A 109,822-nucleotide genomic window follows, 5' to 3' on the forward strand; every position below is an offset into this window, starting at 1 on the left:
AAGTTGTGGCAAAATGGCTGAAGGACAACAATGTATTGGAATGGCCATCACAAAGCCCTGACCTCAATCCTATAGAACATTTGTGGGCAGATCTGAAAAAGCGTGTACGAGCAAGGAGACCTACAAACCTGACTCAGTTACACCAACTCTGTCAGGAGGAATGGGCCAAAATTCACCCAACTTATTGTGGGATGCTTGTGGGAGGCTACCCAAAACGTTTGACCCAAGTTAAACAATTTAAAGGCAATACTACCAAATGCTAATTGAGTGTATGTAAACTTCTGACCCACTGGGAATGTGATGATCGAAATAAAAGCTAAAATAAATCATTCTCTACTATTATTCTGACATTTCACATTCTTAAAATAAAGTGGTGATCCTACTTGACCTAAGACAGGGAAGAATTTCCACTCGGATTAAATGTTAGGAATTGTGAGAAACTGAGTTTAAATGTATTTGGCTAATGTGTATGTAAACTTCCGACTTCAACTGTATACCTAGATTCAATTACATTAAGGGTGAAACATACCTAGATTCAATAACATTTATATGATTCAATAACATTAATGAATTGGTTTGAAACCTTTGTTTTAGAACCTTCTCAAAGTTGGTGCCTTGACGGTTTCTCACTCGTACCCTGACTTTATAAAAGGGATTTTGGGACAATTAGCTTAGTTTATAACGTGTATTTTAGGAACTGCGTGTCACAGCATGACAATGTGAACATGATTGGTCGACAGTCTCTTGGATGGGCATTAAACATTTGAATAAAGCTGTAATTTAACAAAATGTGGAAAAGGGGAAGGGGTCTGAACTTTCTGAATGCTCTATGTTTTATTACATTTTTCAAATGTAACCTTTATTTAACTAGACAAGTCAGTTAATTAAGAACAAATTATTTTTTACAATGACGGACGACGCTTGGCCAATTGTGCGTCTCCCTATGGGACTCCCAATCACGGCCGGTTGGGATACAGTCAGGATTCGAACCTTGGGTCTGTAGTGACGCCTCAAGCACTGAAATGCAGTGCCTTAGACCGCTGCACCATACGGGAGCCCCAAAATCATCTTCTAGTGCTGTCCCCAACTAAAATAAATCTTGGCCAACCAAGAGTCTAATTTTGTTTCTACCAATCGATTGGTTGAACATTTCTAATGTGTATTTTTCCATATATAAACACCACCCACGTGTATTAATAAAATAAAAATTATTCTCGACCAGGTTGAAATACTATCAGACATCCCCAAATGGGCACATTTATAGGCCTACATTTGTGTACAGGCCAGGTAGATTAATCCTACTTCTATATGTGTAATCAGGTGCCCGTCCTTACTAAACATTGACAGGAGTTTCAAACAAAAGACAATGAATAAATTGACAAAACTGCGGGGTAAAGTCTGGGTGGTCTGCCAGGGGTCGTTTCATTTAGTATCTGTTTGGGTTGGCATGGGGAATGATTGTATTTTCCCATAGTATGTTGTACCGAAGTTGACCGACTAAAAGGGAGTGTAACTTTGATTATAATTACACTTCCATGAAGGAGGGAAACGAGGTACAACACCTGTTTGGTCCCGCCCCTTCCTGGGTCGGTGAAGAGAGGTATTAAATTTAAGGAATAAATCCGAGCCTCACGGTCATCACCTGTGGAAGGCGGGGCTTCCAGAGAGGCACGGATTTAATAGTATGTTGTACCTAGTTTCCCTCCTTCAGGGAACAGTAGTTGTAGTCATAACATGAGGATTTAATAGTATGTTGTACCTAGTTTCCCTCCTTCAGGGAACAGTAGTTATAGTCATAACGTTAAGCTTGTCATATGATGAACTTTAACTTAAATACTGGATCTTGCTGTCGGACAGTTTTTTTGTATTCAGATCTCTGAAATGCTCTCTAACTACGTAACATTTAGTGTCTCCTTATGTTACGCTGGGAAAACAGTTTTCATGGGCACAGAAATCCTAAATCATTTCAGAGTTTGCTAAATCCAGTGGTTCTATCCGAGAGTCACCTTAACTTTATTGACGACACCCAAATGGATACTGTCATTAACGTGGTTGTTCAATAATTACACATAATTCTTAATACTGTAGCTGTTTAGTTACAGTCACATGTTCAACTATCATCAGCTGATCCAGGAAATCATTTTCTGAATGACAGTCACATGACAAACATCACGACATGCAACAATAACAAAAGTGCTTCTTCATTCATTACTCTGGTAAAGAAAGTTATGCCGTGCTCCACTTTGAATCCAACATCCCTAACAAATTGATGTTTATAAAGTGTTATTGTCTGCTTGATTTACTGTAGGGTCTCGTTAGTCTGTTTGGACACAGAGATACTTTGCTCATAATGTGTAGAGAACTGTTCCTTGATGGATAGGCTATTGTACAACACACAGAGATATTTTCCTATATTTGTTGTTAGGTGAAGTTATGGGTCCGACAGTAGGTCTATGTTATTGTTAGGTGAAGTTATGGGTCCTACAGTAGGTCTATGTTATTGTTAGGTGAAGTTATGGGCCCTACAGTAGGTCTATGTTATTGTTTGGTGAAGTTATGGGTCCTAAAGTAGGTCTATGTTATTGTTAGGTGAAGTTATGGGCCAATTTGGCAAACTGTACAAACCCTCATTGTCAAGCTGATGGAAAAGCCAAAGAGCATTTTAATGGTTGAAGTGTTTTTAAGTACAAAGTAGTTTATTTGCGATGATGACACAAACATTATATTAAGCAGGACATTCAAACGAGCCTTACAATTATAATCCAAAGTAGTGTGAAATGCACTCATAAGCAACCTGGAAATGGAGGTTTCTCCCCTGAGTTTTCCCCGTTCACATTCAGAATACATTGTTCAAAAACTAAAATCTTTGCTCACCATTTTTGCTCCAGGCAGATATACTACATCCATAACTAGCGGTTTCCTCATTAGCAGGGAGGAGTTTCTGCAATCAAATTGCATGTGCATCGCCCTCGTGCCGCAATTTTAGCAAACACAAAAAGGGGCCTACATTGGATACAAAGAGTTGTCTGGCACACTGCTTCGAGTTTCAATAACTTTAACTTATTTCTAGCCTACCATCATCGATTTTACTACTAATGTGAAAACAAGACAAAATATGACTATTCTAGCTCATTTTAAGACAATTGTCAAATAATTTTAACATTCATTACAGACGTCAATTGTTGTACAACATCGTGGCTGCGCAGTTGGCAACACTTTTACAGTGGATTACTGCTGTTGTGGGCCTTTAACCATCTTTCTGTCTTTGTTGTTCACACAGGAGAGAGGCGGGACAGTTGTGGATCCTCTGGGGAGTCTCAACAACCTCTTGATGCTGAAGAGGCAGAGAAGAGTCTCTCCAGATCAGAACACCTCAATAAACACCTGCAGAGATCCACAGGGAAGAAATCTCACTGCTGCTCTGACTGTGGGAAGAGATTCACCTCCTCAGGCATTAAAATTCATCAGAGAATCCACACAGGGGAGAGACCTTATAGCTGTACTCAATGTGGGAAGAGTTTTGTTCAATCTACATCTCTGACAGTGCACCAGAGAATACACACAGGAGAGAAATCTTATAGCTGTGGTCAATGTGGGAAAAGTTTTCATAAATCTGGCAATCTGACAGTGCACCAGAGAATACACACAGGAGAGAAACCTTATAGCTGTGGTCAATGTGGGAAGAGTTTTAGTCAATCTGGCCATCTGACAGTGCACCAGAGAATACACACAGGAGAGAAATCTTATAGCTGTGGTCAGTGTGGGAAAAGTTTTCATAAATCTGGCAATCTGACAGTGCACCAGAGAATACACACAGGAGAGAAATCTTATAGCTGTGATCAATGTGGGAAGAGTTTCACTAGATCTGACCATCTGACTTTACACCAGAGAATGCACACAGGAGAGAAATCTTATAGCTGTGGTCAATGTGGGAAGAGTTTTGTTCAATCTAGCCAGCTGACAGTACACCAGAGAACACACACAGGAGAGAAACCGTATTGCTGTGATCAGTGTGGGAAGAGTTTTACTGAGTCTGGTGGTCTGACTAAACACCAGAGAACACACACAGGAGAGAAACCTCATACCTGTGACAAGAGATAATCTGATAAAAAATCTCTGATCAAATATCAGAAAATACATACATGAAGGAGTTGTTTCATGATATCAATGAATTAATGTCACAATGTAGAATGTTTTTAACATTGTAGGAGTATTTTAATGATGTCACAATGTAGAACCTAAATGTTTGTCCCCTGTTCTATTGATTTCAACATGATATGGATTTTAGCCTCAGTGGGGAAATCCAGGCTCTGAAATGAAAGAGTTACTATTTATGTGATTTAACAAAAAGTGACTTACAAAAAAAGAGTTGTGTTACACTTACCACGTTGGTGACCCACTTGAATCAAAATGCAACACTTCAAAATGTAGCGATCTGTTTTCTACAAATTGTCTTCTAACCAGGGATGTACACATTATTCCCAGATTCCGTGTGGTTTTTGAGCTGTTAGTTTTAACAGGGCGTGCAACCTCATCTCCCTCCTCTCGCACAAATGATTTTAGCGATGAGTTATGACAAATAAGTGTTGTGTTCCTTTGTTTAGCGACCCCTAAATTTAAATGCATCACTCCAAAATGTAGCTGACTGTCTTCGGCAGGTTGTCCTCTAACCAGTGAGGTAAAAGATATCTCCCATTTCCATGTGTTTTTTTAGTTGTGTTAGTTTCAACATCACGTACAACCTGATTTCACCCCTAATCGATATCAGTGATTTATTGCTACTTGTCAAAACAACAGCGTTTTTGGTGCTTGTGCTTAAAAAGTAATATGATTAATGTGGCAGATGTTTGTGTATATAGCACATGTTATGTTTAGGTTTTCAATTTATCACAAACTGTTTCTGCATATTGGTTATTGATTTGTACATGTTAAAACTGTGTTTTGACATTGGGGCTATCCCACCTAGAAAAATGTAATTGAAAATACTTTGAAAAAAGGACTATGCAACCAACTATTTATTTATGCAACCAACTGACAATTTTTGGTACAATTATATTGACATTGTTGCCCTGCTATTAGAATATCAGGGTTCATTCTCAGATGTGCCAACCCAAATGTACTAGAGCATGACATTGGGGACTGGGCCCCGATCCAACAACATGCCTATCTAGTGAACCCTGAGAAGAGAGAGAAGCTCGAAATCAGACATGTCCGTAGTAAGGACAACTTGGTTGCTGATTTTGGGCAGTTAAAAAGTTTTGTGTTTAGCCAGTGAGTTGCCATTGATTACAATTTATTTTGACTGGTTTTCCGTATTGGAGATGAGTTTTATCTCTTATTCTTTTCCGTATTTTTCGTTCCAAGGGGACCAGAGTTCTAGAAGCTAGTGGGGGAAAAAAAATATGAAAAATTTGTTCCAGAAGTGAGTTTTAGTCTTGTTTTTAATTGTTGACAGCCAGACACCATGTTTATATTGTAGAAGGTGAAGCATTGTAGTTGATTATAATGTGAAATTGAAGTTGTTTTCTGTTGGTGGTAAGCAAACTTGTCCAACAAAAATATAGGATATATATTATATTTCTCTCATTTACTTTTAAGGTGTTAGTCTTATGTTTTTCCGTCTAGCTCGTTAGCCCGTCTAGCTCGTTAGCCCGTCTAGCCCGTTAGCACGTCTAGCTCGTTAGCACGTCTAGCACGTCTAGCTCGTTAGCACGTCTAGCTCGTTAGCCCATCTAGCACGTCTAGCTCGTTAGCACGTCTAGCGCGTTAGCACGTCTAGCTCGTTAGCACGTAGGACGCACTGATTGGTGTCACCTCGTTAGTCAGTATGTGTTACACCTGTGCTGGCTTGTCCATCTCGTTAGTGGGAAGGTGTTTCACCTGAGCTGGTCCAGGTTCTATTTAAGAGTGTCTGGCCCAGTGCTCCAGTTGTCTTGATACATGTGGAGAGTCAACACCTTTAGTTGCTCAACCTTTTTGGTTTGCTTCCTGTCTTTAAGTTTGGTGTGCGATTTTCTTTTGTTTGCCTCTTGGGCAGATACAGTGGGTCTCATGGTGGGTGTCTTTTATATCCCAGTTGTTGTTACTAGTCAACTTCCAGTGGACATTGTGAGAGCAAAATTGCAAGATTATGATATTATACTTGTATTGCATCAAATGGTTGTTTTATGCAACAGAATAGAGGGTTCTTAGAACTATTGTGTCTGTGTGTTCTACTGAGGATGGGCCTCTTGGAGAAAACACTGACAGGAGATTTACAATGTCTTTTGGGTGATAAAACCTAAAGAGACTGCATTCCAGAGCATGAGTTAATGTTTCTGTTCTGTATGTTACCAGGGAGAGATGACCTCAGGGCCAGACCCTGGTCTCTACACAAAGAGTACTGTTTTTACAGCAGATACTGTCTGCTGAGAATTATAAGTATCTTTCATATAAATCTTAACCTTGTGACCCGTTCTATACATCTGTTGTTGGTCATGTAGGTTAAAAGGGATGTATCTTGGCTGTAAAAGACCTTTGTACTTTTGTCTCGTGGCTCTCAACGAATCATCTGGGGGTGATTCATCTCTCAACGAATCATCTGGGGGTGATTCGTCGACCAGCCATCATTATCGTAGAGCACTCAATTGATTCACCCTATATTTTTGCGTTGTATTGACCTGCTCCTTTATTAATATGTGAATAAAGATTTAGTTTAAGATTAACTCTGACTTGTGATAAGTTTGTCTCATTTGAGATTAAAGAAATTAACAACCACATTTGGGGGATGTGAATCTTGACTTGGTGACCGCTCCTGGTGACCTGGGTAAATGGTGCACCAGGGATCCTTCTAACTTGGGATCTCAGGGAGACCACACTGCGGGAACGGAGCAGATGGACCCACCTTTGATCTGAGAGGCAGCAAGCCGAGTGGATACCATCAGAATAGTATATATAGTGGATACCATCAGTATAGTATATATAGTGGATACCATCAGTATAGTATATATAGTGGATACCATCAGTATAGTATATATAGTGGATACCATCAGTATAGTATATATAGTGGATACCATCAGTATAGTATATATAGTGGATACCATCAGTATAGTATATATAGTGGATACCATCAGTATAGTGTATATATAGTGGATACCATCAGTATAGTATATATAGTGGATACCATCAGTATAGTGTATATATATAGTGGATACCATCAGTATAGTATATATATACCACATCTTGAACGTAGTTTTAAAAAAAGAGGTGAGCGAAACACGCAAAGTGGAGTTTTTAGAAAAGCCCCGTAGGCTCTGAGTGTGTTTTTCTGTGTGGTGTAAACAGGGCCCAGTCAGTAGGCTCTGAGTGTGTTTTTCTGTGTGGTGTAAACAGGGCCCAGTCAGTAGAATCTGGGTGTCTATTCCTGTGTGGAGGTGTAAACAGGGCCCAGTCAGTAGGCTCTGAGTGTGTATTCCTATGTGGAGGTGTAAACAGGGCCCAGTCAGTAGGCTCTGAGTGTGTATTCCTGTGTGGAGGTGTAAACAGGGCCCAGTCAGTAGGCTCTGAGTGTGTATTCCTATGTGGAGGTGTAAACAGGGCCCAGTCAGTAGGCTCTGAGTGTGTATTCCTGTGTGGAGGTGTAAACAGGGTCCGCTATCTGTGTGAACTGGATGAAAACTAGAATCTGTGTTTACTAGTTAAGACCATTTATGATATAGTATAAGATAGTAAGGTGCACCTGTAATTTTTTAAACCTGTAATTATTTTAAACCTGGACCCCATTTTAGAAGTATTGAAAGATGTAAATGTATGAGTTACATTATCCTAGGAACTAACCATCACATAGAAATGTGAAAATATTCCTGCAAGTTAAAATATTGTTGAAAAACAACTAATTGATTAGGTATGTTTGAGAATAGCATTGTGTGACTGTGATATGAGATTTGTGTGACTGTGATATGAGAGTTGTGTGACTGTGATATGAGAGTTGTGTGACAGTGGAAATGAGTCTTAATCTGTCGTCTGGATAGTAACATAGAAATATGCTGAATCAGATGATTGAAATGTGGATAATAAATAATGATATTTTAGAAAGCAGTGGAAGGTCTATAGTTCCTGGGAGGCTTGATTTTGCCGTGGTCTCTGGGAGGTTAGAGAACCGTTGAGGATCCCATGGTCATTTTATTTTTATTTATTTATTTCACCTTTATTTAACCAGGTAGGCAAGTTGAGAACAAGTTCTCATTTACAATTGCGACCTGGCCAAGATAAAGCAAAGCAGTTCGACAACATACAAAAACACAGAGTTACACATGGAGTAAAACAACATACAATCAATGATGCAGTAGAAAAAAATAAGACTATATACAATGTGAGCAAATGATGTGAGATAATGGAGGTAAAGGCAAAAAAATGCCATGGTGGCAAAGTAAATAAAGTATGGTAAGAAAAACACTGGAATGGTAGATTTGTAGTTTGAAGAAAGTTAAAAGTCTGAGAAAACACTGAGAGAGAAAGAACAACTTGTCAGGCGTTGCATTGGAGACTGATGTGTTCCTGTCCTGTCTTTTCATAATACTATTGCAGCAGATCAACATAAAAGCCTTAAAGACAGCCGTGGTGTCGCTCTTCAATTCTGGGTTCTCCTGTGGTGCATAAGAGACCCGCTACAGATTAACAAGTTAAAATATAAATAATATGGTGCAAAGGAGCAAAATAAATAAAATAAATAAATACAGTAGGGGAAAAGGTAGTAGTTTGGGCTAAATTAAAGATGGGCTATGTACAGGTGCAGAGATCTGTGAGCTGCTCTGACAGCTGGTGCTTAAAGCTAGTGAGGGAGATAAGTGTTTCCAGTTTTAGAGATTTTTGTAGTTCGTTCCAGTCATTGGCAGCTGAGAACTGGAAGGAGAGACGACCAAAGGAGGAGTTGGCTTTAGGGGTGACCAGAGAGATATACCTGCTGGAGCGCGTGCTACAGGTGGGTGCTGCTATGGTGACCAGTGAGCGGAGATAAGGGGGGACTTTACCTAGCAGGGTCTTGTAGATGACCTGGAGCCAATGTGTTTGGCGACGATTATGAAGTGAAGGCCAGCCAACGAGAGCATACAGGTCGCAGTGGTGGGTTGTATATGGGGCTTTGGTGACAAAACGGATGGCACTGTGATAGACTGCATCCAGCTTGTTGAGTAGGGTATTGGAGGCTATTTTGTAAATGACATCGCCGAAGTCGAGGATTGGTAGGATGGTCAGTTTTACGAGGGTATGTTTGGCAGCATGAGTGAAGGATGCTTTGTTGCGAAATAGGAAGCCAATTCTAGATTTCACTTTGGATTGGAGATGATTGATGTGAGTCTGGAAGGAGAGTTTACAGTCTAACCAGACACCTAGGTATTTGTAGTTGTCCACAAATTCTAAGTTAGAACCGTCCAGAGAAGTTATGCTGGATGGGCGGGCAGGTGCAGGCAGCGATCGGTTGAAGAGCATGCATTTAGTTTTACTTGTGTTTAGGAGCAGTTGGAGACCACGGAAGGAGAGTTGAATGGCATTGAAGCTCGTCTGGAGGGTTGTTAACACAGTGTCCAAAGAAGGGCCAGAAGTATACAGAATGGTGTCGTCTGCGTAGAGGTGGATCAGAGATTCACCAGCAGCAAGAGCGACATCATTTATGTATACAGAGAAAAGAGTTGGCCCAAGAATTGAACCCTGTGGTACCCCCATAGAGACTGCCAGAGGTCCAGACAGTAGGCCCTCCGATTTGACACACTGAACTCTGTCAGAGAAGTAGTTGGTGAACCAGGCGACGCAATCGTTTGAGAAACCAAGGCTACTAAGTCTGCCGATGAGGATGTGGTGATTAACAGAGTCAAAAGCTTTGGCCAGGTCAATGAATACGGCAGCACAGTAATGTCTCTTATCGATGGCGGTTACGATGTCGTTTAGGACCTTGAGCGTGGCTGAGGTGCACCCACGACCAGCTCTGAAACCAGATTGCATAGCGGAGAGGGTGCGGTGGGATTCAAAATAGTCGGTAATCTGTTTGTTGACTTGGCTTTCGAAGACCTTAGAAAGGCAGGGTAGGATGGATATAGGTCTGTAGCAATTTGGGTCAAGAGTGTCACCTCCTTTGAAGAGGGGGATGACAGCAGCTGCTTTCCAATCAATGGGAATCTCAGACGACACGAAAGAGAGGTTGAACAGGCTAGTAATAGGGGTTGCAATAATTTCGGCAGATAATTTTAGAAAGAAAGGGTCCAGATTGTCAAGCCCAGCTGATTTGTAGGGGTCCAGATTTTGCAGCTCTTTCAGAACATCAGCTGAATGGATTTGGGAGAAGGAGAAATGGGGGAGGCTTGGGCGAGTAGCTGTGGGGGGTGCAGTGCTGTTGAATGCAGTAGGGGTAGTTAGGTGGAAAGCATGGCCAGCCGTAGAAAAATGCTTATTGAAATTCTCAATTATAGTGGGCTTATCGGTGGTGACAGAGTTTCCTATCCTCAGTGCAGTGGGCAGTTGGGAGGAGGTGTTCTTATTCTCCATGGACTTTACAATGTCCCAGAACTTTTTAGAGTTGGAGTTGCACGAAGCAAATTTCTGTTTGAAAAAGCTAGCCTTGGCGTTTCTAACTGCCTGTGTGTATTGGTTTCTAACTTCCCTAAAAAGTTGCATATCGCGGGGGCAGTTCGATGCTAATGCAGAACGCCACAGGATATTTTTGTGTTGGTCAAGGGCAGTCAGGTCTGGGGAGAACCAAGGGCTATATCTGTTCCTGGTTCTAAATTTCTTGAAAGGGGCATGCTTATTTAAGATGGAGAGGAAGGCATTTAAAAAAAATAACCAGGCATCCTCTACTGACGGGATGAGGTCAATATCCTTCCAGGATACCAGGGCCAGGTCGATTAGAAAGGCTTGCTCGTTGAAATGTTTCAGGGAGCGTTTGACAGTGATGAGTGGAGGTCGTTTGACCGCTGACCCATTACGGGTGCAGGCAATGAGGCAGTGATCGCTGAGATCTTGGTTGAAAACAGCAGAGGTGTAATTAGAGGGCACATTGGTTAGGATGATATCTATGAGGGTGCCAGTGTTTGCGGCTTTGGGGTTGTACCTGGTGGGTTCATTAATAATTTGTGTGAGATTGAGGGCATCAAGCTTGGATTGTAGAATGGCTGGGGTGTTAAGCATGTCCCAGTTTAGGTCGCCTGGTAGCACGAGCTCTGAAGATAGATGGGGGGCAATCAGTTCACATATGGTGTCCAGAGCACAGCTAGGGGCCGAGGGGGGTCTATAGCAGGCGGCAACGGTGAGAGACTTGTTTTTGGAGAGGTGGATTTTTAAAAGTAGAAGTTGAAATTGTCCGGGAAACAAAAGTTTATCTTTTGTTCTGCTGGGAGTATGTTTGGAGAGCTGCTTCGTAGCTATGGAGAGTCCTTGAAAAAGCAAATGGAATGGTTGTCGTGACTACCTGAGAATTTCTTACGTTTTATATGGATTCTGTGAATATATGAAAATATGATGAAATGTATGTGTGTATAATGATTACTAGAGATTTGATGAAGTAATACTGGGAATATAATTAGATACAATTTAAACAACCCATATGTAGACGAACGTAGGTTTTGAGTTGGTATCTTTTAATGGATAATTTGATAAAGATGAGGTTTAAGCATTATTAAACAGTCCACAAAGTCTGGCCAGTTGTCTCAGAAACTGATGGGAGTGTGTCCACTTTAGGGTAAGTTACCTTAACGATGTAACTATAAAACGTCCAGGTACTACGATTGAAATAAAACAATTGTTTGGGGGGGGGGGGGGGGGATAGATGAGATGAGAAGCAGGACAGGTCACCGTCCTTAGTTAGTTAGTTAGTTAGTTAGTTAACGAAGCTAACATTAGCTAGTTCATTATCACAAAAGTGAGAACTGCTCTAGATTGGAAACTTACATTAATGAGTGTAAAGCCATGTTGGCTTTATGGAAACGATATACAATATATGGGAAAGAATATAGTTGAGGAAATAATCCAAACCTAGTTGTGCCTAGTTAGGACATAACGTTAACTAGCTAGTTAACGGTACTGTACTGTAGCTCATACAACGCCGACGGTCAAACCCGGCTTTCTAATATTTACGTTCATTAACTATAGTAACGTTATGGAAGATATTCACAGAAAACCATCATTGTCTTCGTTATTCATTATTAGTATGTTATATTATTATAATAAATGATTTCGAGACAATGCATTCATTAAGTATTCAGACCCCTTCACTTTGGAGGAGAGAGCAGCTGTAACACAGTACCTGGTCTAGTTCATGACATTGAGGAGGAGAGAGCAGCTGTAACACAGTACCTGGTCTAGTTCATGACATTGAGGAGGAGAGAGCAGCTGTAACACAGTACCTGGTCTAGTTCATGACATTGAGGAGGAGAGAGCAGCTGTAACACAGTACCTGGTCTAGTTCATGACATTGAGGAGGAGAGAGCAGCTGTAACAGTACCAGTGGTGTAAAGTACTTCAGTAAAAGTACTTTCAAGTACGACTGAAGTAGTTGTTTTGGGGTATCTGTACTTTATTTTACTATTTTTGACAACTTTTACTTCACTACATTCCTAAAAGAAAATAATGTACTATTTAATCCATACATTTTCCCTGACACCCAAAAGTACTCGTTACATTCTGAATGCTTATCAAGACAGGAAAATGGTCCAATTCAGCACTTATCAAGAGAACATCCCTGGTAATCCCTACTGCCTCTGATCTGGAGGACTCACTAAACAGAGAACATCCCTGGTCATCCCTACTGCCTCTGATCTGGAGGACTCACTAAACAGAGAACATCCCTGGTCATCCCTACTGCCTCTGATCTGGAGGACTCACTAAACATAAATGCATCGTTTCTCAATTATGTCTGAGTGTTGGAGTGTACGCCTGGCTATCCGTAAACTGTAAAAATAAGAAAACATTTTTTTCCCCCACTAGCATCTAGAACTCTCGTATTACTAAAAACTCACTAGCTTCTAGAACTCGAATTCCTAAAACTTCCTAGCTTCTATTCCCCTTGGAACAAGCCCAAACAAAACTCATCTCCAATACGGAATAATATGCAGTCAAAATAAATTGTGATCCATGGCAACACACTGGCTAAACGCAAAACACAAATCTTTTTGACTGCCCACCCTTGAGACAATCAACAATCAAGTTGTCCTTAACACGGACATGTCTGATTTCAAGAGGAAACTCCTGCAATATCCGTAGTAACTTTCCACCTCACTGCGGAGCTTCTCTCTCTTTTCAGGGTTCAATAGATAGGCATGTTGTTGGATCGGGGCCCAGTCCCCAATGTCATGCTCTAGTACACTTGGGTTGGCACATCTGAGAATGAACCCTGATATTATAAAAGCAGGGCAACAGTGATGCATTTACATTTAGGGGTCGCTTAACAACAGAACGCAACACTTGTTTGTCATCACTCGTCGATATCATGTTGAAATCAATTGTGCGAGAGGAGGGAGATGAGGTTGCACGTCCTGTTAAAACTAACAGTTCAAAAACCACACAGAATCTGGGAATAATGTGTACATCACTGGTTAGAGGACAATTTGTAGAAAACAGCTAACTACATTTTGAAGTGTTGCATTTTGATTCCAGTGGGTCACCAACGTGGTAAGTATAACACATCTCTTTTGTTGTTAGTCACTTTTTGTTATATCACATAAATAGTAACTCTTCCATTTCAGAGCCTGGATTTTCCCCCTGAGGCTAATATCCATATCATGTTGAAATCAATAGAACAGGGGACAAATGTTTAGGGTTTTACATTGTGACATCATTAAAATACTCCTACTACAATGTTAAAACATTCTACATTGTGACATTAATTCATTGATATCATGAAACAACTCCTTCATGTATGTATTTTCTGATGTTTGATCAAAGATCTTTTATCAGAGTATCTCTTATCACATTGATCACAGCTATGAGATTTCTCTCCTGTGTGTGTTCTCTGGTGTTTAGCGAGAGGGCCAGATGAAACAAAACTCTTCCCACATTGATCACAGCTATAAGGTTTCTCTCCTGTGTGTGTTCTCTGGTGTTTAGCGAGAGGGCCAGATGAAACAAAACTCTTCCCACATTGATCACAGCTATAAGGTTTCTCTCCTGTGTGTCTTCTCTGGTGTACAGTCAGATGGCTAGATGAAGTAAAACTCTTCCCACATTGATCACAGCTATAAGGCTTCTCTCCCGTGTGTGTTCTCTGGTGTATCATCAAATTTTGAGATGTACCAAAACTCTTCCCACATTGATCACAGCTATATGATTTCTCTCCTGTGTGTGTTCTTTGGTGTGATATCAGGTTGCTAGATGTAACAAAACAATTCCCACACTGAGCACAGCTATACGGTTTCTCTCCAGTGTGTATTTTGTGGTGTGATTTCAGGCAGCTTGACTGAGTAAAACTCTTCCCACATTGATCACAGCTAAAAGGTTTCTCTCCTGTGTGTGTTCTCTGGTGCAGCTTCAAAGTCTGTGATGTTGAAAAGCTTTTACCACAATCTGAACAGTGGTGAGGCTTCTCTCCTGTGTGTACTCGCTGGTGTATTTTAAGTTCTGATGAATCTTTGCAACGTTTTCCACAGTCAGCGCAGCAGTGAGATTTCTCTCCAGTGTGAATTCTCAGGTGTACTTTTAGTGAATTTGACCTTGAGAAAAGTTTCCCGCAGTCAGAGCAGCAGTAAGGTTTCTCTCCAGTGTGTACTCGCTGGTGTATTTTAAGTTCTGATGAAGATTTGCAATCTTTCCCACAGTCAGAGCAGCAGATAGATTTCTTTCCTGTGGGTCTCTGCTGGTGTTTCTTGAGTTGTTCTGATGTGGAGAGACTCTGCTCTGGCTTGTCAGCATCATGATGTTGTTGAGGCTCTCCAGAGGATCCACGATAGTCACATCTCTCTCCTGTGTGAACAACAAAGTCAGACCATTTGAGGTAAAAGGTGATGCCCAGATCATACCCACGAAGTTGTACAACAACTGACGTCTGTTAAATTATTTGACAATTAAGACAGTCAAGTGAGCCGCAATAATCATATTTTGTCTTGTTTTCACATTAGTAGTAACATCGATGATTGTAGGCTAGAAATAAGTTATTAAAGTTGTTGAAATCCTAAGCAGTGTGCCAGACGACTTTTGGTCTCCAATTTTGGCTCCTTTCTGTGTTTGCTAAAATTGTGGCACGAGGGCAATTCACACACAATTTGGTTGCAGAAAATCCTCCCTGCTAATGAGGAAACCAATAGTTATGGATGTAGTATATCTGCATATGGCAAAAATGGTGAGTGAAAATTTTAGTTTTTCACAATGTATTCTGAATATTACAGCGCAAGATCAGGAGGGCTACTCAAGGAAACTCACATTTAGCTCTGTGTCTATTCACTAATTCACCACCGTGGGGGAAAACTCAGGGGAGTTCTCATAGGCTGACAGCAAAAAAAGCCTCCATTTCCAGGTTGCTTATGAGTGAATTTCACACTACTTTAAGATTATAATTGTAAGGCTCGCTTGAATGTCCTGGTTAATATGTTTGTGTTATTGTCGCAAATCAACTTCTTTACACTTAAAAAACACTTCAACCAGTAAAATGCTCTTTGGCTAGCTTTGCCATCAGCCTGACAATGAGGGTTTGTACACTAAGTGTTGAACAAATTGGCCCATAACTTCACCTAACAATAACAGAGACCTACTGTAGGACCCATAACTTCATCTAACAACAACATAGACCTAGGACTATAAATCATTTAATATTTCAGGTGAAACATGGAAACTAAAATGTCTTTGTCATGACATTTCATAACCTGATCACCAGATAATTTTGTGAATAATCACACTAGGCTACTCTGTAATGTGTTGTCATTCTAAATGTCCTGAATAAAGGAAAATATCTGTGTGTTGTGCAATAGCCTATCCATCAAGGAACACATTATGAGCTAAGTATCTCTGTTTCCAAACAAACTAACGAGACCCTACTATAAATCAAGTAGACAATAACACATTATAAACATCAATTTGTTAGGGATGTTGGATCCAACGTGAAGCACAGCATAACTTGCTTTACCGGTGTAATGAATGAATGAAGAAGCACATTTGACAGGCATGCGGAAATGATTTCCTGGATCATCTGATGATAGTTGAACATGTGACTGTAACTAAACAGCTACAGAATTAAGTATGTGTAATTATTGAAGAACCGCATTAATGACAGTATCCATTTGGGTGTTGGCAATAAAGTCAAGGTGACTCCAGGTTAGAACCATTGGATTTAGCAAACTCTGAAATGATTTAAGATTTCTGTGCCCGTGAAAACTGTTTTCCCAGCGTAACATAAGGAGACACTAAATGTTACGTAGTTAGAGAGCATTTCAGAGATCTGAATACAAAAAACTGTCCGACAGCAAGATCCAGTATTTAAGTTTATCATACGACAATCTTAACGTTATGAATATAACTACTCTTCCCTGAAGGAGGGAAACTAGGTACACCATACTATTAAATCCACATGTTATGACTATCACTACTGTTCCCTGAAGGAGGGAAACTAGGTACAACATACTATTAAATCAACATGTTATGACTATAACTAGTGTTCCCTGAAGGAGGAAAACTAGGTACAACATACTATTAAATCCATGCCTCGCTGGAAGCCCCATCTTCCACAGGTGATGAGAGTGAGGCTTGGATTTAATCCTTCAATTTAATACCGCTTTTCACCAACCCAGGAAGGGGTGGGGCCAAACAGGTGTTGTACTTCATTTCCCTCCTTCAGGGAAGAGTAAGTATAGTCAAAGTTACATTTGGGGATGTCTGATAGTATGGTGTTGTACCTCGTTCATAACTGGCACGCAGATCGGTAGAAATGGTCAGATAAATTGGCACTTCAAACGTAAATGGAAAAAGTTTGCCGATTTTACCGGAAACTTCAGCAGCATAACGTCAGAATTTACGAAGGCCAGCAGCAGGTCGGGAATTCAAAATCAAATCAAATCAAATTTATTTATATAGTCCTTCGTATATCAGCTGAAATCTCAAAGTGCTGTACAGAAACCCAGCCTAAAACCCCAAACAGCAAGCAATGCATGTGAAAGGGGCACGGTGGCTAGGAAAAACTCCCTAGGAAAAACTCCCTAGAAAGGCCAAAAACCTAGGAAGAAACCTAGAGAGGAACCAGGCTATGAGGGGTGGCCAGTCCTCTTCTGGCTGTGCCGGGTGGATATTATAACAGAACATGGTCAAGATGTTAAAATGTTCATAAATGACCAGCATGGTCAAATAATAATAATCATAGTAATTGTCGAGGGTGCAACAAGCACGTCCGGTGAACAGGTCAGGGTTCCGTAGCCGCAGGCAGAACAGTTGAAACTGGAGCAGCAGCATGGCCAGGTGGACTGGGGTCAGCAAGGAGTCATCATGCCAGGTAGTCCCGAGGCATGGTCCTAAGGCTCAGGTCCTCCGAGAGAAAGAAAGAGAGAAAGAGAGAATTAGAGAGAGCATATTTAAATTCACACAGGACACCGGAAAAGACAAGAGAATACTCCAGATGAAACAGACTGACCCTCGCCCCCCGGCACATAACTACTGCAGCATAAATACTGGAGGCTGAGACAGGAGGGATCAGAAGACACTGTGGCCCCATCCGATGATACCCCCGGACAGGGCCAAACAGGCAGGATATAACCCCACCCACTTTGCCAAAGCACAGCCCCCACACCACTAGAGGGATGTCTACAACCACCAACTTACCGTCCGAAGACAAGGCCGAGTATAGCCCACAAAAATCTCCGCCATGGCACAACCCAAGGGGGGGCGCCAACCCAGACAGGAAGACCACGTCAGTGACTCAACCCACTCAAGTGACGCACCCCTTCCATGGACGGCATGGAAGAACACCAGTAAGTCAGTGACTCAGCCCCTGTAATAGGGTTAGAGGCAGAGAATCCCAGTGGAAAGAGGGGAACCGGCAAGGCAGAGACAGCAAGGGCGGTTCGTTGCTCCAGCCTTTCCGTTCACCTTCACACTCCTGGGCCAGACTACACTTAATCATAGGACCTACTGAAGAGATAAGTCTTCAGTAAAGACTTAAAGGTTGAGACTGAGTCTGCGTCTCTCACATGGGTAGGCAGACTATTCCATAAAAATGGAGCTCTATAGGAGAAAGCCCTACCTCCAGCCGTTTGCTTAGAAATTCTAGGGACAATTAGGAGGCCTGCGTCTTGTGACCGTAGCGTACGTATAGGTATGTACGGCAGGACCAAATCGGAAAGATAGGTAGGAGCAAGCCCATGTAATGCTTTGTAGGTTAGCAGTAAAACCTTGGAATCAGCCCTTGCCTTAACAGGAAGCCAGTGTAGGGAGGCTAGCACTGGAGTAATATAATCAAATTTTTTGGTTCTAGTCAGGATTCTAGCAGCCGTATTTAGCACTAACTGAAGTTTGTTTAGTGCTTTATCCGGGTAGCCGGAAAGTAGAGCATTGCAGTAGTCCAGCCTAGAAGTAACAAAAGCATGGATTAATTTTTCTGCGTCATTTTTGGACAGAAAGTTTCAGATTTTTGCAATTTTACGTAGATGGAAAAAAGCTGTCCTTGAAACAGTCTTGATATGTTCTTCAAAAGAGAGATCAGGGTCCAGAGTAACACCGAGGTCCTTCACAGTTTTATTTGAGATGACTGTACAACCATCCAGATTAATTGTCAGATTGAACAGAAGATCTCTTTGTTTCTTGGGACCTAGAACAAGCATCTCTGTTTTGTCCGAGTTTAAAAGTAGAAAGTTTGCAGCCATCCACTTCCTTACCTCTGAAACACAGGCTTCTAGCGAGGGCAATTTTGGAGCTTCACCATGTTTCATTGAAATGTACAGCTGTGTGTCGTCCGCATAGCAGTGAAATTTAACATTATGTTTTCGAATGACATCCCCAAGAGGTAAAATATATAGTGAAAACAATAGTGGTCCTAAAACGGAACCTTGAGGAACACCGAAATTTACAATTGATTTGTCAGAGGACGAACCATTCACAGAGACAAACTGATATCTTTCCGACAGATAAGATCTAAACCAGGCCAGAACTTGTCCATGTAGACCAATTTGGGTTTCCAATCTCTCCAAAAGAATGTGGTGATCGATGGTATCAAAAGCGGCACTAAGATCTAGGAGCACGAGGACAGATGCAGAGCCTCGGTCTGACGTCATTAAAAGGTCATTTACCACCTTCACAAGTGCAGTCTCAGTGCTATGATGGGGTCTAAAACCAGACTGAAGCGTTTCGTGTACATTGTTTGTCTTCAGGAAGGCAGTGAGTTGCTGTGCAACAGCTTTTTCTAAAATTTTTGAGAGGAATGGAAGATTCGATATAGGCCGATAGTTTTTTATAATTTCTGGGTCAAGATTCGGCTTTTTCAAGAGAGGCTTTATTACTGCCACTTTTAGTGAGCTTGGTACACATCCGGTGGATAGAGAGCCGTTTATTATGTTCAACATAGGAGGGCCAAGCACAGGAATCAGCTCTTTCAGTAGTTTAGTTGGAATAGGGTCCAGTATGCAGCTTGAGGGTTTGGAGGCCATGATTATTTTCATCATTGTGTCAAGAGATATAGTACTAAAACATTTTAGTAATTCCCTTGAGCCAAGGTCCTGGCAGAGTTGTGCAGACTCAGGACAATGGAGCTTTGGAGGAATACCCAGATTTAAAGAGGAGTCCGTAATTTGCTTTCTAATGATCATGATCTTTTCCTCAAATAAGTTCATAAATGTATTACTGCTGAAGTGAAAGCCATCCTCCATTTGCGAATGCTGCTTTTTAGTTAGCTTTGCGACAGTATCAAAAAGAAATTTCGGATTGTTCTTATTTTCCTCAATTAAGTTGGAAAAATAGGATGATCGAGCAGCAGTGAGGGCTCTTCGATACTGCACGGTACTGTCTTTCCAAGCTAGTCGGAAGACTTCCAGTTTGGTGTGGCGCCATTTCCGTTCCAATTTTCTGGAAGCTTGCTTCAGAGCTCGTGTATTTTCTGTATACCAGGGAGCTAGTTTCTTATGACAGATGTTTTTAATTTTTAGGGGTGCAACTGCATCTAGGGTATTGCGCAAGGTTAAATTGAGTTCCTCGGTTAGGTGGTTAACTGATTTTTGTCCTCTGACGTCCTTGGGTAGGCAGAGGGAGTCTGGAAGGGCATCAAGGAATCTTTGGGTTGTCTGAGAATTTATAGCACGACTTTTAATGCTCCTTGGTTGGGGTCTGAGCAGATTATTTGTTGCAATTGTAAACGCAATAAAATGGTGGTCCGATAATCCAGGATTATGAGGAAAAACATTAAGATCCACAACATTTATTCCATGGGACAAAACTAGGTCCAGAGTATGACTGTGGCAGTGAGTAGGTCCAGAGACATGTTGGACAAAACCCACTGAGTCGATGATGGCTCCGAAAGCCTTTTGGAGTGGGTCTGTGGACTTTTCCATGTGAATGTTAAAGTCACCAAAAATGTGAATATTATCTGCTATGACTACAAGATCCGATAGGAATTCAGGGAACTCAGTGAGGAACACTGCATATGGCCCAGGAGGCCTGTAAACAGTAGCTATAAAAAGTGAGTGAGTAGGCTGCATAGATTTCATGACTAGAAGCTCAAAAGACGAAAACGTCATTGTTTTTTTTTTTTGTAAATTGAAATTTGCTATCGTAGATGTTAGCAACACCTCCGCCTTTGCCGGATGCACGGGGGGTATGGTCACTAGTGTAACCAGGGGGTGAGGCCTCATTTAACACAGTAAATTCATCAGGCTTAAGCCATGTTTCAGTCAGGCCAATCACATCAAGATTATGATCAGTGATTAGTTCATTGACTATAACTGCCTTGGAAGTGAGGGATCTAACATTAAGTAACCCAATTTTGAGATGTGAAGTATCACAATCTCTTTCAATAATGGCAGGAATGGAGGAGGTCTTTATACTAGTGAGATTACTAAAGCGAACACCGCCATTTTTAATTTTGCCCAACCTAGATCGAGGCACAGACACGGTCTCAATGGGGAAAGCTGAGCTGACTATGCTGACTGTGCTAATGGCAGACTCCACTAAGCTGGCAGGCTGGCTAACAGCCTGCTGCCTGGCCTGCACCCTATTTCATTCTGGAGCTAGAGGAGTTAGAGCCCTGTCTATGTTCGTAGATAAGATGAGAGCACCCCTCCAGCTAGGATGGAGTCCGTCACTCCTCAACAGGCCAGGCTTGGTCCTGTTTGTGGGTGAGTCCCAGAAAGAGGGCCAGTTATCTACAAATTCTATCTTTTGGGAGGGGCAGAACACAGTTTTCATCCAGCGATTGAGTTGTGAGACTCTGCTGTAGAGCTCATCACTCCCCCTAACTGGGAGGGGGCCAGAGACAATTACTCGATGCCGACACATCTTTCTAGCTGATTTACACGCTGAAGCTATGTTGCGCTTGGTGACCTCTGACTGTTTCATCCTAACATCGTTGGTGCCGACGTGGATAACAATATCTCTATACTCGCCAGTTTTAGCTTTAGCCAGCACCGTCTTCAGATTAGCCTTAACGTCGGTAGCCCTGCCCCCTGGTAAACAGTGTATGATCGCTGGATGATTAGTTTTAAGTCTAATACTGCGGGTAATGGAGTCGCCAATGACTAGGGTTTTCAATTTGTCAGAGCTAATGGTGGGAGCCATCGGCGTCTCAGACCCCACAGCGGGAGGAGTAGAGACCAGAGAAGTCTCGGCCTCCGACTCCGACTCACTTAATGGGGAGAACCGGTTGAAAGTTTCTGTCGGCTGAATAAGCGACACCGGTTGAGCATTCCTACAGCGTTTCCCTCCAGAAGCCATGAGAAAGTTGTCCGGCTGCGGGGACCGTGCGAGGGGGTTTATACTAACGTTACTATCTGTACTTACTGGTGGCACAGACGCTGTTTCATCCTTTCCTACACTGAAGTTACCCTTGCCTAACGATTGCGTCTGAAGCTGGGCTTGCGGCACAGCTATCCTCGCCGTAAGGCGATCGTTCTCCTGTATATTATAAGTACAACGACTGCAATTAGAAGGCACCATGTTAATGTTACTTAGCTTCGGCTGTTTGAAGTCCTGACGAACCATGTCCAGATAAAACCTCCGGGGTAAGAAAGTTGAATGAAAAAAGTTGAGTGAGGGTAAAAAGTAAAAATATACGGTAATGAAAAAGTAAAAACCGTCAGGTAGCAAAGTAAGATCGGCAACAAAAACGCACAGCAGCGTAAACAAGTCTGCAAGTTGTGACCGGAAACAGGAAAACCAAGAAAATTGGTTATTTTCTTCTGGTTATACTAATCTCTGGCTTCCTCAAGACATGTGTGTGTGTTAATTATTTAATCAAACACTTGAAGCATCAGTTCAGTTCAAGTTCTGCACATACAGTTGATTTTATTAAACACATGGGGTGTGTCTATATGGACAGTTGATACAGTTGATTTTATTAAAAACACATACTGTTGATTTTATTAAATACATGGGGTGTTTTTTTTTTAAATACACGTCATAACATTTCAACCAATCAATTGGTAGAATACTTTTTATTTGGGACAGCCCTAGAACATAGTGCATTCAGACCCCTTCCCTTTTTACACATTTTGTTACATTACAGCCTTATTCTGATATGGATAAAAAAAAAATGTCATGATCAATCTTCAGACAATACCTCATAATGACATCACAATACCCCATAAAAGTGAGAAAAAAAGTTTAGAAATGCTTGCATACCAGTGGTTGTATCACTGTAGGTCATGCCAGTAGGTTACAGTAGGTTGTAACTCTCTAGGTCATGCCAGTAGGTTACAGTAGGTTGTAACTCTCTAGGTCATGCCAGTAGGTTACAGTAGGTTGTAACTCTAGGTCATGCCAGTAGGTTACAGTAGGTTGTATCTCTCTAGGTCATGCCAGTAGGTTGTATCTCTCTAGGTCATGACAGTAGGCTACAGTAGGTTGTATCTCTCTAGGTCATGCCAGTAGTCTACAGTAGGTTGTATCTCTCTAGGTCATGACAGTAGGCTACAGTAGGTTGTAACTCTAGGTCATGCCAGTAGGTTACAGTAGGTTGTATCTCTCTAGGTCATGCCAGTAGGTTACAGTAGGTTGTATCTCTCTAGGTCATGCCAGTAGGTTACAGTAGGTTGTAACTCTCTAGATCATGCCAGTAGGTTACAGTAGGTTGTAACTCTTTAGGTCATGCCAGTAGGTTACAGTAGGTTGTAACTCTATAGGTCATGCCAGTAGGTTAAAATAGGTTGTAACTCTCTAGGTCATGCCAGTAGGTTACATCTCTCTAGGTCATGCCAGTAGGTTACAGTAGGTTGTAACTCTCTAGGTTATACCAGTAGGTTACAGTAGGTTGTATCTCTCTAGATCATGCCAGTAGGTTACAGTAGGTTGTAACTCTCTAGGTCATGCCAGTAGGTTACAGTAGGTTGTAACTCTCTAGGTCATGCCAGTAGGTTACAGTAGGTTGTATCTCTCTAGGTCATGCCAGTAGGTTACAGTAGGTTGTAACTCTCTAGGTCATGCCAGTAGGTTACAGTAGGTTGTAACTCTCTAGGTCATGCCAGTAGGTTACAGTAGGTTGTATCTCTCTAGGTCATGCCAGTAGGTTACAGTGGGTTGTATCTCTCTAGGTCATGCCAGTAGGTTACAGCAGGTTGTAACTCTTTAGGTCATGCCAGTAGGTTACAGTAGGTTGTATCTCTCTAGGTCATGTCAGTAGGTTACAGTAGGTTGTATCTCTGTAGGTCATGTCAGTAGGTTACAGTAGGTTGTAACTCTCTAGGTCATGCCAGTAGGCTACAGTAGGTTGTAATTCACTAGGTCATACCAGTAGGTTACAGTAGGTTGTATCTCTCTAAGTCATGCCAGTAGGCTACAGTAGGTTGTAACTCTCTAGGTCATGCCAGTAGGCTACAGTAGGTTGTAACTCTCTAGGTCATGCCAGTAGGTTACAGTAGGTTGTATCTCTCTAGGTCATGCCAGTAGACTACAGTAGGTTGTAACTCTCTAGGTCATGCCAGTAGGTTACAGTAGGTTGTATCTCTAGGTCATGCCAGTAGGTTACAGTAGGTTGTATCTCTCTAGGTCATGCCAGTAGGTTACAGTAGGTTGTAACTCTCTAGGTTATACCAGTAGGTTACAGTAGGTTGTATCTCTCTAGGTCATGCCAGTAGGTTACAGTAGGTTGTATCTCTCTAGGTCATGCCAGTAGGTTACAGTAGGTTGTATCTCTCTAGGTCATGCCAGTAGTCTACAGTAGGTTGTATCTCTCTAGGTCATGCCAGTAGGCTACAGTAGGTTGTATCTCTCTAGGTCATGCCAGTAGGCTACAGTAGGTTGTAACTCTCTAGGTCATGCCAGTAGGTTACATTAGGTTGCATCTCTCTAGGTCATGCCAGTAGCTTACAGTAGGCTGTATCTCTCTAGGTCATGCCAGTAGGTTACAGTAGGTTGTATCTCTCTAGGTCATGCCAGTAGGTTACAGCAGGTTGTATCTCTCTAGGTCATGCCAGTAGGTTACAGTAGGTTGTATCTCTCTAGGTCATGCCAGTAGGTTACAGTAGGTTGTAACTCTCTAGGTCATGCCAGTAGGTTACAGTAGGTTGTATCTCTCTAGGTCATGCCAGTAGGTTACAGTAAGTTGTATCTCTCTAGGTCATGCCAGTAGGTTACAGTAGGTTGCATCTCTCTAGGTCATGCCAGTAGGTTGTAACTCTCTAGGTTATGCCAGTAGGCTACAGTAGGTTGTATCTCTCTAGGTCATGCCAGTAGGCTACAGTAGGTTGTATCTCTCTAGGTCATGCCAGTAGGTTACAGTAGGTTGCATCTCTCTAGATCATACCAGTAGGTTACAGTAGGTTGTTACTCTCTAGGTCATGCCAGTAGGTTGTATCTCTCTAGGTCATGCCAGTTGGATACAGTAGGTTGTATCTCTCTAGGTCATGCCAGTAGATTACAGTAGGCTGTATCTCTCTAGGTCATGCCAGTAGGTTACAGTAGGTTGTATCTCTCTAGGTCATGCCAGTAGGCTACAGTAGGTTGTAACTCTCTAGGTCATGCCAGTAGGTTACAGTAGGTTGTAACTCTCTAGGTCATGCCAGTAGACTACAGGTGGTTGTATCCAAGTGGAAACAATTATCAACCCAATGTGGAAAGTGTTGAATTTGGTGAACAACAAAATGAATGGCTTATTTGCTACGTGAGGTTTACTTGATCCAACAGAAGTTTCGTAATGATTAAGTTGTTATGTGGACACGTGAAATACCGACAACTTTGATAAAAACACTATAGGAGTTGTCTCCAGATCGCTATGCATATTCATGCTAGTAGCTTAGCATCTCTCTCCATTGAATACAGGCGGTTGACGTCAACAACCCTCATAGAATATAAACAATAGATTACAATAATAAGATGTATCCACCAATCCAAAGACAGGATAGGTGGGAGATAGACAACCCACAGTGTAGCTTTGTGGACAACGACTCCCCTTGTTAGGACGGAGAGACATCTTGTCAGTATATCCATAATGTTTGGTGTAGCCAATCCAACTCTCACATGGCTCTATTGGGGGTCACGGTGTGTAGTAAAACATCACTACATTAAAATCACTACATGCCGTGGCCCCCCAGTCTGCGGTCAGCAGATAGACCCTCCTCAAATATATATGTTAAGTCACTTTATGGAAACGGAACGGAGAAAACAAGGGGTAGTTTGTTCTCTACGTCGTCTGATTCTAGACATATCAGTCATCATCCCAGGGCCCTCCGTTGAAGAGGTATTGACGAGCCAACTCTGAATATCCAAAGTTAAAAACTAATTGAAGGCGGTACTTACTGGTGTTACTCAGATCTCCTGTCTCCTCCTCTTCATCTTTCAATGTGACAGTAATCTCTCCTTCCTTCTTCACTCCAAAAACATCATCATCCTCTTCTTCCTCTTGTTTAACTGAAACGTCTTCCTCTTCATCTTTCACTGTAACATCCTCACCCTCTACTTCTTGTTTTACTGTAACATCCTCCTCTTCCTTCTCCTCTTTCACGACAATGTTCAGCCCCAGAGCTTCTTTCTCCGTCCAGCAGACCTCCTCTTCTTTAACAGGAGGGGAGTAGTTTAGGGAGCTCATGTTCGGGGATGTTAGCTAGCTAGCTATCATTAGCGACTAGGCTAATGCTAACTTAACCAGCCAGCTACTATAGCTGACTAATAAAAAATAACGTAATATTAAATTAAATAGGTTAACAAGTAGATAAGACAGAAGTGTGTCTAAAACACAGTATGTAATATACACCGAAAGCGAATAAATAGCTTGAATCTTTCGGCTATGTTGGCTAGCAAGCTACCGAGGTGGTTGACGAGCTGTTTATGAAGAACCGTCCACTAGATTATACGTCACGCTGCAGCATCGCCTGAAAGACGCACATCGCCGTCTGCTGACTGGAGGGAAACGCAGTTGAGGATCACATTTTATTTTCAGACAAAGATTATTTTAAAATGGATTTTATTAAATAATACTATTATATTGAGACATACAAAGACAGAAATGTGTTGATTGATTAGTGAGAATATTTTTTTTTTACTGCAGCACATTTAAAAAAAGTTTAAAAGTTTCATTCAGTCAAACAACATCTAAATAAGTAGCCAGCTACTGTAGGTCTATACTGCTCCTACATGGTGTAACAATACATCATGTAGATGTATATAATGAACAGACTAGGTCTATACTGCTGCTACATGGTGTAACAATACATCATGTAGATGTATATAATGAACAGACTAGGTCTATACTGCTCCTACATGGTCTAACAATACATCATGTAGATGTATATAATGAACAGACTAGGTCTATACTGCTCCTACATGGTGTAACAATACATCATGTAGATGTATATAATGAACAGACTAGGTCTATACTGCTCCTACATGGTGTAACAATACATCATGTAGATGTATATAATGAACAGACTAGGTCTATACTGCTCCTACATGGTGTAACAATACATCATGTAGATGTATATAATGAACAGACTAGGTCTATACTGCTGCTACATGGTGTAACAATACAGTGCATTCGGAAAGTATTCAGACCCCTTCACTTTTTCCACATTTTGTTACATTACAGCCTTATTCTAAAATGATTAACACTACCGTTCAAAAGGTTGGAGTCACTTAGAAATGTTCTTGTTTTTGAAAGAAAAACACTTTTTTGGTCCATTAAAATAACATCAAATTGATCTGAAACACAGTGTAGACATTGTTAATGTTGTAAATGACTATTGTAGCTGGAAACAGCTGATTGTTTATGGAATATCTACATTGGCGTACAGAGGCCCATTATAAGCAACCATCACTCCTGTGTTCCAATGCCACGTTGTGTTAGCTAATCCAAGTTTATCATTTTAAAAGGCTAATTAATCATTAGAAAACCCTTTTGCAATTATGTTAGCACAGCTGAAAACTGTTGTGCTGATTTAACAATCAGGGAGTAGAACAACAATAATCATCACCCTCTTGACCAATCTTCCCTCCCCTTAACATTGGGTTGATTCAGACCCTGTCAGTGTACCAGGTGGACATTGGGTTTGATTCAGACCCTGTCAGTGTACCAGGTGGACATTGGGTTGATTCAGACCCTGTCAGTGTACCAGGTGGACATTGGGTTTGATTCAGAGCCTGCCAGTGTACCAGGTGGACATTGGGTTTGATTCAGACCCTGTCAGTGTACCAGGTGGACATTGGGTTTGATTCAGACCCTGCCAGTGTACCAGGTGGACATTGGGTTTGATTCAGACCCTGTCAGTGTACCAGGTGGACATTGGGTTGATTCAGACCCTGTCAGTGTACCAGGTGGACATTGGGTTTGATTCAGACCCTGTCGGTGTACCAGGTGGACATTGGGTTTTATTCAGACCCTGTCAGTGTACTAGGTGGACATTTGGTTTGATTCAGACCCTGCCAGTGTGCCAGGTGTACATTGGGTTTGATTCAGACCCTGCCAGTGTACCAGGTGGACATTGGGTTTAATTCAGACCCTGCCAGTGTACCAGGTGGACATTGGATTTGATTCAGACCCTGCCAGTGTACCAGGTGGACATTGGGTTTGATTCAGACCCTGCCAGTGTACCAGGTGGACATTGGATTTGATTCAGACCCTGCCAGTGTACCAGGTGGACATTGGGTTTGATTCAGACCCTGCCAGCATGGCCAGAAATGTATTCCAAGGTCAGTAACTTATAACCACAGAACCACCCCAGACCTTTCATGCATGACTAAAAACACCTAAGTATTAGATTTACTGCCATGGTCTAGTATGTCACCGCCTCAGACACCATTCACAATGCTGGCTGAGGTACGAGTAAAACATGACATATTATTTCCTAACCATTCACAATGCTGGCTGAGGTACGAGTAAAACATGACATATTATTTCCTAACCATTCACAATGCTGGCTGAGGTACGAGTAAAACATGAAATATTATTTCCTAACCATTCACAATGCTGGCTGAGGTACGAGTAAGACATTTTACATTTTATTCATTTAGCAGACGCTCCTATCAAGAGCGACTTACAGTAGTGAATACATACATTTCATGCATTTTTTTTGTACTGGCCCCCCGTGGGAATCAAACCCACAACTCTGGCGTTGCACACACCATGCTCTACCAACTGAACCACAGGAACATATTATTTCCTAACCATTCACAATGCTGGCTGAGGTACGAGTAAAACATGACATATTATTTCCTAACCATTCACAATGCTGGCTGAGGTATGAGTAAAACATGACATATTATTTCCTAACCATTCACAATGCTGGCTGAGGTACGAGTAAAACATGACATTATTTCCTAACCATTCACAATGCTGGCTGAGGTACGAGTAAAACATGACATATTATTTCCTAACCATTCACAATGCTGGCTGAGGTACGAGTAAAACATGATATATTATTTCCTAACCATTCACAATGCTGGCTGAGGTACGAGTAAAACATGACATTATTTCCTAACCATTCCCAATGCTGGCTGAGGTACGAGTAAAACATGACATATTATTTCCTAACCATTCACAATGCTGGCTGAGGTACGAGTAAAACATGACATATTATTTCCTAACCATTCACAATGCTGGCTGAGATACGAGTTAAACATGACATATTATTTCCTAACCATTCACAATGCTGGCTGAGGTACGAGTAAAACATGACATATTATTTCCTAACCATTCACAATGCTGGCTGAGGTACGAGTAAAACATTACATATTATTTCCTAACCATTCACAATGCTGGTTGGGGTAAGAGTAAAACATGACATATTATTTCCTAACCATTCACAATGCTGGCTGATGTACGAGTAAGACATTTTACATTTTAGTCATTTAGCAGACGCTCTTATCCAGAGCAACTTACAGTAGTGAACAGTTCACTTAATTGTCCATTGAAATACATTTTGACAATTTAATCATTACTACATTAAGGCCTGATTGCTGGAGTGCTGCAGAGATGATTGTCCTTCTTGAAGGTTCTCCCATCTCCACAGAGGAACTTTGGAGCTATGTCAGAGTGACCATCAGGTTCTTGTTCACCTCCCTTACCAAGACCCTTCTCCCACGATTTCTCAGTTTGGCCGGGCGGCCGGCTCTAGGAAGAGTCTTGGTGGTTCCAAACTTCTTCCATTTAAGAATGATGGAGGCCACTGTGTTCTTGGGGACCTTCAATGCTGAAGACATTTTTTGGTACCCTTCCACAGATCTGTGCCTCGACACAATCCTGTCTCAGAGCAATATGGACAATTCCTTTGACCTCATGGCTCGGTTTTTGTTCTGACATGCACTGTCAACTGTGGGACCTTATATAGACAGGTGTGAGCCTTTCCTAATCATGTCCAATCAATTGAATTTACCACAAGTGGACTCCAATCAAGTTGTAGAAACATTTCAAGGAAGATCAATTGAATCAGGATGCATCTGAGCTCAATTTCGAGTCTCATATCAAAGGGTCTGAATACTTAAGTAAATACATTTGTAAAAATGTTTTAAAAAAATGATTTTGTTTTGTCATTATGGGTTATTGTGATGTCATTATGGGGTATTGATTATTCAATTATAAAATTATTCAACTTTAGAATAAGGCTGTAATGTAACTAAATGTGTAAAAAGTGAAGGGGTCTGAATACTTAATGAATGCACTGTATACCCCTTGCAGTTTTGTACACAGTCATGTGATATGTGGGATAGAAGAGTCCAATCTTAGGAGAGTATATGGGAAGCACTATACTGTGTGTCTGCAGGTGTCTATCTGGTCAAAACCACTGATACAGGAGCCCCTCCACCCTCTGGTGGGATGGATCATGTCAACAGAGAAACCTAGATTCAAATACTTAGATTTGTGTGTATTGGGTATATGTCGTGAAATTGTTAGATATTACTTATTAGATATTACTGCACTGTCGGAGCTAGAAACACAAGCATTTCACTACACCCACAATAACATCTGCTAAACACGTGTATGTGACCAATAAAATGTGATTTTGATTTGAATTAAACGTCCTATTTATCAAAGATGCTTTTGGCTGGAGTCAAAATGACTCCAAAGGATTTGAATTTGTTAAAAGTCCATATTGATACAGAAACACTAAACCATGATTTAGATGTATTAACAACCAGTTGATTGACAAAGTCATGAAAATTTGGAAGAATTGAATAAACCACATGTTGGCTATGATAAAAGATATGCCTCTGGGGTCAAAATGATCCATGTCAGAAGTATGGTTCAATGCAAATATGTAGTGGGTGTAAAGTTTGTTTTAAATTCTCACTCATTAAACACGAATCAATCAACACATGCTTCTCTTTGAACGACTTAATGTAATATTAAACTTATATGAAATAAATGAAAAATAAACGTTTGGTTCATCAACTGTGTTGCCCCCTCCAGTCAGCAGATGACGATGTGCGTCTTTTAGGTTCAGGCGATGCTGCCAGTGTGACGTATAATCTAGTGGACGGGACGCTCCTTCAACAACAACAGCTAGTCAGACACCTCGGTAGCTTTCTAGCAAACATAGCTACAACATTCACGCTCTTTACACTGGTTTGGTGTGTATTAGTCGCTGTGTTTTAAACACACTTCTGTCGTATGTACTTGTTGGCCCATTTAATTATATATTGACGTTGTTTGTCAGCTAGCTGGTTTGCTAAGTTAGCTTAGAACTAGGCTAGTCGCTAATGCTAGCTAGCTAACATCCCCGACCATGAGTTCACTAAGCTACTCTCCTCCTGCTAAAGAAGATGTCTGCTGGACGGATAAAGAAGCTCTAGTGAAAGAGGAGGAGGAAGAGAAAGATGTTACAATACGAAAACAAGTAGAGGGTGAGGCTGTTACGGCCAAAGAAGAAGAGAAAGACGTTACCGTGAAAGAAGAGGAAGACGCGTTCAGAGTGAAAGAGGAGGAGGATGTTACAGTGAAAGGAGAGGAGGAAGAGAAAGAGGAGGATGCAGTTTATGGAGTGAAAGAGGAGGAGGGGGAGATGACTGTCACATTGGAGGAAGAAGAGGAGGTTGGAGATCTGTTTAACACCAGTAAGTACCGTCTCTGCAGTCGTTGAACCAATATGCAGTAAAGGGGTTCTACACTTTAATGTTGTTCTGTAGGAATGGCTGAAGCTGCACTGTAACGTGTAGAACATCAAGAGTGGACCATCAACAAAACGTTAACAATTGATGAAATGCATCCAATGACAATGCCTGAAATACTGTAGTCCTCAATATCTCCTATTAGATTAGCCCAAGATGTTCTCTTAAAAGGGCAATCAGCAGTTGTTACATCCATTTTGGGACTTATACATTAATGATATGTACCCATTGTTTCTTGAAGAATTCACTTATAAATGCCTCATGAGCTTAGTTCAACTGTCGTACCCCATCAGAACCCAAAATATAGGCTTTTTTTTTACTCCAATGTTTGTCAGTAAATATTAACAAACACTGTATATCCTCAAAACATGGTTAAAACTAGAATGTTGATATCATGGATGGTTACATTTCTCCAGCCCCATCCCTCAGCTTTTTACAGAAACGGGCAGGGAGTACGCTTTGTTATTGTTTCTACTGCTGATTGCTGCCCCCATTACTCCTCAAGGTCCAAGGACTGTATGTTATTTTCAGAGGTAGACTGGCTCTGGCAGCTAAAATAGTAAAATATTCCATCTAAATGTGAATCGATTCTCAATTGCGATACGTTTCTAGAAACATAAATTGCGGTACTTTCATATAACGTCAAATCATTTCACACAATACTTAAAAATCACATCAAAATCCGTAAAGTCTAAGTTGGTGTCTTGACAGATTTGTAAAAACGGTTTATCATAAAACACTATATATATATTTTTTAAATGTTGCTGACACCCCTCCCCAGAGGTGTCTCATTATTGGGAATCATTGCTGATTCCTACCTGTAGCTCACTATGAGGTGTCTAGTGATACAGGTTAAGGGCCCTGTTGGAGATTGGTGGTTGGTAGCGGAGTCGAGGGAACAAGCAGGGTTGGACACGGCCATGTTATTATCCCACACACAGTCTCTGTGGTTCATATGAACCCCATTCCTGGAAATTAGATTTGATTACAAATCTTCCGTCTGTTACCACAGAAGGGTTCCGTCTGTCCCATTCCCAGCTAGGTTACGAGGCGCTTTGTCACCAGTACCTATGACTGGTTGATAGGGGAGTGGTTTCTGTCTGTCCCATTCCCAGCTACGTTACGAGGTGCTTTGTCACCAGTACCTATGACTGGTTGATAGGGGAGTGGTTTCTGTCTGTCCCATTCCCAGCTAGGTTACGAGGTGCTTTGTCACCAGTACCTATGACTGGTTGATAGGGGAGTGGTTTCTGTCTGTCCCATTCCCAGATAGGTTACGAGGTGCTTTGTCACCAGTACCTATGACTGGTTGATAGGGGAAAACCTCCATGCTCATTATAGAAAAAGTAATTAGGGGGAAACTATTTACTAAACTGAAATAAAATAACAAACCTGTTTGAAAACTATTCCAAAACTATCTTTGACTCCAAAACTAAAATAGCCTAAAATAATAACCAGCATGAATTATGTTCAGTTTGAATAATTTATATCTTAACTTTGGGCAAAAATAGAATTGGGTTTAAAATATTTTTTTATGTGGTTTTAAATCTTCTGAACCTGGTGGCTGGTAAATGCTGCCATGGGATGGCAATGTTTCAAATAGACCTAGCTTGTGTATCACTAGCTATCACCAGAAACTCATTTCAACTCGTATTAACAGCTTAAAGAAAAGAACATTGGCATTAATTAACCTCTGTGAACAAGAAGCACAACATTACAAATATTTTCAGAGATGTGAGATAATTAACTTGTTCTCTGTAATATCGTATAGCTTTGCAATCGTGACTTTCCGTACTTTCAAGGAAAATAGGCATGTTTCTCGACTCATACCCTGACTTTAAAAAGGGATTTTAGTGAGAATTAGCTTAGGAACTGCGTGTCAGAACATGACAATGTGAACGCGATTGGTTGACAGTCTCTTGGATGGGCGTTATATACGCTTTGACATTTTCTGAAATAGTTTTTATTTGAAAACGTTTTTGTTTACTTGCCTGCCTATTGAATTTGGAATGCACTGTACTGTTCATCTCTGAAACTCACTGAGATAATTCCTTTGATATAGCAGTAGCAATACAGGGATATAACATCTACAGAAAAGACCCGTGTGGGCCTTCCCTGTGGTTCAGTTGGTAGAGCATGGTGTTTGCAACGCCAGGGTTGTGGTTTCGATTCCCACGGGGGGCCAGCACAGAAAAAAAATAATAATGAAATGTATGCATTCACTACTGTAAGTCGCTCTGGATAAGAGCGTCTGCTAAATGACTGAAATGTACATGTAAGACAGGAATGCTTATGGGGGAGGTGTTGCTGTATACAGTGCATTCGGAAAGTATTCAGACCCCTTGACTTTTTCCACATTTTGTTACGTTAAAGCCTTATTCAAAAACTGATTAAATTATTTTTTCCCCCCATTCATTTAGCTCATTTATTTGGCACACCTGCATTTGGGGAGTTCCTCCCATCCTTCTCTGCAGATTCTCTCCAACTCTGTCAGGTTGGATGGGGAACATCACTGCACAGCTATTTTCAGGTCTCTCCAGAGATGTTAGATCGGGCTCTGGCTGGGCCACTCAAGGACATTCAGAGACTTCTAATGAAGCCACTCCTGTGTTGTCTTGGTTGTGTGCTTAAGGTCGTTGTCCTGTTGGACGGTGAACCTTCGTCCCCAGTCTGAGGTCCTCAGCACTCTGGAGCAGGTTTTCATCAAGGATCTCTCTGCACTTTGCTCCGTTAATATTTCCCTGGATCCTGACTAGTCCCCCAGTCCCTGCTGCTGAAAAACATCCCCACAGCATGATGCTGCCACCACCATGCTTCACCGTAGGGATGGTGCCAGGTTTCCTCAAGACGTGTCACTTGGCATTCAGGCCAAAGAGTTCAATCTTGGTTTCATCAAGCCAGAGAATGTTGTTTCTCATGGTCTTAGAGTCTTAACCTCCCTGGGCAAGGTGGGACGCTTGCCCAGTGGAATCGCGTGGCGCGAAATACAAATACCTCATAAATGCTATAACTTCAATTTCTCAAACATATGACTATTTTACACCATTTTAAAGACAAGACTCTCGTTAATCTAACCACATTGTCCGATTTCAAAAAGGCTTTACAGCGAAAGCAAAACATTTGATTATATCAGGAGAGTACCCTGCCAAAAATAATCACACAGCCATTTTCAAAGTAAGCATATATGTCACAAAAACCAAAACCACAGCTAAATGCAGCACTAACCTTTGATGATCTTCATCAGATGACACTCCTATGACATTGTTATACAATACATGCATGTTTTGTTCAATCAAGTTCATATTTATATCAAAAAACAGCTTTTTACATTAGCATGTGATGTTCAGAACTAGCATACCCATCACAAACTTGAATTTACTAAATTACTCACGATTAACATTCAGAAAATACATAACAATTATTTTAAGAATTATAGATACAGAACTCCTTAATGCAATCGCGGTGTCAGATTTTAAAATAGCTTTTGGGCGAAAGCACATTTTGCAATATTCTGAGTACATAGCCCGGCCATCACGGCTAGCTAATTTGACACCCACCAAGTTTGGCCCTCACCAAACTCAGATTTACTATAAGAAAAATTGGATTACCTTTGCTGTTCTTCGTCAGAATGCACTCCCATGACTTCTACTTCAACAACAAATGTTGTTTTGGTTCCAAATAATTCATAGTTATATCCAAATTCCGCCGTTTTGTTCATGCGTTCAGGTAACTATCCAAACGGTGACGTGCGAGCGTATTTCGTGACAAAAAAATTCTAAATATTCCATTACCGTACTTCGAAGCATGTCAAACGCTGTTTAAAATCAATTTCTATGCTACTTTTCTCGTAAAATAGCGATAATATTCCAACCGGGTGACGTTGTATTCATTCAAAGGCTGAAAGAAAAAAATGGAGAATTCTCATAAACGCGCATCTCCAGTGTCACTGTCCCCAGCCTTACCACTCACAAACAGAGCTGCTGTACTTCGCCCAGAGACTGCAGACATCTCATTCCACTTTCTGGCGCCTTCTGAGAGCAAATGGAAGCCTTAGAAAATGTCACGTTACAGCAGAGATGCTGTATTTTTGATAGAGATGCAACAGAAGGATAACAAATTGTCAGACAGGGCACATCCTGTATGGAATCTTCTCAGGTTTTGGCCTGCCATATGAGTTCTGTTATACTCAGACACCATTCAAACAGTTTTAGAAACTTTTGTGTTTTCTATCCAAATCTACTATGTATGTGCATATTCTCGTTTCTGGGCAAGAGTAGTAACCAGTTTAAATTGGGTACGTTTTTTTATCCGGACGTGCAAATACTGCCCCATAGCCCCAACAGGTTTTAAGGTGCCTTTTGTCAAACTCCAAGCAGGTTGTCATGTGCCTTTTACTGAGGAGTGGTTTCCGTCTGGCCACTCTACCATAAAGGTCTGATTGGTGGAGTGCTGCAGAGATGGTTGTCCTTCTGGAAGTTTCTCCTATCTCCACAGAGGAACTTTGGAGCTCTGTCAGAGTGACCATCAGGTTTTTGGTCAACTCCCTGACCAAGGCCCTTGTCGCTCAGTTTGGCCGGGTGACCAGCTCTAGGAAGAGTATTCCATTTAAGAATGATGGAGGCCACTGTGTTCTTAGGGACCTTCAATGCTGCAGAATTTCTTTTGGTGCCCTTCCCCAGATCTGTGCCTCGACACAATCCTGTCTCGGAGCTCTACGGACAATTCCTTCGTCCTCATTGCTTGGTTTTTGCTCTGACATGCACTGTCAACTCTGGGACCTTATATAGACAGGTGTGTGCCTTCCAAATCATGTCCAATCAATTGAATTTACCACAGGTGGATTCTGAACAAGTTGTAGATGCATTTCAAAGATGATTAATGGAAACAGGATGCACCCGAAGCGATTTCGAGTCTCATAGCAAAGGGTCTGAATACTTAAGTAAATAAGGTATTTCTGTTTTTTTACCTGTTTTCACTTTTTCATTATTGTGTGTGGATTAATGAGGATTCTATTTTTTAAATCCATTTTAAAATAAAGCTGTAACGTAACAAAATGTGTAAAAAGGGAAGGGGTGTGAACTTTCTGAATGAACTGTTTTATTTCATTTTTAAAAATGTAACCTTTATTTAACTCCCAATCACAGCCGGTTGTGACACAGCCTGGACTCGAACCGGGGTGTCTGTAGTGACGCCTCAAGCACTGAGATACAGTGTCTTAGACCGCTGTGCCACTCAGGGCCCCCAAAATTATGTTCTAGTGCTGTCCCCACCTAAAATAAATCTTGGTCAACCAAGAGTCGTCTTTTCTTTCTACCAATCGATTGGTTGAAATGTTACGTGTATTTTTCCATATATAGACACACCCCATGTGTTTTAATAAAATCAACTCTATGTACTGAACTGGTGTTTTAAGCACGCTGCTTGATCAAATAATTAAGACACACAAATGACTGAAGGGAGCCAGAGATCAAGATAACCTAACCAGAAGGAGAGAAATTCTGCCGTTATGCTCCTGAAGTTTCCGTTAATGGGCTACACCAGCGGTCGGCAACCTTTTCCATTTGGAGTGGCAATGTATCTTACCATTTCTACTGATCTGGTGCCAGTTATGATTTTCATATGCACATTTTCGTGGAACAGTTTCATTTAATTTATAATAGTATCTCAAGATCATTGTCTGTGATTAATCTACATTCTATCTAAATGAAAATTATACAAATCTAAAAGTAACTTTTATTGCCATTGCCAACTATGTAAAAATAGCCTACATAAAGCCAACAAATAAAAACATTGCATTCTGCAGGTAGAAAATATCCTATAAATCACATTGGCTGCACATGGCCTGTCTACAACGAACTGGAAACATTGTATCAACTATCAACTGGGTCCTCTGAAACTTGAGGTAACAAGCTTGCAACATTGTATAAAATATTCTCGGCCCTCAGAGTTTCCCGCGCCAGTGAGTTTGGGACAGACACAGCTGTAGGCTATTTGTACAAAGGATAAGAAGTAATCAGGTATTTTATGACATTTCCACAGGATCAGTGAATTGCATTTTTCCCTTTTATGCCGAGTGGTTATCGAAAGGGCGAGAGCTGGAAATATTTTACAAAAATACTTTGAGGAACTATTGTCATTCGCAATTGATTTTTATTAGACTTTGTTTACTTGCTGTTTGAGGTGAAGAAAAACATTACTTTGAGAAGCTCCACAACTCATTAGTGGTGGTGCATTAAGACAATCAGAAATACTATCAGACATCCCCAAATGGGCACATTTATAGGCCTACATTTGCACACAGGCCAGGTAGATTAATCCTACTTCTATATGTGTAATCAGGTGTGTGTCCTTACTCAACATTGACAGGAGTGCTTCAAACAAAAGACAATAAATAAATTGCCAGAACTGACGTATCTTGCGGGGTAAGGTCTGGGTGGTCTGCCAGGGGCCGTTTCATTTAGTATCCGTTTGGGTTAGCATGGGGAATGATTGTATTTCCCCATAGTATGTTGTACCGAAGTTGACTGACTGAAAGGGAGTGTAACTTTATGACTATAATTACTGTTCCCTGAAGGAGGGAAACGAGGTAAAACACCTGTTTGTCTCCGCCCTTTCCTGGGTCGGTGAAGTGAGGTATTAAATTTAAGGAATAAATCCGAGCCTCACGGTCATCACCTGTGGAAGGTGGGGCTTCCAAAAATGGCGTGGATTTAATAGTATGTTGTTCCTAGTTTCCCTCCTTCAGGGAACAGTAGTTATAGTCATAACGTTACGCTTGTCATATGATGAACTTCAACTTAAATACGGGATCTTGCTGTCGGACAGTTTTTTTTTTGTATTCTGAAATGCACTCAAACTATGTATCATTTAGTGGCTCCTTTGTTACGCTGGGAAAACAGTTTTCGTGGGCACAGAAATACTAAATAATTTCAGAGTTGGCTAAATCCAATGGTTTTTAACTGAGAGTCATCTTGTAATCCAAGATGGCGTAGCAGTAAGACGTGGTTGTTGTAAATGTTATGTTTTTTTAGTCTTTTTTTGTATATATTACAATATATTTCAATCTCTTTTTCCATTTTTAAATTAAATATACCTTCCGGCAACCCGCCTCACCCAATGTGATACGGATCTGCTATTTTTTAGACCTTATAGCTAGAACCTCCATCAGCATCTAGCCATCAGGAGCTAAGCAGCTAATTAGCTACTAGCTATTTAGTCATTGTTAGCCACTGCTAGCGGCCTTTATCTTTTCAGCTCAGACACCAGCCGCTTTTGCCTGGATAATACCTGACAGTCTGCACAGCCGATATCAACCATGAGCATATCGGGCTGTTTTTCTCCACTACATCACCGTATTCCTGCCGTAAGCTCTGGACCATTACACCAGATAATCGCAGCTAGCTAGCTGCTACCGAGTGGCCCAGCCCCGAAGCTAGCCTTGAGCCAGGCCCATCTCCCGGCCTGCTCAGTGGACCCTATGATCACTCGGCTACACAGCTGATGCCTCCCAGACTCTTCACCAAGACTACATCACCGGATTCCTGCCGTAAGCTCTGGACCTTTGCACCGGACGCACCGGAGTGGCTATAGTGGCTAATTCCCTTGTCCCAAAGCTAGCACCAGTTAGCTTCGAGCCAGGTGCATCTCCCGGGTAGCAAACAAAATTACTCCAGCTACAATACCTCTTTTGCCAATTGGCCTGGACCCTTTGTTGACACGGAGCCCCGCCGATCCATCACGTCTGGTCTGTCGATGCTATTCCGTCTGATGTGCTCTCAACCAGCCTTTGCAAGATGTCGGTGATGCCCTTGTCCCGAAGCTAGCACCAGTTAGCCTCGAGCCAGGCACATGTCCCGGCTAGCGTAGTAATGACTACCTAACAGCTTCCCTGGTTCATATATTGCTGTTCACTGGACCCTATGATCACTTGGCTACATAGCTGATGCCTTCTGGACTGTTCATTAATCACTACTCCATTTTGTTTATCTGTTGGCCCAAGCCTCGAACTCAGGCCCTGTGTGTAGTTAACTGAACCTCTCTGCCCATTCATCGCCATTTTACCTGTTGTTGTTGTCTTAGCTGATTTAACTGTTGTCTTACTCGTTGTTGTCTTAGCTAGCTCTCCCTATCAACACCTGTGATTGCTTTATGCCTTGCTTTATGTCTCTCTCTAATGTCAATATACCTTGTATACTGTTGTTTAGGGTAGTTATCATTGTTTTATTTTACTGCGGAGCCCCTAGTCCCACTCAACATGCCTCAGAGAACTCTTTTGTCCCACCTCCCACACATGCGGTGACCACACCTAGCATAATTGGTGCCTCCAGAGATGCAACCTCTCTTATCGTCACTCAATGCCTAGGTTTACCTCCATTGTACCCGCACCCTACCATACCCCTGTCTGTACATTATGCCTTGAATCTATCCTACCACGCCCAGAAATCTGCTCCTTTTATTCTCTGTTCCCAACGCACTAGAAGACCAGTTGTGATAGCCTTTAGCCTTACCCTCATCATTCTCCTCTGTTCCTAGGGTGATGTAGAGGTTAACCCAGGCCCTGTGTGTCTCCAGGCGCTCTCATTTGTTAACTTCTGTAACCGTAAAAGCCTTGGTTTCATGCATGTTAACATCAGAAGCCTCCTCCCTAAGTTTTTTTATTCACTGCTTTAGCACACTCCGCCAACCCTGATGTCCTAGCCATGTCTGAATCCTGGCTTTGGAAGGCCACCAAAAATTCTGAAATTTCCGTTCCCAACTACAACATTATCTGTCAAGATAGAACTGCCAAAGGGGGAGGAGTTGCAATCTACTGCAGAGATGGCCTGCAAAGTTCTGTCATACTTTCCAGGTCCATGCCCAAACAGTTCGAGCTTCTAATTAAAAAAAAGAATCTCTCCAGAAATAAGTCTCTCACTGTTGCCGCCTGTTACAGACCCCCCTCAGCTCCCAGCTGTGCCCTGGACACCATATGTGAATCGATTGCCCCCCATCTATCTTCAGAGTTTGTTCTGTTAGGTGACCTAAACTGGGATGTGCTTAACACCCCGGCCGTCCTACAATCCAAGCTAGATGCCCTCAATCTCACACAAATTATCAAGGAACCCACCAGGTACAACCCTAAATCCGTAAACATTGGCACCCTCATAGATATTATCCTGACCAACTTGCCCTCCAAATACAGCTCTGCTGTTTTCAATCAGAATCTCAGCGATCTCTGCCTCATTGCCTGCATCTGTTATGGGTTCTCGGTCGAACGATCAACCCTCATCACTGTCAAACGCTCCCTAAAACACTTCTGCAAGCAGGACTTTCTAATCGACCTGGCCCGGGTCTCCTGGAAGGTAATTGACCTCATCCCGTCAGTAGAGGATGCCTGGTTGTTTTTTTAATTATAATTTCCTCACCACCTTAAATAAGCATGCCCCTTTCAAAAAATATAGATCTAAGAACAGATATAGCCCTTGGTTCACTCCAGACCTGACTGCCCTCAACCAGCACAAAAACATCCTGTGGCGTACTGCACTAACAGCTCCCCACCCCCCGCAGCTACTTCCCCAAGCCTCCCCAGCATCTCCTTCTTCTTCCATCTTCTCAAGATTCCTAAAGATTGGAACGCTTCCGTGGTCATCCCCCTCTTTAAAGGGGGTGACACTCTAGACCCAAACTGTTACAGACCTATATCCATCCTGCCCTGCCTTTCTAAAGTCTTTGAAAGTCAAGTTAACAAACAGATCACTGACCATTTTGAATCCCACCATACCTTCTCCGCTGTGCAATCCAGTTTCCGAGCTGGTCACGGGTGCACCTCAGCCACGCTCAAGGTACTAAACGATATCATAACCGCCATCAATAAAAGACAGTACTGTGCAGCCGTCTTCATCAACCTGGCCAAGGCTTTCGACTCTGTCAATCACTGTATTCTTATCGGCAGACTCAATAGCCTTGGTTTCTCAAATGACTGACTCGCCTGGTTCCCCAACTACTTCTAAGACAGAGTTCAGTGTGTCAAATCGGAGGGCCTGTTGTCCGGACCTTTGGCAGTCTCTATGGGGGTACCACAGGGTTCAATTCTCGGACCGACTCTTTTCTCTGTTCAACGATGTTGCTCTTGCTGCGGGTGATTCCTTGATCCACCTCTACGCAGACGACACCATTTTGTATACATCTGGCCCTTCATTGGACACTGTGTTAAAACAGGGACATTGATCTGTTTAACACCAGTAAGTACAGTGAATAATATCTAATAAAACAGGGACATTGATCTGATTAACACCAGTAAATACAGTGAGTACTATCTTATAAAACAGGGACATTGATCTGATTAACACCAGTAAATACAGTGAGTAATATCTAATAAAACAGGGACATTGATCTGATTAACACCAGTAAATACAGTGAGTAATATCTTATAAAACAGGGACACAAACTCTGCAGTTGTTGAACTAATGTGTGATTTTTAAAAGGGCATTCTACACTCAAATATGTTTTTGTACTGTATGAATTGTTCATGACGTCCTCCAGGGATTTTTAAACTTTTCCTGTTGAAAAGTGATATAAATACAGTAAAGTATAAACACACTAATGGGAAACAAATACATTTTTTGAGCAAAATAGTGTTTTTTTAACAACTGCAAACTAGAAGGAGTGAGTGATGTCATAGTAAGGCCTTCAAGGAGTTGGCTTGATGGGAAGTCGTGATGTCCTCCAATAGGAGACTGATCTTCATGTGAATATTCATTATTCTTTTTAAAATCCTTCCTGTTCTGTCAAGTTGGTTGTTGATCATTGCTAGAAAGCCGTTTTCAAGTCTTGCTATAGACTTTCAAGATGATTTAAGTCCAAACTGTAACTAGGCCACTCAGGAACATTCAATGTCATCTTGGTAAGCTCCTCCAGTGTAGATATGGCCTTGTGGTTTAGGTTATTGTCCTGTTAGGACAGTTTTTGTTGTATTCAGATCTCTGAAATGCTCTCTACCTACGTAACATTTAGTATTTCCTTATGTTACGCTGGGAAACAGTTTTCATGGGCACAGAAATCCTAAATTATTTTAGAGTTTGCTAAATCCAATGGTTCTAACCTAGAGTCACCTTAACTTTATTGACACCCAAATGGATACTGTCATTAATGCGGTTCTTCAATAATTACACATAATTCTTAATACTGTAGCTGTTTAGTTACAGTCACGTGTTCAACTATCATCAGCTGATCCAGAAAATCATTTTCTGAATGACAGTCATATGACAAACATCACGACATGCAACAACAACCAAAGTGCTTCTTCATTCATTACTCTGGTAAAGACAGTTATGCCGTGCTCCACGTTGGATCCATCATCTCAAACAAATTGATGTTTATAATGTGTTATTGTTTGGTTGATTTACAGTAGGGTCTCGTTAGTCCGTTTGGACACAGAGATACTTAGCTCATAATGTGTATAGAACTGTTCCTTGATGGATAGGCTATTGTACAACACACAGAGCTATTTTCCTATATTTGTTGTTTGGTGAAGTTATGGGTCCTACAGTAGGTCTATGTTGTTGTTAGGTGAAGTTATGGGCCATTTTGGCAAACAGTGTACAAACCCTCATTGTCTCATTGATGAAAAAGCCAAAGAGTTTAAGTGTTTTTTAAGTACAAAGAGGTTGATTTGCGATGATGACACAACCATTATATTAAGCAGGACATTCAAGCGAGCCTTACAATTATAATCCAAAGTAGTGTGAAATGCACTCATAAGCAACCTGGAAATGGAGGTTACTCCCCTGAGCAAAAATCTTTTCTCACCAGCAAACACAGAAAGGGGCTACAATCTTAGATGTTACTACTAATGTGAAAACAAGACAAAATATGACTATTGTTGCTCATTTTAAGACAAATATCAAATAATCATTACATTCATTACAGACATCAATTGTTGTACAACATCAACATCATGGCTACGCTGTTGGCATCACCTTTTACAGTGGATATCTGATGTTGTGGGCCTTTGACCTGTTGGGGCTAGGGGGCAGTATTTTCACGGCCGGATAAAAAACGTACCCGATCTAATCTGGTTACTACCCCTGTCCAGAAACTAGAGTATGCATATAATTAGTAGATTTGGATAGAAAACACTCTAAAGTTTCTAAAACTGTTTGAATGGTGTCTGTGAGTATAATAGAACTCATATGGCAGGCCAAAACCTGAGAAAATTCCATACAGGAAGTGCCCTGTCTGACAATTTATTGTCCTTCTGTTGCATCTCTATCGAAAATACAGCATCTGTGCTGTAACGTGACATTTTCTAAGGCTTCCATTGGCTCTCTAAAGCCGCCAGAAAGTGGAATGGGGTGTCTGCTGTTTATGGGCAAAGTACAGCAGCTCTGTTTGTGAGTGGTCAGCCTGGGGACAGTGAGACTGAGATGTGCGTTCACGAGACTTCTCAATTTTTTTTTCTTTCAGCCTTTGAATGAATACAACGTTGCCCGGTTGGAATATTATCGCTATTTTACGAGAAAAATAGCATAAAAATTGATTTTAAACAGCGTTTGACATACTTCTAAGTACGGTAATGGAATATTTTGAAATTCTTTGTCACGAAATGCGCTAGCATTTTTGAGGTATTTGTATTTCGCGCCACACGATTCCACTGGCTGTTGACTAGGGTGGGACGTAGAAGTTAACCATCTGTATGACTTTGTCATTCACACAGGAGAAAGACTTGACTATCGTGGATCCTCTGGGGAGCCTCAACAACCTCATGATGCTGACAAGGCAGAGAAGAGTCTCTCCAGATCAGAACTCCTCAAGAAACACCAGCAGAGAACCACAGGGAAGATAATTCACCACTCTGACTGTGGGAAGAGATTCACCTCATCAGCAGAAGCTAAAATTAATCAGAGAAGCCACGCAGTAGAGAAACCTTATTGCTGTACTCAATGTGGGAAGAGTTTTGATACATCTAGCCATCTTATTGTACACCAAAGAACACACACAGGAGAGAAACCTTATAGCTGTGATCAATGTGGGAAGAGTTTTACTCACCAAAGCAGCCTGATATCACACAAGAGAATACACACAGGAGAGAAACCTTATAGCTGTGATCAATGTGGGAAGAGTTTTACAAAGTCGAACAATCTGACCCTTCACCAGAGAACACACACAGGAGAGAAACCTTATAGCTGTGATCAATGTGGGAAGAGTTTAACTCATTCAACCAGCCTGATATTACACCAGAGAACACACACAGGAGAGAAACCTTATATCTGTGATCAATGTGGGAAGAGTTTTACTCAGCTCAGCAGCCTGACATCACACCAGAGAACACACACAGGAGAGAAACCATATAGCTGTGATGAATGTGGGAAGCGTTTTACTAGGTCGAGCAGTGTGACTCTCCACCAGAGAACACACACAGGAGAGAAACCCTATAGCTGTACTCAATGTGGGAAGTTTTTTTTTACATCTAGCCATCTGAAGATACATCAGAGAATACACACAGGAGAGAAACCCTATAGCTGTACTCAATGTGGGAAGTTTTTTTTTACATCTAGCCATCTGAAGATACACCAGAGAAGACACAGAGGAGAGAAATGTTATAGCTGTACTCAATGTGGGAAGAGTTTTGTTCAATCTGGCGAACTGAAGAAACACCAGAGAACACACATAGGAGAGAAACCTCATGGCTGTGACCAGACATAATCTGATAAAAGATCTCTGATCAAATATCAGAAAATACATGAAGGAGTTGTTTCATGATATCAATGAATTAATGTCACAATGTAGAATGTTTTAACATTGTAGAAGGAGTATTTTAATGATGTCACAATGTAGAATGTTTTAACATTGTAGTAGGAGTATTTTAATGATGTCACAATGTAGAGCCCTAAACGTTTGTCCCCTGTTCTATTGATATCAACATGATATGGATATTAGCCTCAGGGAAAAATTGATGAATGATGACAAATAAGTGTTGCTTCCTTTGTTTAGTGTCCCCTACATTTAAATTCATCACTCCCAAATATAGCTGACTGTCTTCTGCAGGTCTGTCAAAACTCATGTTTTAATATTCCATCATCATTAAGTTAATTATTGCCAAATCAAAATTAACAAAGGGGTGTACATTTGTTTTTCATATTTCGTATTTACAATTCATGTAACATTTAGTGATCATAATTATTCATGCAACCAACTGACAATTTTCAGGTATAATTATATTGAAACTGTGTTTTGACATTGACTATCCCACCTAGCAACATGTCATTGAAAATACGACTATGCAACCAAATATTTCATATAACATTTAGTAATGATTATTATCAATGTAACCAACTGACAATTTCTGGGTACAATTATATTGACATTGCTGCCCTGCTTTTAGAATATCAGGGTTCATTCTCAGATGTGCCAACCCAAATGTACTAGAGCATGACATTGGGGACTGGGCCCTGATCAAAACAACATACCTATCTAGTGAACCCTGAAAAGAGAGAGAAGCTCCGCAGTGAGGGGGAAAGTTACTACGGATATTGCAGGAGTTTCCTCTTGAAATCAGACATGTCCGTGGTAAGGACAACTTGGTTGCTGATTGTCTCAAGTATGGGCAGTCTCAAATATGCGTTTTGCGTTTAGGCAGTGCCTTACCATGGATCACAATTTATTTTGACTGCACGTTTTTCTGTATTGGAGATGTGTTTTGTTTGGGCTCGTTCCAAGGTGACGGGAGTTCTAGAAATTAGTGAGTTTTTCAAAACTTAAGATTGTAGAAAAATATATTTAGAAATGTGTTTTTTCCTGTTTTTAATTGTTGACAGCCAGTAGACACCATGTTTATATTGTAGTTGATTATGTGAAATGGAAGCTGTTTTCTTTTGGTGGTGAGCAAACTTGTCCAACAAAAATATAGGATATATTTCTTGTTTTCAGGGGGAAGGTGTTACAGGCTTTGGTTTTTCCATTTATGTTTCGAGGTTGGACTTTAGCACGTCTAGCTCGTTAGCACGTCTAGCTCGTTAGCACGTCTAGCTCGTTAGCACGTCTAGCTCGTTAGCACGTCTAGCTCGTTAGCACGTCTAGCTCGTTAGCCCGTCAGCACGTAGGACGCACTGATTGGTGTCACCTCGTTAGTCAGTATGTGTTACACCTGTGCTGGCTTGTCCATCTCGTTAGTGGGAAGGTGTTTCCTTAGAATGCTCATTAGTTTTTTATCCTTTTATGTTTGTGTACTAAGTATTTGTTTATTTTAATAGTTTTTTCCTGTGAAGCATTGCATCATGTCTGAAATGTGCTGGATAAATAAAGCTTAATTTGATTTGAACATATTGCAAACAAATGAACCCAATGACTGACCAATCAACAGACTCTTGCTAAACCAATATGTGTAAAAGCAACACATTTCTTGGTCCATCTTAGTCTGAAAAACGATCACTTTTCCAGCCTGCTGAAGGCGTGGTAAACACCACCCCCGGCTCTACCAGGGGCTTGAGGTGGTCTCCCACAGCTCTGCTTATGTCATGTTCTGTGGCCTTGCCGTTCGATTTCTTGACTGCCCCTGCAACACAGAAAGAAACACATTTAGTCAAATTATATAAAACATTCAAAGTAATGAATATGGAGCATCTATGGCCTCAGTTACAACTGGCACCTAAATGTGACTTCTGTCATCTGATCACTCCAAGCTGCATTAGGTCTGGATGAACAAAAGTCACAATGTGCTGCATTAGGTTTAGATCTGCCAGGATGGGCATTGTGCTCAGTTGGTAGTGCATGGTGTTTGCAACGCCAGGGTTGTGGGTTCGATTCCCACGGGGGACCAGTATGGGGAAGAAAAAAATAATGTATGAAATGTATGCGTTCACTACTGTAAGTCGCTCTGGATAAGAGCGTCTGCTAAAATGTAAAAAAATGTGTTCGGATGCAGTCAGGCTACCGAATATGCATAAGCAATGTAAAGAGATGGGGTAAATAAGTGGGGAAAAGTACATTATACACAAATTACCTTCATATTAACAAAGAACAAATGTGTGTGCCTGAGAGGAAATTAACTTTCATACAGCCAAAAGGGGTAAGAAATTACACCAATATCAGTGGACAATTTGCACTAATGTAAATAAGCATACATGGAACATATTCCCTTTTGCTGACGTGATGAACCACTAAGGGGACATAAATATTTACCATCTAAACCATGTGTGACCTCTCACCTCTCTGGCTGTAGAAGTGTTCTTCCTAACCAGTCCCTCAACAGCTCTCTGACTGAGCTCCACCCTCACTGGGTCTTCAGAGGAGAGGAAGGCTGAGGAGGGATGGAAGGATGAATGGATCAGTCAGTCAATAAAGTGTAGAGCTGCTGTCTATGCTGTCTGACAAAATCACTATTTTAGTAGTTCATTAAAGTAAATAAGGCTTTATGACGGCTGAATACCAACTATCAATCACTTAGATCATGTATTTTCAGGTAGAGATACATCCTTGGGACGTCCCTAGCCTGTTGAAGTTGACATTTAAAATGGTTAAGGTCAGGGTTTAGGGTAGAGATGTCCCAAAGATCCCAGATAGCATTGACCATTGTGCATTCTTCTGTCTCTTTTACATAACAGGTGATGAGTTCTGACTTCTGAACTTGAAAATGTGAAATATCCTTATTATGTGAAATTGAATGAAACAATAATGTATGTTGATGCTAATATGATGTACAATATTCCATGATGTTTCTATATGATAACAATAGAGTAATATATTTAATATGATGTACAATATTCCATGATGTTTCTATATGATAACAATACAGTAATATATTTAATATGATGTACAATATTCCATGATGTTTCTATATGATAACAATACATTAATATATTTAATATGATGTACAATATTCCATGATGTTTCTATCTGATAACAATATAGTAATATATTTAATATGTACAATATTCCATGATGTTTCTATATGATAACAATACAGTAATATATTTAATATGATGTACAATATTCCATGATGTTTCTATATGATAACAATAGAGTAATATATTTAATATGACATATACAATTTTTTTACCGTTTCACAAATTTCACATTTTAATGAACTTAATCATTATGATTCAACATCAGTTCACCGTCTCACCTCATACTGTATTGGAGCAGCAGCAGCTGACTGCCCGGTTCAACATCAGTTCACCGTCTCACCTCATACTGTATTGGAGCAGCAGCAGCTGACTGCCCAGTTCAACATCAGTTCACCGTCTCACCTCATACTGTATTGGAGGAGCAGCAGCTGACTGCCCAGTTCAACATCAGTTCACCGTCTCACCTCATACTGTATTGGAGCAGCAGCAGCTGACTGCCCAGTTCAACATCAGTTCATCGTCTCACCTCATACTGTATTGGAGCAGCAGCGGCTGACTGCCCGGTTCAACATCAGTTCACCGTCTCACCTCATACTGTATTGGAGCAGCAGCAGCTGACTGCCCAGTTCAACATCAGTTCACCGTCTCACCTCATACTGTATTGGAGCAGCAGCAGCTGACTGCCCAGTTCAACATCAGTTCACCGTCTCACCTCATACTGTATTGGAGCAGCAGCAGCTGACTGCCCAGTTCACCGTCTCACCTCATACTGTATTGGAGCAGCAGCAGCTGACTGCCCAGTTCAACATCAGTTCACCGTCTCACCTCATACTGTATTGGAGCAGCAGCAGCTGACTGCCCGGTTCAACATCAGTTCACCGTCTCACCTCATACTGTATTGGAGCAGCAGCAGCTGACTGTCCGGTTCAACATCAGTTCACCGTCTCACCTCATACTGTATTGGAGCAGCAGCAGCTGACTTGATCGTTGATACTAATCATCATGTTTGAATCTGAGAGTAAATAGAGCCGACTACACTCTAAAAATGAAGGGTTCAACTGGAGTTGTTCTCAGATCCCCTAAGAACCGTAGGGTTCTTGGTCAATGAAAAACAGCCCCAAAAGGTTCTTCAAAGAACTTGTTAGAAGGTGGGTTCATCGAGGAACCTCCGTTGTTGCTGGACTTCTTCCGGGAACTTCGCAATTACAACTGAAAACGATGGTGACAAGTTTGGATGCGACAACAGTTAAAAAGGTTAAGTTGGGTTGATGTTTGGCTCTGAATATGTCTCGAAATCATTTATTATAATAATATAACATACTAATAATGAATAACGAAGACAATTCTGGTTTTCTGTGAATATCTTCCATAACGTTACTATAGTTAATTAACGTAAATATTAGAAAGCCGGGTTTGACCGTCGGCGTTGTATGAGCTACAGTACAGTACCGTTAGCTAGCTAGCTAACGTTATGTCCTAACTAGGCACAACTAGGTTTAGATTATTTCCTCAACTATATTCTTTCCCATATATTGTATATCGTTTCCATAAAGCCAACAACAGCTCTAATTCCTTCCCTTTCTCTAATGTATTTTGTAATAAAATTAGCAAGTGTAGTAAGATCATTGCTTTACTTTACTAGGACTGGAGACCACAGCAGCGATTCTGCTCTTGTCCTACCTCTTCAATGAGGACCCGAGTGGCCTTTATGTCCGTGACAAGGTATGCCTATGCACCAATCATCTGTTTCTTCATAAACATAGGTGTGCATGCTTATATAAAACTACAGCTGAACATTTGTTATGTTCTTTGTTAATTGTATGTGTATTAATCTTTTCTTACTTTTGTTGACACAGATTTCACCGCTCTTCACTCCTTTACTGCACATCGGTGGAAATCCATTTCACCATGAGAGTGAAATCCCGCTGGCCTTTGATGGGGAGAACATCCAGACCCTCGAGGACGTCACCATGAGAGTGAAATCCCGCTGGCCTTTGATGGGGAGAACATCCAGACCCTCGAGGACGTCACCATGAGAGTGAAATCCCGCTGGCCTTTGATGGGGAGAACATCCAGGCCCTCGAGGACGTCACCATGTGAGTGAAATCCCGCTGGCCTTTGATGGGGAGAACATCCAGGCCCTCGAGGACGTCACCATGAGAGTGAAATCCCGCTGGCCTTTGATGGGGAGAACATCCAGGCCCTCGAGGACGTCACCATGAGAGTGAAATCGCGCTGGCCTTTGATGGGGAGAACATCCAGGCCCTCGAGGACGTCACCATGAGAGTGAAATCCCGCTGGCCTTTGATGGGGAGAACATCCAGGCCCTCGAGGACGTCACCATGAGAGTGAAATCCCGCTGGCCTTTGATGGGGAGAACATCCAGGCCCTCGAGGACGTCCCCATGAGAGTCAAATCCCGCTGGCCTTTGATGGGGAGAACATCCAGGCCCTCGAGGACGTCCCCATGAGAGTGAAATCCCGCTGGCCTTTGATGGAGAGAACATCCAGGCCCTCGAGGACGTCACCATGAGAGTGAAATCCCACTGGCCTTTGATGGGGAGAACATCCAGGCCCTCGAGGACGTCCCCATGGGACTTGGGGCTCTGCTACGACTGGATTTTTATTTTCCCTTCAATTTCCCAAAAATGTCAGAAAAACAGTTATGTTGTTAAGTTACTGTGTTCTGGGGATAAGAGAAGTTGGGGTGAAGTTACCAGGGCCGGTCATAAAGATGGAAAACTTCCTAACATAACTAAGTGGATATGATATACACACTAAAGCTGAAAAATCTGTATTTAGCATCAAGTCTACAATATTGTTAGTTTACCTATGATTCATTTTTAATGTTATTTTTATTGTACATTATTTTTGATTTTTGTAAATGTCATGAAAAGCACTATACAAAGTAAATGTATTATTTATTATGGTCTGACACGTCTGCAGAAATGTTGCAATATTGTAATGTGTTTTGTTTGGTAAATTGTTTTGTAAATATTAATTCACATTTGTGGTGCCACTAAATTAACAATGAATTATTTAAATCAATATTGTTATTATTATGAAAATGTTTTTATAATGGAGGGAGGGTGGACAGGGAGTTAAAAAATGAACCCCAAAAGGTTATTTGAGGAACCATGATAAGGGGTTCTTCAAAGAACTTATAGGGGTTCCCACAAAAGGTTCTTCAAAGAACTTATAGGGGTTCCCACAAAAGGTTCTTCAAATAACTTATAGGGGTTCCCACAAAATGTTCTTCAAAGAACTTATAGGGGTTCCCACAAAATGTTCAAAGAACTTATAGGGGTTCCCACAAAATGTTCTTCAAATAACTTATAGGGGTTCCCCCACAGTCTCAATTTCAAGAACCCCTAAAGGATATTCCAGGAACCTTTGCTTTTTAGAGTGTATATTGATAAAAGTCACCTTGTCCGAGAGACATTTACATAGTTATAGACAGCCCAATTTGGGATGACTATTTTAGGGCGAAATAGCGGCCACAACAGACAGACCTGAAATCGACCATAATTCGACGTCCTTGGACGTCATGTGCTGACTGGGTGTGACCAAAGTTATTCTATTTAGCTACACTTTGTAGTACATTTTTACACTATAATAAATGTTTCTGATGCCACATCGCCCGTTTTCAAAGGGAGTCGTTGGTTTTTAGGGGCAGTCGCTTTTGAGCGTTTGAAAGTATTTTCTCAACTGCGATACCAACTCCAGTCAGCAGATGGCGATGTGCATCTTTCAGGTGATTCTGCCACTGTGACGTATAATCTAGTGGACGAGACGCTTCTTCAGCATCAACAGCTAGTCAGCCACCTTGGTTCACTCTAACTTTATGGAAAAATGTTTATTCAATAAATCTAGCAACTCCTCTCATACTGGGAAGAACCCCCCCAGGCCTTAAGGGCAGTTTTTATTTCAAATGTAGTAGCCGGATGGAGAAAATCCAATAAACGTTTTATAGTTACATCGTTAGGGTAACGTCCCCTAAAGTGGACACACTCCCATCAGTTTCTGAGACAACTGCCCAGACTTTGTAGACAGTTTAATAATGCTTAAACCTCATCTTTATCAAATTATCCATTGAAGATACCAACTCAAAACCTACGTTCGTCTACATATGGGTTGTTTAAATTGTATCTAATTATATTCCCAGTATTACTTCATCAAATCTCTAGTAATCGATTATACACACATACAATTCATCATATTTTCATATAGTCACAGAATCCATATAAAACGTAAGAAATTCTCAGGTACTCACGACAACCATTCCATTTGCTTTTTCAAGGACTCTCCACAGCTACGAAGCAGCTCTCCAAACATACTCCCAGCAGAACAAAAAAATAAACTTTTGTTTCCCGGACAATGACCATGGGATCCTCAACGGTTCTCTAACCTCCCAGAGACCACGGCAAAATCAAGCCTCCCAGGAACTATAGACCTTCTGCTGCTTTCTAAAATATCATCCCGCTTATTATCCACATTTCAATCATCTGATTCAGCATATTTCTATATGTTACTATCCAGACGACAGATTAAGACTCATATCACAGTCACACAACTCTCATATCACAGTCACACAACTCTCATACCACAGTTACACAACTCTCATATCACAGTCACACAACTCTCATATCACAGTCACACAACTCCCATATCACAGTCACACAACTCTCATATCACAGTCACACAACTCTCATATCACAGTCACAACGCTCATATCACAGTCACACAACTCTCATATCACAGTCACACAACTCTCATACCACAGGCACACAACTCTCATATCACAGTCACACAACTCTCATACCACAGTCACAACTCTCATATCACAGTCACACAACTCTCATATCACAGTCACAACGCTCATATCACAGTCACACAACTCTCATATCACAGTCACACAACTCCCATATCACAGTCACACAACTCTCATATCACAGTCACACAACTCTCATACCACAGTCACACAACTCCCATACCACAGTCACAACTCTCATATCACAGTCACACAACTCTCATACCACAGTCACACAACTCTCATACCACAGTCACACAACTCTCATACCACAGTCACACAACTCTCATATCACAGTCACACAACTCTCATATCACAGTCACACAACTCTCATATCACAGTCACAACTCTCATATCACAGTCACACAACTCTCATATCACAGTCACACAACTCTCATATCACAGTCACACAACTCTCATATCACAGTCACACAACTCTCATATCACAGTCACACAACTCTCATATCACAGTCACACAACTCTCATACCACAGTCACACAACTCTCATATCACAGTCACACAATGCTATTCTCAAACATACCTAATCAATTAGTTGTTTATCAACAATATTTTAACCTGCAGGAATATTTTCACATTTCTATCTCATGGTTAGTTCCTAGAATAATGCAACACATACATTTACATCTTTCAATACTTCTAAAATGGGATCCAGGTTTAAAATAATTACAGGTTTAAAACAATTACAGGTGCACCTTACTATCTTATACTATATCATAAATGGTCTTAACTAGTAAACACAGATTCTAGTTTTCATCCAGTTCACACAGATAGCTGACTCAGCCTCAGATTCTACTGACTGGGCCCTGTTTACACCTCCACACAGGAATACACACTCAGAGCCTCCTGACTGGGCCCTGTTTACACCTCCACACAGGAATACACACTAAGCCTACTGACTGGGCCCTGTTTACACCTCCAAGGTGCCCCCCCCCACACACACACACACACAGGAATACACACTCTGAGCCTGCACTTGCATGTTTTGCTCACCTCATTCTTTAAAAAAAAAACTAGGTTTGAGTTGTGGTATCCACTCAGATTAAAGGTGGGTTCATCTGCTCTGTTTCCAAAGTGTGGTCTCCCTCAGATCCCAAGTTAGAGGGATCCCTCGTGCACCATTTACCCAGGTCATCAGGAGTCAGGTCATTTACCCAGGTCATCAGGAGTCAGGTCATTTACCCAGGTCATCAGGATTCAGGTCATTTACCCAGGTCGTCAGGTCATTTACCCAGGTCGTCAGGAGCCAGGTCATTTACCCAGGTCATCAGGAGCCAGGTCATTTACCCAGGTCGTCAGGTCATTTACCCAGGTCATCAGGAGTCAGGTCATTTACCCAGGTCATCAGGATTCAGGTCATTTACCCAGGTCGTCAGGTCATTTACCCAGGTCGTCAGGAGCCAGGTCATTTACCCAGGTCATCAGGAGTCAGGTAATTTACCCAGGTCATCAGGAGCCAAGTCATTTACCCAGGTCATCAGGAGCCAAGTCATTTACCCAGGTCATCAGGTCATTTACCCAGGTCGTCAGGAGCCAGGTCATTTACCCAGGTCATCAGGAGCCAGGTCATTTACCCAGGTCGTCAGGTCATTTACCCAGGTCATCAGGAGTCAGGTCATTTACCCAGGTCATCAGGAGTCAGGTCATTTACCCAGGTCATCTGGAGTCAGGTCATTTACCCAGGTCATCAGGATTCAGGTCATTTACCCAGGTCGTCAGGTCATTTACCCAGGTCGTCAGGAGCCAGGTCATTTACCCAGGTCATCAGGAGCCAGGTCATTTACCCAGGTCATCAGGAGCCAGGTCATTTACCCAGGTCATCAGGAGCCAGGTCATTTACCCATGTCGTCAGGTCATTTACCCAGGTCATCAGGAGCCAGGTCATTTACCCAGGTCCTCAGGAGCCAGGTCACCAAGTGAAGATTCACATCCCCATCGCCAAATGTGGTGGTTAATTTCTTCAATATCAATTGAGGAGACAAACTTATCACACAAGTCAGAGTTCTTCTTAAACTAAATCTTTATTCACTTATAAGGGAGCAGGTCAATACAACGTACACATATAAAGTGAATCAATTGAGTGCTCTACGATAATGATGGCTGGTGGACCCACGGGACAAAAGTACAAAGGTCTTTTATAGCCCTTTCAACCTACATGACGAACAACAGATGTATAGAACGGGTCACAAGGTTAAGATTTGTATGAAAGATACTTATAATTCTCAGCAGACAGTATCTGCTGTAAAAACAGTACTCTGTGTAGAGACCAGGGTCTGGCCCTGGGGTCATCTCTCCCTGGTACCATATAGAACAGAAACATTAACTCATGTTCTGGAATGCAGTCTCTTTAGATTTTATCACCCAAAATACATTGTAAATCTCCTGTCAGTGTTTTCTCCCAGAGGCCCATCCTCAGTAGAACACAGACACAATAGTTATAAGAACCCTCTATTCTGTTGCATAAAACAACCATTTGATGCAATAAAAGTATTATAACAATGTTGCAGTTTTGCTCTCACAGTGTCCACTGAAAGTTGACTAGTAACAACAACTGGGACCTAAAAGACACCCACCATGAGACCCACTATATCTGCCCAAGAAGAGGCAAAAAAAGAAAACCCCACACCAAACTTAAAGACAGGAAGTAAACCAAAATGGTGGAGCAACTAAAGGTGTTGACTCTCCACATCTATCAAGACAACTGGAGCACTGGGCCAGACACTCTTAAATAGAACCTGGACCAGCTCAGGTGAAACACCTTCCCACTAACGAGATGGACAAGCCAGCACAGGTGTAACACATACTGACTAACGAGGTGACACCAATCAGTGCGTCCTACGTGCTAACGGGCTAGACGTGCTAAAGTCCAACCTTAAAACATAAATGGAAAAACCAGACTGTAACACCTTAATAGAATGCTTACCACCAACAGAAAACAACTTCCATTTCACATTATAATCAACTACAATGCTTCACCTTCAACAATATAAACATGGTGTCTACTGGCTGTCAACAATTAAAAAATAGAAAAAAATATAAATTTATAAAATTAGCTTCTGAATGTCGTCCTAAAACTCACTAGCTTCTAGAACTCTCGTCCACTTGGAACGAGCCCAAACAAAACTCATCTCCAAATCGGAAAAACATGCAGTCAAAATAAGATCCATAGCAACTCACTGGCTAAATGCAAAACACAATTTTCTTTGACTGCCCACCTTGAGACAATCAGAAACCAAGTTGTCCTCGCCATGGACACAAGCACCAAAAACACTGTTGTTTTGACAAGTAGCAATAAACTACTGATATCGATTAGGGGGGAAATCAGGTTGTTCGTGCTGTTGAAACTAACACAACTAAAAAAACACATGGAAATGGGAGATATATTTTACCTCACTGGTTAGAGGACAACCTGCAGAAGACAGTCAGCTACATTTTGGAGTGATGAATTTAAATTTAGGGGTCGCTGAACAAAGGAACACAACAATTATTTGTCATAACTCATCGGTATCATGCTAAAATCATTTGTGTGAGAGGAGGGAGAGAGGAGGTTGCACATTCTGTTAAAACTAACAGCTCAAAAACCACACGGAATCTGGGAATAATGTGTACATCAGTGGTTAGAAGACAATTTGTAGAAAACAGCTAGCTACATTTTGAAGCGTTGCATTTTGATTCCAGTGGGTCACCAACGTGGTAAGTGTAACACAGCTCTTTTTTTGTTAGTCACTTTTTGTTATATCACATAAATAGTAACTCTTCCATTTCAGAGCCTGGATCTTCCCCTGAGGCTAATATCCATATCATGTTGAAATCAATAGAACAGGGGACAAACGCTTAGGGTTCTACATTGTGACATCATTAAAATACTCCTACAATGTTAAAACATTCTACATTGTGACATTAATTCATTGATATCATGAAACAACTCCTTCATGTATTTTCTAATATTTGATCAGAGATCTTTTATCAGATTATCTCTGGTCACAGCTAAGAGATTTCTCTCCTCGGTGTATTCTCTGGTGCACTCTCAGATCTGTAGATTGAACAAAACTCTTCCCACATTGATCACAGCTACAAGGTTTATCTCCTGTGTGTGTTCTCCGGTGCATCTTCAAATTCTGTGAAGTTGAGAATCTTTTCCCACAATCTGAACAGTGGAATTGTTTCTCTCCTGTGTGTACTCGCTGGTGTCTAGTCAGACTGCAAGATGCAGCAAAACTCTTTCCACATTGACAACAGCTATAAGGTTTCTCTCCTGTGTGTGTTCTCTGGTGTTGAGTCAGATGGCCAGATTGAACAAAACTCTTCCCACATTGACCACAGCTATAAGGTTTTTCTCCTGTGTGTGTTCTCTGGTGTTTAGTCAGATTGCTAGAGTTAGTAAAACTCTTCCCACATTGACCACAGCTATAAGGTTTCTCTCCTGTGTGTGTTCTCTGGTGTAATGTGAGCTGGCTAGATATAACAAAACTCTTCCCACATTGAGTACAGCTATAAGGTTTCTCTCCTGTGTGTCTTTTCTGGTGCACTGTCAGATTGCTAGATTGACAAAAACTCTTCCCACATTGATCACAGCTATAAGATTTCTCTCCTGTGTGTATTCTCTGGTGTTGAGTCAGACTGCTAGAGTCAGTAAAACTCTTCCCACATTGATCACAGCCATAAGGTTTCTCTCCAGTGTGAATTCTTTGATGTATTTTAAGGCCTAGTGAAGTGTTTAATCTTTTCCCACAGTCAGAGCAGCAGTGAGATTTCTCTCCTGTGTGAACTCGCTGGTGTTTCTTGAGGAGTTCTGATCTGGAGAGACTCTTCTCTGCCTCGTCAGCATCATGATGTTGCTGAGGCTCCCCAGAGGATCCACGATAGTCCCATCTCTCTCCTGTGAGAACAAAGTCAGACAGATGGTTAAAGGCCCACGACAGCAGAAATCCACTGTTTATTTGAGGTAAAAGGTGATGCCCAGAGCATACCCATGAAGTTGTACAACAGTTGACTTCTGTTAAATTATTTGACCATTAAGACAGTTAACTTAGCAACAATCACTCAGGGGAGTTCTCATAGGCTGACAGCAAATATAGCCTCCATTTACAGGTTGATTATGAGTGCATTTCACATTACTTTTGGATTATAATTGTAAGGCTCGCTTGAATCACCTGCTTAATATGTTTGTGTTATTGTCCCAAATCAACTGCTTTATACTTAAAAAAACACTTCAACTAGAAAAAAGCTCTTTGGCTAGCTTTGCCATCAGCCTGACAATGAGGGTTTGAACAGTAAGTGTTTAACAAATTGGCCCATAATTTCACCTAACAACAACATAGACCTACTGTAGGACCCATAACTTCTCCTAACAATATAATAGACCTACTGTAGGACCCATAACTTCACCAAACTACATAGACCTACTGTAGGACCCATAACTTAGCCTAACAATAACAGACATTTACATTTACATTTAAGTCATTTAGCAGACGCTCTTATCCAGAGCGACTTACAAATTGGTGCATTCACCTTACGATATCCAGTGGAACAACCACTTTACAATAGTGCATCTAAATTTTTTAGGGGGGGGGGTTAGAAGGATTACTTTATCCTATAGACCTACTGTAGGACCCATAACTTCACCTAACAACATAGACCTACTGTAGGACCCATAACTTCACCTAACAACAACAACACAGACCTACTTTAGGACCCATAACTTCACCTAACAACAACACAGACCTACTGTAGGGCCCATAACTTCACCTAACAACAACATAGACCTACTGTAGGACCCATAACTTCACCTAACAATAACATAGACCTACTGTAGGACCCATAACTTCACCTAACAACAACATAGACCTACTGTAGAACCCATAACTTCCCCTAACAACAAGATAGACCTATTGTAGGACCCATAACTTCCCCTAACAACATAGACCTAGGACTAGATATCATTTAATATTTCAGGTAAAACATGGAAACTAAAATGGCTTTGTCATGACATTTCATAACCAGATCATTTTGTGAATAATCCCACTAGGCTACTCTGTAATGTGTTGTCATTCTAAATGTCCTGAATAAAGGAAAATATCTCTGTGTGTTGTACAATAGCCTATCCATCAAGGAACAGTTCTCTACACATTATGAGCTAAGTATCTCTGTGTCCAAACAGACTAACGAGACCTTACAGTAAATCAAGCAGACAATAACACATTATAAACATCAATTTGTTTGAGATATTGGATGAAGAACTACATTTGACAGGCATGCGGAAATGATTTCCTGGATCTTCTGATGATAGTTGAACATGTGACTGTAACTAAACAGCTACAGTATTAAGTATTATGCGTAATTATTTAAGATCCGCATTAATGACAGTATCCATTTGGGAGTTGTCAATAAAGTTAAGGTGACTCTCGGTTAGAACCATTGGATTTAGTAAATTGAAATGATTTAGGATTTCTGTGCCCATGAAAACTGTTTTCCCAGCATAACATAAGGAGACAATAAATGTTACGTAGTTAGAGAGCATTTCAGAGATCTGAATACAAAAAAACTGTCCGACAGCAAGATCCAGTATTTAAGTTAAAGTTCATCATATGACAAGCTTAACATTATGACTATAACTACTGTTCCCTGAAGGAGGGAAACTAGGTACAACATACCATTAAATCCACATGTTATGACTACTGTTCCCTGAAGGAGAGAAACTAGGTACAACATACTATTAAATCCACACATTATGACTATAACTACTGTTCCCTGAAGGAGGGAAACTAGGTACAACATACTATTAAATCCACACGTTATGACTATAACTACTGTTCCCTGAAGGAGGGAAACTAGGTACAACATACTATTAAATCCACACCTCGCTGGAAGCCCTGCATTCCACAGGTGATGAGCGTGAGACTCGGATATATTCCTTAAATGATTTAATCCTTAAATGTAATACCTCACTTCACCGACCCAGGAAGTGGCGGAGCCAAACAGGTGTTGTAACTCGTTCATAACTGGCACGCAGATCGGTAGAAATGGTCAGATAAATACGCACTTCAAACGGAAATGGAAAAAGTTTGCCTATTTTACCGGAAACTCCAGGAGCATAACGTCAGAATTAACGAAGGCCAGCAGCAGGTGGGGAATTGGTTATTTTCTTCTGGTTATATTGATCTCTGGCTTACTCAAGTCATTTGTGTGTGTTAATTATTTAATCAAACGCTTGAAGCATCAGTTCAGTTCAAGTTCTGAACATACAGTTGATTTTATTAAACACATGGGGTGTGTCTATATGGAAAAATACACTTCATAACATTTCAACCAATCAATTGGTAGAAAGAAAATACAATTTTTTTAAAATCTGTCCTAGAACATACAACATACATGCATTCAGACCCCTTCCCTTTTTACACATTTGGTTATTATAAAATAGATTTTTTTTTTTCAATTATCAATTTTCAGACAATACCTCATAAAGACATCACAATACCCCATAAAAGTGAGAAAAAAAAGTTTAGAAATGCTTATATATATATATATATATAGGCTACAGTAGGTTGTACCTCTAGGTCATGCCAGTAGGTTACAGTAGGTTGTATCTCTCTAGGTCATGCCAGTAGGTTACAGTAGGTTGTATCTCTCTAGGTCATGCCAGTAGGCTACAGTAGATTGTACCTCTCTAGGTCATGCCAGTAGGTTACAGTAGGTTGTATCTCTCTAGGTCATGCCAGTAGGTTACAGTAGGTTGTAACTCTCTAGGTCATGCCAGTAGGTTACAGTAGGTTGTAACTCTCTAGGTCATGCCAGTAGACTACAGTAGGTTGTATCTCTCTAGGTCATGCCAGTAGGTTACAGTAGGTTGTATGTCTCTAGGTCATGCCAGTAGGCTACAGTAGGTTGTATCTCTCTAGGTCATGCCAGTAGGCTACAGTAGGTTGTATCTCTCTAGGTCATGCCCGTAGGCTACAGTAGGTTGTATCTCTCTAGGTCATGCCAGTAGGCTACAGTAGGTTGTAACTCTCTAGGTCATGCCAGTAGTCTACAGTAGGTTGTAACTCTCTAGGTCATGCCAGTAGGCTACAGTAGGTTGTATCTCTCTAGGTCATGCCAGTAGGCTACAGTAGGTTGTAACTCTCTAGGTCATGCCAGTAGGTTGTATCTCTCTAGGTCATGCCAGTAGGCTAAAGTAGGTTGTATCTCTCTAGGTCATGCCAGTAGGCTACAGTAGGTTGTATCTCTCTAGGTCATGCCAGTAGGTTATAGTAGGTTGTATCTCTCTAGGTCATGCCAGTAGGTTACAGTAGGTTGTAACTCTCTAGGTCATGCCAGTAGATTACAGTAGGTTGTAACTCTCTAGGTCATGCCAGTAGACTACAGTAGGTTGTATCTCTCTAGGTCATGCCAGTAGGTTAAAGTAGGTTGTAACTCTCCAGGTCATGCCAGTAGGTTACAGTAGGTTGTATCTCTCTAGGTCATGCCAGTAGATTACAGTAGGTTGTAACTCTCTAGGTCATGCCAGTAGGCTACAGTAGGTTGTAACTCTCTAGGTCATGCCAGTAGACTACAGTAGGTTGTATCTCTCTAGGTCATGCCAGTAGGTTACAGTAGGTTGTATCTCTCTAGGTCATGCAAGTAGGTTACAGTAGGTTGTAACTCTAGGTCATGGCAGTAGGTTACAGCAGGTTGTAACTCTCTAGATCATGCCAGTAGGTTACAGTAGGTTGTAACTCTCTAGGTCATGCCAGTAGTCTACAGTAGGTTGTAACTCTCTAGGTCATGCCAGTAGGCTACAGTAGGTTGTATCTCTCTAGGTCATGCCAGTAGGCTACAGTAGGTTGTAACTCTCTAGGTCATGCCAGTAGGTTGTATCTCTCTAGGTCATGCCAGTAGGCTAAAGTAGGTTGTATCTCTCTAGGTCATGCCAGTAGGCTACAGTAGGTTGTATCTCTCTAGGTCATGCCAGTAGTCTACAGTAGGTTGTAACTCTCTAGGTCATGCCAGTAGGCTACAGTAGGTTGTATCTCTCTAGGTCATGCCAGTAGGCTACAGTAGGTTGTAACTCTCTAGGTCATGCCAGTAGGTTGTATCTCTCTAGGTCATGCCAGTAGGCTAAAGTAGGTTGTATCTCTCTAGGTCATGCCAGTAGGCTACAGTAGGTTGTATCTCTCTAGGTCATGCCAGTAGGTTATAGTAGGTTGTATCTCTCTAGGTCATGCCAGTAGGTTACAGTAGGTTGTAACTCTCTAGGTCATGCCAGTAGATTACAGTAGGTTGTAACTCTCTAGGTCATGCCAGTAGACTACAGTAGGTTGTATCTCTCTAGGTCATGCCAGTAGGTTAAAGTAGGTTGTAACTCTCCAGGTCATGCCAGTAGGTTACAGTAGGTTGTATCTCTCTAGGTCATGCCAGTAGATTACAGTAGGTTGTAACTCTCTAGGTCATGCCAGTAGGCTACAGTAGGTTGTAACTCTCTAGGTCATGCCAGTAGACTACAGTAGGTTGTATCTCTCTAGGTCATGCCAGTAGGTTACAGTAGGTTGTATCTCTCTAGGTCATGCAAGTAGGTTACAGTAGGTTGTAACTCTAGGTCATGGCAGTAGGTTACAGCAGGTTGTAACTCTCTAGATCATGCCAGTAGGTTACAGTAGGTTGTAACTCTCTAGGTCATGCCAGTAGTCTACAGTAGGTTGTAACTCTCTAGGTCATGCCAGTAGGCTACAGTAGGTTGTATCTCTCTAGGTCATGCCAGTAGGCTACAGTAGGTTGTAACTCTCTAGGTCATGCCAGTAGGTTGTATCTCTCTAGGTCATGCCAGTAGGCTAAAGTAGGTTGTATCTCTCTAGGTCATGCCAGTAGGCTACAGTAGGTTGTATCTCTCTAGGTCATGCCAGTAGGCTACAGTAGGTTGTATCTCTCTAGGTCATGCCAGTAGGGTACAGAAGGTTGTATCTCTCTAGGTCATGCCAGTAGACTACAGTAGGTTGTATCTCTCTAGGTCATGCCAGTAGGTTACAGTAGGTTGTAACTCTCTAGGGCATGCCAGTAGGTTACAGTAGGTTGTATCTCTCTAGGTCATGACAGTAGGCTACAGTAGGTTGTAACTCTCTAGGTCATGCCAGTAGATTACAGTAGGTTGTAACTCTCTAGGTCATGCCAGTAGACTACAGTAGGTTGTATCTCTCTAGGTCATGCCAGTAGGTTACAGTAGGTTGTAACTCTCTAGGTCATGTCAGTAGGTTAAAGTAGGTTGTAACTCTCTAGGTCATGCCAGTAGGTTACAGTAGGTTGTATCTCTCTAGGTCATGCAAGTAGGTTACATTAGGTTGTAACTCTAGGTCATGCCAGTAGGTTACAGCAGGTTGTAACTCTCTAGATCATGCCAGTAGGTTACAGTAGGTTGTAACTCTCTAGGTCATGCCAGTAGTCTACAGTAGGTTGTAACTCTCTAGGTCATGCCAGTAGGCTACAGTAGGTTGTATCTCTCTAGGTCATGCCAGTAGGCTACAGTAGGTTGTAACTCTCTAGGTCATGCCAGTAGGTTGTATCTCTCTAGGTCATGCCAGTAGGCTACAGTAGGTTGTAACTCTCTAGGTCATGCCAGTAGGTTGTATCTCTCTAGGTCATGCCAGTAGGCTACAGTAGGTTGTAACTCTCTAGGTCATACCAGTAGGCTACAGTAGGTTGTAACTCTCTAGGTCATGCCAGTAGGCTACAGTAGGTTGTAACTCTCTAGGTCATGCCAGTAGGTTACAGTAGGTTGTATCTCTCTAGGTCATGCCAGGAGGCTACAGTAGGTTGTAACTCTCTAGGTCATGCCAGTAGCCTACAGTAGGTTGTAACTATCTAGGTCATGCCAGTAGACTACAGTAGGTTGTATCCAAGTGGTTTTATCTCTCTAGGTCATGCCAGTAGGCTACAGTAGGTTGTAACTCTCTAGGTCATGCCAGTAGGCTACAGTAGGTTGTAACTCTCTAGGTCATGCCAGTAGGTTGTATCTCTCTAGGTCATGCCAGTAGGCTACAGTAGGTTGTAACTCTCTAGGTCATACCAGTAGGCTACAGTAGGTTGTAACTCTCTAGGTCATGCCAGTAGGCTACAGTAGGTTGTAACTCTCTAGGTCATGCCAGTAGGTTACAGTAGGTTGTATCTCTCTAGGTCATGCCAGGAGGCTACAGTAGGTTGTAACTCTCTAGGTCATGCCAGTAGCCTACAGTAGGTTGTAACTATCTAGGTCATGCCAGTAGACTACAGTAAGTTGTATCCAAGTGGTTTTATCTCTCTAGGTCATGCCAGTAGGCTACAGTAGGTTGTAACTCTCTAGGTCATGCCAGTAGGCTACAGTAGGTTGTAACTCTCTAGGTCATGCCAGTAGGTTACAGTAGGTTGTAACTCTCTAGGTCATGCCAGTAGGCTATAGTAGGTTGTATCTCTCTAGGTCATGCCAGTAGGTTACAGTAGGTTGTATCTCTCTAGGTCATGCCAGTAGGTTACAGTAGGTTGTAACTCTCTAGGTCATGTCAGTAGGTTAAAGTAGGTTGTAACTCTCTAGGTCATGCCAGTAGCCTACAGTAGGTTGTAACTCTCTAGGTCATGCCAGTAGGTTACAGTAGGTTGTATCTCTCTAGGTCATGCCAATAGGTTACAGTTGGTTGTAACTCTCTAGGTCATGCCAGTAGGTTACAGTAGGTTGTAACTCTCTAGGTCATGCCAGTAGGCTACAGTAGGTTGTATCTCTCTAGGTCATGCCAGTAGGTTGTATCTCTCTAGGTCATGCCAGTAGGCTACAGTAGGTTGTATCTCTCTAGGTCATGCCAGTAGGTTACAGTAGGTTGTATCTCTCTAGGTCATGCCAGTAGGCTACAGTAGGTTGTATCTCTCTAGGTCATGCCAGTAGGTTACAGTAGGTTGTAACTCTCTAGGTCATGCCAGTAGGTTACAGTAGGTTGTATCTCTCTAGGTCATGCCAGTAGGTTACAGTAGGTTGTAACTCTCTAGGTCATGCCAGTAGGTTACAGTAGGTTGTAACTCTCTGGGTCATGCGAGTAGGTTACAGTAGGTTGTAACTCTCTAGGTCATGCCAGTAGGTTACAGTAGGTTGTAACTCTCTAGGTCATGCCAGTAGGTTACAGTAGGTTGTATCCAAGTGGAAACAATTATCAACCCAATGTGGAAAGTGTTGAATTTGGTCAACAACAAAATGAATGGCTTAGTTGCTACGTGAGGTTTACTTGATCCAACAGAAGTTTCGTAATGATTAAGTTGTTATGTGGACACGTGACATAACGACAACTTTGATAAAACACTATAGGATTTGTCTCCAGATCGCTATGCATATTCATGCTAGTAGCTTAGCATCTCTCTCCATTGAATACAGGCGGTTGACGTCAACAACCCTCATAGAATATAAACAATAGATTACAATAATAAGATGTATCCACCAATCCAAAGACAGGATAGGCGGGAGATAGACAACCCACAGTGCAGCTTTGTGGACAACGACTCCCCTTGTTAGGACGGAGAGACATCTTGTCAGTATATCCATAATCTTTGGTGTAGCCAACCCAACTCTCACATGGCTCTATTGGGGGTCACGGTGTGTAGTAAAACATCACTACATTAAAATCACTACATGCCGTGGCCCCCCAGTCTGCGGTCAGCAGATAGACCCTTCTCAAATATATATGTTAAGTCACTTTTTGGAAACGGAACGGAGAAAACAAGGGGTAGCTTTTTCTCTACGTCGTCTGATTCTAGACATATCAGTCATCATCCCAGGACCCTCCGTTGAAGAGGTATTGACGAGCCAACTCCGAATATCCAAAGTTAAAAACTAATTGAAGGCGGTACGTACTGGTGTTACTCAGATCTCCTGTCTCCTCCTCTTCATCTTTCAATGTGACAGTAATCTCTCCTTCCTTCTTCACTCCAAAAACAGCATCATCCTCTTCTTCCTCTTGTTTAACTGAAACGTCTTTCTCTTCTTCTTTCACTGTAACAGCCTCACCCTCTACTTCTTGTTTTACTGTAACATCCTCCTCTTCCTTCTCTTTCACGACAATGTTCAGCCCCAGAGCTTCTTTCTCCGTCCAGCAGACCTCCTCTTCTTTAACAGGAGGGGAGTAGTTTAGGGTGCTCATGTTCGGGGATGTTAGCTAGCTAGCTATCATTAGCGACTAGGCTAATGCTAACTTAACCAGCCAGCTACTATAGCTGACTAATAAACAATAACGTAATATTAAATTAAATAGGTTAACAAGTAGATACGACAGAAGTGTGTCTAAAACACAGTAGCTAATATAGACCGAAAGCGTATAAATAGCTTGAATCTTTCGGCTATGTTGGCTAGCAAGCTACCGAGGTGGTTGACGAGCTGTTTATGAAGAACCGTCCACTAGATTATACGTCACGCTGCAGCATCGCCTGAAAGACGCACATCGCCGTCTGCTGACTGGAGGGAAACGCAGTTGAGGATCACATTTTATTTTCAGACAAAGATTATCTTACATGGATTTAATTAAATAATACTATTGAGACATACAAAGACAGGAATGTGGTGATTGATAAGTGAGAAAAATAATGTTTTACTACAGCACATTTAAGGCAGTTTCATTCAGTCAAACAACATATAAATAAGTAGCCAGCTACTGTAGGTCTATACTGCTCCTACATGGTGTAACAATACATCATGTAGATGTATATAATGAACAGACTAGGTCTATACTGCTCCTACATGGTGTAACAATACATCATGTAGATGTATATAATGAACAGACTAGGTATATACTGCTGCTACATGGTGTAACAATACAGTGCATTCGGAAAGTATTCAGACCCCTTCACTTTTTCCACATTTTGTTACATTACAGTCTTATTCTAAAATGATTAACACTACCGTTCAAAAGGTTGGAGTCACTTAGAAATGTTCTTGTTTTTGAAAGAAAAAACACTTTTTTTGTCCATTAAAATAACATCAAATTGATCTGAAATACAGTGTAGACATTGTTAATGTTGTAAATGACTATTGTAGCTGGAAACAGCTGATTGTTTATGGAATATCTACATAGGCGTACAGAGGCCCATTATCAGCAACCATCACTCCTGTGTTCCAATGCCACGTTGTGTTAGCTAATCCAAGTTTATCATTTTAAAAGGCTAATTGATCATTAGAAAACCCTTTTGCAATTATGTTAGCACAGCTGAAAACTGTTGTGCTGATTTAACAAAGCTTTTGTAAACAGTGTTGTTGCATAACAATCTGGCAGTAGAACAACAATAATCATCACCCTCTTGACCAATCTTCCCTCCCCTTAACATTGGGTTGATTCAGACCCTGTCAGTGTACCAGATGGACATTGGGTTGATTCAGACCCTGTCAGTGTACCAGGTGGACATTGGGTTTAATTCAGACCCTGCCAGTGTACCAGGTGGACATTGGGTTTGATTCAGACCCTGCCAGTGTACCAGGTGGACATTGGGTTTGATTCAGACCCTGTCAGTGTACCAGGTGGACATTGGTTTTGATTCAGACCCTGCCAGCATGGCCAGAAATGTATTCCAAAGTCAGTAACTTATAACCACAGAACCACCCCAGACCTTTCATGCATGACTAAAAACACCTAAGTATTAGATTTACTGCCATGGTCTAGTATGTCACTGCATCAGACACCATTCACAATGCTGGCTGATGTGCGAGTAAAACATGACATATTATTTCCTAACCATTCACAATGCTGGCTGAGGTACGAGTAAAACATGACATATTATTTCCTAACCATTCACAATGCTGGCTGAGGTACTAGTAAAACATGACATATTATTTCCTAACCATTCACAATGCTGGCTGAGGTACGAGTAAAACATTACCTATTATTTCCTAACCATTCACAATGCTGGCTGAGGTACGAGTAAAACATGACATATTATTTCCTAACCATTCACAATGCTGGCTGAGGTATGAGTAAAACATGAAAAATTATTTCCTAATTGTAAAAAATTCCCCAATCTTTTAAAAAAGATCTGAAATGGCAAGGCTTTAGTTCAGTGGGCTTTTCCATTGTTGAGGAAAGCAGGGGAAGTGTTGTGAGTAACAGAACTGCCTACGGTGTGGGGGAAGGGAAGCTGCTCGCTGATTGGCTGTAGTGACAAGGGTCCCTCCAAAAATCTATCACTATTCCAACTCAAATTCTCCCCCAAATCTACCACTAATAGGCCAAGCCTCCACAGACCCTGTCTTGTATTGACAAACAGAACAAATCATTTGACATTCAAATATGTCATTTTAAATAGCTCAATTCAATCCAGCTGGGCCTTTTAACACAGATATTTGTTCCTGCTGTAGATGTTATGCCTTTGTACAGATCTAGGATCAGTTCTCCTCCACAATGCATATTCAGTACCGGTCAATTGTTTGGACACACCTACAAATTCAATGTTTTTTCTTTATTTTAACTATTGTCTATGTTGTAGAATAATAGTGAAGACAACACAACTATGCCAAGTGTGTGCAAAGCTGTCATCAAGGCAAATTGTGAATACTTTGAAGAATCTCAAATAGAAAATATATTTTGATTTGTTTAACCTTTTTTTGCTTACTACATGATTCCATATGTGTTATTTCATAGTTTTAATATCTTTACTATTATTCTACAATGTAGAAAATAGTAAAAATAAAAACCCTTGAATGAGGAGGTGTGTCCAAACTTTTGACTGGTACTGTATGTAAATGTGATATTTCAGTTGTTGTTTTTGTTACATTTGAAACATTTTTAAAAACCTGTTTTTGCTTTGTCATTATGGGATATTGTGATGTCATTATGGGGTATTGTGATGTCATTATGGAGTATTGTGATGTCATTATGGGGTATTGTGTGTAGATTGATTTAATCCATTTTAGAATAACGTAACAAAATTTGGAAAAAGTGAAGGGGTCTGAATACTTTCTGAATGCACTGTATATATAGGGGCAGTACCTAGTGACATCACTTCCTGAAACAGGAGGTGCAAATATATAACATCGTTTCACAATATCAACATTCAATGTAACAAATATATGACCAAGCTGGAAGTGTAAACGCCAGCCCAGCCACAATCCTAGAGGTTCACTGATGATCAACCTCCTCCTTCACATCTGACTCCTGATGATCAACCTCCTCCTTCACATCTGACTACTGTAGCCTACTGGCATGACCTAGAGATATACAACCTACTGTACCTACTGGCATGACCTAGAGAGATACAACCTACTGGCATGACCTAGAGAGGTACAACCTACTGTAACCTACTGGCATGACCTAGAGAGTTACAACCTACTGTAACCTACTGGCATGACCTAGAGAGTTACAACCTACTGTAACCTACTGGCATGACCTAGAGAGATTCAACCTACTGTAACCTACTGGCATGACCTAGAGAGTTACAACCTACTGTAACCTACTGGCATGACCTAGAGAGATACAAACTACTGTAACCTACTGACATGACCTAGAGTTACAACCTACTGTAGCCTACTGGCATGACCTAGAGAGTTACAACCTACTGTAACCTACTGGCATGACCTAGAGAGATACAACCTACTGTAACCTACTGGCATGACCTAGAGAGATACAACCTACTGTAGCCTACTGGCATGACCTAGAGAGTAGAGGTTGACCGATGATGATTTTTCAGCGCCGATACCGATTATTGGAGGGCCACAAACCCTGATACCGATTAATTGGCCAATTTTTATTTTATTTATTTATTTGTAATAATGACAATTACAACAATACACTATGAATACAAGGACTGGCCATCCATGATGTCGTAATGATAGTTTAACCAGGTTTCTAGGCTATATAGTATATTCTAGAATTCATCCATGATGTCATAATGATAGTTTAACCAGGTTTCTAGGATATATAGTATATTCTAGAATTCATCCATGATGTCATAATGATAGTTTAACCAGGATTCTAGGATATATAGTATATTCTAGAATTCATCCATGATGTCATAATGATAGTTTAACCAGGTTTCTAGTAGAGGTCGACCGATTATGATTTTTCAACGGCGATACCGATTATTGGAGGCCCAAAAAAATGCCTATACCGATTAATCGGCTGATTTAAAAATATATATATTTATTTATTTATGTATTTGTAATAATGACAATTACAACAATACTGAATGAACACTTATTTTAACTTAATATAATACATCAATAAAATCAATTTAGCCTCAAATAAATAATGAAACATGTTCAATTTTATTTAAACAATGCAAAAACAAAGTGTTGAAAGTAAAAGTGCAATATGTGCCATGTAAAAAAGCTAACGTTTAAGTTCCTTGCTCAAAACATGAGAACATATGAAAGCTGGTGGTTCCTTTTAACATGAGTCTTCAATATTCCCAGGTAAAATGTTTTAGGTTGTAGTTATTATAGGAATTATAGGACTATTTCTCTCTATACGATTTGTATTTCATATACCTTTGACTATTGGATGTTCTTATAGGCACTTTAGTATTGCCAGTGTAACAGTATAGCTTCCGTCCTTCTCCTCGCTTCTACCTGGGCTTGAACCAGGAACACATCGACTACAGCCACCCTCGAAGCAGCGTTACCCATGTAGAGCAAGGGAAACAACTACTCCAAGTCTCAGAGCGAGTGACGTTTGAAACGCTATTAGCGCGCACCCGGCTAACTAGCTAGCCATTTCACATCGGTTACAACAGCCTAATCTTGGGAGTTGATAGGCTTGAAGTCATAAACAGCTCAATGCATTGCGAAGGGCTGCTGGCAAAACGCACAAAAGTGCTATTTTGAATGAATGCTTACGAGCCTGCTGCTGCCTACCATCGCTCAGTCAGACTGCTCTATCAAATCATAGACTTAATTATAACATAATAACACACAGAAACACGAGCCTTAGGTCATTAATATGGTCGAAAACAAAACGTTATTCCTGTTACATTGCACAACCTTCAGTGTTATGTCATAATTACGTAAAATTCTGACAAATTACCCAAAGTGTTGCATATACCCTGACTGCGTGCAATGAACGCAAAATGACACAATTTCACCTGGTTAATATTGCCTGCTAACCTGGATTTCATTTAGCTAAATATGCAGGTTTAAAAATATATACTTCTGTGTATTGATTTTAAGAAAAGCATTGATGTTTATCGTTGGAGCAACGTGTACCTAAGCGATTATATGCAACGCAGGACAGGCTAGATAAACTAGTAATATCATCAACCATGTGTAGTTAACTAGTGATTATGATTGATTGATTGTTTTTTATAAGATAAGTTTAATGCTAGGTAGCAACTTACCTTGGAATTCTTACTGCATTCGTGTAACCTCGTGGAGTGCAATGTAAAGCAGGTGGTTAGAGTGTTGGACTAGTTAACCGTAAGGTTGCAAGATTGAATCCCTGAGCTGATAAGGTAAAAATCTGTCTTTCTGCCCCTGAACAAGGCAGTTAACCCACCGTTCCTAGGCCGTCATTGAAAATAAGAATGTGTTCTTAACTGACTTGCCTAGTTAAATAAAGGTCTAAAAAAAAAAATTGGCCAAATCGGCATCCAAAAATACCGATTTCCGATAGTTATGAAAACTTGAAATCGGCCCTAATTAATCGGCCATTCCGATTAATCGGTCGACCTCTACTAGAGAGTTACAATCTACTGTAACCTACTGGCATGACCTAGAGAGTTACAACCTACTGTAGCCTACTGGCATGACCTAGAGAGATACAACCACTGGTATGCAAGTATTTCAAAAAAAAAAAATCTCACTTTTATGGAGTATTGTGATATCATTATGGGGTGTTGTGATGTCATTATGAGGTATTGTCTGAAGATTGATCATTAAAAAAAATGACATTTTCTCTTTAATCCATTTCAGAATAAGGCTGTAACGTAACAAAATGTGTAAAAAGGGAAGGGGTCTGAATGCACTATGTTCTAGGGCTGTCCCAGATAAAAAGTCATTTTATTTATTTCTACCAATTGATTGGTTGAAATGTTATGACGTGTATTTTTCCATATAGACACACCCCGTGTGTTTAATAAAATCAACTGTATGTGCAGAACTTGAACTGAACAGATGCTTCAAGTGTTTGATTAAATAATTAACACTCACAAATGACTTGAGGAAGCCAGAGGTCAATATAACCAGAAGAAAATAACCAATTCCCAACCTGCTGCTGGCCCCACACACGTAGTTACAGTCACATGTTCAACTATCATCAGCTGATCCAGGAAATCATTTTCTGAATGACAGTCACATGACAAACATCACGACATGTAACAACAACCAAAGTGCTTCTTCATTCATTATTCTGGTAAAGACAGTTATGCCGTGCTCCACGTTGGATCCAACATCCCTAACAAATTGATGTTTATAATGTGTTATTGTCTGCTTGATTTACAGTAGGGTCCCGTTAGTCTGTTTGCACACAGAGATACTTAGCTCATAATGTGTTCTTGTCCTTGATGGAAAGGCTATTGTACAACACACAGAGCTATTTTCCTTTATTCAGGAAACACCTTCCCACATTTAGAATGACAACACATCACAGAGTAGTCTAGTGGGATTATTCACAAAATTATCTGGTGATCAGGTTATGAAATGTCATGACAAAGACATTTTACTTTCCATGTTTCACCCGAAATATTATATGATTTATAGTCCTAGGTCTATGTTGTTGTTAGGTGAAGTTATGGGTCCTACAGTAGGTCTTTGTTATTGTTAGGTGATGTTATGGGTCCTACAGTAGTTCTGTGTTATTGTTAGGTGATGTTATGGGTCCTACAGTAGTTCTGTGTTATTGTTAGGTGAAGGTATGGGTCCTACAGTAGGTCTATGTTGTTGTTAGGTGAAGGTATGGGTCCTACAGTAGGTCTATGGTATTGGTATAACTAGCAGTTTCCGCATTAGCATGGAGTTTCTGCAACTAAATTGCGTGCGCATCGCCCTCGTGCACCAATTTTTGCAAACACAGAAAGAGGCCTATATTGGAGACCAAAAGTTGTCTGGCACACTGCTTAGGATTTCAACAACTTTAATAACTTATTTCTAGCCTACAATCATCAATGTTTCTGCTAATGTGAAAACAAGACAAAATATCACTACAGTTTCTGACTTGACTGTCTTAACTTTTTACGGATAGGGGGCAGTATTTGCACGGCCGGATAAAAAACGTACCCGATTTAATCTGATTATTACTCCTGCCCAGAAACTAGAATATGCATATAATTATTAGCTTTGGATAGAAAACACTCCAAAGTTTCTAAAACTGTTTGAATGGTGTCTGTGAGTATAACAGAACTCATTTGGCAGGCCAAAACCTGAGAAGATTCCAAACAGGAAGCGCCCTCTCTGACCATTTCTTGGCCTTCTTGATCATCTCTATCCAAAACAGGGGGTCTCTGGCATAACGTGACATTTTCTAACGCTCCCATAGACTCTCAGAAGGCGCCAGAACATTGAATGATGACTTTGCAGGCCATGGCTGAAAAACAGTAGCGCATTTGGTAAGTGGTCGATCTGAGAACAATGAGACTGGGGCGCGCGTGCACAAGACGACACCATGTTTACATTCTCAGTCTTTGAACAAAAACAACGACTCCTGGCCGGAATATTATCGCTTTTTTCCGAGAAAAATCGCATAAAAATTTATTTTAAACAGCGGTTGACATGCTTCTAAGTACGGTAATGGAATATTTGCATTTTTTTTGTCACAAAACGCGCTGGGCGCGTCACCCTTCGTTACCCTTCGGATAGTGTCTTGAACGCACGAACAAAACGCCGCTATTTGGATATAACTATGGATTATTTGGAACCAAACCAACATTTGTTATTGAAGTAGAAGTCCTGGGAGTGCATTCTGACGAAGAACAGCAAAGGTAATCCAATTTTTCTTATAGTAAATCTGAGTTTGGTGAGTGCCAAACTTGGTGGGTGTCAAAATAGCTAGCCCGTGATGGCGAGCTATCTACTCAGAATATTGCAAAATGTGCTTTCACCGAAAAGCTATTTTAAAACCTGACACCGCGATTGCATAAAGGAGTTCTGTATCTATAATTCTTAAAATAATTGTTATGTTTTTTGTGAACGTTTATCGTGAGTACTTTAGTAAATTCACCGGAAGTGTTCGGTGGGAATGCTAGTCCTGAAGGTCACATGCTAATGTAAAAAGCTGTTTTTTTATATAAATATGAACTTGATTGAACAAAACATGCATGTATTGTATAACATAATGTCCTAGGAGTGTCATCTGATGAAGATCATCAAAGGTTAGTGCTGCATTTAGCTGTGGTTTTTTTATTTGTGACATTATATGCTAGCTTGAAAAATGGGTGTCTGATTATTTCTGGCTGGGTACTCTGCTGACATAATCTAATGTTTTGCTTTCACTGTAAAGCCTTTTTGAAATCGGACAGTGTGGTTAGATAAAGGAGAGTCTTGTCTTTAAAATGGTTTAAAATAGTCATTTGTTTGAAAAATGGAAGTTTTCAGGTTTTCGAGGACTTTGTATTTCGCGCCACGCCCATCATTGGAGCAGGTGTTCCGCTAGCGGAACGTCTAGATGTAAGAGGTTTAATTAAGACAGCATCACCTTTTACAGTGGATTTCTGCTGTTGTGGCCTTTAACCATCTGTCTGACTTTGTTGTTCACACAGGAGAGAGATGTGGCTATCGTGGATCCTCTGGGGAGCCTCAACAAGATCATGATGCTGACAAGGCAGAGCAGAGTCTCTCCACATCAGAACACCTCCAGAAACACCAGCAGAGACCCACAGATGATCAATCTCATTGCTGCTCTGACTGTGTTAAAGGTTGCAAATCTTCATCAGAACTTAAAATACACCAGCAAGTACACACAGGAGAGAAACCATACTGCTGCTCTGACTGTGGGAAACGTTTCTCAAGATCAAATTCACTAAAAGTACACCTGCGAATTCACACTGGAGAGAAATCTCACCACTGTTTTGATTGTGGGAAGAGTTACTTCAGATTAAAATCACTAAAAGTACACATGAGAATTCACACTGGAGAGAAACCTTATAGCTGTGATCAATGTGGGAAGAGTTTTACTATATCTAGCTGTCTGACTATTCATCAGAGAACACATACAGGAGAGAAACCATATAGCTGTACTCAATGTGGGAAGAGTTTCACTACATCTAGCCAATGGATTGTACACCAGAGAACACATACAGGAAAGAAATCTCTTAGCTGTACTCAATGTAGGAAGAGTTTTACTCACTTAGGCAGCCTGTTATCACACCAGAGAAAACACACAGGAGAGAAATTGTATAGCTGTGATCAATGTGGGAAGAGTTTTACTCAGTCAAGCAACCTGGTATCACACCAGAGAACACACACAGGAGAGAAACCTTATAGCTGTGATCAATGTGGGAAAAGTTTTACTAAGTCTAGCAGTCTTATTGTACACCAGAGAACACACACAGGAGAGAAACCTCATAGCTGTGGTCAATGTGGGAAGAGTTTTGTTACATCTAGCCATCTTATTGAACACCAGAGAACACACACAGGAGAGAAACCTCATAGCTGTGATCAATGTGACAAGAGATACTCTGATAAAAGATCTCTGATTAAACATCAGAAAATACATGGAGTTGTTTCATGATATCAATGAATTAATGTCACAATGTAGAATGTTTTAACATTGTAGTAGGAGTATTTTAATGATGTCACAATGTAGAATGTTTTAACCTGTTTGGGATAGGGGGCAGTATTTTCACGGCCGGATAAAAACGTACCCGATTTAATCTGGTTACTACTCCTGCCCAGAAACTAGAAAATGCATATAATTAGTAGATTTGAAGAGTCTTGGTGGTTCCAAATGTCTTCCATTTAAGAATGATGGAGGCCACTGTGTTCTTGTGGACCTTCAATACTTCAGCCATTTTTTGGTACCCTTCCCCAGATCCTGTCTCGGAGCTCTACGGACAATTCCTTCGACCTCATGGCTTGGTTTTTGTTCTGACATGCACTGTCAACTGTGGGACCTTATATAGACAGGTGTGTGCCCAAATCATGTCCAATGAATTGAATTTACCGCAGGTGGACTCCAATCAAGTTGTAGAAACATCTCAAGGATGATCAATGGAAACAGGATGCACCTGAAAGCAGTTTCGAGTCTCATAGCAATGGGTCTGCATACTTATGTAAATAAGGTATTTCTGTTTTTCTCTTTGTCATTATGGGGTAGATTAATGAGGAAAACAATATTATTTAATCCATTTTAGAATAAGGCTGTAACGTAACAAAATGTGTGAAAAGTCAAGGGGTCTGAATACTTTCTAAATGCTCTGAATATGCTATTGGTTTACTGTTAGAATAAGTTGTATGACTACACCAATACTGTTAAAGCAACGATGCAGAGACCTACAAAATGCATGGCCAACCTTGCTGCTAGAGATCTAGCTACTGGGTGTGCAGGTTTCTGTTCCAGCCCTGCACTAACACCTGACATTGTGCTGATTTATTTGGATTAGACACTATTGAACTATTCAGTCATGTCTTGTTGTGGAGTCAGATGGACGTCTAAATCCACGGCCCATTTCCACAGCTGTTCTTTATGATAGGAAATAAAGTGGATTCACACAATCAACTATAGTGTCTTTTTGGGTCATTGAACATTCCCTGTTTGTCTGTTTTATTTGGTTGTTACTCTAATTTAGTCTGATGATATTGATGCACAATCACTGTCTGGCTGACAGTCTGTGAACTGAGTCAATCTAGTTCCCCCAGAATGAATGTTGTGGGTATTTAATTCTGCTACATTTAAACATTATTTTATTAATTTATTAATTTAAGCTTTATTTAACTAGGCAAGACGGTTAAGAACAAATTATTATTTACAATGACAGCCTACCGGGGAACAGTGGGTTAATTGCCTTGTTCAGGGGCAGAACGACAGATTTTTACCTTGTCAGCTTGGGATTCGATACACCAACCTTTTGGTTTCTGGCCCAATGCTCTAACCACTAGGCTACTTGCCGGCCCATAGGCGTGTCCAATGCAGACATGATGAGATTAGTATTGGCTTCATAGGCGTGTCCAATGCAGACATGATGGGATTAGTATTGGCTTCATAGGCGTGTCCAATGCACTTGTACATGTGGTTTGTAATTTTGATACAGAAACAGGATTTGCTAATCCTCCCACATTGTTTCCATTTTGCTGAGATGTTTTCTCCATTTGAAATGATACTGTTAGAAATAGGTAAAGCACTCACACATTTGAGAACTTGTGTGTGTTAATCATTAGTTAATAATTTGAAAGAAAACAAAAGGCTGATACTGATCAGTGTGTGGGTTTTTCTTTTTCATCAGACAATTAATGAGGCTCGCCATGTTGAAGGAGACCAGATTAGACTCATATTGAGGCTGACCATGCCGAAGGAGACCAGATTAGACTCATAATGAGGCTGACCATGTTGAAGGAGACCAGATTAGACTCATAATGAGGCTGACCATGCCGAAGGAGACCAGATTAGACTCATAATGAGGCTGACCATGTTGAAGGAGACCAGATTAGACTCATAATGAGGCTCACCATGTTGAAGGAGACCAGATTAGACTCATGATCAGTGGTGGAAAAAGTACCCAATTGTCATACTCTAGTAAAAGTATAGAAAGTTACCCAGTAAAATACTACTTGAGTAAAAGTCTAAAAGTATTTGGTATTAAATATACTTAAGTATCTAAAGTAAAAGTATGAATAATTTCAAATTCCTTATATTAAGCAAACCAGATGACACAATTTTCTTGTATTTTTATTTACGGATAGCCAGGGGCACACTCCAACACTCAGACATCATTTACAAACAAAGTATTTGTGTTTAATGAGTCAGCCAGATCAGAGGCAGGAGGGATGACCAGGGATGTTCTCTGTTTAGTGAGTCTGTCAGATCAGAGGCAGTAGGGACGACCAGGGATGTTCTCTGTTTAGTTTGTCCGTCAGGTCTGAGGCAGTAGGGATGACCAGGGATGTTCTCTGTTTAGTGAGTCCTCCAGATCAAAGGCAGTAGGGATGACCAGGGATGTTCTCTTGATAAGTGCTGAATTGGACCATTGTCCTGTCCTGCTAAGCATTCAAAATGTACTTTTGGGTGTCAGGGAAATTGTATGGATTAAAAAATACATAATTTTCTTTAGGAATGTAGTGAAGTAAAAGTTGTCAAAAATAAAAATAGTAAAATAATTCTTACATCTAGATGTTCCGCTAGCGGAACGCCTCGCCAATATCCAATGATAGAGCGTGGCGCGAATTACAAACTCCTCAAAAATCCCAAAACTTCAATTTTTCAAACATATGACTATTTTACACCATTTTAAAGACAAGACTCTCCTTTATCTAACCACATTGTCCGATTTCAAAAAGGCTTTACAACGAAAGCAAAACATTAGATTATGTCAGGAGAGTATCCAGCCAGAAATAATCACACACCCATTTTTCAAGCTAGCATATAATGTCATACAAACCAAAACCACAGCTAAATGCAGCACTAACCTTTGATGATCTTCATCAGATGACACTCCTAGGACATTATGTTATACAATACATGCATGTTTTGTTCAATCAAGTTCATATTTATATCAAAAACCAGCTTTTTACATTAGCATGTGACGTTCAGAACTAGCATACCCACCGAAAACTTCTGGTGAATTTACTAAATTACTCACGATAAACGTTCACAAAAAACATAACAATTATTTTAAGAATTATAGACACAGAACTCCTTTATGCAATCGCTTGGTCCGATTTTAAAATAGCTTTTCGGTGAAAGCAGATTTCGCAATATTCTGAGTAGATAGCCCGGCCATCACAGGCTAGCTATTTTGACACCCACCAAGTTTGGCACTCACCAAACTCAGATTTACTATAAGAAAAATTGGATTACCTTTGCTGTTCTTCGTCAGAATGCACTCCCAGGACTTCTAGTTTACACCCAATGTTGTTTTGGTTCCAAATAATCCATAGTTATATCCAAATAGCGGTGTTTTGTTCTTGAGTTCAAGACACTATCCGAAGGGTGATGCGCTGGCGCGTATCGTGACAAAAGATTTCAAAATATTCCATTACCGCACTTAGAAGCATGTCAAACACTGTTTAAAATCAATTTTTATGCGATTTTTCTCGTAAAATAGCGATAATATTCCGACCGGGAGACATTGTTTTCGTTAAAAGACTGACAGAAGAAATGGTGTCTTCACGTGCACGCGTGCACCCGTGTCATTGTTCTCAGATCGACCACTTTCCAAATCCCCTACTGTTTTTAGCCCAGGGACTGCAGAGTCATCATTCAACATTCTGGCGCCTTCTGAGAGCCTATGGGAGCCTTAGGAAATGTCACGTTACAGCAGAGATCCTCTGTTTTCGATAAAGAGGCTATAGAAGGCCAAGAAATGGTCAGAGGGCACTTCCTGTATAGAATCTTCTCAGGTTTTGGCCTGCCATATGAGTTCTGTTATACTCACAGACACCATTCAAACAGTTTTAGAAACTTTAGGGTGTTTTCTATCCAAATCAACAATTATATGCATATTCTAGTTTCTGGGCAGGAGTAATAACCAGATTAAATCGGGTACATTTTTTATCCGGCCGTGAAAATACTGCCCCTTATCCATAACAGGTTAACAAACCTCCAAATGAGCTTCAATGCCATTCAATGCAATACCAAACTACTTCTGTGGCCACCAACTGCTCTTAATTGCTAGTAAAATTAAATGCATGCTCTTCAACCAATCTTCTCTGCACCCGCCGCCTGACTAGCATCACTACTCTGGACGATTCTGACTTAGGTATTTGTTGTTGTCCACATATTCTAAGTGTCTGGAAAACTCTCCTTCCAGACTCATATTAAGCATCTCCAATCCAAAATTAAATCTAGAATCGGCTTCCTATTTCGCAAACAAAGCCTCCTTCACTCACGCTGCCAAACATACCCTAGTAAAACTGACTATCTTATAGATCCTTGACCTGGGCGATGTCATTTTCAAAATAGCCTCCAACACTCTACTCAGCAAACTGGATGCAGTCTATCACAGTGCCAACCGTTTTGTCACCAAAGCCCCATATAGCACCCACCACTGCAAACTGTATGCTCTCGTCGGCTGACCCTCGCTACATATTCGTCGCCAAACCCACTGGCTCCAGGTCATCTATAATCCTTTGCTAGGTAAAGCCACGCCTTAACTCAGCTCACTGGTCACCATAGCAGCACCCATCCATAGCACGCGCTCCAGGAGGTCTATCTCACTGGTCATCCCCAAAGCCAACACCTACTTTGGCCGACTTTCCTTCCAGTTCTCTGCTGCCAATCACTGGAACAGGAAAAAAATGTATGAAATGTATGCATTCACTACTGTAAGTCGCTCTGGATAAGATCTTCTAAATGACTAAAATGTAAAAGAATGGAAGGAATTGCAACAATCGCTGACTTTAAAGACTTATATCTCCCTCACTAAGCATCAGCTATCTGAGCAGCTTACCGATCGCTGCAGCTGCACACAGCCCATCTGTAAATAGTCCATCCAACTGCCTACCTCATCCCCATGTTTTTATTTACTTTTTCTGCTCTTTTGCACCCCAGTATTTCTACTTGCACATCATCATCTGCACATCTATCACTCCAGTGTTAATCTGTTAAATTGTAATTACTTCACTACTATGGCCTATTTATTGCCTTTCCTCCGTACTCCATTTGCACACACTGTATATAGATATTTCTGTTGTGTTATTGACTGTACATTTGTTTAACTCCATGTGTAACTCTGTTGTTTTTTTGTCGCACTGCTTTGCTTTATCTTGGCCAGGTTGCAGTTGTAAATGAGAACTTGTTCTCAACTGGCCACCTGGTTAAATAAAGGTGAAATAATTTTTTAAAAATAGAATCTTAACTTTATTGACAACACCCAAATGGATACTGTCATTAACAAGGTTCTTCAATAATTACACATAATTCATAATACTGTAGCAAACATTATATTACACAGGACATTCAAACGAGCCTTACAATTATGATCCAAAGTAGTGTGAAATGAACTCATCATCAACCTGGAAATGGAGGTTACTCCCCTGAATTTTCCCCCGTTCAGAATACATTGTGAAAAACTCAAATCTTTGCTCACCATTTTTGCTCCAGGCAGATATAGTACATCCATAACTATCGGTTTCCTCATTAGCAGGGAGGAGTTTCTGCAATGAAATTGCCCTCGTGCCACAATTTTAGCAAACACAGAAAGGGGCCTATATTGGAGACCAAAAGTCGTCTGGCACACTGCTTAGAGTTTCAACAACATGAATAACGTATTTCTAGCCTACAATCATCTATGTTACTACTAATGTGAAAAGAAGACAAAATATGACTATTCTTGCTCATTTTAAGGCAAATATCAAATAATTTTAATATTCATGACAGAAGTCAATTGTTGTCCAACATCATGGCTCCGCTGTTGGCATCACCTTTTACAGTGGATACCGCTGTTGTGGGCCTTTAACCATCTGTCTGACTTTGTTGTTCACACAGGAGAGAGACGTGACTATCGTGGAACCTCTGGGGCGCCTCAACAACCTCATGATGCTGAAGAGGCAGAGAAGAGTCTCTCCAGATCAGAACACCTCAAGAAACACCTGCGGAGACCCACAAGGAAAACTCACTGCTGCTCTGACTGTGGGAAGAGATTCACCTCCTCAGGCATTAAAATTCATCAGAGAATCCACACAGGAGAGAGACCTTATAGCTGTACTCAATGTGGGAAGAGTTTTGGTCAATCTGGCCATCTGACTGCACACCAGAGAATACACACAGGAGAGAAACCTTATAGCTGTGATCAGTGTGGGAGGAGTTTTACTCAGTCAGGCAGCCTGATATACCACCAAAGAAAGAACACACACAGGAGAGAAACCTCATAGCTGTGAACATTCTCCGATAAGACATCTGATCAAACACCAGAAAATACATGAAGGAGTTGTTTCATGATATCAATGATATGTCACAATGTAGAATGTTTAACATTGTAGTAGGAATATTTTAATAGTGTCACAATGTAGAACCCTAAACGTTTGTCCCCTGTTCTATTGATTTCAGCATGATATGGATATCAGCATCCTAGAAAAATACAAGCTCTGAATTGAAAGAGTTACTATTTATGAGATTTAACAAAAAAGAGCTGTGTTACACTTACCATGTTGGTGACCCACTTTAATCAAAATGCAACACTTCAAAATGTAGCTAGCTGTTTTCTACAAGTTGTCCTCTAACCAGTGATGTACACATTATTCCCAGATTCCGTGTGGTTTTTGAGCTGTTAGTTTAACAGGACGTGCAACCTCATCTCCCTCCTCTCGCACAAATGATTTTAGCATGATATCGATGACTTATGACAAATAAGTGTTCCTTTGTTTAGTGACCCCTACATTTAAATGCATCACTCCAAAATGTAGCTGACTGTCTTCTGCAGGTTGTCCTCTAACCAGTGAGGTAAAATATATCTCCATTTCCAAGTGTTTTTTGTTTTGTTGTGTTAGTTTCAAGAGCAGATTCAAACTGGTTTCCCCCCAAATCGATATAAGATTTGTGTTTTGCGTTTAGCCAGTGCGTTGCTATGGATCTTTATTTATTTTGACTGCACGTTTTTCTGTATTGGAGATGAGTTTTGTTTGGGCTCGTTCCAAGGGGACGAGAGTTCTAGAAGCTAGTGAGTTTTAGGAATACGAGAGTTCTAGAAACTAGTGGGATTTAGGAAGACGAGAGTTCTAGAAGCTAGTGAGTTTTAGGGAGACGAGAGTTCTAGAAGCTAGTGAGTTTTAGGATTCTATAGAAAGAAAAAGGAGAAAAAAAAGAATCCTATTGTATATTATTATTTAGAAATACGGGTTTTTTCTTATTTTCAATTGTTGACATCCAGTAGACACCATGTTTATATTGGTGAAGGTGAATCATTCTAGTTGATTATAATGTGAAATGGAAGTTGTTTTCTGTTGGTGGTGAGCAAACTTGTCCAACAAAAATATAGGATATATTTGTTGTCTTAAGGGGGAAGGTGTTACAGGCTTTGGTTTTTCCATTTATGTTTTGAGGTTGGACTTTAGCTCGTTAGCAAGTACAGCTCGTCAGCACGTCTAGCTCGTCAGCACGTCTAGCTCGTTAGCACGTCTAGCTCGTTAGCACGTCTAGCCCGTCAGCACGTCTAGCCCGTCAGCACGTCTAGCTCGTTAGCACGTCTAGCCCGTCAGCACGTCTAGCCCGTCAGCACGTCTAGCCCGTCAGCACGTCTAGCCCGTCAGCACGTTAGCACGTCTAGCCCGTTAGCACGTCTAGCTCGTTAGCACGTCTAGCTCGTTAGCACGTCTAGCTCGTTAGCACGTAGGACGCACTGATTGGTGTCACCTCGTTAGTCAGTATGTGTTACACCTGTGCTGGCTTGTCCATCTCGTTAGTGGGAAGGTGTTTCACCTGAGCTGGTCCAGGTTCTATTTAAGAGTGTCTGGCCCAGTGCTCCTGTTGTCTTGATACATGTGGAGAGTCAACACCTTTAGTTGCTCCACCTTTTTGGTTTGCTTCCTGTCTTTAAGTTTGTTGTGGGTTTTTCTTTTGTTTGCTTCTTCTTGGGCAGATTTAGTGGGTCTCATGGTGGGTGTCTTTTAGGTCCCAGTTGTTGTTACTAGTCAACTTTCAGTGGACACCCCCATAGTGTCTTTCAGAGCCCCTCCTAAAAACAAGTTATATTTTGGGTTGAATATAGCATCATATTGTTGATATTTTAATCAATGGCATTTCCTTAGAATGCTCATTAGTTGTCATTCTTCTGTTTTTTATCCTTGTATTTGTGTACTAAATATTTATGTTTATTTTCATTGTTTTTTCCTGTGAAGCCATTGTGTTGCATCCATGTCTGACAAGTCTGTATAAATAAAGCTTGATTTTATTTGAACACATTGTAAAACAAATTTACCCAATGACTGACCAATCAACAAACTCTTGGTCCACCTTAGTATGAAAAACTGTATCAATCCCACTTTTCCAGCCTGCTGAAGGCGTGGTGGAGTGGTAAACACCACCCCCGGCTCTACCAGGGGCTTGAGGTGGTCTCCCACAGCTCTGGTTGTCATGTTCTGTGGCATTGCTGTTCCATTTCTTGACTGCCCCTGCAACACAGAAACACATGTAGTCATATTATATACAACACTCAAAGTAATGGATATGTAGCATCTATGGCCTCAAATACACTTGGCATCTAAATGTGACTTCTGTCATCTGATCACTCCAAGCTGCATTAGGTTCAGATCTACCAGGATGGGCCTTTGACATAGTCTGGACGCAGTCAGGCCACTGATTATGCATAAGCAATGTAAAGAGATGGGGTGAATGAGTGGGGAAAAGTACATTTTACACAAATTACCTTCATAACAAATCAAATGTTGTTGGTCACATACAGGTGTTCAGATGTTATTGCAGGTGTAGCGAAATGCTTGTCCTTCTAGTTCCCACAGTGCAGCAATATCTAACAATATCTAACAATTTCACAACAAATACCTAATACACACAAATCTAAGTAAAGGAATGGAATTAGGAATATATAAATATATGGATAAACAATGTCAGAGCAGCATAGACTGAGATACAGTTTATACATATGAGATGAGAAATGATATGTAAACATTATTAAAGTGACTAGTGTTCCATTTATTAAAGTGGCCAATGATGTCAAGTCTACATGTAGGCTGCAGTCTCTCTGTGCTGTTTAACAGTCTGATGGCCTTGAGATAGAAGCTGTTTTTCAGTCTTTCGGTCCCAGCTTTGATGCACCTGTACTGATCTCGCCTTCTGAATGATAGCGGGTGAACAGGCAGTGGCTCGGGTAATAACAAAGAACATGTATGTATGCCTGGGGGGAAATTCACTTTCATACAGCCAAAAGTGATGAGAAATTACAGCAATACCAGTGGACAATTTTCACTAAATAAACATAAATGGAACATGTTCCCTTTTGCTGACGTGATGAACCACTAAGGGGACATAAATATTTACCATCTAAACCATGTGTGACCTCTCACCTCTCTGGCTGTAGAAGTGTTCTTCCTAACCAGTCCCTCAACAGCTCTCTGACTGAGCTCCACCCTCACTGGGTCTTCAGAGGAGAGGAAGGCTGAGGAGGGATGGAAGGATGAATGGATCAGTCAGTCAATAAAGTGTAGAGCTGCTGTCTATGCTGTCTGACAAAATCACTATTTTAGTAGTTCATTAAAGTAAATTAGGCTTTATGACTGCTGAATACCAACTATCAATCACTTAGATCATGTATTTCCAGGTAGAGATACATCCTTGGGACGTCCCTAGCCCGTTAAAGTTGACATTTAAAATGGTTAAGGTTAGGGTTTAGGGTAGGGATGTCCCAAGTATCCCGGATAGCATTGACCATTGTGCATTATTCTGTCTCTTTTACATAGCAGGTGATGGGTTCTGACTTCTGAACTTGAAAATATTAAATATCCTTATTTATGTGAAATTGAATGAAACAATAATGTATGTTGATGGTCATATAATGTACAATATTCCATGATGTTTCTATATGATAACAATACAGTAATATATTTAATATGATGTACAATATTCCATGATGTTTCTATATGATAACAATAGAGTAATATATTTAATATGATGTACAATATTCCATGATGTTTCTATATGATAACAATAGAGTGATATATTTAATATGCCATATACTATTTTTTTACCGTTTCACAAATTTCACATTTTAATTAACTTAATCATTATGATTCAACATCAGTTCACCGTCTCACCTCATACTGTATTGGAGCAGCAGCAGCTGACTGCCCAGTTCAACATCAGTTCACCGTCTCACCTCATACTGTATTGGAGCAGCAGCAGCTGACTGCCCGGTTCAACATCAGTTCACCGTCTCACCTCATACTGTATTGGAGCAGCAGCAGCTGACTGCCCGGTTCAACATCAGTTCACCGTCTCACCTCATACTGTATTGGAGCAGCAGCAGCTGACTGCCCGGTTCAACATCAGTTCACCGTCTCACCTCATACTGTATTGGAGCAGCAGCAGCTGACTGCCCGGTTCAACATCAGTTCACCGTCTCACCTCATACTGTATTGGAGCAGCAGCAGCTGACTGCCCAGTTCAACATCAGTTCACCGTCTCACCTCATACTGTATTGGAGCAGCAGCAGCTGACTGCCCGGTTCAACATCAGTTCACCGTCTCACCTCATACTGTATTGGAGCAGCAGCAGCTGACTGCCCGGTTCAACATCAGTTCACCGTCTCACCTCATACTGTATTGGAGCAGCAGCAGCTGACTGCCCGGTTCAACATCAGTTCACCGTCTCACCTCATACTGTATTGGAGCAGCAGCAGCTGACTGACCGGTTCAACATCAGTTCACCGTCTCACCTCATACTGTATTGGAGCAGCAGCAGCTGACTGCCCGGTTCAACATCAGTTCACCGTCTCACCTCATACTGTATTGGAGCAGCAGCAGCTGACTGCCCTGTTCAACATCAGTTCACCGTCTCACCTCATACTGTATTGGAGCAGCAGCTGACTGCCCAGTTCAACATCAGTTCACCGTCTCACCTCATACTGTATTGGAGCAGCAGCAGCTGACTTGATCGTTGATGCTAATCATCATGTTTGAATCTGAGAGTAAATAGAGCCGACTACACTCTAAAAATGAAGGGTTCAACTGGAGTTGTTCTCAGATCCCCTAAGAACCGTAGGGTTCTTGGTCAATGAAAAACAGCCCCAAAAGGTTCTTCAAAGAACTTGTTAGAAGGTGGGTTCATCGAGGAACCTCCGTTGTTGCTGGACTTCTTCCAGGAACTTCGCAATTACAACTGAAAACGATGGTGACAAGTTTGGATGCGACAACAGTTAAAAAGGTTAAGTTGGGTTGATGTTTGGCTCTGAATATGTCTCGAAATCATTTATTATAATAATATAACATACTAATAATGAATAACGAAGACAATGATGGTTTTCTGTGAATATCTTCCATAACGTTACTATAGTTAATGAACGTAAATATTAGAAAGCCGGGTTTGACCGTCGGCGTTGTATGAGCTACAGTACAGTACCGTTAGCTAGCTAGCTAACGTTATGTCCTAACTAGGCACAACTAGGTTTGGATTATTTCCTCAACTATATTCTTTCCCATATATTGTATAAAGCCAACAACAGCTCTTATTCCTTCCCTTTCTCTAATGTATTTTGTAATAAAATTAGCAAGTGTAGTAAGATCATTGCTTTACTTTACTAGGACTGGAGACCACAGCAGCGATTCTGCTCTTGCCCAACCTCTTCAATGAGGACCAGAGTGGCCTTTATGTCCGTGACAAGGTATGTCTATGCACCAATCATCTGTTTCTTCAATAACATAGGTGTTCATGCTTATATACAACTACAGCTGAATATTTGTTCTGTTCTTTGTTAAATGTATATTAATATTTTCTTACTTTTGTTGACACAGATTTCACCGCTCTTCACTCCTTTACTGCACATCGGTGGAAATCCATTTCACCATGAGAGTGAAATCCCGCTGGCCTTTGATGGGGAGAACATCCAGGCCCTCGAGGACGTCCCCATGGGACTTGGGGCTCTGCTAAGGCTGTATTTTTATTTTCCCTTCAATTTCCCAAAAATGTCAGAAGAACACTTATGTTGTTAAGTGACTGTGTTCTGGGGATCAGAGAAGTTGGGGTGAAGTTACCAGGGCCGGTCATAAAGATGGAGAACTTCCTAACATAACTAAGTGGATACGATATACACACTAAAGCTGAAACATCTGTATTTAGCATCAAGTCTACAATGTTGTTAGTTGACCTGTGATTCATTTTTAATGTTGTTTTTATTGTACATCATTATTTATAAATGTCATGAAAAGCATTATACTAAGTAAATGTATTATTTATTATGGTCTGACATGTCTGCAGAAATGTTGCAATTTTGTAATGTGTTTTGTTTGGTAAATGGTTTTGTAAATATTAATTCACATTTATGGTGCCACTAAATAAACAATGAATTATTTAAATCCATATTGTGAATATTATTATTATTGTTATTATTAAAATACGTTTTTAGAATGCAGGGAGGGTGGACAGGGAGTTTTAAAAAATTAACCCCAAAAGGTTCTTTGAGGAAGCATGATAAGGGGTTCTTCAAAGAACTTATAGGGGTTCCCACAAAATGTTCTTTAAATAACTTTCAGGGGTTCCCCCACAGTTTCAATTTGAAGAACCCCTAAAGGATACTCCAGGAACCTTTACTTTTTAGAGTGTATATTGATTAAAGTCACCTTGGCCGAGAGACATTTACATAGTTATACACAGCCCAATTTGGGATGACTCTTTTAGGGTGAAATAGTGGCCACAACACACAGACCTGATATCGACCATATTTCAACGTCCTTGGACGTCATGTGCTGACTGGGTATGACCAAAGTTATTCTATTAGCTACACTTTGTAGTACATTTTTACAGTATAATAAATGTTTATGATGCCACATCGCCCGTTTTCAAAGGGAGTCGTTGGTTTTTAGGGGCAGTCGCTTTTTAGCTTTTTGTCTGAAAGTATTTTCTCAACTGCGATACCAACTCCAGTCAGTAGATGGCGATGTGCGTCTTTCAGGTGATTCTGCCACTGTTTTTTATTTATTTATTTATTTCACCTTTATTTAACCAGGTAGGCAAGTTGAGAACAAGTTCTCATTTACAATTGCGACCTGGCCAAGATAAAGCAAAGCAGTTCGACAACATACAAAAACACAGAGTTACACATGGAGTAAAACAACATACAATCAATGATGCAGTAGAAAAAAATAAGACTATATACAATGTGAGCAAATGATGTGAGATAATGGAGGTAAAGGCAAAAAAAATGCCATGGTGGCAAAGTAAATAAAGTATGGCAAGAAAAACACTGGAATGGTAGATTTGTAGTTTGAAGAAAGTTAAAAGTTAAAATATAAATAATATGGTGCAAAGGAGCAAAATAAATAAAATAAATAAATACAGTAGGGGAAAAGGTAGTAGTTTGGGCTCAATTAAAGATGGGCTATGTACAGGTGCAGAGATCTGTGAGCTGCTCTGACAGCTGGTGCTTAAAGCTAGTGAGGGAGATAAGTGTTTCCAGTTTTAGAGATTTTTGTAGTTCGTTCCAGTCATTGGCAGCTGAGAACTGGAAGGAGAGACGACCAAAGGAGGAGTTGGCTTTAGGGGTGACCAGAGAGATATACCTGCTGGAGCGCGTGCTACAGGTGGGTGCTGCTATGGTGACCAGTGAGCGGAGATAAGGGGGGACTTTACCTAGCAGGGTCTTGTAGATGACCTGGAGCCAATGTGTTTGGCGACGATTATGAAGTGAAGGCCAGCCAACGAGAGCATACAGGTCGCAGTGGTGGGTTGTATATGGGGCTTTGGTGACAAAACGGATGGCACTGTGATAGACTGCATCCAGCTTGTTGAGTAGGGTATTGGAGACTATTTTGTAAATGACATCGCCGAAGTAGAGGATTGGTAGGATGGTCAGTTTTACGAGGGTATGTTTGGCAGCATGAGTGAAGGATGCTTTGTTGCGAAATAGGAAGCCAATTCTAGATTTCACTTTGGATTGGAGATGATTGATGTGAGTCAGGAAGGAGAGTTTACAGTCTAACCAGACACCTAGGTATTTGTAGTTGTCCACAAATTCTAAGTTAGAACCGTCCAGAGAAGTTATGCTGGATGGGCGGGCAGGTGCAGGCAGCGATCGGTTGAAGAGCATGCATTTAGTTTTACTTGTGTTTAGGAGCAGTTGGAGACCACGGAAGGAGAGTTGAATGGCATTGAAGCTCGTCTGGAGGGTTGTTAACACAGTGTCCAAAGAAGGGCCAGAAGTATACAGAATGGTGTCGTCTGCGTAGAGGTGGATCAGAGATTCACCAGCAGCAAGAGCGACATCATTTATGTATACAGAGAAAAGAGTTGGCCCAAGAATTGAACCCTGTGGTACCCCCATAGAGACTGCCAGAGGTCCAGACAGTAGGCCCTCCGATTTGACACACTGAACTCTGTCAGAGAAGTAGTTGGTGAACCAGGCGACGCAATCGTTTGAGAAACCAAGGCTACTAAGTCTGCCGATGAGGATGTGGTGATTAACAGAGTCAAAAGCTTTGGCCAGGTCAATGAATACGGCAGCACAGTAATGTTTCTTATCGATGGCGGTTACGATGTCGTTTAGGACCTTGAGCGTGGCTGAGGTGCACCCATGACCAGCTCTGAAACCAGATTGCATAGCGGAGAGGGTGCGGTGGGATTCAAAATAGTCGGTAATCTGTTTGTTGACTTGGCTTTCGAAGACCTTAGAAAGGCAGGGTAGGATGGATATAGGTCTGTAGCAATTTGGGTCAAGAGTGTCACCTCCTTTGAAGAGGGGGATGACAGCAGCTGCTTTCCAATCACTGTGACGTATAATCTAGTGGACGAGACGCTTCTTCAACATCAACAGCTAGTCAGCCACCTTGGTTCACTCTAACTTTATGGAAAAAGGTTTATTCAATAAATCTAGCAACTCCTCTCATACTGGGAAGAACCCCCCACAGGCCTTAAGGGCAGTTTATTTCAAATGTAGTACCTGGATGGAGAAAATCCAATAAGCGTTTTATAGTTACATCGTTAGGGTAACTTAACCTAAAGTGGACACACTCCCATCAGTTTCTGAGACAACTGCCCAGACTTTGTAGACTGTTTAATAATGCTTAAACCTCTTCTTTATCAAATGATCCATTAAAGATACCAACTCAAAACCTACGTTCGTCTACATATGGGTTGTTTAAATTGTATCTAATTATATTCCCAGTATTACTTCATCAAATCTCTAGTAATCATTATACACACATACATTTTATCATATTTTCATATATTCACAGAATCCATATAAAACGTAAGAAATTCTCAGGTAGTCACGACAACCATTCCATTTGCTTTTTCAATGACTCTCCACAGCTACGAAGCAGCTCTCCAAACATACTCCCAGCGGAACCAAAAAAATAAACTTTTGTTTCCCGGACAATGACCGGATCGTCAACGGTTCTCTAACCTCCCAGAGACCACGACAAAATCAAGCCTCCCAGGAACAATAGACCTTCTGCTGCTTTCTAAATTATCATCCCGCTCTCAATACCACCCCGTGATCTTCTATGATGGGCAGTGAAGGAACCCCAAGATAACGTTATATCAAAGCTTATTATCCACATGTCAATCATCTGATTAAGCATATTTCTATATGAGGAACTATAGATCTATCTCTGTGAGGAACTATAGATCTATCTCTGTGAGGAACTATAGCTCTATCTCTGTGAGGAGCTATAGCTCTATCTCTGTGAGGAGCTATAGATCTATCTCTATGAGGAACTATAGATCTATCTCTATGAGGAACTATATATCTATCTCTAGGAGGAACTATAGATCTATCTCTAGGAGGAACTATAGATCTCTAGGAGGAACTATAGATCTCTAGGAGGAACTATAGATCTCTAGGAGGAACTATAGATCTCTAGGAGGAACTATAGATCTCTAGGAGGAACTATAGATCTCTAGGAGGAACTATAGATCTCTAGGAGGAACTATAGATCTCTAGGAGGAACTATAGATCTCTAGGAGGAACTATAGATCTCTAGGAGGAACTATAGATATGTGAGGAACTATAGATCTCTGTTACTATCCAAACTTCAGATTAAGACACAGTCAAATAACTCTCATATCAGTCACACAATGCTATTCCCAAACATACCTAATCAATTAGATGTTTTTCAACAATATTTTAACCTGCAGGAATATTTTCTAATTTCTATCTCATAGTTAGTTCCTAGGATAATGAAACAAATACATTTACATCTTTCAATACTTCTAAAATGTGGTACAGGTTTACAACAATTACAGGTTTAAAACAATTACAGCTACACCTTACTATCTTATACTACACTGCTCAAAAAAATAAAGGGAACACTTAAACAACACAATGTAACTCAAAGTCAATCACACTTCTGTGAAATCAAACTGTCCACTTAGAAAGCAACACTGATTGACAATAAATTTCACATGCTGTTGTGCAAATGGAATAGACAACAGGTGGAAATTATAGGCAATTAGCAAGACACCCCCAATAAAGGAGTGATTCGGCAGGTGGTGACCACAGCCCACTTCTCAGTTCCTATGCTTCCTGGCTGATGTTTTGGTCACTTTTGAATGCTGGCAGTGCTTTCACTCTAGTGGTAGCATGAGACGGAGTCTACAACCCACACAAGTGGCTCAAGTAGTGCAGCTCATCCAGGATGGCACATCAATGCGAGTTGTGGCAAGAAGGTTTGCTGTGTCTGTCAGCGTAGTGTCCAGAGCATGGAGGCGCTACCAGGAGACAGGCCAGTACATCAGGAGACGTGGAGGAGGCCATAGGAGGGCAACAACCCAGCAGCAGGACCGCTACCTCCGCCTTTGTGCAAGGAGGAGCAGGAGGAGCACTGTCAGAGCCCTTCAAAATGACCTCCAGCAGGCCACAAATGTGCATGTGTCTGCTCAAACGGTAAGAAACAGACTCCATGAGGGTGGTATGAGGGCCCGACGTCCACAGGTGGGAGTTGTGGTTACAGCCCAACACCGTGCAGGACGTTTGGCATTTGCCAGAGAACACCAAGATTGGCAAATTCGCCACTGGCGCCCTGTGCTCTTCACAGATGAAGCAGGTTCACACTGAGCACGTGACAGACGTGACAGAGTCTGGAGACGCCGTGGAGAACATTCTGCTGCCTGCAACATCCTCCAGCATGACCGATTTGGCGGTGGGTCAGTCATAGTTAGGTACCGAGATGAGATCCTCAGACCCCTTGTGAGACCATATGCTGGTGCGGTTGGCCCTGGGTTCCTCCTAATGCAAGACAATGCTAGACCTCATGTGGCTGGAATGTGTCAGCAGTTCCTGAAAGAGGAAGGCATTGATGCTATGGACTGGCCCGCCTGTTCCCCAGACCTGAATCCAATTGAGCACATCTGGGACATCATGTCTCGCTCCATCCACCAACGCCACGTTGCACCACAGACTGTCCAGGAGTTGGCGGATGCTTTAGTCCAGGTCTGGGAGGAGATCCCTCAGGAGACCATCCGCCACCTCATCAGGAGCATGCCCAGGCGTTGTAGGGAGGTCATACAGGCACGTGGAGGCCACACACACTACTGAGCTTCATTTTGACTTGTTTTAAGGACATTACATCAAAGTTGGATCAGCCTGTAGTGTGGTTTTCCACTTTCATTTTGAGTGTGACTCCAAATCCAGACCGCCATGGGTTGATAAATTGGATTTCCATTGATTATTTTTGTGTGATTTTGTTGTCAGCACATTTAACTATGTAAAGAAAAAAGTATTTAATTAGATTATTTCATTCATTCAGATCTAGGATGTGTTATTTTAGTGTTCCCTTTATTTTTTTGAGCAGTATATATCATAAATGGTCTTAACTAGTAAACACAGATTCTAGTTTTCATCCAGTTTGCACAGATAGCTGACTCAGCCTCAGATTCTGACTGGGCCCTGTTTACACCTCCACACAGGAATACACACTCAGAGCCTACGAGGATTTTCTAAAAACTCCACTTTGCGTGCTTCGCTCACCTCTTTCTTTTTAAACTACGTTGGAGATGTGGTATCCACTCGGCTGGCTGCCTCTCAGAAAAAGGTGGGTCCATTTGCTCCGTTCCCGAAGTGTGGTCTCCCTGAGATCCCAAGTTAGAGGGATCCCTGGTGCACCATTTACCCAGGTCATCAGGAGCGGTCACCAAGTGAAGATTCACATCCCCAAATGTGGTTGTTAATTTCTTTAATATCAATTGAGTAGACAAACTTATCACACAAGTCAGAGTTATTCTTAAACTATCTTTACTCACTTATAAGGCAGCAGGTCAATACAACACACACATATAAAGTGAATCAATTGAGTGCTCTATGATAAATGATGGCTAGTCGACAAATCACCCCCAGATGATTCGTTGAGAGATGAATCACCCCCAGATGATTCATTGAGAGCCCCGAGACAAAAGTACAAAGGTATTTTAAAGCCAAGATACACCCCTTTCAACCTACATGACAAACAGATGTATAGAACGGGTCACAAGGTTAAGATTTGTATGAAAGATACTTATAATTCTCAGCAGACAGTATCTGCTGTAAAAACAGTACTCTTTGTGTAGAGACCAGGGTCTGGCCCTGAGGTCATCGCTCCCTGGTACCATATAGAACAGAAACATTATCTCATGCTCTGGAATGCAGTCTCTTTAGGTTTTATCACCCAAAAGACATTGTAAATCTCCTGTCAGTGTTTTCTCCCAGAGGCCCATCCTCAGTAGAACACAAAGACACAATAGTTCTAAGAACCCTCTATTCTGTTGCATAAAACAACCATTTGATGCAATAAAAGTATTATAACATAATCTTGCAGTTTTGCTCTCAGTGTCCACTGAAAGTTGACTAGTAACAACAACTGGGACCTAAAAGACACCCACCATGAGACCCACTAAATCTGCCCAAGAAGAGGCAAACAAAAGAAAAACCCACACCAAACTTAAAGACAGGAAGCAAACCGAAAAGGTGGAGCAACTAAAGGTGTTGACTCTCCACATCTATCAAGACAACTCGAGCACTGGGCCAGACACTCTTAAATAGAACCTGGACCAGCTCAGGTGAAACACCTTCCCACTAACGAGATGGACAAGCCAGCACAGGTGTAACACATACTGACTAACGAGGTGACACCAATCAGTGCGTCCTACGTGCTAACGAGCTAGACGTGCTAACGAGCTAGACGAGCTAACGAGCTAGACGTGCTAACGAGCTAGACGTGCTAACGAGCTAGACGTGCTAACGAGCTAGACATGCTAAAGTCCAACCTCAAAACATAAGATGGAAAAACCAAAAAGACTAACACCTTAAGAGAATGCTTACCATCAACAGAAAACAACTTCCATTTCACATTAAAATCAAAGCTTCACCTTCACCAATATAAACATGGTGTCTACTGGCTGTCAACAATTAAAAACAAGAAAACATTTTTTTCCCCACTAGCTTCTAGAACTCTCGTCCCCTTGGAACGAACCCAAATAAAACTCAGCTCCATTACGGAAAAACGTGCAGTCAAAATAAATTGTGATCCATGGCAACGCACTGGCTAAATGCAAAACACAAATCTTTTTGACTGCCCATCCTTGAGACAATTAGCAACCAAGTTGTCCTTACCACGGACATGTCTGATTTCAAGAGGAAACTCCTGCAATATCCGTAGTAACTTTCCACCTCACAGCAGAGCTTCTCTCTCTTTTCAGGGTTCACTAGATAGGCATGTTGTTGGATCAGGGCCCAGTCCACAATGTCATGCTCTAGTACATTTGGGTTGGCACATCTGAGAATGAACCCTGGTATTCTAAAAGCAGGGCAACAACGTCAATATTATTGTACCAAAAAAATGGTCAGTTGGTTGCATGAATAATTTTCATGACTAAATGTTACATGAAATGTAAATTTGAAATATTTGATTGCATGCCTTATTTTCAACGTCTTTTCAATTACATTTTGCTAGGTGGGATAGCCCCAATGTCAAAACACAGTTTTAACATGTACAAATCAACAACCAATATGCAGAAACAGTTTGTGATCAATTGAAAACCTAAACATAACATGTGCTATGTACACAAACATCTGCCACAATAATAATATTACTTGTATTTTTAAAAACAAGCTCCTTATAAACTGCAGAAGAACCAAAAACGCTGTTGTTTTGACAAGTAGCAATAAATCACTGATATCGATTAGGGGGGAAATCAGGTTGTACGTGATGTTGAAACTAACAACTAAACAAAAACACATGGAAATGGGAGATATATTTCACCTCACTGGTTAGAGGACAACCTGCAGAAGACAGTCAGCTACATTTTGGAGTGATGCATTTAAATGTAGGGGTCGCTAAACAAAGGAACACAACACTTATTCATCGATATCATGCTAAAATCATTTGTGTGACAGGAGGGAGATGAAGTTGCACGTCCTGTTAAAACGAACAGCTCAAAAACCACATGGAATCTGGGAATAATGTGTACATCACTGGTTAGAGGACAATTTGTAGAAAGCAGCTCTTTACATTTTGAAGTGTTGCATTTTGATTCAAGTGTGTCACCAACGTGGTAAGTGTAACACAGCTCTTTTTTTGTTAGTCACTTTTTGTTAAATCTCATAAATAGTACTCTTTCAATTCAGAGCCTGGATTTTCCCCCTGAGGCTAATATCCATATCATGTTGAAATCAATAGAACAGGGGACAAACGTTTAGGGTTCTACATTGTGACATCATTAAAATACTCCTTCTACAATGTTAAAACATTCTACATTGTGACATCATTTCATTGATATCATGAAACAACTCCTTCATGTATTTTCTGATGTTTAATCAGAGATCTTTTATCAGAGTATCTCTTCCCACATTGATCACAGCTAGGAGGTTTCTCTCCTGTGTGTGTTCTCTGATGTGATACTAGGCTGGTTAGCCAAGCAAATCTTATCCCACATTGACTACAGCTATATTGTTTCTCTCCTGTGTGTGTTCTCTGGTGTATAGTGAGATAGCTAGACGTAGAAAAACTCTTCCCACATTGAGTACAGCTGTATGGTTTCTCTCCTGTATGAGTTCTCTGGTGTTTAGTGAGAACTCTAGATGTAGAAAAACTATTCCCACATTGGTTACAGCTATAAGGTTTCTCTCCTGTGTGTGTTCTCTGGTGTAATTTTAGGCTGTCTGGCCGAGTAAAACTCTTCCCACATTGATTACAGCTATAAGATTTCTCTCCTGTGTGTGTTTTCTGGTGCTTCTTCATATTCTGTGAAGATGAGAATCTTTTTCCACAATCTGAACAGTGGAATGGCTTCTCTCCTGTGTGTACTCGCTGGTGTCTAGTCAGATGGCAAGATGAAATATAGGTCTTCCCACATTGATCACAGCAATAAGGTTTCTCTCCTGTGTGTGTTCTATGGTGTACAGTCAGTTCACTAGATGTAATAAAACTTTTCACACATTGATTACAACTAAAAGATTTCTCTCCTGTGTGTGTCCTCTGGTGTGATAACAGGTTGCTTGACTGAGTAAAACTCTTCCCACATTGAGTGCAGCTGTACGGTTTCTCTCCTGTATGTGTTCTCTGGTGTATAATCAGATAGCTAGATGTAGTAAAACTCTTCCCACATTGATCACAGCTGTAAGGTTTCTCTCCAGTGTGAATTCTCAGGTGTACTTTTAGTGATTTTAATCTTAAGTAACTCTTCCCACAATCAAAACAGTGGTGAGATTTCTCTCCTGTGTGTGTTCGCTGGTGTATTTTAAGTTCTGATGAAGATTTGCAATGTTTTCCACAGTCAGAGCAGCAGATAGATTTCTTCCCTGTGGGTCTCTGCTGGTGTTTCTTGAGGTGATAGAATCTGGACAGACTCTTCTCTGACTCGTTAGCATCATGATGTTGAGGCTCCCCAGAGGATCCATGATAGTCACGTCTCTCTCCTGTGTGAACAAGTCAGACAGATAGTTAAAGGCTCACAACAGCAGAAATCCACTGTAAAAGGTGATGCCAACAGCGTAGCCATGATACTGTACAACAATTGACGTCTGTAATGAATGTTAAAATTACTTGACAATTGTCTTAAGACAGTCAAGTGAGCAACAATAGTCATATTTAGTCTTGTTTTCACATTAGTAGTAACTAGAAATAAGTAAAAGGTGTTGAACTCCTAAGCAGTGTGCCAGGCGACTTTTGTTCTCAAATATAGGCACCTTTCTGTGTTTCCTAAAATTGCGACAAGGGCGATGCGCACACAATTTGATTGCAGAAACACCTCCCTGCTAATGCAGAAACCGCTAGTTATGGATGTAGTATATCTGCCTGGAGCAAAAATGGTAAGCAAGTGGCCTAAGCTGTGCCATTAGAGATTCTGGGTTCGAGTCCAAGCTCTGTTGCCGGCAGGGATATCCTTGTCTCATCGCGCACTAGCGACTCCTGTGGCGGGCCGGGCGCAGTGCACGCTGACCAGGTTGCCAGGTGGACAGTGTTTCCTCCGACACATTGGTGCTGCTGGCTTCCGGGTTGGATAGGCATTGTGTCAAGAAGCATCGCGGCTAGGTTGGGTTGTGTTTCGGAGGTCGCATGGCTCTCGACCTTCGCCTTTCCAGAGTCCGTATGGGAGTTGCAGCGATGAGACAAGACTGTAAGTACCAATTGGGGAGAAAAAAGGGGTGAAAAAAATATATATATTTAAAAAATGGTGAGCAAAGATTTTAGTTTTCACAATGTATTCTGAATATTACAGCACTAGATCAGGAGTGCTACTCAAGGAAACTCACATTAAGCTCTGTGTCTATTCACTAATTCACCACCATGGGGGAAACTCAGGGGAGTTCTCATAGGCTGACAGCAAAAATAGCCTCCATTTACAGGTTGATTATGATTATTATTATCATAATTTGACACTACTTTGGATTATAATTGTAAGGCTCGTTTGAATGTCCTGATTTAATATAATGTTTGTGTTATTGTCGAAAATGTACTACTTTATATTTAAAAACGACTTCAACCAGTAAAATGATCATTGGCTAGTTTTCCATCAGCCTGACATCAGCCTGACAATGAGATTTTGTCCACTAAGTGTATGCCAAAATGGTCTATAATCTCACCTAAATATAACATAGACCTACTGTAGGACCCATAACTTCACCTAACAACAACATAGACCTAGGACTATAAATCATTTAATATTTCAGGTGAAACATGGAAACTAAAATGTCTTTGTCATGACATTTCATAACCGGATCACCAGATAATTTTGTGAATAATCCCACTAGGCTACTATGTAATGTGTTGTCATTCTAAATGTCCTGAATAAAGGAAAATAGCTCTGTGTGTTGTACAATAGCCTATCCATCAAGGAACAGTTCTCTACACATTATGAGCTAAGTATCTCCGTTTCCAAACAGACTAACGAGACCCTACTGTAAATCAAGTAGACAATAACACATTATAAACATCAATTTGTTTGGGATGTTGGATCCAACGTGGAGCACGGCATAACTGTCTTTACCGGTGTAATGAATGAAGAACTACATTTGACTGGCATGAAGAAAATGATTTCCTGGATCAGCTGATGATAGTTGAACATGTGACTGTAACTAAACAGCTACAGTATTAAGTATTATGTGTAATTATTTAAGATCCGCATTTATGACAGTATCCATTTGGGTGTTGTCAATAAAGTTAAGGTGACACTCGGTTAGAACCATTGGATTTAGTAAACTGAAATGATTTAGGATTTCTGTGCCCATGAAAACTGTTTTCCCAGCGTAACATAAGGAGACACTAGATGTTACGTAGTTAGAGAGCATTTCAGAGATCTGAATACAAAAAAACTGTCCGACAGCAAGATCCAGTACTTAAGTTAAAGTTCATCATATGACAAGCTTAACGTTATGACTATAACTACTGTTCCCTGAAGGAAGGAAACTAGGTACAACATACTATTAAATCCACACGTTATGACTATAACTACTGTTCCCTGAAGGAGGGAAACTAGGTACAACATACTATTAAATCCACACCTCGCTGGAAGCCCCGCCTTCCACAGGTGATGAGCGTGAGACTCGGATATATTCCTTAAATGATTTAATCCTTAAATTTAATACCTCACTTCCCCGACCCAGGAAGTGGCGGAGCCAAACAGGTGTTGTAACTCGTTCATAACTGGCACGCAGATCGGTAGAAATGGTAAGATAAATTGGCACTTCAAACGGAAATTGAAAAAGTTTGCCTATTTTACCGGAAACTTCAGGAGCATAACGTCAGAATTAACGAAGGCCAGCAGCAGGTGGGGAATTGGTTATTTTCTTCTGGTTATATTGACCTCTGGCTTCCTCAAGTCATTTGTGTGTGTTAATTATTTAATCAAACGCTTGAAGCATCAGTTCAGTTCAAGTTCTGCACATACAGTTGATTTTATTAAACACATGGGGTGTGCCTATATGGAAAAATACACTTCATAACCAATCAATTGGTAGAAAGAAAATACATTTTTTTTTTTTTTTTTTTTAAATCTGCCCTAGAACATACAACATACATGCATTCAGACCCCTTCCTTTTTACACATTTGGTTATTATAAAATAGATTTTTTTTTCAATTATCAATTTTCAGACAATACCTCATAAAGACATCACAATACCCCATAAAAGTGAGAAAAAAAGTTTAGAAATGCTTGTATACCAGCGGTATCTCCGTCTGTCTGTCTGTCTGTCTGTCTGTCTGTCTGTCTGTCTGTCTGTCTGTCTGTCTGTCTGTATCTATCTCTGTCTGTCTGTCTGTCTGTCTGTCTGTCTGTCTGTCTGTCTGTCTGTCTGTCTGTCTGTCTGTCTGTCTGTCTGTCTGTCTGTCTGTCTGTCTATTTCTGAATCTATCTCTGTCTGTCTGTCTGTCTGTCTGTCTGGCTATCTGTGTGTATTTCTCTGTCTGTGTGTCTGTGTGTCTGTGTGTCTGTGTGTCTGTCTGTCTGTCTGTCTGTCTGTCTGTCTGTCTTTCTCTGTATCTATCTCTGTCTGTCTGTCTGTCTGTCTGTCTGTCTCTCTGTATCTGTCTGTCTGTCTGTCTGTCTGTCTGTCTGTCTGTCTGTCTGTCTGTCTGTCTGTCTGTCTGTCTGTCTGTCTCTCTCTGTATCTATCTCTGTCTGTCTGTCTCTGTCTGTACACACACATATATATATCTAGGTCATGCCAGTAGGTTACAGTAGGTTGTAACTCTCTAGGTCATGCCAGTAGGTTACAGTAGGTTGTAACTCTCTAGGTCATGCCAGTAGGCTACAGTAGGTTGTATCCAAGTGGAAACAATTATCAACCCAATGTGGAAAGTGTTGAATTTGGTCAACAACAAAATTAATGGCTTATTTGCTACGTGAGGTTTACTTGATCCAACAGAAGGTTCGTAATGATTAAGTTGTTATGTGGACACGTGACATACCAACAACTTTGATAAAAACACTATAGGAGTTGTCTCCAGATCGCTATGCATATTCATGCTAGTAGCTTAGCATCTCTCTCCATTGAATACAGGCAGTTGACGTCAACAACTCTCATAGAATATAAACAATAGATTACAATAATAAGATGTATCCACCAATCCAAAGACAGGATAGGTGGGAGATAGACAACCCACAGTGCAGCTTTGTGGACAACGACTCCCCTTGTTAGGACGGAGAGACATCTTGTCAGTATATCCATAATCTTTGGTGTAGCCAACCCAACTCTCACATGGCTCTATTGGGGGTCACGGTGTGTAGTAAAACATCACTACATTAAAATCACTACATGCCGTGACCCCCCAGTCTGCGGTCAGCAGATAGACCCTCCTCAAATATATATGTTAAGTCACTTTTTGGAAACGGAACGGAGAAAACAAGGGGTAGCTTGTTCTCTACGTCGTCTGATTCTAGACATATCAGTCATCATCCCAGGACCCTCCGTTGAAGAGGTATTGACGAGCCAACTCCGAATATCCAAAGTTAAAAACTAATTGAAGGTGGTACTTACTGGTGTTACTCAGATCTCCTGTCTCCTCCTCTTCATCTTCCAACTCCGAATATCCAAAGTTAAAAACTAATTGAAGGTGGTACTTACTGGTGTTACTCAGATCTCTTGTCTCCACCTCTTCATCTTCCAATGTGACAGTAATCTCTCCTTCCTTCTTCACTCCAAAAACACCATCATCCTCTTCTTCCTCTTGTTTAACTGAAACGTCTTTCTCTTCATCTTTCACTGTAACAGTCTCACCCTCTACTTCTTGTTTTACTGTAACATCCTCGTCTTCCTTCTCCTCTTTCACGACAATGTTCAGCCCCAGAGCTTCTTTCTCCGTCCAGCAGACCTCCTCTTCTTTAACAGGAGGGGAGTAGTTTAGGGAGCTCATGTTCGGGGATGTTAGCTAGCTAGCTATCATTAGCGACTAGGCTAATGCTAACTTAACCAGCCAGCTACTATAGCTGACTAATAAAAAATAACGCAATATTAAATTAAATGGGTTAACAAGTAGATACGACAGAAGTGTGTCTGAAACACAGTAGCTAATATAGACCGAAAGCGTCTAAATAGCTTGAATCTTTCGGCTATGTTGGCTAGCAAGCTACCGAGGTGGTTGACGAGCTGTTTATGAAGAACCGTCCACTAGATTATACGTCACGCTGCAGCATCGCCTGAAAGACGCACATCGCCGTCTGCTGACTGGAGGGAAACGCAGTTGAGGATCATATTTTATTTTCAGACAAAGATTATTGTACATGGATTTAATTAAATAATACTATTATATTGAGACATACAAAGACAGGAATGTGTTGGTTGATTAGTGCGAATAAAAAATGTTTACTACAGCTCATTTAAGGCAGTTTCTTTAAGTCAAACTAAATCTGAATAAGTAGCCAGCTACTGTAGGTCTATACTGCTACTACATGGTGTAACAATACATCATGTAGATGTATATAATGAACAGACTAGGTCTATACTGCTCCTACATGGTGTAACAATACATCATGTAGATGTTTATAATGAACAGACTAGGTCTATACTGCTCAAACATGGTGTAACAATACATCATGTAGATGTATATAATGAACAAACTATTTCTATACTGCTGCAACATGGTGTAACAATACATCATATAGATGTATATAATGAACATACTTGGTCTATACTGCTCCTACATGGTGTAACAATACATCATGTAGATGTATATAATGAACAGACTAGGTCTATACTGATCCTACATGGTGTAACAATACAGCATGTAGATGTATATAATGAACAGACTAGGTCTATACTGCTCCTACATGGTGTAACAATACATCATGTAGATGTATATAATGAACAGACTAGGTCTATACTGCTGCTACATGGTGTAACAATACATCATGTAGATGTATATAATGAACAGTCTAGGTCTATACTGCTGCTACATGGTGTAACAACACATCATGTAGATGTATATAATGAACAGTCTAGGTCTATACTGCTGCTACATGGTGTAACAATACAGTGCATTCGGAAAGTATTCAGACCCCTTCACTTTTTCCACATTTTGTTACATTACAGCCTTATTCTAAAATGATTAACACTACCGTTCAAAAGGTTGGAGTCACTTAGAAATGTTCTTGTTTTTGAAAGAAAAACACTTTTTTTTGTCCATTAAAATAACATCAAATTGATCAGAAATACAGTGTAGACATTGTTAATGTTGTAAATGACTATTGTAGCTGGAAACAGCTGATTGTTTATGGAATATCTACATAGGCGTACAGAGGCCCATTATCAGCAACCATCACTCCTGTGTTCCAATGGCATGTTGTGTTAGCTAATCCAAGTTTATCATTTTAAAAGGCTAATTGATCATTAGAAAACCCTTTTGCAATTATGTTAGCACAGCTGAAAACTGTTGTGCTGATTTAACAAAGGTTTTGTAAACAGTGTTGTTGCATAACAATCAGGCAGTAGAACAACAATAATCATCACCCTCTTGACCAATCTTCCCTCCCCTTAACATTGGGTTGATTCAGACCCTGCCAGTGTGCCAGGTGAACATTGGGTTTGATTCAGACCCTGTCAGTGTACCAGGTGGACATTGGGTTTAATTCAGACCCTGCCAGTGTACCAGGTGGACATTGGGTTTAATTCAGACCCTGCCAGTGTACCAGGTGGACATTGGGTTTGATTCAGACCCTGCCAGTGTACCAGGTGGACATTGGGTTTGATTCAGACCCTGTCAGTGTACCAGGTGGACATTGGGCTTGATTCAGACCCTGCCAGTATGCCAGGTGGACATTGGGTTTGATTCAGACCCTGCCAGTGTGCCAGGTGGACATTGGGTTTGATTCAGACCCTGCCAGTGTACCAGGTGGACATTGGGTTTGATTCAGACCCTGTCAGTGTACCAGGTGGAAATTGGGTTTAATTCAGACCCTGCCAGTGTACCAGGTGGACGTTGGGTTTGATTCAGACCCTGCCAGTGTACCAGGTGGACATTGGGTTTGATTCAGACCCTGTCAGTGTACCAGGTGGGCATTGGGTTTGATTCAGACCCTGTCAGTGTACCAGGTGGACATTGGGTGTGATTCAGACCCTGCCAGCATGGCCAGAAATGTATTCCAAGGTCAGTAACTTATAACCACAGAACCACCCCAGACCTTTCATGCATGACTAAAAACACCTAAGTATTAGATTTACTACCATGGTCTAGTATGTCACTGCATTAGACACCATTCACAATGCTGGCTGAGGTACTAGTAAAACATGACATATTATTTCCTAACCATTCACAATGCTCCTGAGGTACGAGTAAAACATGACATATTATTTCCTAACCATTCACAATGCTGGCTGAAGTACGAGTAAAACATGACATATTATTTCCTAACCATTCACAATGCCGGCTGAGGTACGAGTAAAACATGACATATTATTTCCTAACCATTCACAATGCTGGCTGTGGTACGAGTAAAACATGACATATTATTTCCTAACCATTCACAATGCCGGCTGAGGTACGAGTAAAACATGACATATTATTTCCTAACCATTCACAATGCTGGCTGAGGTACAAATAAAACACAACATATTATTTCCTAATTGTAAAAAATTCCCCAATCTTTTAAAAAAGATCTTAAATGGCAAGGCTTTAGTTCAATACTTTTTTCCCTCATTAAAATGCAAATCAATTTATAACATTTTTTTGTTTTTATTCTGTCTCTCACTGTTCAAATAAACCTACCGTTAAAATTATAGACTGATCATTTCTTTGTCAGTGGGCAAACATACAAAATCAGCAGGGGATCAAATACTTTTTTCCCTCACTGTATATGCTCTCTAACATAGACAGTTGTTCCTGCTGTAAATGTTATGCCTTTGTACAGATCTAGGATCAGTTCTCCTCCACATTGCATATACAGTACCGGTCAATTCTTTGGACATACCTACAAATTCAGTTTTTTCTTTATTTTAACTATTGTCTACATTGTAGAATAATAGTGAAGACAACACAACTATGAAATAACTCATATGGAATCATGTAGTAACCAAAACAAGTGTTAAACAAATCAAAATAGATTTTATATTTGAAATCCTTCAAAGTAGCCACCCTTTGCCTTGATGACAGCTTTTCACACTCTTTGCAGTCCCTCAACCAGCTTCACCTGGAATGCTTTTCCAACAGTCTTGAAGGAGTTCCCACATATGCTGAGCACTTGTTGGCTGCATTTCTTTCACTCTGTGGTCCGATTAATCTCAAACCATCTCATTGGCATAGTTGTGTTATCTTCACAGTTAACTCTAATGAACTTATCTTCTGCAGCAGAGGTAACTCTGGGTCTTCCTTTCCTATGGCAATCCTCATGAGAGCCAGCTTCATCATAGCGATGGATGGTTGTTGCGACTGCACTTGAAGAATCTTTCAAAGTTCCTGAAAGTTTCCACATTGACTGACCTTCATGTGTTAAAGTAATGATGGACTGTCATTTCTTTATGCTTATTTGAGCTGTTCTTGCCATAATATAGGCTTGGTCTTTAATCAAATAGGGCTATCTTCTGTATACCACCCCTACCTTGTCACAACACAACTGATTGGCTCAAATGCATTAAGAAAGATAGAAATTCCGCAAATGAACATTTATTAACAAGGCACACCTGTAAATTGAAATGCATTCCAGGTGACTACCTCATGGTAGATAGATGATAGGAGATAGAATGATGGTGAAAAGGTAAAATTAAAAATTACATTTAAAAAAGTCCAAATCAAACATAATAAAAGTACATTTCAATGACACTAAGTGATAGTGTTTTTACAACTAATGCTGGTTTGCCTGAGGCTGATGCCGTGCAGGAACACATGCATATTCACACACTCTCATTCAAACAAACACATACAAGAACACACACATGCATGTAATAGTGCCAGACATGCACACAAACATATACAGTTGGCATTGCTGTTATGATTTCAGTTGTCCTTGATGTCCTTTGTTTTAAATGTATTATTTTGTTTTATAATTTTTTTGCATTGTTGTTTACTGTTTTCTTCTGTCTTTTCCTTTTTCTCTTTAGTTCATTCTGTTGGTTGTTGGTGCATTGGGGGGTTCTTGGAGGTGGGGAATGGAATTAATTGTATTTTTCTATTAGGGGGGACTGTGGGGGGGGTCTCGAATGGTTGAGGGACAGCTATTGGGGAACTGTGGGGGGGATCTTGGAGGGTTGAGGAACAGCTATTGGGGAACTGTGGGGGGGTCTTGGAGGGTTGAGGGTCAGCTATTGGGGAACTGTGGGGGGATCATGGAGGGTTGAGGGACAGCTATTGGGGAACTGTGGGGGGATCATGGAGGGTTGAGGGACAGCTATTGGGGAACTGTGGGGGGATCATGGAGGGTTGAGGAACAGCTATTGGGGAACTGTGGGGGGATCTTCGAGGGTTGAGGGACAGCTATTGGGGAACTGTGGGGGGGATCTTGGAGGGTTGAGGAACAGCTATTGGGGAACTGTGGGGGGATCTTGGAGGGTTGAGGAACAGCTATTGGGGAACTGTGGGGGGATCTTGGAGGGTTGAGGGACAGCTATTGGGGAACTGTGGGGGGATCTTGGAGGGTTGAGGGACAGCTATTGGGGAACTGTGGGGGGATCTTGGAGGGTTGAGGAACAGTTATTGGGGAACTGTGGGGGGGGGATCTTGGAGGGTTCGGGTTTCACTAGATTGTGATCATGAAAAAGGAAACTATGACATATATTTTATATCACTATAATGCACACGCACCCTCACACATAAGGATGGCTCTGTTGTGGACAGACTGATACATGTTTGATAGTGTCTTGATGCTGTATTGTTTGTCCTTCATGTTCTAATACTTTAATGTTACCCCTTCCTTGTGTTGTTTGTAATAAATAATAATATATATATATTTTTTTAAATCAGTCGGGGTCTAAACTTACTGTTGAGAGTTAGAATAGAAGAATAGACAAGGTGTCATTTAGAAATGTGCATCAGCAGTTTTTCTCTTGGAAAAAAAATAAAGAGGTGGGGAAAAGTACATTCTACACAAATGACCTTCATTATATCAAAGAACAAATGTGTGTCTGATGGGAAATTAACTTTCATACAGCCAAAAGGGGTGAGAAGTTATACCAATATCAGTGGACAATTTGCACTGCTGCTGAAACACATCCCCACAGCATGATGCTACCACCACCATGCTTCACCGTAGGGATGGTGCAAATTTTCCTCCAGACGTGACACTTGGCATTCAGGCCAAAGAGTTCAATCTTAGTTTAAGCAGACCAGAGAATCTTGTTTCTCATGGTCTGAGAGTCCTTTAGGTGCCTTTTGGCAAACTCCAAGTGGGCTGTCATATGCCTTTTACTGAGGAGTGGCTTCCGTCTGGCCTCTCTACCATAAAGGCCTGATTGGTGGAGTGCTGCAGAGATGATGGTCCTTCTGGAAGGTTCTCCCATCTCCACAGAGGAACTCTGGAGCTCTGTCAGAGTGACCATCGGGTTCTTGGTTACCTCCCTGACCAAGGCACTTCTCCCCTGATTGCTCAGTTTGGCCAGGCAGCCAGCTCTGGGAAGAGTCTTGGTGGTTCCAAACTTCTTCCATTTCAGAATGATGGAGGCCACTGTGTTCTTGCAGACATTTTTTGGTACCTTTCCCCAGATCTGTGCCTTGACACAATAATGTCTCAGAGCTCTATGGACAATTCCTTTGACCTCATGGCTTGGTTTTTGCTCTGACATGCACTGTGAACCTTATATAGAGAGGTGTGTGCCTTTCTAAATCATGTCCAACCAATTTAATTTACCACAGGTGGACTCCAATCAAGTTGTAGAAACATCTCAAGGATGATTAATGGAATCAGGATGCATCTGAACTCAATTTCGAGTCTCATAGCAAAGGGTCTGAATACTTAAGTACATTTGTAAAAATGTCTAAAAACCTGCTTTGGGATTGTGTAGAGTTTTCAACAACAAAAAATGTTAACCTTTATTTAACTAGGCAAGTCAGTTAAGAACAAATTCTTATTTTCAATGACGGCCTATGAACAGTGGGTTAACTGCCTTGTTCAGGGGCAGAACAACGGATTTGTACCTCGTCAGCTCGGGGATTTGAACTTGCAACCTTTTGGTTACTAGTCCAACGCTCTAACCACTAGGCTACCCTGCTGCCGCATTAGCAGTTTTGTACACAGTCATGTGATACGTGGCATAGAAAAGACTAATCTTAGGAGAGTACATGGGAGGCACTATACTGTGTGTCTGCATGTGTCTATCTGGTTAAAACCACTGTGACAGGAGCCCCTCCACCCTCTGGTGGGATGGATCATGTCTACGGAGAAACCTATATTCAAATACTTAGATTTGTGTGTATTGGGTATATGTTGTGAAATTGTTAGATATTACGTATTAGATATTACTGCACTGTGGGAGCTAGAAACACAAGCATTTCACTACACCCACAAAAACATCTGCTAAACACGTGTATGTGACCAATAAAATGTGATTTTGTTTTGAAATAAACGTCCTATTTATCAAAGATGCTTTTGGCTGGAGTCAAACTGGCTCCAAGGGATTTGAATTTGTTAAAAGTCCATATTGATACAGAAACACTAAACCATGATTTAAATGTATTAAGAACAAGTTGATTGACAAAGTCATGAAAAATTGGTAGAATTGAATAAACCACAATTTGACTATGATCAAAGATATGCCTCTGAGGTCAAAATGATCCATGTCAGAAGTATGGTTCAATGCAAATATGTAGTGGGTGTAAAGTTTGTTTAAAATCCTCACTTATTAAACACAAATCAATCAACACATGCTTCTCTTCGAACGACTTAATATAATATTAAACTTTTCTGAAATAAATGAAAAATAAACGTTTGGTTCCTCAACTGCGTTGCCCCCTCCAGTCAGCAGATGGCGATGTGCGTCTTTTAGGTTCAGGCGATGCTGCCAGTGTGACGTATAATCTAGTGGACGGGACGCTCCTTCAACAACAACAGCTAGTCAGACACCTCGGTAGCTTTCTAGCAAACATAGCTACAACATTCACGCTCTTTACACTGTTTTGGTGTATATTAGTCGCTGTGTATTAAACACACTTCTGGTGTATGTACTTGTTGGCACATTTAATTATATATTTACGTTGTTTGTCAGCTAGCTGGTTTGCTAAGTTGGCTTAGAACTAGGCTAGTCGCTAATGCTAGCTAGCTAACATCCCCGACCATGAGTTCACTAAGCTACTCTCCTCCTGCTAAAGAGGAGGTCAGTTGGACGGAGAAAGAAGCTCTAGTGAAAGAGGAGGAGGAAGAGAAGGATGTTTCAATACAAAAACAAGTAGAGGGTGAGGCTGTTA

General features: G+C 41.0%; 3 protein-coding genes across 3 annotated transcripts; 1 reads left to right on the forward strand and 2 right to left on the reverse strand.

Moving 5' to 3' along the window:
- Positions 1 to 13,960: 13,960 nt before the first annotated feature.
- On the reverse strand, positions 13,961 to 14,776 carry LOC115186541 (zinc finger protein 180-like; the record flags this gene model as incomplete). The annotated part of the gene is made up of 1 exon (XM_029746150.1): positions 13,961 to 14,776. A coding segment is annotated over one exon (816 nt), but the record flags the coding sequence as incomplete, so codon positions are not given.
- A 26,849-nt stretch (positions 14,777 to 41,625) lies between these two features.
- LOC115186506 (zinc finger protein 239-like) lies at positions 41,626 to 45,354 on the forward strand. The gene is made up of 2 exons (XM_029746127.1): positions 41,626 to 41,671; positions 44,402 to 45,354. The coding sequence occupies exons 1-2, from the start codon at positions 41,626 to 41,628 to the stop codon at positions 45,352 to 45,354; spliced, it is 999 nt and encodes a 332-aa protein (XP_029601987.1).
- An 11,938-nt stretch (positions 45,355 to 57,292) lies between these two features.
- Positions 57,293 to 97,296, reverse strand: LOC115186507 (zinc finger protein 135-like; the record flags this gene model as incomplete). Its single annotated transcript, XM_029746128.1, has 2 exons — positions 57,293 to 58,014; positions 96,810 to 97,296. Coding segments are annotated over 2 exons (1,209 nt in total), but the record flags the coding sequence as incomplete, so codon positions are not given.
- Between the last annotated feature and the right edge of the window lie 12,526 nt (positions 97,297 to 109,822).

This window comes from Salmo trutta, unplaced genomic scaffold (genome assembly GCF_901001165.1).
Source record: "Salmo trutta unplaced genomic scaffold, fSalTru1.1, whole genome shotgun sequence".
Classification (NCBI taxonomy): domain Eukaryota; kingdom Metazoa; phylum Chordata; class Actinopteri; order Salmoniformes; family Salmonidae; genus Salmo; species Salmo trutta.

What these genes read in the sequence shown, in the direction of transcription:
- LOC115186506 (XM_029746127.1), top strand. Translation starts at nt 41,626, where the DNA reads ATGACTGACTCGCCTGGTTCCCCAACTACTTCTAAGACAGAGTTCA. An exon ending in TACTTCTAAGACAGAGTTCA is followed by an intron (nt 41,672 to 44,401) that starts GTGTGTCAAATC and finishes CCTCTGGGGAGC; the next exon opens with CTCAACAACCTCATGATGCT.